At 52.7% G+C, this 121,896-nt stretch overlaps 1 protein-coding gene and 1 long non-coding RNA gene across 4 annotated transcripts; one reads left to right on the top strand and one right to left on the bottom strand.

Annotated features, from left to right (window-relative positions):
• Window positions 1–47,901: 47,901 nt before the first annotated feature.
• On the top strand, window positions 47,902–121,592 carry LOC135299783 (GDNF family receptor alpha-4). Its single transcript, XM_064419195.1, has 8 exons — window positions 47,902–48,353; window positions 102,211–102,489; window positions 105,496–105,576; window positions 108,888–109,233; window positions 112,301–112,410; window positions 114,416–114,550; window positions 115,186–115,343; window positions 117,580–121,592. The coding sequence occupies exons 1-8, from the start codon at window positions 48,155–48,157 to the stop codon at window positions 117,718–117,720; spliced, it is 1,449 nt and encodes a 482-aa protein (XP_064275265.1). The 5' UTR covers window positions 47,902–48,154; the 3' UTR covers window positions 117,721–121,592.
• Window positions 59,600–63,513, bottom strand: LOC135299782 (uncharacterized). Of its 3 annotated transcripts, none has more exons than XR_010361674.1 (3): window positions 63,047–63,513; window positions 60,297–60,426; window positions 59,600–60,145 (listed from the first exon to the last, which is right to left on the bottom strand). It is a non-coding gene; the product is annotated as an uncharacterized LOC135299782 (long non-coding RNA). The 3 variants fall into 3 exon arrangements; XR_010361673.1 differs by lacking the exon at window positions 63,047–63,513 and adding an exon at window positions 61,156–61,228; XR_010361672.1 differs by lacking the exon at window positions 63,047–63,513 and adding an exon at window positions 61,127–61,212.
• Window positions 121,593–121,896: the final 304 nt, after the last annotated feature.

A 121,896-nucleotide genomic window follows, 5' to 3' on the forward strand; every position in this document is an offset into this window, starting at 1 on the left:
TGCCTCTGCCTGGCTGCAGCCCATGTCTGCTCTCCAGAAAACAAGGGCTCTGCACCAGGAGAGCTCCTGAGCCCCCCAGAAATGCCCCCAGACCCTCCTGCCCAGCTCTTGGCTGGGCAGAGCTGTGGGACACAGACAGCTCTCAAGACTGCTGCTGCTCCAGCGTTCACTCTTTTAGCACAGCGTGGCTGGGATGTCAGTCAGAAACAGCATTTGACCTGCATGATGGGTTTCACTGCCTGCCAAGGAGAAATCCTGCTCCTTGCTCGTGTGTGGGTACAGAGGGAGGCACAGCACTGCAGCTCTTGGTGTCTCTGTTACATTGAAAATGAAGAAATACAAGATATTAGATAAATCCAGGGCTTGTGGGTGCTACTTCCTGTAACTTGTGGTCAGAAGAGACATTTAAATAATCTGGGACTTGCTGTGGAATAATAAACACAGAGATCCATTAGGGGTCATAGAATAATGGAAACACAGAGTATCCTGAGCAGGGAGGGACCCACAGGGATCACCCAGTGCAGCTCCTGTCCCTGCCCAGACCCCAAAATCCCACCCTGGCCATCCCTGGAGCAGAGTCCCAATGCTCCTGGAGCTCTGGCAGCCTTGGGGCCATGCCCATTCCCTGGGCAGCCTGGGCAGTGCCAGCACCCTCTGGGGAAGAACCTTTCCTGCTCTCAGCCTGACCTGCCCTGGCCCAGCCCCAGCGTTCCCTGTCCCTGTCCCTGTCCCAGAGGTCAGAGCTGTCCCTGCTGAGCTCTGCCCTCAGTCTTCTCTGCTCTGAATGTCCCATGTGCCCTCAGCCATCCCTCACGTGGGTTCCCCCTGGACCTTCCATCCATCTCCATCCTTTGATCCTCCTCCAGACTCTGGATGAACCCACAGAGCTGCTGGGTCTCTCCTGGCACCCCTCTGCCTGGGCCATGGCTGACTGTCCCAAGCTGTGCCAGCTCCCACCAGGTAACAGTGCTGTGGGAGAGCACTGAGACTGCACTTCCTGGAGAACTGGGCTGTGGGAATCTAGGCCTGGTTGAACAGGAATGCTGAACCACCCGTGCCTGCCCTGTACAGCAGAATCAGAGAATCCTGCAATGGATTGGATTGGATTGGATTGGATTGGATTGGATTGGATTGGATTGGATTGGATTGGATTGGATTGAAGGGACCTTTAAAAGCCATCTGTCCAACTCCCTGCCATAGCCAGGGGCACCATCCACCAGCCCAGGGTGCTCAGAGCCCAGCCTGACCTGGGATGTTTGCAGGCATGGGGCAGCCACAGCTTCTCTGGGCACCCTGTGCCAGTGTTTTTGCATCCCTGTAATAAAAATCTCCTTCCTCTGACCTACTCTAACTCCAGCCTCTTCCCTGTGATGCCTCTCCTGGCTGTGGGCTGAGATTGTCCCATTGCAGAAGGTGTCCCATTGCTGCACAAGGTGTCCCATTGCTGCACAAGGTGTCCCATTGCTGCAGGTGTCCCATTGCTGCAGAAAGTGTCCCATTGCTGCACAAGGTGTCCCATTGCTGCACAAGGTGTCCCATTGCTGTGTCCCATTGCTGCACAAGGTGTCCCATTGCTGCAGGTGTCCCATTGCTGCACAAGGTGTCCCATTGCTGCAGGTGTCCCATTGCTGCACAAGGTGTCCCATTGCTGCAGGTGTCCCATTGCTGCACAAGGTGTCCCATTGCTGCACAAGGTGTCCCATTGCTGCAGGTGTCCCATTGCTGCACAAGGTGTCCCATTGCTGCAGGTGTCCCATTGCTGCACAAGGTGTCCCATTGCTGCACAAGGTGTCCCATTGCTGCAGGTGTCCCATTGCTGCACAAGGTGTCCCATTGCTGCAGGTGTCCCATTGCTGCACAAGGTGTCCCATTGCTGCAGGTGTCCCATTGCTGCAGAAAGTGTCCCATTGCTGCACAAGGTGTCCCATTGCTGCAGGTGTCCCATTGCTGCAGACGGTGTCCCATTGCTGCACAAGGTGTCCCATTGCTGCAGAAAGTGTCCCATTGCTGCAGGTGTCCCATTGCTGCACAAGGTGTCCCATTGCTGCACAAGGTGTCCCATTGCTGCAGAAAGTGTCCCATTGCTGTACAAGGTGTCCCATTGCTGCAGGTGTCCCATTGCTGCAGAAAGTGTCCCATTGCTGCACAAGGTGTCCCATTGCTGCAGGTGTCCCATTGCTGCAGGTGTCCCATTGCTGCAGAAAGTGTCCCACTGCTGCACAAGGTGTCCCATTGCTGCAGAAAGTGTCCCATTGCTGCACAAGGTGTCCCATTGCTGCAGGTGTCCCATTGCTGCACAAGGTGTCCCATTGCTGCAGGTGTCCCATTGCTGCAGAAAGTGTCCCATTGCTGCACAAGGTGTCCCATTGCTGCACAAGGTGTCCCATTGCTGCAGATGGTGTCCCATTGCTGCACAAGGTGTCCCATTGCTGCAGAAGCAAGGGCACCCAAGGTTAGGACAATAAGCAGGACCCCCAAAGCAGACAGGGTGGATTTTGCTTTCTCCCCCCATTGCACAGCTCCTGTACTGAACTGCAGAGCCAGCCCCTTCCCTTTTGGGGCCCCGAGGGAGCCCCAGGTCTGGGAAGGTGCCCAGGGGCCGTGGGCACTGCAGGCTCCACAGAGCCTGCTGCAGGGCAGGGCAGCTCAGGGGACACGTCCCCTGGGAGCTGAGGCTGGCAGGGCGCTGTGCACAGCTGGCTGGGGCTCTGCCACCCTGCACAGCTGGCTGGGGACCCTGGGCTGGGGACAGCTGAGCACAGAGGGGAGGCCCAGAGCAGCCTGGCCTTGCTAGAGTCGCTCCTTTCTGTTGGGACACTGATCCTTGTTTTCTTATCTGTCACACGGAGCTTACACTGCATTTCCCCTTATATTTTCTATTTTAAAGTGCCAGAAGAAGCAGGGATTTCATTACTCCCCTCCCACAGAGGCCAACGACTCAGCACAGGTAGAAATGGCATCTTAATTTCTCTTTTACTGAGCGGGTTGATACCTTCTATAGCCAAGGGATGGCATTTCACCAAGAACAGGCTGCAAAACTCCACTGAAATGATAAGCACAATGAGTGGACAATCACAATTCTTCCCCTGATGGTATTTGAAAATGAGAAATTATGACATCCTATTTCGGTGGAACTGGGGGTTGGGACTTATTTAAAAATAGAAAGAAAAAAAAGTCCCCCTTTCCAGGAAGAGCACTTAACTCTATGCAAGCAAAGTGGATAAAAGCAGCTCGGTAACAACCCCAATTGCACCGAGATTGTCTCCTGCATTCCTGCACATCTTTGCCTTTTTGACATTTAACTTTAATTTATAGCAATTTAGCTGCTCTTAGAGCCTGCACTGTGCGTTTGGGAAAGCAAAGTGATCTGTTAAATGTTTGTCTGAAATTCAAATCAGGCACAAAGCACCTTTGTCTTTCCCTCAGAAAAAAGAGCCTCCCCACCCCCCCATCTGAACACGCTGATTTTGGCATAAAGAGGAAAATTATTCTTCTATTATAAATTCATTAATTGCTAAGAGGACAACTACAAATTAGTTTGGTCAAGAGTTATGAAATTAGATTCCCATAGTGAGATTCATAAACCGAATCCCAGAATGGTTTGGATGAGAAGGGACCTTAAAGCCCACCCAGTGCCACCCCTGCCATGGCAGGGACACCTCCCACTGTCCCAGGTGCTCCAGCCCCAGTGTCCAACCTGGGGCACTGCCAGGGATCCAGGGGCAGCCACAGCTGCTCTGGGCACCTGTGCCAGGGCCTCAGCCCCTCTCAGGGAAGAATTCCTGCCCAACGTCCAATTGAAATCTACCCTCCTTCAGCTGGACTCCATTCCTCCTTGTCCTGGCACTCCAGCTCCCGATGAACACCCTGTGTGTCTTCTCCTGCTCCATGTGCCCGGGATAACAGGGAGATCTACTGGGATCACAGCCCTGGGATAACAGGGAGATCTACTGGGATCACTGCCCTGGGATAACAGCGAGGTCTACTGGGATAACAGGGAGATCTACAGGGATCACAGCCCTGGAATAACAGGGAGATCTACTGGGATCACTGCCCTGGGATAACAGGGAGATCTACTGGGATAACAGGGAGATCTACTGGGATCACAGCCCTGGGATATCAGGGAGATCTACTGGGATATCAGGGAGATCTACTGGGATAACAGGGAGATCTACTGGGATCACAGCCCTGGGATAGCAGGGAGATCTACTGGGATAACAGGGAGATCTACTGGGATCACAGCCCTGGGATAACAGGGAGATCTACTGGGATAACAGGGAGATCTACTGGGATAACAGTCCTGGAATAGCAGGGAGATCTACTGGGATCACTGCCCTGGGATAACAGGGAGATCTACTGGAATAACAGTCCTGGGATAACAGGGAGATCTACTGGGATAACAGTCCTGGAATAACAGGGAGATCTACTGGGATCACAGGGAGATCTACTGGGATCACAGGGAGATCTACTGGGATATCAGGGAGATCTACTGGGGTCACAGCCCTGGAATAACAGGAGGATCCTGTGCCACACTCCTGGGATAACAGGAGGATCCTGTGCCACAGCCTTGGGATAAGAGGAGGATCCTGTGCCCTGTGCCTGGCACCACTGCACACCCTCAACAGCCTGAGGGGTTCCTCAGGGCAGCTGTGGGAGGAAGCTGGAGCTGGAAGGAGCCTCCTGTCCAAGGAGCTTGGTGGAGAGGGCTCTGCTCTGAACCCCAGCCAGAATGACCCCCCAGTCCAACACCCCGCCCTGGTCAAAGCTCAGCCTGGGACAGCAACAGTGACAGGACACAGTGCTTGCTCCAGAGCATCCTTTTGTTTCGTGATGGAAATGTAACATCTGAAAGCTAAGTAAGTTCTCTCATCTGTGGAGATCAGAAAATTGCTGATTTCTGCTGAGCTGAGGAGCCAGCTCAGAGCCCAGAGAGCCCAGGAGCTGCAGTTGGACAGCGGGAACACGAGTGGGGAGAAGGAGCAGGACAACGTTTCTGTGGCAGCAGTGAAGGATTTAGTGTGTCATTGCTCAGAGTCACAGCTTTCTATAAGTGTAGAAATTAAAAATTGTTGGCTACTGAGATTGTTTCTGTTCATGAACAATAATTCATCACTTGATATTAATTTTAGCAACACTAAAGTAGTGATAAATGTCTGGGAAATAATTAATTCCAACTTTTTTGGTCTCTTTCTGCTCCTCAGTTCCCTGCCAGTGACCTGTGATTTTCCCAGGGTTGCTGATTATTCCAATTATTCAGTGATGACCTTGTGAATGTTCTTGGCCCCTCTGTTACTTTCAGGAGTCTGAAAGCCGGGACAGACATGAAGGCTGGGAATTGTGGCCTCCAGGAGAGGTAAGTGGGACAGTGCATTCCAGCTGACTTCAGTCCCATCCCTGGTGCCTCTGGGCTGCCAGCTCCTTCCTTCCCATGGCTGGGCCTGCTTGGGCAGTACAGAGGAACTTCTGGTGCCTGCAGCAGCTCCTGTGCTCACGTCACTGCAGGACAGGGGAGAGATCCTCAGCCAGCAGTGCAGAGAGGCGACATCATAAAGGTCATGCTTTGAGTCAGAAGAGAAACTTAAAATTGGGTTTCTGGAGCAATTCCAGAATTGGAGTTCCCAGAATCTGTGTGCAGCTCAAGGTGAGCTGAGTTGTGTGGGAGCAGTGACTGGGATCCCACAGCCATCCACATGCAGGACCTCTTTTAGCCTCCCAAATCAAACAGGAACCCCAGCCCTGGGCCAGCCTGGTGCTGGCTGGGGGCAGCCACTTCGTGCAGCTCCACATTCTGCATCCAGGAGCATTCCCAGAAAATGCACACTCAAAAAGAGTCACTGACACTTTTGAAGAGGTTTGCTCTGGCAGCTGCTGATGGAAAAGCCCTTCTCAACTCTCCCAGCTCTTACTGCAATGCCTTTGGTGGTGCAAAAATCCATCCTCAGGAGATCAACCTTCACCCTTCCCAGTAACTCTCCTGTTTTGAGGCAATGTGACCACAGGATGAGAATTTGCCATGCTTCCCTGTTTTTACAGAAAAGCCTCGTGGTTTTTGTGATGGGCAAGTCCTCACAGAACCATGGAATGGTTTGGGATGGAAAGGACCTTAAACTCCTCCAGTGCCACCCCTGCCATGGCAGGGACACCTCCCACTGCCCCAGGCTGCTCCAGCCCCAGTGTCCAGCCTGGCCTGGGACACTGCCAGGGATGCAGGGGCAGCCACAGCTGCTCTGGGCACCTGTGCCAGGGCCTCACACCCTCCCAATCCTGCCTTTCCAAAGGCCCAAAGAAACTGGAAATGATGGGACTTGGCCAGGACATTTGTCATTAACACATGGCCTCCCCCGTGTGTGCCACTGCTCTGTTTGCTCATTGCCATGGCAGCTCCTCGCTGCCTCAAAGGCCATCATGTGGATATTAAGGACAGCAGAGTCTCCTCTTCTGCATAATGTTCCTCTTCCCCAGTAATTCCTGCTGGGAGAATCATTCTTCCGTAGCACGGACGTGACAGCACTGAGCCCATAAAGTGGGAGCTGAGCTGCAGCATATCTCAGATAACTCCTGTCTCCCTGCAAACCTGCAGTGATAAGGTGTTTGCCAGTGGCTTTGCAGAGCTCCTGCAGCCTCACCTCTCCGTGCATTGCCCATCACATTCCCTCTGCATTAGGAAGGTTTGGACAGCGCTGTCCGAGCATGTGGGATCAGTGTGTGAGGACGAAGCCCAGGCTGAGGTGCAGCCCTAACACAGCAGAGATGAGGCTGTGCTGACTCAGGCACTCCCCCACACTCATCATCCCTGTTTGAGCACGTGTGTGCACAGGAAAGCAGCCAGTAGTGTTACTTCCACAGAACCAGCTGGTTCCCAACAACCTTCATTTCCTCTGCCCCTTTGCCACATGGCACACACTGGCAACCCTCCTTTTTATTTCTTGAATGGATTCTTTTAATAAAATGTCCATTTTTCTGACATGTCCCGGTTTGGCACCACTTCAGAGCACTAACTGAGCTCTGTCCTTTAGTGTCACTGCTCCTCTGCTGCCCAGAGCAGCTGTGGCTGCCCCTGCATCCCTGAAGTGTCCCAGGCCAGGCTGGACACTGGGCTTGGAGCACCTGGGGCACTGGGAGGTGTCCCTGCCGTGGCAGGGATGGAATGGGATGGGATGGGATTTAAGGTCCCTCTCAACCCATTCCATGATTCCCTGATTCTGTGAAACCCTTTCCTGCTCAGCTGGGTTTCCTTTCCCTTTCTCTCCTTAACTGCTGCCACAGTAAGTGCTCAGAGCAGTGCTGGAGAGGCAGAGGGCAGGCAGGACAGCGTGTGCAGGTGTGACCCAGCACCCCCAGTCCCTCCCAGCCCCTGCCTCATCCCCCACCAGGGACCAGGAGAATCAGGGGGTAAAAGCTGGAGAACTGTGGGCTGAGATAAAGGCAGTGTAACAGGGAAAGCAAAAAGCACACACAAGCAAAGAAAACCAAGGAATTAAGTCACTGCTTCCCAATGGGAGGTGTTCAGCACCTCCAGGAGAGCAGGGCTCTTCCACAGGGCTGTCACCTGGGGGCACAAACCCCAGCACTCCAAATGGCTCCCCTTCCTCCTTCTTCCCCCCACTTTACATGCTGACAGTGATGTCACAAGGTCTGGAACATCCCCTGGGTCAGTCAGGGTCACTTGTCCTGGCCCCCAGAGTGGCCCCCAGGGGCAGGAAAGGCCCCGGCTCTGGGGGAGCTCAGCAAGAACACAAACCCCAGTCTGTGTTCCAGCAAAACCCAAACACAGCCCCAGAGCCACCCCTGGGGAGAAAATCACCTCTACCCCAGCAGCGCCAGCACTCAGGGCCTTCAGCCACTGAGCAGCTGTGCTCTGATTTCCACCCTTCCTTCCCACCCAAAATGCCTTTCTCTGGCTGCAGCCAAGGGTTCCTGCTCACACCAGCAGGGTCAGGCACCAGGGGCAGGCAGGAACAGCCATGTGGGGAGATGGGGACACCAAATGCTTTGTGTCTTTGGCCAGAGGTACCCCAACCAAATCTTATAAAAAACAGTCAAAAATATTTTAACTCTACAAGGTCCAAGAGTCTGGCCACCCACACACCCCAACAAGGTAAGAAATAGTAAAATCCATTTATTGTTAAAGCCTCCCTTAGATTGTTCGATTGTCCCAGTGTGGATATGAGTTACTGGTGCCTGAGGAAAACTACATGACACCTCATCTAACAAATTAAATGTTTCCATGCAATTAAAATGAAGCACTCAGCCTTAGTGTAATAAACTGGAGGCTATTAGTATTCCTAGTGCTGCTGCCTTCATTGTGCTTTACAGTGCCATAAATACAGGCTCAGCATGATGGCTCAGCAGGCATTGGGCATGGAGAAAAATATCTTGTAATATTTGTTATTAAAACATTAAAAAGTCCTTTAGTTGAGCACACACATTTTTAAAACGTCTCTGACTTGGAGCCTCTGCTTTTAATCTCCCCGCGTGCCCCGTGCATCCCCCTGGGCCCCTGCTGGAGTGCCAGGGAGAGCTGCTGGCAGTGCTGCTCCCTCACTGCTGGGGAAGCTGCTCGGGACACCCAGCTGGCTGCAGGGGGGCACAGCAGGAGGGGCTGCTACAGGACCCGGGAATCGGCCTCCAGCTGCCCCAGGGAGGGTCAGGGTGGACAGCAGGAAATCCCCTCTGCTGGAAGAGTGGCCAGGCCTTGGGACGGGCTCGCAGGGCAGTCACCATCCCTGGGAGGGTTTGAGAAACGAGAGGGTCAGGCCCTCTGTCAGGTGGTTTATGGGTGTGGGGGTGTTTCCTTGGGAGGGTGGATGATCCTGGGGCTCTTTTTCCATCTCAGTGATTCTGTGATTCTATATAAGGGGTCCAGAACATTTATAACTTGAAGGAAACCAAGGCACCTACAGAGAAATCAGCAGATCTGGGGAAGAGCTGCCCATGGGAAGGTGTCTGGTGCCATTTGAGAAGCCCTGGGGTGTCTGAGACCCCTGTGAAATTCTGGCTGGCAGCACAGGGGACACAGGGCTTTTGGTGGCATCACCTGGAGGACTGCCCCAGCTCTCAGGGTGGGACATAAACCACGAGATAAACCAGCAGGAGGTGCAGGTGTCTCCACGTGCTCTGGGTTTGGTGGTCACTGGGATGATGGAATGATCCCTTGTTTGGGGTGGGTGAGCCCTGTCCGAGCCCCCCAGCTGCTCCAGGACACGGCTCCATGGAATGGGGGCAGAGCAGCAGGGGCAGGCAGCAAAGCTCACCCCCAGGCACTGAGCACAGCCCAGCTGAGACCCCTGGAGCTCCCCAGCATCCCCACCAGTGCCCGTGGTGGGGCTGGGAGCAGAGCAGGGCTGGGCATCCCTGCCCAGGAAATCCCTGCCCAGGAAATCCCTGCCCAGGAAATCCCTGCCCGGGGCCTGTCACACTGACAACGTGGCTGTGCTGAGAGGGGACAGCTGGAAGGGCAAGGAGGGCCCGAGGGCTCTGCTGGGGACAGCAGGACCTCCCTCAGGGACAGCAGGACTTCCCCCAGGGACAGCAGGACTTCCTTCCTTCCCTCAGGGACGGCAGGATTTCCCTGAGGGACAGCAGAACTTCCCTCAGGGACAGCAGGACTTCCCTCAGGGACGGCAGGATTTTCCTCACGGACAGCAGGACTTCATTCCCTCAGGGATGTCAGGATTTCCTTCCCCCAGGGACAGAAGGACTTCCTTCCCTCAGGGCTGGAAAAGGAGCAGGAGTGTCCCAGAGGTGCAGCAGGGGTTACACAGAGGAGCTGGCTCCCCATTTCTCTCTTGCCCAGCAGCCTGGCAGACATTCCTGTGGGGATTTGGCCTTCTCTGGAGCCCAGGAGCCCTCATCCTTGCTGTCCCTGCTCTCCCTCACACCCCTCCTGTCCCAGGGCTGTTCTGTGCCCCTGCAAGGCTCAGGGATGCTGAACCCCAGTTTCATTCCACACCCCAGTTTCCCTCCATTGCAGCCTTGCCGAGCAACACAAATTTGAATTCATCCTGAGAGTAGGGCTGTAAGGGTTTTAATAAAATCCAAACAGAAACTCTTTATCCACTAATAGTTTCAGCTAAAAATAGGCAACAAATTTCTCTGCTGAGATTTACTCTTTATGTACTTGGGTATATGCTTGTGGGTTTGAGCTGGTCTCCCTTTCTTTATCCACTGTGAAGGAATTTATTTTGCTCAATACTTGTTCCATTAGTTGCAGTTAGAATTGCCAGAATCACTCTTCTTTTTCAATGACTGCTTTTTTTCTTTTTTTTTTTTTTTTTTTTTTTTTTTTTTTTTTTTTTACATTCTTGCTTTAGAGTTTCTTTACTTCCAGCAGTCTGGAAGGGGGTGCCACTCATGCAGTCAACCTGAATTCCTGATCTTGTCTGGATTGCACATCCATGGATCCAGGGTGCCATCATTCTTCCCACAGCTGTTGAAAAAGCAGGAAGCATCGTCTAAAGCAGCTGAGCTGGCCACAGCAGAGGCAGAGAGAAGTGAGTTTCTTCCCTCAGCAGCAGATCCTTCCCAGCACTTTCCCTTTCTCTTTAGAAAGGGACCATTGTTTACTTATGCTACTTCACAAATTCTGCAATTTTCAGTTTAGAAATTTGTTAGTGGATTTTTCAGCCTCCCCTGCAGCCCAGCACTGGGGGTTTGATTTGTGTCTGTTCACAGTTTCTGGGAATCCCCTTCTTGCCTCTTTATCAACCACCAACCTTCTTTTCCAGGCAGGTTTGCAATTTGTCTTTGCTGTTGTAGATGGGTTTCATACAAGGAGTTTTATGTCTCAGCTATTTCCCCATCTGTGTCTCCATCACCTCTGCAATCATTCCCCCTCCCATCGAGGTCCCACCACCAGAGGAGGAAATGCAGTTTGGAAATACCCTGTCTATGCCACGTGTGGGATGAGCAGCCCAGCTCTAGAGCTGCCCCTGCCAGGCACCTGCACCCCCAGGGACACTCTGAATCTCGAGCTTATTCCTTAAACAAATACCAGGAGCTCTGAGGTCTGCTGTGAGCAGGCACAGTGCCAGTCAAACCTGGCAGGCAGGGCTGTGAAGGTTACCACGGGACAGTTCTCAGTGCAGCAGCACAAAAGTTGCTGGAGCTCCCTGGGCGCTCCTAAACTTCACAGCCCATCATAGCGCAGCCATCTGGACCACAGGGCTGCAGAACGGAGCACTTCCATTTGCAGCTCATAAATCTGGGACTGGTTAGAGAAATGGAGAGGCACCAGAGGTCAGAACACTTGTGTGATGGCAATAAAAATAATGACAATGCACAAACCAGGACATTGTCACCCCGGTCTCTAACGTTCTTCCCCAGGAAGTGAAATGACACACATTGACAGGAGGAGAAGACAAAACAGAACGATCTCAAATGCTCGAGGGGTGAAACCCAGTCCTGTGAGTCTGAGGGCTAAATAAAAGTGTGTGCTGTCTAATCTGAGAGACTCTCACTTGCTTTTGGCACTCCAAAGGTTTCCTTGTTGCTCCATGGGAAATGGAGGCATCAATCTGCCCCTCTCCTCCCCTGACCGTGGGCTCTCCGCTCAGTGGCTCATCAGGAGAGTCTGGTATTTATTTATTTATTGCTTGAATAAAAGTTCCATCCTGAGAAACGTCCTGCTGGAAGTCGCATCCCTCACACTCATTTCTGCATTTTCAAGTGGGAGAAGAAAGAAACCTGCCAAGCCTCGGAGTGCCTGCCCCTCCTGCCCACGGTGTGCGCCCCCGGTGCCGCCCAATTAGCGCTAATTAACACTTCCAGCAGCGGGAGCCCAGCACGGCCAGCCCCATCTGTGCTCTGGAGAGGGGCACTCGCCGTGCCAGGCGGAGAGGGAGGGGACAGGGACGGGTGTGGGCACAGGGAAGTGAGAGGGAATGGATGTGGGCACAGGGGTGGATGGCACAGGGATGGATGGCACAGGGAGGTGACAGGAATGGATGGGCACAGGAACGGATGGCACAGGGATGGATGGGCACAGGGAGGTGACAGGAATGGATGGGCACAGGAATGGATGGCACAGGGATGGATGGACACGGGAATGGATGGACACAGGGATGGATAGACACAGGGAGGTGACAGGGATGGATGAGCACAGGGATGGATGGACACAGGGATGGATGGACACAGGGATGGATGGCACAGGGATGGATGGCACAGGGAGGTGACAGGAATGGATGGGCACAGGAACGGATGGCACAGGGATGGATGGGCACAGGGAGGTGACAGGAATGGATGGGCACAGGAATGGATGGCACAGGGATGGATGGACACGGGAATGGATGGACACAGGGATGGATAGACACAGGGATGGATGTGGGCACAGGGATGGATGGGCACGGGAATGGATGGACACAGGGATGGATGGGCACAGGGAGGTGACAGGGATGGATGAGCACAGGGATGGATGGACACAGGGATGGATGGACACAGGGATGGATGGCACAGGGATGGATGGACACGGGAATGGATGGACACGGGAATGGATGGACACAGGGATGGATAGACACAGGGATGGATGTGGGCACAGGCAGTGTCAGGACAGGGACTGGGCCCCACCACGGCTCCATCCTGCTCATTACCTGTCAGGGCCCATTAATTGTTAATGACCCTTCCTCCCTTCTGCCATCAGAGCCGAAGCTGCTGCAGGGCTCCTTTGGCACAGCTGGGCACTGGCATAGTAAATTCTGCCACCCAGACCCCCGACACAGGAGCTGTCACACCTGTGTGCCCAGGGTCAGATCCTCCCCAGTGCTCCCAGCACGGATCCTGCAGCCTGAGCTCCCCATCCGGGCCAGGGGTGACAAATGTCCCTCAGGGCTGAGGAGGGACTCCCTGAGGAGAGCAAGCAAGAGGCCAAGAGCTGATCAGAAATGTGCAGATGTGGCACACTCCCCTGTGGGCACATCCTCCAGCATCCCACACCGGGATGACCTTGCAGGAGCTGGAATTGTGCATTTCTGGCCTGTCACCTCAGCATCCCCTTTCTTCTCTGTGGCTTTTTACCCCTGGATCCATGAGATCACAGGGAAAGGCACAGGGGGAGCTGTGGCTGAGCCTGTATAACATGAGCACATTTCCTAGCTGGGGAGGGATCTGACCTCGAGTGCCTCCAGTGTCTGTGCCTCCTGGTGAAGAAAATACCAGCTCTTGCATCTGCTGGCTTCTTTATTTTTGGCTCAAGGGTAAATTAGAATACTCGGAAGTTTCTTTGCGGTCCCCAAGACAGAGTTCAGATGTTTTTCCAAAGCTTTATTTTGTAGTAGTTACCTCAGCAGTCACCATTTACTGACAAAGCTTTATGAGATGTGGAACAGGAAGATGAAGGGAAAACTAAAGGGCAGATAAGAGAAACCACCAGCAAGGGGAGAAAGAAAAAGAAGGCAGACAGGAGTAGAGGGAGAGGATGAGAAGCTGGGCAAAGCAGAGATCAGCCCTGGGATCCCACAGCACTGGAGGATGGCAGGGACCAGTCGGGGGGTGAGGCTGTCAGGGAGAACCAGAGAATCAGAACCATTAAGGCTGGAAAAACCCTGAGATCAAATCCAACCCTGACCCACAGTGCCGAGGGGTAGCCCTGTCTCTGAGCACGTCATCCTCATGTTATTTGGACACTTCCAGGGACAGTGATTCCCCCACCACTGCTTTGGGCAGACTATCCCACTGTTGGAGCTCACAGGGCTTTTCCAGCCCTGATGACTCTGTAGTTCTGGTGGTGCAGGTGCAGGTTCTCCTGGGATGAGTCCACTGAGACATGGCTGGTGGGGATTTAATCCCTAAATCTGGAATAAGAGCTGTCCAGGCAGGCAGCTCATCTGAGTGAGAGCTGTTCCAAAGCAGCAGCCTGTGAGCTTGCCTTTAACTTTCCCCAGCCCTGCTGAACCTCCCTGAAAGCTGCTGCTTGTTCCAGCTCTGAGGCAGCACTGCTGGGTCTGCAGAAGTGCCCAGTGCCTGCTCTGATAACGACATCAGGGAGTCTGGGGGAGCTTTTAATAAAGCTCAGTCATGGGCACAAATTGCAGCTTCCAGTGGCTTTGGAGGCAGAACCACTCTCATGTGGGGACAGGTGCTTCCAGGGCTGTCCTTATTTAATCAAATCAGTGTGTTTGCCCGGGATGGCAGATTGCAATTAGGGCACAGCACGCTGGTCACAGGCAGGGCTGGCTGTCCAGATTTCTGTCCTCAGCCCTGCTGGGGACAGAGGTGTCTCCCCCGACAGAAGCAGCTGCTGGAAAGTGCAAAAGCCATGGCAGGAGTGAGGCAGCACAGCAGCGAGACTAATGAGCCTGCTCTGCAGCCCTGGCCTCCTGAAATTAATTTTGGACTCAGGGAACTTTTCCTGCATTTTTCCTAGCGCTCCTCTGTGGCTGAGGGACGCCTGTGCTGGAGGTAATTGGGTGGATTTAAAGCTCAATGCTCGGCTGTTTGAAATGCTCAGGAAGGAATTTTCCCCTGAAACAAAGCAAATTGTCCTTGGGTCAGCTTCTCAGCTGCTGCAGTGACAGACAGCCTGTGACCTCTGCTGAGGGTGGGGTGTCATGTGCTTTAAATGATGTTTTGTAATTAATTCGTTAAAGGCTGAAACCTTCAAAGGGAGCCAGAGGAACCCAGGAGCCCAGATCCTACGGAAGTGCAGCCAGGTTTACACAGATTTCTCCAGGGTCCTCAATTCCCACCATGTTCTGGGAAGCTCCTGGCCCTCGGGCTGGGGGTGAGAGCAGCACTGGAACCCACAGAGGGGATCTGGGTCCCCTGCTCCAGGCACCTGACCCAGGGCTGGCTGAGCCACGAGAACATCAGGACAAATGGACAGGTCCAAGTCCTCTCTGCAGGCTTCCAAATCTCCTGCCCTGATCCCAGCCTGGTGGAACTCGGGACTAGGATGGGTTCAGGGGCCCATCCCAGCCTGGGACCCACCACAACAGGACTGGCAGGAGTTTCATGCTTCAGTTCCCAGTGACTACATGAGGTTTGGGGAGGAAGACAAAAGGGAAAGTTCATTAATGAGGATTCAAAAGCAGGAAATTTCACCTTCTGAAAAATTTCCCTGGTGTTGACATTTGGTCTTCTCTTGAATGAAGTGCAGACAATCTATACATTGAAGAACATTTGGACTGAAGAAGGTAAAAAATTATCTTCGGGGTGGTGGGATTTAGCTCAGGCAACACAAGGGAATGTCAGCTGTCCCTTGAGTTTCTGTGCAGGTGAAAAGAGTAGCACATAAAGCAAACCTGGGAACAAACACTTCCAAGAGGAGCTGGCAGACCCAGAGGGGAGTGTCAGTGCAAAATGAGAATGCTTCTTTGGATTATTCTCCACTGAAATTCTGTTAAAATCAATTTTCTCATCAATTTTCCTCAGTTCTGAATCACTGTGATTCCCAATGAGATGTGAAAGCTGCTCTTGGCCATTTGGGGTCACTGAATACAGAAGTTCTGTGCAGTTGGAAAGCATCACAATTTGAAAATTCACACAGTCAATGTTTTTGCATGGTAATTTCACTAAAGTGGTCCAATATCACAAACAATCCACACAGAATAAAAAGTGTTTGCAATACCACACAAGAAAAACTGACCAGTTTTGCAATGCTCCAAGCCCATTTCCACTTGGGTAAATCAGAGCAGACAAGTCTTTGTTCCTTTGACTTTATACTTGTTTTTTTTATGGAAAATCCTCTTCTCTTCTCTTCTCTTCTCTTCTCTTCTCTTCTCTTCTCTTCTCTTCTCTTCTCTTCTCTTCTCTTCTCTTCTCTTCTCTTCTCTTCTCTTCTCTTCTCTTCTCTTCTCTTCTCTTCTCTTCTCTTCTCTTCTCTTCCCTTCCCTTCCCTTCCCTTCCCTTCCCTTCCCTTCCCTTCCCTTCCCTTCCCTTCCCTTCCCTTCCCTTCCCTTCCCTTCCCTTCCCTTCCCTTCCCTTCCCTTCCCTTCCCTTCCCTTCCCTTCCCTTCCCTTCCCTTCCCTTCCCTTCCCTTCCCTTCCCTTCCCTTCCACAGAGTAAACACTCACTCCTGTCCCCTCCAGACCCCTCCCTGTGCCCAGTGTTCCCAGTCCTCCCACCATGCTGGTGCCTTCCCTGCCGTGCTGTGACCCTGCTTTTTGAGCTCCACATTCCTGCAGGTCCCAGGACACCTGGCAGGCAGGGAGGTCTCTGGCCCTGCGCTGGGAGTGACCAGGGCTGAGTGAGTGCCCAGTCCCAGGGACAGAGGAACATTTGCCTCCCGCCACTGGTGCTGGCTTGATGGAGGACTGGGCAGGAAGCAAAGTCAGGCCTCCCCAGAATGGTTGTCTTTCAAACTGGTAACAAGGGCTTGATTTTGCAGAGGGTGACATTCCTCAGATTTTTCCCTGTGATTAATGCTTTCCCTGTCTGCCCCTGCCCCACCAGGAGCTCCATGGCTGCACAGTAACCCTTTATGTGCTGCAGGGCACAGCCAGGAAATGGCAACAAGGCCTCAGAGTCTGATCTGGCACTCAGGAGACCTGAGGGACACCCTGGGTCCCATGGCCAGGGCTGTGGTCAGAGCATGGTTGTGGTCAGTGCAAGGCTGTGGTCAGACCAAGGCAGTGGTCAGACTGAGGCAGTGGTCAGTGCAAGGCTGTGGTCAGACTGAGGCAGTGGTCAGACCAAGGCAGTGGTCAGACTGAGGCAGTGGTCAGTGCATGGCTGTGGTCAGTGCATGGCTGTGGTCAGTGCAAGGCTGTGGTCAGTGCATGGCTGTGGTCAGTGCAAGGCTGTGTTCAGACCAAGGCTGTGGTCAGTGCAAGGCTGTGGTCAGTGCAAGGCTGTGTTCAGACCAAGGCTGTGGTCAGTGCAAGGCTGTGGTCAGTGCATGGCTGTGGTCAGTGCAAGGCTGTGGTCAGACCAAGGCAGTGGTCAGACCAAGGCAGTGGTCAGACCAAGGCTATGGTCAGTGCAAGGGTGTGGTCAGACCAAGGCTATGGTCAGTGCAAGGCTGTGGTCAGACCAAGGCTATGGTCAGTGCAAGGGTGTGGTCAGACCAAGGCTATGGTCAGTGCAAGGCAGTGGTCAGACCAAGGCTATGGTCAGTGCAAGGCTGTGGTCAGACCAAGGCTATGGTCAGTGCAAGGGTGTGGTCAGACCAAGGCTGTGGTCAGTGCATGGCTGTGGTCAGTGCAAGGCTGTGGTCAGACCAAGGCAGTGGTCAGACCAAGGCAGTGGTCAGACCAAGGCTATGGTCAGTGCAAGGGTGTGGTCAGACCAAGGCTGTGGTCACTTCAAGGCTGTGGTCAGGCGAAGTGCAAGGACTTTGGTAGGTCTGAAACAAAAGCAGTAAACTTCCAGTCAAGATCAGGATGGAGAGGGTTATTCCATGTTTACTGTGCTCGGTGACACAGCTGGAGCAGAGGAGCTGGCAAAGAGCCTTGGTCCAGCTGCTGGCCTTCCTTACGTGCCTCATTTATGGTCACAGAGCATGGCAGCAGCAGCATCACTCATCTGAGACCTTCATGGCCATCAGACCCTCCCAAATGGGGAGGTCCGAGCTCCTCTTCCTGGGGGAGGGAGCAAATCCTCAGACTGCATCATCACAGAGCTGCTGTGAGAGCAATGGGCAGTGCTTTCCACCACATGCTGATAGGACAAGGGGTGATGTTTTTACCCTAAAAGAGGTCAGTTTAGATCAGCTTTCTAGAAGTTTTTACAGTGAGGGTGATAAAACACTACAGCCAGTGGCCCACTGAGGAGGTGGCTGCCCCACCCCTGGAAACATTCCAGGTCAGGCTGGACAGGGCTCTGAGCAACCTGCTTTAGTTGAAGATGTCCCTGTGCATGGCAGGGAGGTTGGATTAGGTGACCTTTAAAAGTCCCTCCCAACCCAAACTGTTCTGTGATTCTGTGAGTTTGTCCCTGTCCCTGTGCTCAGGTGAAATGTGAGCAGCTGCACAAAGGCTGCACAGCTCTTTCAAGTCACTCCGGTTCCCTGAACAGGCTTCTTGGCACTTCTCTCACCTTCCTTGGTCCTCATCCCGGCTCATTTCTTCTCCTTGTCTCCCCCTGGAGCTCAGGGCTGTCCCCTCCTGCAGGGCTGGGGAGGGGCAGCCAAGAAACCAGGGCTAATTGCAGCAGTAATTAAAAGCCAAGAGCAGTGCTCAGCCAGGGTGATGTCCCAGGCCAGCAGCAGCGTGGCTGTTCCAGGAGCGGAGCGTGCCTCAGGGCTGGGCTCGGCCCCCAGAGCCGTGCTGAGCACGAGGGGCTGTCCGGCTGTCCGGCTGTCCGGCTGTCTGGCTGGCTGGCTGTCTGGCTGTCTGGCTGTCCGGCTCTCTGGCTCTCGGGCTGTCTGGCTGACCGGCTGTCCAGCTGTCAGTCTGTCCGGCTGTCAGGCTGTCCGGCTGTCTGGCTGTCTGTCTGTCCGGCTATCTGGCTGTCAGGCTGTCCGGCTGTCCGTCTGTCTGGCTGTCCGGCTGTCCGGCTCTCTGGCTCTCGGGCTGTCTGGCTGTCTGGCTGTCAGTCTGTCCAGCTGTCAGTCTGTCCGGCTGTCAGGCTGTCAGTCTGTCCAGCTGTCAGTCTGTCCGGCTGTCAGGCTGTCCTGCTGTCTGTCTGTCCGGCTGTCAGGCTGTCCTGCTGTCCGGCTCTCCAGCTGTCCTGCTGCCTGGCTGTCTGGCTGCCTGGCTGTCCGTCTGTCTGGCTCTCCGGCTGTCCGTCTCTCCGGCTGTCCGGCTGTCCGGCTGCCCGACTGCCCGACTGCCCGGCTGTCCTGCTGTCCAGCTGCCCGGCTGTCCAGCTGCCCGGCTGTCCGGCTGTCCGGCTGTCCGGCTGTCCGGCTGTCCGGCTGTCTGGCTGTCCAGCTGTCCAGCTGCCCGGCTGTCCGGCTGTCCGGCTGTCCGGCTGTCCGGCTGCCCGGCTGTCCGGCTGCCCGACTGCCCGGCTGCCTGGCTGTCCGGCTGTCCGTCTGTCCGGCTGTCCAGCTCTCCGGCTGTCCGGCTCCCAGAGCCCAGCAGGCCGTGCAGCTGCAGCCCAGTGCTGACAGCAGCTTGTCAGCGTGCTGCCCCAGGGCTGCGTGGCAGCAGCTCAGGGAGCAAGAGGCAGCCAAGGATGCTGCTCTGAGCTGCTGCTGTCCTCGGGAAGTTGTGTGGAAACTGTGACAAGACACAGATGATCTGGGGTGAGGTTTGTCTGCAGAGAATCACAGAATATTCTGGGCTGGAAGGGACCCACAGGATTGTCAAATCCAACCCCAGGCCCTGCCCAGACCCCAAAATCCCACCCTAGCCATCCCTGGAGTGCTGTCCAAAGGCTCCTGGAGCTCTGGCAGCCTCGGGGCTGTGCCCATTCCCTGGGCAGCCTGGGCAATGCCCAGCACCCTCTGGGGAAGAACCTTTCCTGCTCTCAGCCTGACCTGCCCTGGCTCAGCTCCAGCATTCCCTGGTCAGAGGATGTGCCTTCCTCCTGTTGGGATGTGTGTGATGGGCACAGCTGCACAGCTCGGCTCTGCAGAGTTTGGCTCTGATCCTTCCACTCCAGGGTGCAAAGCAGGAGTAGCTCTACAGATATCATGGAAGTTGTTTTTTGAGGCTTCCTTGGTTATGTCTAACTTAACTGACTGACTAGTATATATTTTATGGTGGTTGTCACCTGGAGGTCATTTCCAGGGTCCCAGCAATTCTGGAATTTGGTGCTTGAGAGACCCTGAAGGGCTCAGCTCGCCCTTCCTTTCCTTCCTTTCTCTTCCTTGTCCAGCAGAGCTTTGCAGAGGGCAGTTTGCCTCCCTTGAGGGGCTGTAGATCAGAGCCCTCTGCAGTGGCCCTTAGCTGCCCTCCCCAGCCCTGCCTCCTGCAGCACAGCAGCAATGCTCTCCTCAGCTCTCTGGGCTGTGCTTGCTCTCCTCAGTGGCACAGCCAAGCAATCCAGTCCCAGCTAACCCAGTGTCCCTTGGAGCAGCTCACAGCGTGGCACAGCTCACGTGCATGGGTGTTTTCTCCACTCCTGCTGGAAGCCCTTCTGTGCCCCATCCCACTGGGGTGGCAATGTCCCCGTGCTCTCTTGTACAGCCATGGAAATCTCTCTCTCTCTCTCTTATTTAGATGAATGCTGAGTTACCAAAAATGCTCATTTTCTAAGAGGCCACAGGGAAAGTGTTTGAAAATGATGGAATTACAATAACTTGGTAAGAAAACTTTAGATTGCTCAGAGCTACTGATGAGACTTCTCTGAACTGAGAGGAAAATGTTCTTCAGTTGTCACTACTGGGTCATGGAGAAGAGCTGCACTCCTAATTTCTGCAGGGAATTGTAGCTCTTGGGGCTCTCTTGGAACAGGCAGAGGATTTGTCTGTATTTCTTGGCCAGCTTTGAACAAAGTGATCACATTTTACCTCTGGGGAGGGAGAGCCTTTCCAATAACTCCAAAGCACCTGTGCATTTCCTTTATGAAATGGCATAAAAATGTACATTGCCAAGTTTTCATGTCTCCCACAGAAGAGAGTGCAAGTGGTTTCTCTCTCTCCAAGGGAGTGCAGAGTAAGTGCAGCAGTAATGACCTCTCCAGGCCCAGCTTTGATGGATTGCTACACTCAAACCAGCTGGGAACTGCACCCACCGTGTGTCAAAGATCTGTGTCCTCTAAAGGAAACAAGATTTTATGAACCAAGATGAGATGGATCCAACTGTCAGAGTTAGAGTAGCCACTGTTAGAAAGTCAGGCCTGCCCTGCCACAGACAAATTTCCCCTGCCAGTGAGTCAAGAAGGAGCAGTATCTCAAGTATCACCTTAATGGTTAATAGGAGCAATTTTGGGCTGTCAGATGCTGGATAGAGACAATGCCACAGGCTGCAGTAAATCTGCATAATTGGTACTTAATCAGTAATGGTGGAATCAGTCAGAGCTGTAATTAAGAGTGTGAAATTTCTGTGTTTATTCCACAGGTGTAATGAGGCCAGAGCCTCTCTCCCAGGGGTAACTCTGCCACCAGCAGCAGGTCTCCAGTGTGACCCAGGCACAGCTTGTGTGGTGAGGCAGCCCTGCCACCAGGCAGGGACCAGCCTTTCCTCTGGCTGCTCCAGGCCAGCAGGGCCCAGAAGAGCTGTGCAGAAGCAGAGAAAACACATTTCCCCTGTCCTCACTCCTGGGCCTGTTCCAGGGAATGCCCGAGCAGCAGAGGATGGCACTCTGAGCTGAGCTGGGCTGGGAGGCAGGCCGGGATGGAGACAGGGCTCTGGGGACAGCAGGAGCTGAAGGCTTTCCAATTAGCACTTTGGAGTGCAGTCAAGGGCTGTCAGGGCCCTAATTTACTAAGCAGTGTCCCTCTCCCCATATATCCCTGTGACAGCTCATTCCTTTAGGCGTGATGGAGTGCGTGGCTGGCCTCTAACTGTTCTCCCATCCATCTCCCTCCCCAGTTTGTTTCCTCAAGAACATTTTCCAAAGGAGAATTTCCATGGCTTGTGGTCACGCAGGTTAATTTATGCCAAATAGTTATTCCTGCTGTAAAACAGAAACTCAGATTTCTCTGAGTCCTTTCCACGGCCTGAGGGGAGGATGTTGGTTGGTGTAAATCACCACAGAGAGGGGACAGCAGCAGGGATTTGTGGATTTGTTGATGCCCCATTGCTGGAATCCAAGGCCAGGCTGGACACTGGGGCTGGAGCAGCCTGGGACAGTGGGAGCTGTCCCTGCCACGGCAGGGGTGGCACTGGGTGGGCTCTGAGGTCCCTTCCACCCAACCCAGTCTGGGATTTTCTGATCCAGACAGGTCTGCAGGGTGGCAGCTCCAGCAGAGGCAGTGCCCTGGGCTCCTCTGGTGCCCACGGAGTCAAACAGGGTGAGAGGCACCCGGGTCAGTTTAGAAATTTACTCAGGATGGGATCAGCCATTCCTGAATATCCATTTTGCTCCCTGGATTAGGAATGCAGGGCGGGCAGCTAATTTGGATGGAGGTGTGAATACCCATTTAAAGTCACAGGGATTTTAAGTTTTGAAGACTTGAAATGATGTGAATCCAAATGAACATAATTACAGGGTGCACAGGGAGGAAGGACACACCAACATCACCATAAGGATCACTAAAAAAGGAACAAGAACACAAATCCAGAGCCAAGAGCACGAACTCTGCTGTGAAAGAGGCATCGGGGGTCAGATCCCATCTGGTGGGACCTGCTGCCTCCCTTAACCCCTGCAGTGCTGGTGATGAACCGGGGTGCCAGGCAGAGGTGGGGCACAGCAGAGGGTGCAGGCTGCAAGGGCAGTTTGAGATCCCACATTTCCTCAGTGTGGGTGAGGTTTCAGGGACACAAAGACACCTGTGCCTCGGGGCACACTGCCTGGCAGCAAATCCCTCCGAGCCTTTGTGCCTCTGAATCTTTTCTGTTCAGCTGTATTACAATGAAAAGTACTGTAAAGGCAGGGCTGGGAGGGGGAGCAGGATCAGGAAGCACTGAGATCAGTCTTGTTAGTTGTTAGACTGACAAGAATAATGGAAAGGAGGAGGAGAGGGCAGGAGAGAATGCAAAAGCATTAGGCAGAAATTCTGTGAAGCTTGTGCAACCTAAAATAAACCACGCTCTGCACGCAGTGCCGTTTAACCTCCCGCCCCTGTGACTAATGAATTTCCAGTGCTGAGGGAAAGAGAAAAAACCCAAACCAGCACAACAACGGCAGAAAGCCGCTGTAGCCCACAATTAACGGGCCAGCAGCACAAGGAGTGTGTTTTCCAGGCTGCTTCCAGAGCTGTTCCAGCAGGGTATCTTCAGGCCATCACTGGAGATGGACAGGCTCAGCACAGGACTTCAGCTCCCTGGCACTGTCTGGCTGATAAAGATTTTAATTGCAGTGTTTATGTTTCCAGCTCTCCAGCAACACAAATCTGTGCTGATAATGTGTTTTAAGGGACCAGAGGTAACATTTGGAAGATAAATGTGATGTCAGCTGCCCACTGGGTTACGCAGACCTTATGGCCAACTAAGGATTCATTATCCATTGTAGTTTGAGGGTTTTTAATGGGTTTTCCAGGCATCCAGCTCTGGTTTTATGGAACTTTGCCTCTTTCCTCTGCTTTTAGATACCAGTTGGGATTATCAACTGATGTAAATCATTCAATTCTCCTTGACTGGATTGGGTGGGGTCTGGGGTGGGATCCTGAGCAGCAGAGTTACCCTGAAAACAGGACACTACTGTTCTTATTATGGCCTGGGATTTGGGGCTGGAGCCCCTCTGCTCTGGGAGAGCTGGGAATGTTCCCCTGGAGAAGGGAAGGCTCCAGGCAGAGCTCAGAGCCCCTGGCAGGGCCTGCAGGGGCTCCAGGAGAGCTGCAGAGGCACTGGGGACAAGGGACAGAGGGACAGGACACAGGGAATGGCTTTGAACTTAGGAGAGTAGAGTTAGACTGGACATTAGGAAGAAATTCTTGGCTGTGAGGGTGGGCAGGCCCTGGCACAGAGCAGCTGTGGCTGCCCCTGGGTCCCTGGCAGTGCCCAAGGCCAGGCTGGACACTGAGGCTGGAGCACCTGGGACAGTGGGAGGAGTTGGAAGTCAATGATCTTTAGGGTCACTTCCAACACAAACCACCACATACTTCCATCATTCTGTGAGCCCAGCAGCTCTCAAAAACAGGGCACCAACAAGACACGGGTCTAAGTGGAGGAGCAACAATTTGTTCTGAGCTTCAGGAGACAATCCTTGTCTGCAAAGGAAAGGATTTCACCCTGTGCCTGATGAGCAGCCCCTGGGGCTGTCGGTGCCTCTGAACCCTGGATCAGAGAGGGCAGAAATTCCTGGGTGCATTTCCTGCTGAGGGGGAGGTCCGGTTCCAGGCCCCAGCCAGCACAGCTGCTGTGTGGGGACAGCACTGCCTGGGCAGTGATGGTGTTAAAAACACGTTAGAAACTGTTGTAAAATAGTTGATAGATCGTTAAGCATGTACAGTTAGTTTGGTTAATATATTGTAAAAGGGGTTTAAAGGGTAGTTATAAGAAATAAGGTACTCAATGTACCACAACACACCTCAGTAAAGTGCAGCACTCCCCAAGTGAGGCAAGCCAGCCTGGGCAGAACTGTAGTGGGTCAATCAAGCGCCTTAAACCTTCATGCAAACGAAGGATCCAAAAAGAAACCCACCCAAAGGGACAAAAACAGGATAAAAAGGGGGATTCTGACCCACTGAACCCGTGCTGCTCCACCTGGGACATCGGGGACATTGCTGCTGAAGCCATCCCAGTGCCGGCACTGCAGCATCCTTGAGGGATCGCTCCTGCTCGGCCCGTGGGCCCCCTTGCTTTAGGCCTTTCTTTTATTATAATAAATGCTGAAATCACTGTAGTACGGCAAGTCTGGTCCCATTTTTAACAACGGGGGCTGCTCTAAACCCAGGGATCCTGGACCATTCGGGCTGGAAGGGGCCCTGGGCTCAGCAGGTGCAGCCTGGAGCACCCAGCAGGGCCAGCAGGGAGGGCTCCTTGGCCAGGCCAGGAATGTCCTTCCCCCCTGGCCAGCACAGGCTGTCCCATGTTCACTCCACCGTCTCCAGTGACTCGATTAACACGGGAAAGGCAGTGCAGCACAGGCTGATCTGGGTTAAGTGCCTGTGGGACACGTTCCAAAGTGCCTCCCTGTCAGCCTGGAGAGCTGGGAGAGCATGGTCCTGGATGTGCCATGCAAGGAAAGCTGCTGGGCAAGCTCCATCTTCTCTGCCCAGCAGCTTCAGTTTGGAGCCACCCATCAGGAGGATGCAGCCCCAGGCAGGAGAATCTTATCCCCAGCCTTTAAAGTGAATTGGAACCTGTTTCATGGAAGTTTCGACACCTCCTGTACAGAGCTCAAACCCTCCATGGTGAGTGAGACGTGTCCCTGTGTCTTTGCAGCTGGATTTCAACAGGAACAGTGCTGGAACCCTCCTGTTTGATCCCCCCAGAGCCCACATTTGTATAAAATCAGAAGAAAACCAGCAGGAATATTTTCCCTTCAGAGGTGATGAGAGGTGAAAATTCCCCCCACGATTTCTGCTCTGCTCTGGTTCTTTCCCTGCAGCTTCCAGAGGCGTCAGACTCGGGAACACAGAGACAGAAAATATTTAGAATTGGCACTGGATTTATTTTCAGTCTTCCAAAGGCGGTCCAGAAGGGAGAAGCAGACTCTGAAGATTTATATGTTCTTTGAATAAGCAGTGAGCAGAGCTTTTAATTGATCACAGCTCATTTAAAGCGAGAGCTGAGCAAACCTGGGGCTCTTGCAAGGCCAGGACTAACAAAGACACACTTCCAGGTGGCCTGGGAAATCCCAGTGCCCTTGGTGAGGTCCTCTGCTGTTGGAAAATTCTGACTCCCAGCAGCATCCTTCAACCTCCAGTCCCTGGGAGTGACGTGCTGGGCATGGCCCACCCGTGGGCTCGTGTGCAGATACCAAATGCCACAAAAGAACGTCTTTGGGATCTCTTTGTGGCCCAGTTAGAGCCTTTTGCCTCTCATTTTGGGCTGCAACCCCCAGACTATGGCTGTCCTTGCCAGTGCTGGTGACCAGCAAAAATCCACGGGAAGACAGCAGAAATTAGAAGCAGTTTTTGACCAGCTTGGAGCAAATGCTGTGTAGAGAGCTGTGGATCATTTTTCACTAGGAGGGAATTCAGTTAGAAGTGGAGGGATGGGGGCTGTGGGTTACTGGAGAATATGGGCTGAGTGGAGCTGATGGTTTGAACTGAAAATAAAAGTAAGGCGATGATGGAAGTGAAATGTCAAAATATTTCTTTTCAACTTGTCTTATGTTTCACATCAGAAACACCAGAGCACTTTCAAAGCAAAACCTTTCAGCTTCCATTTGTCATCTGAAAGTGGAATTTCTTTCATAGTGGACCTGGTTATTTTTAAAAAACTTCAAAATTAAGCAAAAAATTTAATTAGGAGGAAAAGAGAAATATTTTGGGTTGACCCCAAATGATAATTTTTCCAGCTTTTTTTCATTTCTCTGAAAATAAGAGGGCAATAGTTGGGCTTGACTTACTTTAGTTGTTTTTCATTGATTCCAGTAAAATCATGGGCCTGAAAAAAAATTATTCACAAGCCCTGAACCTTGCTCTGAACCAGGCTGCATCTCCTGGGGCGTGGGCTGAGTACCTTCTCCTGATTATAAATAGTCTGTGCTTATAGACAGTAATTGAAAATATGAATATGTGAGGAAAAAAAATAAATTCCTCCTGAACTTCTCAGCAGTTTTCTGCATGCTGGCAGATCTCAGATCCCCTGGGGATGTAGCTGGAAGCACATCTGTGCTGGGAGATGGACAGGGCTGGAGAGAGCCCTGGGACAAGGGGCTGGCTGTGGGAAGGGTAAGGACAGAGCTCCGGGATGGCTGCAAGGAGTGGGCTCCAGGTATGGCCACCCTGCTGCCTTCCCAGAGCAGGAGAAGCACCAGGGGAAATCTCAGCTCACATCAGCTCCCTGAGCATCATCCCTGAGCAACATCCCTGCCAATAGCATCCCTTCCCACTCCATGCCATGCCATGCCATGCCATGCCATGCCATGCCATGCCATGCCATGCCATGCCATGCCATCCCATCCCATCCCACTCCATGCCATGCCATCCCATCCCACTCCATGCCATGCCATCCCATGCCATCCCATGCCATCCCATGCCATGTCATGCCATGCCATGCCATCCCATCCCATCCCACTCCATGCCATGCCATCCCATCTCACCCCATCCCATCCCATCCCATCCCATCCCATCCCATCCCATCCCATCCCATCCCATCCCATCCCATCCCACCCCACCCCATCTCACCCCATCCCATCCCATCCCATCCCATCCCATCCCATCCCATCCCATCCCATCCCATCCCATCCCATCCCATCCCATCTCACCCCATCCCATCCCATCCCATCCCATCCCATCCCATCCCATCCCATCCCTTCCCATCCCATCCCATCCCATCCCATCCCATCCCATCTCACCCCATCCCATCCCATCCCATCCCATCCCATCCCATGGATCCCATCCCATTATCCCGTTATCCCACCCCAGAGCTGCAGGCTCTGTGTGACTCTCCCCACAGGAGCTGTGGATTTGTTTCTGTTCCCTGCTGAGATCCGCACCCTGTCCTGCAGGGGCTGGCCTGGGATCTGCTGGGCAGCCCCATCCAACAACTGCTACAAACAAAAAGCCAAAATATTGCAATTCTGGCCCCATGTCAGCTGTGGATGTGGAGCCCCTTCCATCTCCCAATTCCTTGCAGATTCCTGTGATCTGCAGGGTGTCCCTGCTGTCCACTCCAGGGTGCCACAGCCACACATCCCCCACTGCCTATTTCCTAAAGAATTTGGGTCATTTCTGCCTCTTTCTGCTCTTCCCTTTCCTCCTTCTCCCAGCAACTTCTGAAACCATTGATTTTTTCAGCCACTTTCAAAGCAGAGAGACTTTTTTACAAGGGATGGAGTGCAGGACAGAGGGAGTGGCTCCCACTGCCAGAGGGCAGGGCTGCATGGGATATTGGGCATTAGGAATTGTTCCCTGTGAGGGTGTCAGGCCCTGGCACAGGGTGCCCAGAGCAGCTGTGGCTGCCCCTGGATCCCTGGCAGTGCCCAAGGCCAGGTTGGACACTGGGGCTGGAGCAGCCTGGGACAGTGGGAGGTGTCCCTGCCCAGGGATGGGTGGCACTGGAGGATCTCTGAGGTCCTTCCCACCCAAACCAGCCTGGGATTCTCTGATGGTTCCCTGGAGCTGGAGCAGGTCCAAGGCAGCACCTGCCACATTGCCACTGGGGATGATGGAGGGTGCAAACACCTCCCCTCCACACCATCAGGGAGCTGCTGGCCCCCAGCAGCGCTGGTGCAAAGGTGGAAAGAGAAGATTTCCAGTGCAAAACTTCCCAGGAAATCTCCCTTGTAGACTCTGACACATGTTGGGGCTTTAGCACTGAAATCTGAACAGCCTGGGATTTCCTCTCCTCACACGTTTGGGTTCTCTGTTCTGTGCCTGTCACCTTGGCATTGGATCCACACTCCACACCTTGCTCTCACCACATACAGGAACTTTACAGACACAGAAAAGAGAAAAAAAAAAAAAGGAATAAAACCCAACCAGAACTACAGCCTAAGAAACACCAGTTTCTTGCAGGACCAGAGGGACAGCACAGCAAAAGAGGCTCTTTGCAGGAAAGAGCAGCTAAACAGGGAGCAGTTCTCTGCACCGAGGCTCTGAACTGAGATCCCACCCGTGCTCTCAGCCTCATTTCTGGGCAGCTGCACCACCAAAAAAAAATTGCAAACTAATCAATCTATACTCTGTGCTGCTCTAGAGAACACTTTGGGGAAATTGCTCTTCTGTATTGTCTGTCACGGAGAGGGAGGAAAAGAGACACATCTTTTTCCACAAACATTTCATTTTACAGGCTCACAGAGAGGAGAGGGGGCCGGGGGGAAGGGGCTGGTGCTCACCCTGGGCTCAGCAGAGCTGGGGGAGGCACAGCCACTGACCCCAGCTCAGAAATCAGGCCCAGGTCCCCATTAGACAGGCACCACTGAATCCTGATTTATTGTTTTCCAGGAAAGAGGGGAGGGAGATGGAGGTCAGGCAGCGTAAAATCAGATAAATAGGAGATGTGAGTCATCTGGGGCCAGCTGGCACTGCTACAGACTCAGGACAAGCAACTTGTTTGCTGTAGGAAACCTTCCTTCAGCACCACTGCAGGGCAGAGGGGCCTCCCATGCCAGGGCCGTGGATGCACACGGGGCATCTCCTGCCTTATTCATCTCCTGCCTTGTTCATTTCCTGCCTCTCCCATCTCATCTCCTGCCTTGTTCATCTCCTGCCTCTCCCATCTCAGCTCCTGCCTTGTTCATCTCCTGCCTTTCCCATCTCATCTCCTGCCTTTCCCATCTCCTGCCTTTCCCATCTCCTGCCTTTCCCATCTCCTGCCTTTCCCATCCCATTCCTGCCTTTCCCATCTCCTGCCTTTCCCATCTCCTGCCTTTCCCATCTCATCTCCTGCCTTTCCCATCTCCTGCCTTTCCCATCTCCTGCCTTTCCCATCTCATCTCCTGCCTTTCCCATCTCCTGCCTTTCCCATCCCATTCCTGCCTTTCCGATCTCCTGCCTTTCCCATCTCTCACCTTTTCCATCTCCTGCCCTTCCCACTGGAGCAGGGAGCTGGACAAGGCTGGAAAACCAGAGGCAGAATTAAGCAGAAGGAAGATCCTTGTCAGAAGAAGCAGAGTTTCTGATGAAAACCACAATTAGCCCAGAGTGCAGAGGCCAGAGTGGAGAGTCATCAAATTATGTAAGGGTTTGGGATGGAAGGGACCCTAAATCCCATCCCATCCCACCCCTGCCATGTCAGGGACACCTCCCACTGCCCCAGGCTGCTCCAGCCCCAGTGTCCAGCCTGGCCTGGGACACTGCCAGGGATCCAGGGGCAGCCCCAGCTGCTCTGGGCACCCTGAGCCAGGGCTCTTCCCCACCCAGGGAAAAATCTCTCCCTAATACCCAGCCTAAGTCTCCCCTCCTCCAGCTGAAGCCATTGCCCTTGTCCTGTCGGACTCGGCTAAGTGGTGCCACAGGAGGCCCAGGGGGAGAGCAGGGCCCCTTCCCTCTGAACCACAAAAGGATCTTCAGGAGCCCCAGGGAGAGAAAATAACTGCAGCTCTTCTCCTGGCCCTGCCTGGCCTCCTGGAGCAGGCAGAAAATCACCTCTGATGTGCTGCTGGGGCAGGAAGCTGTGCCTGTGGCCCAGCCCAGGGGGATGAACTGCAAGGGGAGAGATTATAATTGTCATTGGAAGCAAAGAACATCCTCCAGTGCTTCCCTGGAGGAAAGCCACACAACATGTAATTTAAAAGCTGTGAGAGTAAATGTGAGAGAATAAAGGCCTGGACAATAATGCTCTCCCTCACTTTTGGAGTGCTTATTGGAAACACCAACTGGAGAGCACAGAGCAAGGTCTAGCATGCTGTGGTGTTTAAAAAAACAAACTCGGGAAATGTCCTGGCTAATGAAATGGAAGAATCTCCTCTAACAAACTGGGAAGTGCTCCCTGAAGGAGTCACACAGTGAGTCACACTCAGGAGAGGACACAGGGCACAGGTGTGTGCTGCAGCCAGAGGGACCCAGGGGCAGGGACACACAATGGTTTGGCTTGGAAGGGACTTAGAAATGCTCTTGTTCCACCCCTGCCATGGCAGGGACACCTCCCACTGCCCCAGGCTGCTCCCAGTGTCCAGCCTGGCACTGCCAGGGATCCAGGGGCAGCCACAGCTGCTCTGGGAATCCCAGCCCAGCCCCTGCCCACCCTCCCAGCCAGCAATTCCCAATTCCCAAAATCCCATCCATCCCTGAGCTCCCTCAGCTTAAGGCTTAGAAGTCAGCAGTGAGCATCCCCTGTGCATGGGCTTGGCAGAGGTGTGGGCAGAGTTCCGAGCCAGAGGGAGGATCCGGAGTGCCCTGGGCTCCTGAGGGGGAGTGGGAGCAGCTGTGGCACCCATCCAGCCCTTGATCAGCATGAAGGAGCCTGGACACTGAGGATTTCAGAAAAGCAGTTTGGCAGTATTTCTCCTAGGAAGTGATTTAGTAAGTTAAAAAGTGACAGTGTATCCAGGGGAGAGCTGCTAAAATATTTACAATTATATCATTTGTAAGAGTGATTTGAGGGGAATGGAACAGTTTAGTTCTTCTTTTTTTCCTTCTCTTTTTCTTTTCTTTTTCTTTTTGGTGTGTGTGGAAAGTGTCTGCTTCCTTTGAAAATACTCATGTTGCTCATGAAGACTGAACCTGGGGAAGCTTTTTTGGCCAAAACCTCACTAAACACTGCGTTCAGTGAAAGGCTGATATTTTTTTTTTATTCTTGAAAGAACAGAAGTTCTTCTGGTTTGATTTCATCTCTGTTTTCAGGAAAGAACAAAACATTTGCTAACCACATCCACCTTAAAGGCTGGTAAGGTCAAATTCTTGGAATATCTTAGAAAACTTGGAAGTGGTCTGAAAAGTTTGAGTTCAAACCTTCTTCTGGGCTGTTCTTACACCCTCTGAGATAATGAACCAATGGATGACACCAACATCAAGGCCCTGGAGAGGTGTGAAAAATCCCTTTGAAATCGATACCAATTTCTGGCTCAGAATTCCCCAAATTGTCGAGACAGCTGCTAAGAGCAGATCCAAATTCCTCCTAATCCAAGGCAAGATCTGAGCACTTTGAAATGTAACTTGATTCGAAGCTTGGATCTGAATTCCACTGGAAATTCTCCCTCTCCTCCTGCAATGATGCTTCAAAGAGCATCAAAGGCACCAGAACGTTCCATCAGGACAAATCCAGCTTCTGCAGTGAACTTCTTTTTGAAATTTGGTTTTTCACTGCTGGTTAGCGAAAGGGAGGACAGGTGTGTGACAGGAGGAAGGTGCACAGGAAGGCTGTGGCTCTGGGATGGTTCTGTGGGCTGGCTCCAGCATCTCCCTGGCCCAGCACAGCAGAGTCAGACCGGGCTGACTGGGGCCAGCCAGGGACCAGCAACACCCCAGGTGCAGATGATCCAAGTGAGAATGGAACTCAGCTCCCTGCTGGTTTGTACCATCCCAAGACTTGGCTAAAGAGAATCACAGAATCCCTAAGGCTGGAGAGGACCTCCAAGATCATCCATCCAACCTCCGACCAAGCCCAAAGTGAAGGAATCTGTTCCCAGCACAGAGCTGAGCTGCTTGCAGTGCTCCTCACCCTGCTGTGAGGCACCTTCCCACGTCAGCACAGCCTCCAGGCCCCACAGCTCCCAGCTGTCCCCAGAAAGGAACCCCCTCCCAGAAAGCTGAGCTTCTTCCAGGACTTCTGGGATCAAAGAATCATAGAACAGTTTGAGTTGGAAGGGACTTTAAAGATCCTCCAGCCCAGTCCATGGCAGGGACACCTCCCCCTGTCCCAAGTGCTCCAGCCCCAGTGTCCAGCCTGGCTTTGGGCACTGCCAGGGATGCAGGGGCAGCCCCAGCTGCTCTGGGCACCCTGTGCCAGGGCCTCACACCCTCACAGGGAAGCAGTTATGCTGATATCCCACCTCACCCTGCTGTGTCAGTTTGCAGCCCCTGTCCTGCAGTGATCTGCAGGGTGTGAGCGCAGCTCTGGTCCCCTGGGACTCTGTGGGTGAAGCTGGAGATGCCACCCCTGTGCCTTTGCTCCGTGCCCAGTTCCAGCAGTGGGGCCAGGTCTTCCCCATCCCTGGCTGCAGCTCCAGCCCATCCCTGGGTGCAGCTCCAGCCCAACCCTGGCCCTGGGTGCAGCTCCAGCCCATCCCTGGCCATGGCTGCAGCTCCAGCCCAACCCTGGCCATGGCTGCAGCTGCAGTTCATCCCTGGGTGCAGCTCCAGCCCATCCCTGGCCCTGGCTGCAGCTCCAGCCCATCCCTGGCCATGGCTGCAGCTCCAGTTCATCCCTGGGTGCAGCTCCAGCCCATCCCTGGCCCTGGCTGAAGCTCCAGCCCAACCCTGGCCATGGCTGCAGCTGCAGTTCATCCCTGGGTGCAGCTCCAGCCCATCCCTGGCCATGGCTGCAGCTCCAGTTCATCCCTGGCCATGGCTGCAGCTCCAGTTCATCCCTGGGTGCAGCTCCAGCCCATCCCTGGCCCTGGCTGAAGCTCCAGCCCAACCCTGGCCATGGCTGCAGCTGCAGTTCATCCCTGGGTGCAGCTCCAGCCCAACCCTGGCCCTGGCTGCAGCTCCAGCCCATCCCTGGCCATGGCTGCAGCTCCAGCCCATCCCTGGCCATGGCTGCAGCTGCAGTTCATCCCTGCGTGCAGCTCCAGCCCAACCCTGGCCATGGCTGCAGCTCCAGCCCATCCCTGGGTGCAGCTCCAGCCCAACCCTGGCCCTGGCTGCAGCTCCAGCCCAACCCTGGCCATGGCTGCAGCTCCAGCCCATCCCTGGCCAAGGCTGCAGCTCCAGTTCATCCCTGGCTGCAGCTCCAGTTCATCCCTGGCCATGGCTGCAGCTCCAGTTCATCCCTGGCTGCAGCTCCAGCCCATCCCTGGCCATGGCTGCAGCTCCAGCCCAACCCTGGCCATGGCTGCAGCTGCAGTTCATCCCTGGGTGCAGCTCCAGCCCATCCCTGGCCATGGCTGCAGCTCCAGCCCATCCCTGGCCATGGCTGCAGCTCCAGTTCATCCCTGGCCATGGCTGCAGCTGCAGTTCATCCCTGGGTGCAGCTCCAGCCCAACCCTGGCCTTGGCTGCAGCTCCAGCCCATCCCTGGGTGCAGCTCCAGCCCAACCCTGGCCTTGGCTGCAGCTCCAGCCCATCCCTGGGTGCAGCTCCAGCCCAACCCTGGCCTTGGCTGCAGCTCCAGCCCATCCCTGGGTGCAGCTCCAGCCCATCCCTGGCCAAGGCTGCAGCTCCAGTTCATCCCTGGCTGCAGCTCCAGCCCATCCCTGGCCCTGGCTGCAGCTCCAGCCCATCCCTGGCCATGGGATCAGAGGTGAAGAGGCAGCCCCAGGGAGCTCTGCAGTTCCACACGTCCTTGGCAGCATCCTGAAAGCCTGTGCAGCCACAGACACAACACTGCATGCCTGGAAGAGGGGAAATAGGCACATGATGATGCCAAATCAGCACCTAAAAGCTCTCTCCTTGTAGCCTGGACTGAAAGCATGGGTGGAGGAGCACTTCACCCCAGGAAGCCTCCCCTCCCTCGCCGCCACTTAGGGCACAGCTTTGGCTGCTGCTGCTGACTCTGCAGGTGGAACATTGCTTGTCTGCTCGGGCAGAAACCCCAGCACAATCCAGCTCCTCCTCATTTGAGCAGTAGCAACAGAGACAGCAGTGTGGGCTGCTGGTTTTTGGAAGGGGGGTCTGTAAAAATGGAAATGTACACTGGAAATCAGCTCCCATGGAGCCGTGGCCTTGTGCTGTCTTGTGGAAGGTTCCTGCCCGTGGCAGGGCTGGAACAAGGATGCATGGAACATGCATGGAACATGGATGCAGGGAACAAGGTGCTCTTTAAGGTCCCTCCCAAGCCAAGCTGTTCTGTGGTTCTGTGAAATCTCCATTCCCGTTGAAGGCACTACTTTGTCCTAGCCCTGTGTGGGCACGTCATACAGCAACCTTGTTCATTTTTGCAGGCCCTGGTGTTCTGAGGCTGAGACCAGAAGCAGTGAAACACCTCTGACAACTCCTGCGGGGGCTTTGCCTGGCAGGAGAGGGACCAACAGCCCTGGACACCAAACATTGCTGCTGACTTGTTATGGGCACTGGTCCAGCACAGAGATCAGAGTCCAGCACAGAGATCAGAGTCCAGCACAGAGATCAGAGTCTAGCACAGAGACCAGTCTAGCACAGAGATCAGAATCCAGCACAGAGATCAGTCCAGCACAGAGATCAGAATCCAGCACAGAGATCAGTCCAGCACAGATATCAGAGTCTAGCACAGAGATCAGAGTCTATCTAGCATAGAGATCACAGTCTAGCACAGAGATCAGTCCGGCACAGAGATCAGTCCGGCACAGAGATCACAGTCTAGCACAGAGATCAGTCCAGCACAGAGATCAGTCTAGCACAGAGATCAGAGTCTATCTAGCATAGAGATCACAGTCTAGCACAGAGATCAGTCCGGCACAGAGATCAGTCCGGCACAGAGATCACAGTCTAGCACAGAGATCAGTCCAGCACAGAGATCAGTCTAGCACAGAGATCAGAGTCTATCTAGCATAGAGATCACAGTCTAGCACAGAGATCAGTCCGGCACAGAGATCAGTCCAGCACAGAGATCAGCTGCCACTGCAGACCCCCAGCACAGCCCCATGACCAGCCTGGGGGTGTCTCCAGGCAGGTACCTGCTCTCAGCTGCGCTCTTCAGAGCCAGAGGAGCTGAGACACAGCTCATGGGGGCAATGCTGACAGAACCCGGGACAAGAGGAGCTGAACCCAACCCCTGCTCCTCCCCTCTGACTCCGAGGGAAATCTCAGTGCCTGCCCCCAGCACTCAGCCTGGCACGTGTTTGGAGTTCCAGCCTTGGGTTTGCCAGGGAAGGCACATCCCCAGAGTTCCAGCCTTGGGTTTGCCAAGGAAATCACATCCCCAGAGTTCCAGCCTTGGGTTTGCCAGGGAAGGCACATTCCAGGCACACCCCAGGCACATGCAGGGCACATCCCGGGCACACCCTAAGCACACCTTGGGCACATCCCAGGCACACCCCGGAGCTGTGGGAGCAGGGAACACTCCTGGCTGGCAGTGGGGCTCTTTGCTGCCACTTGTCCCAGCCTGCACAGGGGCTGCCAACACCTGCCTCTTCCACACACCTGTGCTGTGCCCGCAGAGCTGTGTGATAGGAACATGGACCACGAGTCCTGGGAGGGGAAAGGGTTTAAATACAAGAGCACAGAGCATGTGTTTGTGCTCCTGCAGAAGCAGTTCCATGTAGTGCTTTCTTACCCCCAAGTAATTCTCAGGTCCCTGGCACCTGTCCCGAGCACTACTCGTTTTTCAGCCGGGGAAACTGAGGCAGGCTGCGGGAGCAGCAGTGACAGCTCCGAGGGGGTCAGTCCTTTGCCAAAGCAAAGGGAGGGAGGCTGGGCAGTGCTTTGGGCATTACAAACTGTCCTTCCTGGATGTGACACTGCTCCCTCTCCAGCCTGGGAGGCAGAATATCGCCCGAAGGTGACAGCCGCAGCAGATTTAAGGGCCAGGGAAAAGGAGGAAGATTAAAGGACAGAAGCAAAGCTCATCCCCTGTGGCATTCTACCACAACCATTTTCCACTGCGAGGTACCGAACATCCATTAAGGAAGCTTTTAGGACCAGCCCCTCCTTTGTCTTACAAAGGAGCCCAGATGCCAAAGCCCCAGGAGTGGCAGCAGCTGACACAAACTGGGCCAGGGGCACCTCAGAACCTGCCAGCAGCTGGGGCCACCCCAGCCGGGCCTCACAGCACCGTCACTGCACCTCTCCACCACCAGTTAACCAAATTAATTAAAAGAGAGACCATGGATGTTTATCAAACATTGCAGAGCAAAGGCAGCACGGCCAGGGTGATTGAGGGATTCAGGGCTGTCCAGGAGGAGGAGTTTCAGTCAATGAGCACCGATGATGGGCCCTGGAGGGGTTTTGTTTCTCAGGAGCAAAGGGGGCCGGTTCTGCAGGGATCAGAGCATCGAAGGAGTTTTATTTTGGCAGTCTTGCTTCTAGTTCACTAATGGCTTGTGAGAAGAGAGGGTGGCATCTCACCCAGCTGTGACACTAAACAGACCCTAGTTATGGTCTTTTACATGAAGGAAAAGGATCCAAGGGTGTGTTTATTTGCTTCCTTTTCCTCTGAGCATCTCCGTCTTCTTAATCCCTGCCCCTGCTGCAGCAGTACTGAGTGTGAACCTCCAAAGCAAAACCCAGGGGAGTTCCTGAGCTTTCCCACTGCAGTCACCCATTCAGGACATGGGATGAGCAACCAGCTCCTGTCCAGTGCTCTCCTCTCCTGACAAAGCAACTCTGGTTTATGGAGAGTTTGAGCCACGGAGGAAATCATCGGATTAGGAAAGAGAAATGTGAGGGTTTTCTTCCTTTTAATTGAACAGGTTTCCATCAGGAAAAAAAACAACCAAACCAAAACCAAAAAAACCCCCCACGCTTAAAATTACGGTGAGCAATGTGTTCATGTTTTGTTATTAAAACTTAAACTCATTATTAAAACTATTAAAACATTACGAGGAAGTAATCCTTCACTCCTCAGTGGCAGCCATTGTCATCTTCCAAGGAATCTTTTGAGATGTGAAGGGAGTTTTGTAATTAGCACAGACCCACGGAATACCCTGAGCTGGGAGAGACCCACCAGAGTCATCCATGCCGCCCTGTCCCTGCCCAGACCCCAAAATCCCACCCTGGCATCCCTGGAGTGCTGCCCAAAGGCTCCTATCTCCGTGCCCATTCCCTGGGCAGCCTGGGCAGTGCCAGCACCCTCTGGGGAAGAGCCTTTCCTGCTCTCAGCCTGACCTGCCCTGGCCCAGCCCTAGTTGTTCCAGCTTTGTGAAGAAAAGATCATTCTTTGCCCTTTTATTCCACCTTCTCGCCCCCTCCTCCTCCGGCTGCCCTGCATCCCTCCAGGGCTGCCGGGACCCTGCTGCATTTCCCATGCCAGCTCCTGTTTCCCTGCCCTGCCGGCAGTTTTCGGGAGAAGCCTGTGGAGCATTTCCATTACAATGGAAGGGACTCCGAGTCCCCGGTTGCCCTTGAAGGCAGCCCTCCCTCTGAGGTGGAACAGAGCCTTCAGGAGAAGTTAAGGACAAACCCCTTCCCTTACAGCAGCGCTCCTGTGACAGCCTCACTAATTAGTTGTGATTAACAGTGATAACAGAGCTATCCGATCTAATCGGCAGCAGATTATGGTAATTACAGGGATTCTCCGCTCCGGGAGCCCTGGCTCAGGGGACAGGCGGATTTCCAGGCACTCGGGGAAGGTGTTCCCCGCACGGCTGGGGATGCCCGGCCACCCAAGGGCTCGGCAAGCCCACGTCCCACCCCTGTCCAATTAACCACAATTAACCATGGAAACGCTTCTCTTCCGAGGGCCCCTCACCCTCCCTCCAGCACCAGAGGCATCGCCCTCTGTGCTTGGTGTTTCCTTTCCCCGTGCTGGATTTTAATTCTTGAAATTGGCCTTGAGGAATAAAACCCGACACAATAGAGACACAGTGGGACATCCCTGCTGGGGACAGCGGTGACCAGAGACAGCCCCAGCCCTGCTCTCCCCGCTGGCACTGGCACCGTCACTGTCACCCTGCCCCGCTCCTGTAAGGCACAGTCCAGCCCCGCAGCAAACCCTGCCTGGAAGGTTGATCCCCACGTGGAGACCCTGGAGGCACTGCTGCAGTAGAGCCCTGAGGGGCCGCTGCTCCTCCAGCCTGCACCCTGTGACGTGGGCAGAGCCCAAATATTCCTTTCCCGTGAAAGAAGGGCCCTGGGGTTCACAGGAGAGGGAGGGAAGGTGAGGGGCTGGGGCATGCAGAGGTGGGTCACACCACGGTGCTCCCTGCACCTGCTTTCTAACCCAGCTCCTGCCGTGTCTGAAGACTTCCTGAGTGAAACACCTTGTCAGGCACACCTTGAGATGAGCACCTTGCAAGGCTCACCTGGAGATCAGCACCTTGTCAGGCTCACCTGGAGATCAACACCTTCTCAGGCACACCTGGAGATGAGCACCTTGTCAGGCTCACCTGGAGATCAGCACCTTGCAAGGCTCACCTGGAGACCAGCACCTTGTCAGGCTCACCTGGAGATGAGCACCTTGTCAGGCTCACCTGGAGATGAGCACCTTGCAAGGCTCACCTGGAGACCAGCACCTTGTCAGGCACACCTGGAGATGAGCACCTTGTCAGGCTCACCTGGAGATCAACACCTTGTCAGGCTCACCTGGAGATGAGCACCTTGCAAGGCTCACCTGGAGATCAGCACCTTGTCAGGCTCACCTGGAGATCAGCACCTTGCAAGGCTCACCTGGAGATGAGCACCTTGCAAGGCTCACCTGGAGATCAACACCTTGTCAGGCTCACCTGGAGATCAACACCTTGTCAGGCTCACCTGGAGATGAGCACCTTGCAAGGCTCACCTGGAGATGAGCACCTTGCAAGGCTCACCTGGAGACCAGCACCTTGCAAGGCTCACCTGGAGACCAGCACCTTGTCAGGCTCACCTGGAGATGAGCACCTTGTCAGGCTCACCTGGAGATCAACACCTTGTCAGGCTCACCTGGAGATGAGCACCTTGCAAGGCTCACCTGGAGATGAGCACCTTGCAAGGCTCACCTGGAGACCAGCACCTTGTCAGGCTCACCTGGAGACCAGCACCTTGTCAGGCTCACCTGGAGATGAGCACCTTGTCAGGCTCACCTGGAGATCAACACCTTGTCAGGCTCACCTGGAGATGAGCACCTTGTCAGGCTCACCTGGAGATCAACACCTTGTCAGGCTCACCTGGAGATCAACACCTTGTCAGGCACACCTGGAGATGAGCACCTTGTCAGGCACACCTGGAGATGAGCACCTTGTCAGGCACACCTGGAGATCAACACCTTGTCAGGCTCACCTGGAGATGAGCACCTTGCAAGGCTCACCTGGAGATGAGCACCTTGTCAGGCTCACCTGGAGATCAACACCTTGTCAGGCTCACCTGGAGATGAGCACCTTGCAAGGCTCACCTGGAGATGAGCACCTTGTCAGGCTCACCTGGAGATCAACACCTTGTCAGGCACACCTGGAGATGAGCACCTTGCAAGGCTCACCTGGAGATGAGCACCTTGTCAGGCTCACCTGGAGATCAACACCTTGTCAGGCTCACCTGGAGATGAGCACCTTGTCAGGCACACCTGGAGATGAGCACCTTGTCAGGCTCACCTGGAGATCAGCACCTTGTCAGGCTCACCTGGAGATGAGCACCTTGCAAGGCTCACCTGGAGATGAGCACCTTGCAAGGCTCACCTGGAGACCAGCACCTTGTCAGGCTCACCTGGAGATCAGCACCTTGTCAGGCACACCTGGAGATGAGCACCTTGTCAGGCACACCTGGAGATGAGCACCTTGTCAGGCTCACCTGGAGATCAGCACCTTGTCAGGCTCACCTGGAGATGAGCACCTTGCAAGGCTCACCTGGAGATGAGCACCTTGCAAGGCTCACCTGGAGACCAGCACCTTGTCAGGCTCACCTGGAGACCAGCACCTTGTCAGGCTCACCTGGAGATGAGCACCTTGTCAGGCTCACCTGGAGACCAGCACCTTGTCAGGCTCACCTGGAGATGAGCACCTTGCAAGGCTCACCTGGAGACCAGCACCTTGTCAGGCTCACCTGGAGATGAGCACCTTGCAAGGCTCACCTGGAGATGAGCACCTTGCAAGGCTCACCTGGAGACCAGCACCTTGTCAGGCTCACCTGGAGATGAGCACCTTGCAAGGCTCACCTGGAGATGAGCACCTTGCAAGGCTCACCTGGAGACCAGCACCTTGTCAGGCATACCTGGCGACCAGCACCTTGTCAGGCTCACCTGGAGATGAGCACCTTGCAAGGCTCACCTGGAGATCAGCACCTTGTCAGGCTCACCTGGAGATGAGCACCTTGTCAGGCTCACCTGGAGATGAGCACCTTGTCAGGCACACCTGGAGACCAGCACCTTGTCAGGCTCACCTGGAGATGAGCACCTTGTCAGGCTCACCTGGAGATCAGCACCTTGTCAGGCACACCTGGAGGAAGAGTCAGAGCCTGCTCCAAAGGACGGGGACAGGACAGGGCCAGGAGGGATTCACAGAATCCCTGGATCTGAGCTCCCTGGGGCATTTCACACCCGGTGGCTGTGGCACCCAGGGACAGGGGCAGTGGTGGCCCTGGCACTGCTGGGGAAGGTTGGACTGGCTGATCTCAGAGGGCTTTCCCTATTTATTGCTCCGAATGTGCTGCCCAGCTCTGCTGAGAGCTCACTGGAACAGAGCTGAGGCAAACAGCTCGGGCAGCACCTGCTCCCTTCCATGGGCTGGCCGCCTCTGGGTCTGCACTGAAATCAGCCTTTTGGTACATCCTGAGTGATCCAGAGCTGACATTTATGAGGGATTTTGGTTCAAAGGGGTTAGGATAGAGGTGCAAATGCTGATAAATTACCTTCCTCATTTTTTTCCCCTCTCACAAAGCAGAATAAAAATGCCACAGACTCAATTTCTATAATGTTCTGTTTTCATCTGTAAGAAGAAAATTTTCAAGCTTAGGTGCCAAAAGCAGGAAAATTAAATCTCTATTTAGACAGTTAAATAAGAGGTTCAATTTTCAAAGGCACAATACCCTGTATTCTTAATTGCTGCCAGAAGAGACTGAAACCTTGCTTTACTTTTAAAAGGGTATTTTTTAAGTCTATAAAGAAAACTTTCTTATTTGTAAGCATTTCAACAGAACATGTCCACCAGTGAATGAAGGACAGATGTTCACTGAAAAACAACGTGCTGATTTTTCCTTTTAAAGTTCAATTCCTCGCAATAGGCAACTGAGATGGATTCAGGAGCAATGGAGTTACAGAAATCAAAGGGAAATCAAAGGTCCCATGCTCAGCTCTTCTTCCGCTCTCAGCATTGAGGGGCTGCATCCAAGCTACTGCCAGTGGAAATCAGGAAATTTGGGGAAGGGTTTGGAGCCCCAGGAGAGACTGAAGGAGCTGGGAAGGGGCTGCAGAATCCCTGAGGGAGCCGGGAAGGGGCTGCAGAATCCCTGAGGGAGCTGGGAAGGGGCTGCAGAATCCCTGAGGGAGCTGGGAAGGGGCTGCAGAATCCCTGAGGGAGCTGGGAAGGGGCTGCAGAATCCCTGAGGGAGCTGGGAAGGGGCTCAGCCTGGAGCAAAGGAGGCTCAGGGGCCCTTGTGGCTCTGCACAGCTCCTGCCAGGAGGGGACAGCCGGGGGGGTCGGGCTCTGCTCCAGGGAACAGGGACAGGAGCAGAGGGAACGGCCTCAGGGGAGCCTCAGGGTGGGCACTGGGAGGAATTTCCCCCAGTCAGGACTTGGGTGTGCCCAGGGAGGTTTGGAGGCAGGGGCGGAGGTGGCCCTGGAGTGCTGGGGGTGTTGGACTGGATGGGCTCAGAGGGATTTTCCATCCTGAAGGATTCTGTCATTCCGGGTTTTCCCCTAGCTCCATTTCCCCACTTTGTGGAGCGAGCCCCTTGCTGCCTTTAGTCCCAGTGTTGCCCTCCCTGAGCAGCTCCAGCACCAGCCTGCTCTGCCCCATTGATCATTCCAGCCTGGCACGAGGCTCTGTGGCAGGGCTGCCCGTGGAGGGGGCACAGTGCCTGCAGGAGGGTGAGGCTGTGCCCCACGCTGGGCCAGACACACCAGGGAGAAGCTTTCATGGAAATCCTTCCAAACCCCAGCAAAAGGATAAGGAAAGCATGGTTTAAACTTGCTTTCAGCTCCATTCCTCCCCACACCCAACGTAACTTCTGCTGACACCCAGTCCTCTCCCTGAGCTAAGTACATGCCAGGGTTGCCCAGGTTTTAAAAGCACAATTCTGTTTTGTCCAGCCTCTGCTTTAATGGTGATCTCCTTAGCCCCCAGCGCAGGCAGGGAGGTCTCTAAGCAGACAGGAGTGTTGCCAGAGTGCAAGCCTCAGGATGTGACCTTGACTGGACCAAGCCAGGAGAGGCTGTGGAACTGGGCCTGGTGCTAAGCACTTCCCATCATTCCTCCCCAAACGCCAAGAGCCAAGATTAACAGTGACGGGAGATCAGCTGCTCTGAGATAACTTAATGCATGGTGGAAGGGCTACCAGGGTCAGGAAGCAGAGGAAAATACAACCCATAATTCTGAGGGGAAATGGAGATTTGTCATGAGGCACTGAAAAACAGCCTGGTGCTGGAATGAATAACTCTGCCTGGAGAAGAGCTGTCACCTCCTGACGGGAGCACTTCGTCCCCTTGTCCTTCCAGCAGAGCTCTGGGAGAGCCAGCCCAGCCGTGGGGAAACATTTCAGTGTCAGCCCTGCAGCAGAGCATGCACAGAGCACTCTGCTCCCAGGGCTGCCCTCCAGACCAGTCCCAGCACCCAAAAAAAAAACCAAGTGATGGCAGCAAATGCTCAGGCCTTGCAGGAGGGTGTCCCAGCACGGGGCAGGTGATGCTCTGCCCAGGCTGCATTCTGTGCTGTATCTAGAGGAGGGTTTCAGTGTGGGTGATGTTGTGCAAACAGTGAACAAGTGAAATCTCTTGTTCAGAAAGGATCAAGGGCACCAAAACCGCATTTCAGGGCGAAAGTTGTTGAAGCAGCTGCTGCTTCTGGAAATAAAACAGATTGGTGCTGCAATATCACTGTTTTCATAATGCCAGGGCTGCTCTCCAGCACCTGGTACCTCTAATAACTCCGTGGGATGAACTGTGGGTCACTGGGTGTTGAATATTGAAGGGTGGAAGGTGCACTGGGGGCACTGAACGAGGCTCTGTGCCCTCGAGGCTGCTCCTGCATTACCCAGGACAATGATGGCAAACCTCAGTTATGAACCAGGGGCACCTGGATAATGCAGAAGGACACAGGCTGCTCTCCAGGTCATCAGAGAAAGTTTAGAAATGAGAACAATATCCCTTTGTTATTAACAAAAGGAGGAGGGAAGGAAAGCATTTCAGCAATAAAAAAATCAGTCTCTGGTTTATTTAAAAAAATACTAAAACAATGAGCTGCAAATGGGGAATCCAGAAAACTCCTTTGATAAATGTCAGTACTTTTAAATTAGGACAAAGGAATTAGAAAAATGGAGGCTTATGTTTAATTCACTCGAAAGCAAATTAAAGGGTTTGGCTTATGGATGAAAGAGAAAATTAGGTTATTTTTTTCCCTGAGAGTTACCAAGGCTACTGCAGCCCAGAGAAAGCCACACAGCTTGGCGAGCTGCTGTTGACAGGGCTGTTTGCACATCTTAAGTGGATTTAGGAGAAGTGGCTCCATCTCAGGAATTGGGAGCTGGACCAGACACGGTGTCACACCTGGCAGGGACAGCACGCTGTTGGGTCTGTCTAACCCAGGGATCTTTCCCAAAATAGTCCTTCCTGCTCCTTGCTTCACCAGGGGTGATGAGCAGGGAGCCTCCAGCAGTGGGTTGTGCGGTTTTTCAGAGGCTCAGGTGCTTTAAAGCACATCCTGCACCTGGGCATGGTGCCCCCAGCATTTCCCTGTGACAGAAATGCTGCCCCTCACTCCAGGTGTGCCCAGGGCCAGCTCATCCTGCCACGGCTCACTGGGAATTCCATCTGGCAGAGAAAGGGTGCATCGAGTGCCCTTTGCAAGGAAACTTCACTTGCAGGTTCATGACTTCAGGCTCTGTACTATTTCATCCTGTTTCTGCTCATTCTTGAGATCTTCTGTGAGATACTCAGCTCCTGCTATGTTTCATGGAGGTTTTTCATTAGAACTTAATTTCCATCTTGGGACCCAAAATTGTTATGGCAAATCTTAAACCAATCAGTTGTTCAAGGCCAGGCTGGACAGGGCTGGAGCCCTCTGGGGCATGGAAGGTGTCAGGGGCTGGAACAGGATGGGCTTTAAGGGCCCTTCCACCCTAAACCATTCCATGAATCTATAATTCTCATTTCTCAGCACATTTTCCTTCTCAGTGCACTTTGCTTTTCCCACCCTCCTCAGTGGTTCATATTACAGAAAGCAAAGTTGTCACATTGATTTTTTTCTGAGGGATCTTACAGACGCCAAGGCAAACACAGAACTGGGTATCAGCCATGATTCTTCCTTCATTTCTGGACAGGGTCTGTCCAGCTTCCCTTGTTTCCTTTTGAGGTGTCCCCTGAATGAATGGACAAAGAGTACAGGGAGATCGAGGTCATTACATCATTCAAATTCCCTTTTCCCTTTGGAAACATCAAAATTACTGCAAGCCATGGAAAGTCAAACCTGCTTGGCAATGAGTTTACACACCCTGCAGGTGCTGAGACCCTCCAGTGTCCTTGGAAGAATGAAGATATTCCTGAAAAGGTTTCACAGCAGCTGCAGTTACTGGGGTTTGCTTTGGTTTGATTTGATCCTAAATGCTAACAAGCAACTCTCCTACTCTCCTGCCAGTCCAGTTTCAGAGGCTGAATTGTTCCAGAAGTTCAGCAGTGAGAGGGTCCCATAAGAGCACATCTGCAAGCAATAAAGAGGAGCAAGAGGAAAAGCTCCTAAACACAACCCCCAGGTTTAGTTCACAGCTCCTGCACCCTCCCAAACAGCTGACAGGCCAGAGCCAGGACCCTGCTCCTGCCCCTCCTTCGGTCAGGAGCAGCCACTGACCAGAGAGGGGCTGCAGAGCAGGTGAGCCAGGGCCCCAGCAGCAGGAGATGCAGGTCCCAGCAGGGGATGCAGGTCCCAGGAGAAGCAGGGGATGCAGGTCCCAGGTGCAGGGGATGCAGGTCCCAGCAGGGGAATGGAGGTGCCAGGAGCAGGGGATGCAGGTCCCAGCAGGAGGATGCAGGTCCCAGCAGGGGATGCAGGTCCCAGCAGGGGATGCAGGTCCCAGCAGGGGATGCAGGTCCCAGGAGAAGCAGGGGATGCAGGTCCCAGCAGGGGATGCAGGTCCCAGGAGAAGCAGGGGATGCAGGTCCCAGCAGGAGGATGCAGGTGCCAGCAGCTTCTCCAGCTCAGGAGAGGGTGGCTGCCCTCAGCAGTGACCTCACCACCCATGGAAAGTGGCACTGCAGCTCTCCTGCCTTGCTCCCACAGCTGGTTTGGGATTTGGAGCCCATCTCTGGCCATGGGATTGTGCATGGCAGGGTCCTGCACAGCAGCCTTGAGAACACACACCAAAGCTTTCCTTGCTTTCCAGTGGGACCAGTTTCACTCTCACAAGTGCATTTCTTTTAATCAGCATATTTTCTGTGCTTTCTCTGCCCAGTGATTTCTCCACGGACCTACCCAAACAATCCTTTCTTTCACTGCCTTTGCTAAATCTGTTGTCTGGAGCTCTGGGGAGCAGCTTTTTGGGATAGGTGTAACAGGAGCAACAATGGGGTGTTTTCCCAGCTGACTGATCAGTACCTTGACTCATCTGCACAGAAAGGGAGCAGGTGACTTTCGGGGGGGTGGAAGGGGTGGCTTCACTGCACTCATCCCAGCACCCACCCCGCGAGGAGGGGAGAGCCAGCTCCGATGAATGAGGCAGCAGGGAACAATGGCTCCTCTCTGCACAGCATCTGTAGGAACTTCTCTGGGCAGCTTTTCCCAGTGCAACCCTTGTCTGTCCTGGTTGTCCCACCAGTAATTGCAGGAGGCAGGAAATGCCTCCCTGGTGGGATGGCCAGGGGGGTTGTCTGTGCCTGGACTTTCCACGTCCCCAAACCCCCCATTTTTTTATTTCCTCTTCAGACTGAGGAAGAAATGATGCTTTCATTGCACTGACTCCTTGGCAGCTTCCCCTTGTCCAGAGGGGAGGCTGCAGCCTGTCCTCAGCCCGGGTGGCACCAAGGCAGGCTCCACGCTGCTCCCCCGGCTGTGGCTGCCAGCAGGCAGGAATTTCAGGCAGCTCCCCTGGGCTGACCAAAGGAAGGATTTCCTGCTGCTCAGACCTCAGAGAGGGACAAGAGCCAGAGAAAGCAAGTCCTCCCATGCCAGCCCTCTCGCGTGAGGGGGGACACTGAGCTAAACCCATCCCTTTGGTGGGATGGGGCTCAGGGCACCTCCTTTGGTCCAAGAGCACCAGAATTCCTCATTCCTGAGAGAGGAAAAGACATTTGCCAATGTATTATTTTTTTCATTTGTTAAAACCCCACTAAAACTCACATATGTTCCAGTGATTTTTTTTTTCCTGGACAAACAGCCACTTCAAAAATAGAACACTGAAAAAGAATCTGCAAAATAATTAAAAATAATAATAAGCAGAGAAATCCAATCATTTCCCCAGTTTCCCAGTTGATGTTTCTACTGCAGCTCAGTGCAATTTCAGCTTGAAATTTGCTTAAACATAATCATATTCTTCTTACAGAAATCAAAAAACCCAGCTCCAGAGCAATGTTTTTTACTCCAAATGAGGCTTTATTAACACTTTCTTTTTCCCCACTGAGCAGGTCAGGAAATGCTCATTTTGGGTGTGAAATACAGTTGCTAGAGACACTCATGTATTTACAACTTTTCAATTCTGGCAGAGGACTAGGAAACCTGTTAAGTGGATAGTTCCAGACTGGAACATGGTAGAAGCTTTCAAAAGGAGAGGAAGGCCGGGGAGGAAGGCCAAGGATCACACTTGCCTTTTGATTTTCCAAGCGGGAACTAAAAAAAGGAAAAAAGAAAATAAAAAGTACTTTCTTGACTTTTTCTGTTTGATGTATAACACCTACAAATGGCTGTATGAATTATTTCCCTTCTCTGTTTTACTCCTGAAAAATAAAAGTGTGCAGTTCCTTTGCAGGAAGGATTAATGAGGTGATGCCACGAGGAAATGCAAGTTAAGAACCCTGAACAGCTCCAGCAGAAAAAAAAAAAACAAAAAAAAAAACAAAAAAAAAAAAACTTCCCAGAGCATTTAAATACCTGTTCAGTGAAAAGATCTGAGCCAGCAGTGGGAAAAAGCTCTCTCTGCAAATATCCAAAAGCACTGCCTGTGGGAACAGTGTCCTGGTCACCCCCTGAAGCATCCAGGGAGCCAGGGAAGGGAAGGGAAGGGAAGGGAAGGGAAGGGAAGGGAAGGGAAGGGAAGGGAAGGGAAGGGAAGGGAAGGGAAGGGAAGGGAAGGGAAGGGAAGGGAAGGGAAGGGAAGGGAAGGGAAGGGAAGGGAAGGGAAGGGAAGGGAAGGGAAGGGAAGGGAAGGGAAGGGAAGGGGGCTGTGTTAGGAGCAGCACAGCACCCTGGCTGGGAACAAGGCTGTCCCTCCTCCATCGGTCAGTTAATTACTGGGGAACCTGAGGATGTCACTTCACATTTTGTGTCTCAGGTACTCCATGCATGAAATGGAGGTAGTGAAAAATGATGCTCACTCATCATAATCATAAAGATTAAGGAGGCAGGCTGTGCTGCTCGGCTCCCCAAGCCAGGGTCACCTGCTGGGCTGTGGGGATCAGAGCTGGGGGAAGCACCAGGGAATGGTGGCGAGGGACCAGAGCACCGCGGGGAAGGAGGTGTGGGGCCCTGCACATCCCCCGAATTACAGAGGCTTTTGGAGGAGAACTGGGAGGTCATCACATGCAGGGGACTATGGAAGGTGCCGTGGCCGGGACGGGGGGAGGACACGGCCCGAATCTTCAGGGCAGTGTCACTGCCAGCAGCAGTCGGGAGCAGGACACGTCTCCAATGCGATGGGTCCGGTGCTTCCATCCGACTGGGAGGGCTGGGAGGAGGGCAGAGACGCCGGGACCCTGCCGGAGGGCAGCGGGTGAGGAAGAAGCCAGCCCGGGCTGGCAGGGCGGCAGGGCCACGGCCAGGAGCCGGGTGCAGTGGATCGCGGCAGGACCCCCGCCCGGGGCTGCGGGGCGCGGAGCGGGAGGCGGGGGCCGGGCCAGGCCCCTCCCCGGGCCGGGCGAGGCGGCGGGGCTGCCCGGAGCTCGGGCACGGCGGAGCTGTGCCCGCCGCGAGTCCCGCTGCCGAGACACGAGGGAGAAAGCAAAACACAAAAACACACCACAAGGAGGGGGAAAAAAAAAAACAACAAGGAAAATATTATAGTGAGAAGAAAGGCACATTAAATAATCAATGCTCCTGCAATAGCCGTGCCCACCCCGGCGGCCCCTCCGCGGAGCATGGCGCGGGGGGCGCGCAGCCCGGCGCGGCCGCGGGCATGACCCGGGCTTGGAGCGGGCCGGGGGGGCCGGGCCGGGCCGCGGGGCCGCCTCCCTCCCTCCGCCCTGCCCAGCCCTCCGCGCATCCTCCGGCTCCGCCGAGCCGCGCCGAGCCGCGCCGGGCCGGGCCGGGGGTCCGAGCCGAGCCGAGCGGGAGGATGAGGGGCGTCCTCTGCTTCTGCACCCTGATCCTCCTGGGTGAGTAGCGCGGCGCGGGGGCGGCGGGGGCGCAACTTTGTGCCGGGATCGCTGGCGGGGGCATTTCGGGCACCCCGGGCGGGGAGATCTCCGCTCCCCAGCGCTCCCGGAGCGGCGATGAGCCCGGGTGGCATCACCGAGCCCGGCTGGACGGGCTGGGAGCCGCTCGGGGAAGGTGCCGCTGCCCGAGGCAGGGCGCTCGGAACGAGATGCTCGTGAGGGTCCTTTCCAGCCCGAGCCGTTCCACGGCTCCGTGCCCATCCATCGGCTTTCTGCCGCCTCCTGCGCTCCGGACCCGCGCGCTGGGCTCGCTGCTGTCCTTTCGGATGCCCTGCTTGCCGCGGAGGTGCCAGATGTGCCCGCGGGTTCGGGCGCTTCCCGGGGCACAGGGGCTGTGCTGCGAGCGGGCAGGAGGATTTGCAGAGCGCCGGGAATGCCCCGGCGTGCGGGGCGGGCAGCTGCGGGGCTGGGGCAGGTCCGTGCGGGGCTGGGGCAGGTCCGTGCCGGGCTGGGGCAGGTGTGTGCAGGGCTGGGGCAGGTCCGTGCAGGGCTGGGGCAGGTCCGTGCGGGGCTGGGGCAGGTCCGTGCAGGGCTGGGGCAGGTCCGTGCCGGGCTGGGGCAGGTGTTGCGGGGCTGGGGCAGGTCCGTGCGGGGCTGGGGCAGGTCCGTGCCGGGCTGGGGCAGGTCCGTGCGGGGCTGGGGCAGGTCCGTGCGGGGCTGGGGCAGGTCCGTGCCGGGCTGGGGCAGGTCCGTGCGGGGCTGGGGCAGGTCCGTGCAGGGCTGGGGCAGGTCCGTGCGGGGCTGGGGCAGGTCCGTGCCGGGCTGGGGCAGGTCCGTGCCGGGCTGGGGCAGGTCCGTGCGGGTGGCAGCCCCAGCTCTGTCCCCGCTCTGTCACAGCCCCGGCGAGCCGCGCGTGTGCCGGGCTGCCTCGGTGGTCCCTGCTGAGATTCCCTCACAGCCCCCGGACCCAGCTGTCCTCAGAGCTTTGTTCCTGCACCGAGAGCAGGGAGTGGGGACCCCAGGTGTTCCCTCCATCCCTGCGGAGCGCTAAAGGCAGCCCTCGTCCCCTGGCCTGGCTGGGAGCGCCCCGGGCCCGCGGGGATGTGGCTGCAGCTCCGGGGCTTTGAGCATCCCGCTCGCAGCCTCCGCTCAGCCCGGAGCGGCCGCTCCTCCTGCTCGGATCCCGGGGCTGCCGCGTCCCTGGCACGGAGGGGACGTGGGTGAAGGGGCTGCAGCCCCCGGCAGCGGCTGGGACTGCCCGGGTGCCACCCCGGCTCCTCCCCGTGGGTCATTTTGTCCCCTCCCGGGGGGGGCACCAGAGCCAACATTGAGCCTGTGCTTAAACAGACCAGGAAGGGCTGCGGGGAGGCTGGGAACGGGACGCGCCTGTTCTCTTCGGGTGCCCCTGCAGGAGGAAAAGGTCTTGGGGTGACTGCAAGTGGCTGAGACATCGTGGGGCGCCCGGCACTCGCTCCCTGCACGGCCCGCACCCCGCTGGAGCCCCGCTCCTGGGGAGAACCGAGCCCCTGGGGAGAACCGAGCTCTGGGCAGGACCGAGAACTCCTGGGCAGAAGAGAGCTCCTGGGCAGGAGTGGGCAGGACCGAGCCCGGGCAGGACCGAGCCCGGGCAGGACCGAGCTCTGGGCAGGACCGAGCCCGGGCAGGACCGGGGCTCTGGGCAGGACCGAGCTCTGGGCAGGACCGAGCCCCGGCAGGACCGAGCCCGGGCAGGACAGAGCCCGGGCAGGACCGAGCTCTGGGCAGGACCGAGCCCCGGCAGGACCGAGCCCCGGCAGGACCGAGCCCGGGCAGGACCGAGCTCTGGGCAGGACCGAGCCCGGGCAGGACCGAGCCCGGGCAGGACCGAGCTCTGGGCAGGACCGAGCCCCGGCAGGACCGAGCCCCGGCAGGACCGAGCCCAGGCAGGACCGAGTGGGTTCTCCCGCGGTGGGGAGGCTCTCCCGGAGCTCCAGGTGTCTCCCCGTGCCGGCTCTCCCTGTCACTAGATGTCAGCAGCAGCAACTCTTCCCAGTCCCAAAGGTGGGTGGGGGGTCCGTCCGGCCCCAGCAGGGTCTGACCGTGCCCAGGCAGGGCCCGCTGTGCCCCGGGGGCTGGGACAGCCCGGGAGCGGGCCCGGCCCGGCTGGATGGCCGCTCCATCCCGGGGCAGGGGCCGTGCCCGGGCTGGGCTGGGCTCAGCCTCCCCCCCTGAGGCTCTCGGGGCTCGGGTGCCAGTCCCGGTCCCTGCGGGAGCCGCTTTCCAGGCGGCTCGCATTGGCTGCCTCACTGATTGACTGCCTGATGGCTGACTGGTGGGCTGATCGATTTCTCTGGAGAAAGTGGGCTTAGAGAAATGAGCAAATGGCCGGTCCCATTGTCGGCAGTGCCGCTGGGAATAGGGGACAGGTGTCAGGGATACACTTGTCACCTCTGCTCCAAGCCAGAGCAAAGCCATCCGCTGCTATTCACCCTTTGCCCTTCTGGTCCTGGGGTCTCCAGAGGGACCTTTTCACCCCTGGACTGGCATTTGACCCCTGCAGGCACAGCACCACCCCAGCAGCTGCTCCTGGACACCCTCAGCCTTTTCCCTAGGTATTTTTGGGATGTTTGTGTGGATGGACATGGAGATGTGCCAGGGAGATTCCCTGCAGGGATCCAGGGCTGGAGAGGGCAGGCACCAGCCTGGCAATTCCCAGCTTCATCCCCACTGGCTGTGCACCCTGTGGGCTGCAATGCGAGCTCCTCACTTTTGGTGTGTCCCCTCTGGAATTTTTGGGATGATCCTGGCTGCAGGAGGCAGTTCTTGGTGAGATGAGGGCTCTGCTAAAGGCACTGTCACCATCAGCCAGCCTGCATGGAGATGCAGGTTCCTGCTGGCACAAGCACACAGGGTGGCCTGGAGCAGGCCACTTGCAGAACTGAACAATGTTCTCATTTTCCTCAGCTGCTTTTCAGCCAGATCAGCTCCCTGAGCTGTCCCCCAGCAGCCACACTGGTGGCAGTTTGGGGACAGAGCAGGAGCACCGTGCCACCCCTGGGGACCAGGACACGGCTCTGGCAGTGCAAGGACAGAGCAGGAGCACCGTGCCACCCCTGGGGACCAGGACATGGCATTGGGCAAGCTCGTGGCTGCTGTCGTGTGCCCTGCTATTTACTTGGATAGAAATCCCACCCACGGGGCAGTGGTGGGGCTGGCAGGGAGACTTTGGAGAATCAGGGCTCCAGGAAGCACTGATGGAGTTGCATAGAGAGTGTGATAATTCGACAAGGACGCTGGGCTGCACTGTGAGCAGCCCCAGGGAGCTGCCGGCTCTCAGGACACTCTGCACTGACAGGACCCTGGGCTGAGGTGAGAATGGGTGCTGGGCACAGCTGGAGTTTGCTGTGGGAGCAGGAGTCAGCTCTGGCCCTGGCGGGAGGAGGCAGGAGCTCCAGGGGGCTCCAGGGATTATTCCTGCTGCAGCTTTCCCTGGCTGGTCCCTTGCAGGATTCCCTGTTTGCCACAGGCTCCTCACAGATCCCATCAGACAGGGATCATCTGGCGGATCTTCACTGCTTTGGGAACTCAGATCCCACGGGAAGGGCAGAAAAAATCTCTTGAAAAATGCATCTGTGTGTGTGTGAGAGGGAAACTCTCCTCAGATTAGTGGCTTTGTCAGTTCTGACAGGAGCAATCCGTTATTTGCATCAAGGAATGTGATAATTATGTCTGTCCGTGTTGGTGCACAGGAGAAATAAAACTTCTTCCTCAACAGGCTGCCCACAAAATGCTGTGCAGATTCCTCTGCAAGGACCTTACCACACCCAGAAAATATTTTTTCCAGAGCTCTGCAGCCTTAAATAGTAATTATTGCTGGGTAAAAATTAGTACTACTTAAGGCTAATAATTAGTATGAATTACTGTGAATAGCATTTTATTTTGCTTTTGGAGACAGAAATGTCTTCCCTGCTCTCCTGGCAATTTTCACAGATGATTTCTATTGTGCCTGAAATTCCCTTCATCATTTTCACACAAGACTTGTTCAGTTTTATAACTCACCACTTGGTCATTTTAAAACATGACTTCTAATGTCTCTAAAGTTTGCCACCTTTTGATAAAAATACCTTGCTCCAAGATATTCATGATTTCTTTTTCCCTCTAGTGGACTTTATATTCCTTTTGCTTCCTTAAAATATATATAAATGACCTCTTTCTTCTCAACCCAAAAGTGAGAGAGGACAAATTGAAAGGCAGTTCTCCTGCTAGAAGAATTTTTTCAGAAGAACACATTTCACTGAAAAAATAAAAAGGAACAAAACTATGGGAAGCTTGTTCCTGTCAATCTTCAGCTCAGTACAGCTCCCTTGTTTTGAAAGCATCTGTCAGAATCCCCCCTGGCAGCACCTCCTGGCAGTGCCCCCATGCCTGCAGGGCCGAGGGGCAGGGCTGGGCAGAGCTCACCCACCTGAGCCCCTGCCTTCCTCCCTCTGCTGCATCCCAGCGGGGCTCGGGGGGGCTGGACCCCTGGGAAAGGAGGATGGATCCATGGGAAAGCAGGCTGGATCCCTGGAAAGCAGGCTGGATCCCTGGGAAAGGAGGCTGGATCCATAGGAAAACAGCCTGGATCCCTGGGAAAGGAGGCTGGATCCTGGGAAAGGAGCCTGGATCCCTGGGAAAGCAGGCTGGATCCTGGGAAAGGAGGCTGGATCCTGGGAAAGGAGGCTGGATCTCTGGAAAGCAGGCTGGGTCCTGGGAAAGGAGGCTGGATCCCTGGGAAAGGAGGCTGGATCCAGGGAAAGCAGGCTGGATCCTGGGAAAGGAGGCTGGATCCTGGGAAAGCAGGCTGGATCCTGGGAAAGGAGGCTGGATCCTGGGAAAGGAGGCTGGATCTATGGGAAAGGAGGCTGGATCCTGGGAAAGCAGGCTGGATCCTGGGAAAGGAGGCTGGATCTATGGAAAGCAGGCTGGGTCCTGGGAAAGGAGGCTGGATCCCTGGGAAAGGAGGCTGGATCCAGGGAAAGCAGGCTGGATCCTGGGAAAGGAGGCTGGATCCTGGGAAAGCAGGCTGGATCCTGGGAAAGGAGGCTGGATCCTGGGAAAGGAGGCTGGATCTATGGGAAAGGAGGCTGGATCCATAGGAAAACAGCCTGGATCCCTGGGAAAGGAGGCTGGATCCTGGGAAAGGAGCCTGGATCCCTGGGAAAGCAGGCTGGATCCTGGGAAAGGAGGCTGGATCCCTGGAAAGCAGCCTGGATCCTGGGAAAGGAGCCTGGATCCTGGGAAAGCAGGCTGGATCCTGGGAAGGCAGGCTGGATCCTGGGAAAGGAGCCTGGATCCCTGGGAAAGGAGGCTGGATCCATGGGAAAACAGCCTGGATTCCTGGAAAGCAGGCTGGATCTCTGGAAAGCAGGCTGGATCCTGGGAAAGCAGGCTGGATCCTGGGAAAGGAGCCTGGATCCCTGGGAAAGGAGGCTGGATCCATGGGAAAACAGCCTGGATTCCTGGAAAGCAGGCTGGATCTCTGGAAAGCAGGCTGGATCCTGGGAAAGCAGGCTGGATCCTGGGAAAGGAGGCTGGATCCTGGGAAAGGAGGCTGGATCTATGGGAAAGGAGGCTGGATCCTGGGAAAGCAGGCTGGATCCTGGGAAAGGAGGCTGGATCTATGGGAAAGGAGGCTGGATCCTGGGAAAGGAGACTGGATCTATGGGAAAGGAGGCTGGATCTATGGGAAAGGAGGCTGGATCCTGGGAAAGGAGACTGGATCTATGGGAAAGGAGGCTGGATCCTGGGAAAGGAGGTTGGATCCCTGGAAAGGAGACTAGATCTATGGGAAAGGAGGCTGGATCCTGGGAAAGGAGGCTGGATCTATGGGAAAGGAGGCTGGATCCTGGGAAAGCAGGCTGGATCTATGGGAAAGGAGGCTGGATCCTGGGAAAGCAGGCTGGATCCCTGGGAAAGGAGGCTGGATCTATGGGAAAGGAGGCTGGATCCTGGGAAAGGAGGCTGGATCCTGGGAAAGGAGGCTGGATCCCTGGGAAAGGAGGCTGGATCTATGGGAAAGGAGGCTGGATCCTGGGAAAGGAGGCTGGATCTATGGGAAAGCAGGCTGAATCCATGGGAAAAGAGGCTGAATCCATGGGAAAAGAGGCTGAATCCATGGGAAAGGAGGCTGGCTCCTGGGAAAGCAGGCTGGATCCCTGGGAAAGCAGGCTGGACCCTCCAGGCTGAGAGGGCGAGGCTGAGGAGGTGGTGGGGAATGGAGCCAGGGATGGATGATTCCCTGCAGGTGGAGAGGGAGCAGAGCCCAGCCCGTGGGCAGGGGTGCTGTGGGGGACAGGGACCCAGGGCTGTCTCACACAGGGCAAGGAGGGTTCAGAGGTGAAGCCACCATTTCTCCTGGGCAAGGAGAACCTGGGAGTGCCACAAGGAAGGTAAATGAGTGTGCAGGAAGGTCACATCACACTGGAATCACCCGTGAGTCGTCCAGGAGCTGGGGCTGGTACCAGGGCATGCACAGCTGGCTCTGGCTGAGCTGGAGTGAGCTTGGTGGGTGCTGAGACAGGCTGTGGGCCTCGTGGATATTGCCAGGCATCTCCCTGCATCTCCCTGGGAGTGCTGGAGGCCCCACCTCTGGAAGCATTCGAGCTGAGGCTGGATGGGGCTGTGAGCAGCCTGGCCTAGTGGGAGATGTCTCTGCTCCTGAAAAGTTCCTTTCAACTCCATCCAGTCCATGACAGGGATTTTTGATTAAATGAACTTTAAAAGGTCCCTTCCAGCCCAAACTGTTCAGTGACTCTGTGGTGAGAAGTCCTGCCCCAGCTGCAGATCTCTTGGGGCCCTTCAGTCCCTCAGCAGTGGCACATTTGTCCCTGCCCTTGGGGATGGGGTCCTGCTCACCCCCATCCTGCTGTCCTCAGAGCCGGCTCATCCCTGCTCTGCCCCCTGGCACGGGGTTCAGCTGCCTGCTGCAGGTGGCTGGAAGGGCTGGGTGACCCCAGAGGGACAGAACAAACCTCACTGCCCCAGTGTCCTCATGGGAACAGCTCTCCCCTGTGTCCTGTGGTGTTGGATAAATACTCCCCAGCTCAGAACTGCTCTGGCCATGTCCTGTCACTCTCACGTCTCATCTCCCTTCATGTGAGTCCATCTCCTTCCTCCACAGGTGTCCCCTCCAAGCACAGGGGTGCCCTTGTGGCTCTGCACAGCTCCTGCCAGGAGGGGACAGCCGGGGGGTCGGGCTCTGCTCCAGGGAACAGGGACAGGAGCAGAGGGAACGGCCTCAGGGGAGCCTCAGGGTGGGCACTGGGGACATTCCTCATGGAAAGGGCAGGGGTGGAGTCCCCATCCCTGGGGGATTTCAGAGCCCTGTGGCTGTGGCACTTGGGAACAGGGGCAGTGGTGGCCTTGGCAGTGCTGGGGAATGGTTGGACTCAGTGGTCTGTTCCAATTTAGAGGGCTTTTCCAGTTTAAATGATTCTGGGACTCTGTTTTTCTCTTTCTATGCAAATCCATCTGGAAAGCAGTTTGCATGAAGGATGCAGTAAGAACAGTTGGGCTGTGGCTCTGATTTATAGAATCCAACTGGCAAGGCCTGTCTGTGATACCTGTCCCCTCCCAGGGCTCTGGCAGAGTTATTGCAGCCCTCCCCCTCTGCTGGTGACATATGGCTCCGAGGCTGCTCTGACACACAAGTGCAGGCAGCTGGCTTTTGAGGGGAGAGGAATGGGACAGGTTTTTTCGTGCTTCTTCCAAAAGGAGGATCAAATTGCTCATCTTTCAAACACCTCCAAGCTCAGCCATCTCTTTGTTCCCCCAAGGGGGTGGCAGTGCACTTTGGGATGGGAGCTTAAGCAGCTCCAGATGCTAACGGGCTGAGAGCTAAGACTTGAGCGGCTGCTGGGTTTTCCCTCCTCGCCTCCTGTTACTTGTACAATGAAAAGAAGGCAGGCACATCATTTGGTTAGACCCCACCTGCATGCTGCTGTCCCACGCTGCTCAGGGGATCAGCTCTCCTCTCCTCTCCTCCAGGGACCCCAGCTGCCCGTGGCTGCCAGCCCAGGAGGGCTGGAAGTGCCCAGGGAGGAGTTCAGCTCCAGGCAGTCAGCAGGAGCAGCCCGGGGAGCCCTGTGAGACCTGAGGTGTCTGGAGCCTCAGAGCTGAACTGGGCCCAGCAAGTGCCCAGGACAGGTCCTGAGAGAGCTCCAGGGTGCCTAAAGAGGTGCTGGAGTGAACTCCATCTCTGCAAAATAATCAGTCTTTGCCTCGAGCTTCGCATCAAATGAGGCTGGCTGGTGCCTCCTGGGAAATCCCATCCTCCTCGATTAATCAGAGCAAAGGAAATGCAGGGCAGCCACAGCCTCGTGGGAAGGGAGCCTTCACTTGGAACGTGGCTGTGAATTCTTGTTTTGAGCAAACACAATGTCTGGGCCACCACTCTGCAGAGTTCATGTGGTCCTGTCCGTGAGAATTTTACATAAACAGTCAAATCAATCATAAAGGGGTTTGAATTTCTCAATTCATCTTCTTTTACTGTTGCAGTCTTTATTGAACACTTTGCTCTTTTTTTTTTCCCTCCTGCTGCCCAAACTGGATCCCCCTAAGTGTCACCTCCACCTTATTTAACTGCTGCAGCCTTTATTGAACATTTTGCTTTATTTTTTTCCTCCTGATGCTCTAATTGGATCCCCCAAAGCCTCACCTGCATGGTGATGGCAGCTTGCATGTCTTTCTGTCCCTTGCTCAGTCTAGGGAAGGTGGCAGGGGTGGAATGGGATGGGCTTTAAGGTCCCTTCCAGGCCAATCCCCCCACGTTCCCTGGCTGGGTGCCCTGTGTCCCCATCACTGCTGTCTGGCCTGCACCCCACAGCCTGGCTGCAGCTGCAATGGTTTGTCCTGCAGCCAGCCCGCCCCCCGCCTCAGAGCTGCTCCAGCAAGGAGATCCAGAGAGGCTCACAGCTCCTCAGGGACCCGCTCTGGCTCTGGATAAGCAGCTTTTGGCTCAGTCCCAGTCTCCCCGGTGCTGTCCCTCCTGGTGTGCAGGGCGATAAGCTGCCCGAGCCAGGGACCCCAGCCCTGCAGCCCCAGCCCCTGCAGCCTGCAGCTGGCTCCTGCAGCGCTCTGCAGCTTCCCTGGGGGCTGCTGTGAGCAGCACAGGGCCCCTCCAGGGGCTGTCACAGGCTGGAGGTGACAGAAGCCCCTGGAGCCCTCTGTAAGGCAGTGCAGGTGAGGACGTGGTGTCTGCGAGCGGGGAGGGAGCAGAGCTGCACGCTGAATTATAGGGTTTGGGAAGAGCCCAAGGCGTTGGAGCTGTTTGTGTGAGCCCTGGGTGAGGCTGAGTGTGCTCAAGTGTTTCCTGCCTGCTGAGGAGTTCACTCTCCTTGCAAGGTTAGTTGATTTGACACGAGTTACAGCAATTTCACGGTACATTTTTCTCCCCTTCCAAGACATTTGTCTTGTTTCTTCCTCTTGGTAAGAGAACATAACCCAGCGAGGCTGCTTGAGAGACAAACTGCTCACCTTGGGCTGCTGTCACAGGGACAGTCCCTGGGGGAGCACAGAGCTTGCCTTCAGTGTGGGGAGAGTGCTCGGGGGTCGTGGTGCTCAGAGCCCACAAAACCTTCAGGTAACATGACAGAGGTGTCTCCACGAGGAGCTGGCATGAGGAGGAGCTCGAGTGTGTGAGGAATGTAATACCTTCAGAGCAGAATGTAATATCTTCAGATGCTGTGGCTCTGACACCTCACCCTGAGCGCCCCAAATTTGGGCAACACTGTGGGCTCGCACCTTTTGTCTGCTGCCTGGCAGGGAACTGCTGCAGGAGAAACTGAAATGGTTGCACTCTGTGATCCCAGAGGTGTTTCCTAACCTAAAAGATTCCATGGTTCTATTAATAAAAGCTTTGATTTCAAATTACCCAAAGGGAGGAGAGCCAGTTTCCCCTAAGAGGGCTGATGGGATCACTGCAGGACTTGTCAGGCTTTGGAGAATTAGCAAACCTTAAACCAGAATTGCTGCCCTGGGGAACTCCCCAGAAGTGTTTAGGTGCCCCATTCCCTGGGAACATGCTGATTTTCCCTATCCAGTCAGAAGTCTTGTCTCCTTTTCGTGATTCAAAAGGAAATGTCCTGAGATGAGAAACCTCCTGTAGGATGGAGCTTTAGAGGCTCTCCTGCTGTTTTGGGAACTTTGCTGAACATGCACTACAAGAGCTCTCCATCAGGGCCAGGAGATTTGGGAACAGAGGAGAAGGTCTGAGCAGGTCCTGCTCTGGAGGTGGGATGTGGGAGAGAAGAGGCTCCTGAGGTGCCAGGAGGTGCAGATGGAGCCTCCCGTGGTGACAGGAGCTCAGGAGCTGGCAGGAGCAGCGTGCAGGATGAAGGTCTGAGAGCCCCTCTGGATCCAGGGGAGCCCCGAGGGCTGCACTTCCCTTCTGCCCAGGGGATGTGATTCTCTGCAGGTGGGGTGACAGCTCGGGGCCATCTGTCACTGTGGGGTGTGGGCACACATCCCAGGAGAAGCAGCAGCAGAGTTCCACCTTCCTGGGCCCAGTGCACTTTCCCTCTCCTGGTGTTGCCTCATTCCTGCTCCCCACAGACCAGCCAGGGCAACCCTTAATGTGTGCTGGAAAGCCTGATGGTAATTAAGTGCCTGACTCCAGGGGCCCGGATCGCTAATTGAGTTCATTAGATGCTATTGCATTACCAGTAAGTTTTGATCATAATGGAGGGGCTGGAGCAAAAAACAAACTAACAAACAGGAATTTAAAAAAAACCCAAACAGCAAGAAGAAATCCAGTGAACTCCCTCAGAAGTGTTTGATCTGCAGTGTTTGTCTGTCTCATAGGATGAGGAACTGCAGCATCTGGCTCTGGCTCTCTCAGGTTTTGGATAATGATGCAAATTCATCCAGGTGTAAAATCAGGACCTTTTTAAAGTAGGGGAATTCTTGTGAGGCAGAACCAGGAGTGTTTGACCCGGGATATTTGTGTTTGTGGCCAGCAGCAAACTCCAAGCTGGGATCAGGAACAAGGTGACTTCCAGCAGCCCCTGCCCCTGTGAAGAGCACAGAACCCACTGAGCTCTGTCTCTGCGCTCAGGCTGGACCAAGGTCAAGTGAAATCTCTGAAAACCTTCCTTCCCCCATCCCGGGGGATGCTTGGAGAACAGGGATCCTGCCTTGCTCTGCTGAGAGCTCAGCCCCACAGGGGATCAGCCGTGGAGGGGGAAATGTGACAGCCTCTGGTGGAAGAGCAAGCTGGAAAGCAGAAGCTCATTTCCCAGAAAAATATTGGGCTTTTGGTACAGTTTGACTTTTGAACAACAGTGACAGATCAGGAACAGTAAAATTTGAAATAAAAGATAGCAAGTGGAAAATGAAATGCTTATTAAGTATAATTCCAGGGGAAGAAAAATGAGGACTAAAATGAAGCCGCAGATGTTCCTCTTCTGTTTTATCTGCTTTTATTAAGAAAACAGAAAATGGTCTTCCCAGAGGGACCTTGGACAGGAAGAGAAATGGAATCTGTCTCTCACGTGTCCCCTGCCCACACACCAGACAGGGATGGTCCCAGAGGCTGCAGAAAATGGGTTTCATCCCACCTGGTTTTCACCTGGGAGGAGAAGCTGGAGGGACACTGCTCCTCTCTGCAGGTTGGTGTTACCTCCCAGCACTACCGAGCCAGTCCCAGTGACACCTCTGGCTCTTCCTTGACCAGTGAGATGAACCCAGCTGAAGCCACCAAGTTCTCATGGTCCTCCAAGGAGCAGCTGATGCAGGAGGGAGAAGTCAAGGACCCATCATTTCAGTCTATACAACTTAAAAACAAAAGATAAAGAAAATGAGACTAAAACATTATTTAGCGTTTGGTTTTTCTACTTGCAAAGCCCAGATTTCCCCAGGGAACATACTTTTCCTTGGTTAAAAGAGAAAGAAAGAAATCCAGTGAGAAGTTTCTGTTTCACAGACCTGGTGGCTCCAGTCCTGATGGTGGTTGGGACTGCGTGGAGTTGGTATCTCTTCTGGTGGTCACAGAGGCCACCCAGAGCCCAGGAGCATTTGGAGCCTTGGGAATTGCTTGTCCCACCTGTTGAAGTCCCTGAGCAAAAAAACAAACTAACAATCAGGAATTGAACCCAAATAGCAAGAAGAAATCCAGTGAACTCCCCCAGAAGTGTTTAATCTGCACTGTTTGTCTGTCCCATGGGATGAGGAACTGCAGCATCTGGCTCTGGCTCTCTCAGTTTTGGACAATGATGCAAATTCATCCAGATGTAAAATCAGGATCTTTTTAAAGCAGGGGAATTCTTGTGAGGCAGAACCAGGAGCGTTTGACCAGCCAGTCCTGTGCTGCACTGCTCAGGAGCCAAGGGCCGTTCCCAGCCCGTGTCTGAGGGGTTGCTGTGCCTGGCAGGAGGCACAGTTCAACAGCCTGGGTGGGCAGCTCTGCGTCACTGCACCTGCGCTTTCCTGGGCTCAGAGGCGAGGCAGGGCACTGGGGCCACCCTGCCCCTGCCAGCCCTGCCCCTGCAGCCCTGTCCCTGCCAGCCCTGTCCCTGCCAGCCCTGTCCCTGCCCTGCCTCTGCAGCCCTGCCCCTGCCAGCCCTGCCCCTTCCAGCCCTGCTCCTGCCAGCCCTGCCCATGCCCTGCCCATGCCAGCCCTGCTCCTGCAGCCCTGCCCCTGCCAGCCCTGCTCCTGCCAGCCCTGCCCATGCCCTGCCCATGCCAGCCCTGCCCCTGCAGCCCTGCCCCTGCCAGCCCTGCCCGCTGCTCGGGCAGCCCCAGAGCCTGCTGCACACCCGTGTTTGTTCAATCCCCTTCAGCTCACATCCACCTCCCTCCCTGCTGCTGCAGCCCAGGGCAGAGCCCTGGCCGTGGCAGGAGCTGGCACAGAGCAGAGCATGGCCCTGGTGGGTTATGGAGCAGGCAGGCTGGCTGCCAGGCTGGGTGCCAGGCCGGGCCATGCTGGGTTCCATGCTGGGTGCCATGCTGGGTTCCATGCTGGGTGCCATGCTGAGTGCCAGGCTGGGTGCCAGGCCGGATGCCAGGCTGGGCTCCATGCTGGGTGCCATGCTGGGTTCCATGCTGGGTGCCATGCTGGGTTCCATGCTGGGTGCCATGCTGGGTGCCAGGCCAGGTGCCAGGCTGGGTGCCAGGCCGGGCCATGCTGGGTTCCATGCTGGGTTCCATGCTGGGTGCCAGGCCGGATGCCAGGCCAGATGCCAGGCTGGGTTCCAGGCCAGGTGCCAGGCTGGGTTCCATGCTGGGTGCCAGGCCGGATGCCAGGCTGGGCTCCATGCTGGGTTCCATGCTGGGTGCCAGGCTGGGTGCCAGGCCAGGTGCCAGGCCAGCAGCAGCTCCCAGCAGAGCCCCTGTAGCCCTGCCCTGCCCTGGGCAGGCAGAGCCTCTCCCGGCCTGCCCTGCAGTGGGCACGGCCTCGCGGAGCAAGGGAAGGCACGTGAGAGGTGCCCGGGGTGCCTGGTTTATCCATGCTGAGCGGGGAAGAATGGCACGGGAGAGAACATGATCACACTCTATAAATACCTTCAAGGTAACAGTGCCGGGGGAAGAAGAGGATTAGTCACACTGCTGTGAGACAGGGACGGGAGGAGAGACAGCAACAGCGTGAAGCACTGGAGGAAAAAGTTTTGAGTATTAGGAGTGAAATGTTTAGGCTATTTTTCTTTCTCATTTATGATGGAAAAAGAAATTGCAGGGTCTCAGTTTGAGTTATCCTTGAGGCTCAATGAATTTTTTCAGAGCTGTGAGTCACAGGCATGAGCAGTAACCAGTGCGTGGCTGTGAGGGATCTGCAGGAACTGGGTGCACCAGGAGTTAAACAAGGGGCCAGTGTGGCCTTGGGGACAGCAACAGTGTCACCAGGCAGGGGGTCACCCTGCTGCCTGCGCCTCTGGGAGTCCAGGGCTGGCCACAGCTCTTCCCCTCTCCCCAGTACATCCCAAACTGGTGCGGAAGGTCCCGAGGGAAGGTGGTGCTGCTCAGTCCCAGTGCCACTGGATGTGCAGCCAGGAGAGGCTCAGGGCTGGAGCTGGGTCTGGGCGAGCCCTGAGCTCTGCCTGAGGCTGCAGGGGTGAGCTGGCTGCCGCTGTGCCCCAGGGCAGCCTGGGCACCTCACACCCAGCCTGGGCACCTCACACCAGTGTACCCCTGCCAGGCAGACCTCTGCCCCAGCCCTGGCCCTGCTCTCCCGGGGATGGAGCTGGCCAGGCAGGAGTTTGGAGCTGCCCTCCCCGAGGGGCTGGCTCCACATCCAGCCTGGACAGCCACTCCTGTTGTCACCTTCCATTATCCTGGGACTCAAAAGTGAATGTTTACAAAAAAACACGGGTTGCTGCTGCCGAGATGTTTTCCCCCTCTCCTCAAGTAAGTGCCAAGAACTCTGTATTCTCATAACAAACCAGCTGGGCAAATATAGGTGTCCTTGGAGAAAACCCTTCAGGCTGGTAAGAATTCACACATTGATCCACTAAAGGCAAACAATTTAATTGTGTTGTTCTTCCAACTGTGTCTTCCTTAGAAAATGAATCTTGTGTATGTCAGTCTGTCCCCCCCAGTAGGTTTTGAGCCCCTGGGCTGGTCAGACAGAATCGTAGATTGATGGAATGGTTTGGGGTGGAAGGGATAAAGCTCATCTTCCACCTCCTGCCACAGGCAGGGACACCTTCCACCAGCCCAGGTTGCTCCAAGCCCCAGCCAACCTTGTTTGATAAGTTTCAGAAGAAGTTCAGATCCTACAAGCTTTGGAAATGGGAATGAGCTCCTCGTGCTCCCCACTGTGGGAAGGGTTAGTTCAGAGCAGGAAAGGTGTGTGTGGAAGGAGATGTGGAAATCCAGCTGCTTTCAGAGTGCTCTTGTTTTGTGCCAGGCTGTAGGCACACAGTCTGTGGTGGCTGGGAGTGGGATGAGCCCCGTCCCCAGTGGGTGCAGCTGTGCAGGACAGGTGAGCAGCACTGACAGCCATGGCGTGCCCAGGTGTGCTGGGCAACCACACAGGGAACAGAGGGCACACAGGTGCAGGGCATGAACGTGAGGGGATAAAAGGCTGGGCTGGAGAACAAGAAGGGCAGATGCTGGCAGCCTTCTGAGGTGACATGGTGTTACTGTGTGTGGGGTGAAGCGTTCTGGAATTCTGTGGTGACACTCTGAGTATCATGGCCATCTCAACTGTGACGTGTGCTGCAGCACCAGGTGAGTGTTTGTTCTTAGGAGTGTGGGTGGCTTGTTGCAGGAGCTCCCCAGGCTGTATTTTCTTGCTGTGGTGTCACCTTGGATGTGCCCAGGCTGTGGGAGAGTCGCTCTGGGGCAGCAGGAGACTCTGGGTGGGGAGGGGAACTGGGGAAAGAGCAGGCTCAGGGAGAAGCCCCCAGGGTTTGAGTCCCTCTCAGTGACAGAGCTTGGAGAGCAGGGGGCACCTGGCTGTCCCAGGGCTCTGTGTCAGCTCCAGCCCCAGGCCAGCGTGTGCCTGCCCCGGCTGCTGGCTTGGGAGGGACACGGGGACACAGCTCTGTCCATCCCACGTTGTGGGGGGCAGGAGGGCTCCAGAGCTGGCTCCTGCAGCTCCTGGGACCTCGCACAGGGAAGGGACAGGGATCAGGGGACCTGCCTGGTGCTTTCTCTGCTCCCCGAGTTTGAGTGGTGTGCTCCCATCTGAACCTCAGTGCCCCTTCCCTCATTCCTTGTCCTGCTGCCCCACAAATCCAGCGCACAGAGCTTCTGATCTGCCCCTCTGTGCGTTACACAGAAATCAGAGTGATAGATCACAGGGAAAAAAGGGTGAAAGAGAAGGAGGGAAAAAGATGTTCCTTCATGGTGCTTTTGTTTTCTAACAATGTTGACATTATGTGGAGTAACCGAGTATAAAATCTGCCTATCGTTTGGGAGCTGGTGTGCAGGGAAGATGTTATTATCCCAGCCTTTTATGCCTCTTTACCCTGTCTGGATCAGAGGAGATAAATGTGTAGATAGGAGCCTCAGCTCCTGTCTTTATTTAAGCTGTCAGGTACTGCTGTGTTATTTTATGATGATTGTTATAGAAAGCCTCCACAAAGAGATATATGTTTCTATATTCCCCCTTGTTTCTTATTTTAATCTATAATTTAATAATAAAATAGATGTATTTCCCTTTATTATTTTTATTTGTAGAGTTAGTGCATCTCGTTCACTCTTATTTTTCAGATAAACATTCACAGTCACAAAGCACTTAAAATATGCACATAATCAATCTTCGCTGTTCTCTTTTGGGCTCCCTTTTGACTATTATTGCAGTCGTGCTTTAATTTACACATTAATGCCAAAGCATCCTGAGCGTAGAGCACGTTCCCAGTGGGGACACACGAGTACGTGGCTGTCACCACCTCAGGCACACCCACGTGGCCCAGGCCAGGCACAGCTACACGTGGGGTGAAGCCAAAGCCACTTCTGTGCAGGTGCAACAGCCCACAGAGCTAGGAGCAGTGTGCAACAGGGTGCCCAGAGAAGCTGTGCCTGCCCCATCCCTAAAAATGCTCAAGGCAGGTTGGACGGGGCTCTGACCAAGCTGATGTTGTTGGAGATGTCCCTGCTCATTGGAGGGGGGGACTAGATGCCCTTTAAACTCAAACCATTCAATGGTCTGTGTTTCTCTCAGCCCAGAGGCAGAGATGCTGGCCAGGCTGGTTTTGTGTGGGCATGCAGTAAAACCCCAGAGCTCAGCAGCACGGGGCTGCGCTCAGCCTCCAGAGGAACACTTCCCACCCGGAGCTGGCCATTCCTCACTGCTCCCCATTCCTCACTGCTCCCTGTTCCTCACTGCTTCTCAGCACCCCGGGCACACTCTGAGGCCAAGTTACAACGGGGCAGCAGCCAGCAAACGTGAATAGGAAATACACGGGGCACAGAGCTTTGCTGGTACATCCATGTTCACTCTCCTGCTTTTTCATGGACAGGGACTTCCTTTCTTCTGGGTGAATTTCTACTGGTTTTACCTGTCCATACCCCAGGTAGCCAATGGCTGTGTGCTGGTGAAAAGGGTTGCTGGGAAAGCAAGTGATTGGCTTATCAAAGGACAGAATCACAGACTGACAGACTGGTTTGGGGTGGAAGGGACCTCAAAGTCCATCCAGGGCCACCCCTGCCATGGCAGGGACACCTCCCCCTGTCCCAGGCTGCTCCAGCCCCAGTGTCCAGCCTGGTCTTGGGCTCTGCCAGGGGTTCAGGGGCAGCCACAGCTGCTCTGGGCACCTGTGCCAGGGCCTGCCCACCCTCCCAGGGAACAGTTCCTTGCCTTGTATAATTCCGTCCAAAATACTGAGGCATTTTCATTGTCTCAGGGCATTGAGCTTCCCATGGGTTCCTGGGAGAGTTGGGTACCAGAGAAGGAGGTGAATCTGTGGGCCTGAACCAGATATCTACTGTACATCTAGATTTTGGGCGAGTTTTCTTGAGCTGAGCTCATCACCAAGGTTCCTCTGGTTCTTGTTCTCCCTGAGTCCTGTGACCTTCCCTGCTTGAAACATCCATGTGTTCTGCAGCCTTGGGCTCCAGAGAGCACCACAGGAATGACCATGGCTGAAGCCAGCCAAGGGCTTGTGAGCTGGTGGGCTCTTGGGTTAAACAAAGGTCATTGAAAACATCTCATCCCACTTCTTTCTCTGCAAATACGTGTCTTTCATCCTCTGCAGAGACCTGTAATCCTTTGTCTTTTGGGGGAAAGCATCTGCCTTCTGTTTTGGTTTTATTTTGGGATTTTAAATTATGTCATGGTGTAGCCTTTACAGAGCTAAAAATGTTCCACACGGCAGCCTGTCCTTCCCTTGGATGGGTGTGAGGAGGGGCTGTGACTGACCCAGGTCCATCCCTTGGATGGGTGTGAGGAGGGGCTGTGACTGACCCAGGTCCCATCCCTTGCAGGGATTGTGACTGACCCATGCCCCAGGTCCATCCCTTTTGGGGGCTGTGACTGACCCATGTCCATCCCTTGCAGGGGCTGTGACTGTCCCATGCCCCAGGTCCATCCCCTTTGGGGGCTGTGACTGACCCGTGTCCCAGTGCCCACGTGCTGTGCTGTCCTCCCGGGAGCCTGGTAATGGCAGCTGCCTGAACAATTTCCAAGCAGGAACTTGGCACCACTTCAGATTTAAAATACAGGCAATTAGTGGAAGTGGTTTCAGTCTCGATTATTTCCCTCTTATGGCAGAAAAAGCATCTGTGGAAAGCTGGACAGTTTCTTTCCAAGAGTGTTGAAATCATGTCCAAAGGGAACAGGAGGGAATCCCAGAACTGGCTCAATGTCTCTTATTCCTGCACATCTGAACCCTGTGCCAGGCAGTACCCACCTCTGCCCAACATTTTCTCAAGTCCTGGGTCTAGAAACTGTAACAGGAGTTGCAGGGGTTCTCAGCAACCTTTTTACTCTGTTTAGTTTAAATGCAGTCACTAACATCCAAATCAAAGGCACTGCATTTTTTAGAAAAACATTAGGAAGAGTGAACAGCTATAGAAAAGATTTCTTCTGCTCCCAGGCTGAAATTTCCAACAGGAAAAATCAGATGAGAAGAGCCCTGGGTCACACTGAGTCTACCCAGACATGTCTCTGTTCCAGAGGGGATTTTTGTCTGGGGTAAGCTGATATTTCTGTGCTGGCACTCAGCCCATGCCCTGCTGCCAGGTCACAGGGCTGCAGGATGTTTCTCCACATCCATCACTTCTTGCAGGGGCAGGGGAGAGTCCTTGGGGATGCAGGAACTCAGGTCCATGGGTGGGCTGAGGGCAAAGGCTGCTGCCCCACAGCCCCCAAAGCAGGGAGCGAGTCTCTGCACCACAGGAGAGCAGGGCTGGAGAGCTCAGTTGTGTCCTCTCCTGCCAGTCCTCAGCTGGCCTTTAAACTGGAGAGGTGCACAGAGCATCTTTGCAGCACCCTTCCCGAGGCTCAGGACAACTCTGGAGGTGTGCTCCCTGCATCCCTGACCCTGCTGTGTGCTCCCTGGGGTGTCACCAGGCTGGCACCTGAGCTGTTTCTCCAAGGAGAGCTGCAGCCAGGCTCCAGCAGAGGCTGAGGCGTTTCCTTGCCCAGGAGCTGCCCCAGGGCTGCAGGCTCTGCAGAGCTCTGGCAGGGCTGCTGTGAGGTCCCTGCTGCAGTCCTGGCCCAGCCATGTCTCTGCTCCCAGAGGTGTCCCTGTGGGACAGGACTGGGGGCTCTTAGCCCTGCCAGTGACCTGAGCCTCTGAGGAATGACACACATCCTTATTTTGTCCTTCTCCCGACACAGGCAGGGAAGGTGCAGACCTTTTGGCTTCATGTAGGAAATTAATCAAAAGCTTGTGTGAGGGAATGACCCATTGTGGTGCCACTGCAAAGCCTTGTCCTCCTCCTCCCCTGGCCACCTTCCCTGGCAGTTTGTGACAATGAAATTCTACCTGCCCATCTCCCCAAAGCCTGCCACACCAAACCTCAGAGATCTGGTCTAGTCAGAAGGTTTGCAGAGAAAATGAGGGTTTTTTCCTTCCTGGCTGGCTTCCACCAGCAGCAGCTCCCACTCTCCAAGGCACATCTCAATTAATTAATACAGTCAAACCTTATTAGAGACAATCGTTGGGCAGAAATTTTCCAGTCCAGAGTTCTCTTTGCTTTTCTCCTTGTTACTTCTCACTGTTGCCCTCCTCCCTGGTGCCTTTCTCTGCAGTGGAGCCTCTCCTGCAAAGCCTGGTGTGGAGTGGGAGCTTTTCAGGGTGGAGTTGAGGCTCAGCTGCCCTCCCAGCCCAAAGCCCAGCTGCAGTGGGGATCCTGAGTGGATCCCAGCACAGCTGGACTCAGCCTGCCAGCACCCACGGCTGGGCAGCAGCAGCTCGTGCCCCCAGGGTCCCAGCAGCTCCCAGGTCACCCCAGATGTGGCATTGTGGGCAGAGCAGCCAGTTCCTTTTCTGAGAAAAGCGAGAGATGACCCTCAAAGCCTCTGTCATGGTGCCACTGGGAATGCTGAACGTCCTCCAGGCAGGCTGAGGTTTGACTTGAGAGACTCTGAGGACCCAAGGAAGGAAGGAAGGACAAAACCCAGACCCAGCACACTCAAAACCAAAGCACACATCAGCAAAAATAAACAGAATTTGGTTTAGTGTCAGCATCCCCAGCAGCTGCAGTCCCTCAGCTGTGGTTCTGACCCTGCAATAGCCAAGTGCAGCAGGCCAGGGCACGGTCCTGAGGGCAGGAGGGGATGCAGGGAGGAAGGGCCAGGGCAGGGCTGTGCAGGTGAGGCAGCAGGAGCCCCTGCCACCCCCCTGGGGACAGATGCTGCTGCCCCCGGAGCTGGGCTGGGCTTTGCTCCCTGGCCCTGCAGAGGCCCTGGGGTGTCCCAGCAGCAGCAGGAATGCCCCCAGCCCTCAGCCCCTGCCCTGCAGTGCCCGTGGCCCTGCCCCAGGGCGTGGGATGGGCACAGAGCTGGCAGCTGCCCCAGCCTGGCCAGGGCTGCAGGGGCCCGGAGGGGATGGGGCCATCTCAGCAGGGACAGCGTGTCCCAGCCCAGGCAGGGGCTCTGGAAGCCCTGCAGGCACAGCAGCAGCAGGGGCTGCTTTGTGTCTCTGGGGAAATGAGAGGCATTTTCCAGCGCTGTCAGGGCAGAGCTGACAGCCTCAAATTATTGTTATTATTTTCTTTTAACAGGAATGCAAATATGTCAGCCTTTCTAGGTGGCTTCATTAAGTACCCAGCACATCACTCAGAGCCTCACAATTCTTGTCAAGTACCGACATCCCCATCCCATGTTCATTGCAGAGTCTGAATTCCTCTGACTCCGTCTTGTGATGACAAACAGGTTCAGAATGGGATTAAAAAAATATCCAAAAGATAATAACAGTTGTTTTTCTTCCTTACAGCTGCTAAATAGCAGAGAAAATACGTGGCAGGGTCAGTGCAGCTCACAGCCTAGGCAGCTCAGTGCTGGGTCATTGTGATACAGGTGAAGAATTAGGGCTCACCCTGGGATTTAATGGATTTGTCCTGAAACAGGGGGCCATGCCTCATCCCCTCTGTGCGCAGGAAGGAGAAATTCCTCTTTCCCATTTTGCTTCTTGATTGAACAGGAGGGAACAAGAACAGTGCTGCAGGATCATTATTCAAGCTGATCAAACTGAGACAAAAATAAATTGACTAACAACAGAAAAATCATTTTATTACACAAAGGTCTTAATTAGTCTGTTTATTTTCATAAATGCATTGAGCTGTTCTTTGACCCTCAGTACATGTCATTCCATTTCCTAGGAGTTTTACCCACCTTCTCCCCAAGTACCAAACAAGGGATGCCCATCACTTGCCATGTCAGAGACCACCATGGTCAGAGACCCCACAAGTCTCACTTGTGTTTGCTGCAGCGTTTGGGCTGCCCCAGCAACTCAGAACTTTCCCTCTTCTCGAGTCTACCTCAACTCTTTCTGTCCAGGCTGATTTTCCTCTTCCACTGCAGCTCCCTCCCTGTCCTGTGAGGAGCTCCTTCTCCTCTCAGGCTCACTCCACTGAGAGCTCCTTCAGAGCCCCCAAAACATGGGACAGCTCAGTAAAATTCCTGAGTAAGTGAAGCTTGGAGAGGTGCTTTCCACATCTTTGAGTGTGGGGACCTCAACTGAGAGTTTTTGGAGCACAGAAGAAAACACAATTAAAGAGGGGGGTTTTAAGAGACAAGTCATGACCAGTCACCCTGGCCCTGCTGCATTTCAAGATCAGTCACAAAAATGTGCTCAGTATTGAGCAGAAGGGACAGCACGTGGATTGGCACAGAGGGGAGTTGCTCCAGGTGTGTGTGGAGAAGACTGTGCTGGCTGATGTGAGGGAGAGGCAGGTCCAAGTGCATTTGAGCAGCACTATGTCTTAGATGCCTGAGCCTTGATCTCCAGCTGTATGAAAAAAAAAATAGGTATTTCAGGCTCCAAAGGCTTTCAGACTCTTTAATGAAGGATAGGTACTCCAAAAACTACAGACTGAACTGGCAAAGGAATGAAGGAATCTGGAGGCACTAATTAAAGCAGCACGGCCGCTGTTCTGTCACTCACACAGCTGTGAAAGCTGTGGGGAGCTCAGACCAAGCTTTGCATTTGATGATGCAGTAATATTTTATAGCTGAGATAACGTTGTGGGGCTGGTTTATTGTCAGCCTCTGCAGTAGCACACCTGGTTTCTGGGCTGTCTGTGGCTCTCGGGGGCGCAGGGCACAGACCAGGGCTGAAAGCAGAGGCATCTCTGGAGAGCACCAGGGGGAATGGGGTAACAGCCTGCCAGCCCTTGGAAAGCAGGGCTGGGGGCTCTGAAACCCTCTGTGTGTGCAAAAGCAAGCACAAGTCAGGGAAGAAGAAAGACCAACATCCTGAGGTTAAATTCTTCCGTCTTGAGCCAATGCAACATTCAGTATATACAGCTGTCAGCACTTCAGGGGGTACTGTAAAAAACATGGGGACAGACTTCTTTACAAGGGCCTGAAGTGATAGGGAAAGGGAGAATGGTTTTACTTTAAGAAAGTATGGATTCAGACTGGATGTAAGGCAGAAATGTTTTACCGTGAGGGTGTGAGGCCCTGGCACAGGTGCCCAGAGCAGCTGGGGCTGCCCCTGGATCCCTGGCAGTGTCCCAGGCCAGGCTGGACACTGGGGCTGGTGGAAGGTGTCCCTGCCATGGCAGGGTGGGAGTGGTGACCTTTAAGTGTCCCCTTCACCCAGACCTTTCTGTGGTTCTGTAGCATCCATTGGCTTGCAGCAGGCACTGGGAGAGCAAAGCCCTGGGGAAAGCAGCCCCAGCCAGGCTGGGAGAGGACAGTGACAGATCCTGGGGGCTTGGGGTGCTGGGGACATCAGAGTGCTGCCTGATCCCCAGGGCTATCACAGAACCATGGAGTGCTGTTTGCCTGCCCTTGCAGCCCGAGGACTGGGTGTGGACTGGAGCGGAGATGGCACTGGAGGGCTTGGCCACACTCCCAGTGGAGCTGTCACTGCTGGGGACAGGCACACGAGGCTTCAGTGTCCCCTGCACTGCTGCTGTTCTTAGGTCGGCAGTTGTCTGCACCTCCACACACCCGGGCTCTGTTCTCATTGTCTTTGCTTTTCACAACAAAAACTTGCTGATTTCCAGAATTAGCCAGCTGTGTGCTTCTCCTCACCCTCCCCGATGATCTGCATGTGAATTGTCAGCACCACATCTGACCAGGGCACAAATTCACCTTTAAAACACACACTCCTTCTCACCAAAGCCCCATGGCAGAGGAGACCTTGTGGCACAAACTCATCTGTGGGTTCAGCACCTCTGTCTCCTCATGCAGGATCCCAGCCTGGAGGCCTGGGCTTTGGGGGTCTTCTTTGCTGTTAAGAGCTTCATATGCAAATAGATTGCTCTTTGGGTTTGGGGTGGTTTGCAGTATTCTTTGTGCGACCCCAGAGCACGTTGCTGGAGGAATGCTGCCAGGCACAATTCCTGCAGGCTGCTGCTGAAGGAGGATTTATCTGCCCTGTAAGCAGAGCTGGGAGCTCTGCTCTGCAGAGCCCGAGTGCTGTGTGTGCAGGCTGGGCTCCAGCCTGCTCAGAGCTGCTCCAGGGCTGCCCTTCATCCTGGGAGGGCCGGGCTGGGCAGAGGAGCAAAGGAGCGCAAAACAAGGCTTTTTAGCTCTGCAACTAAACAAAAATGGAAATCCATCTCAAGCTGGTAGTTACTGGGCAAAAATGGGCTGTGCAGGCTTCAGTGGCTCTTGGGGAGATCCCTCTGCCCCCTTTTCTTAGTGTCGGGGAAAGCATTCCCCCTCAGTTTAAGAAAGGAACTCCTCACGTTCCTGGTAATGCTGGGGAGAAGCTGCTGCTTTCAAGGTCACACCTGGGCCTGTCAGGGAGTATTTAATGCAGGTTTTCCCAGCATCCCAGGACTAAACTTGACAAACTTGGAAAGGAAAAGGAAGATGTTGCACCCCAGCAGAAGGACACCCTGCTCAGTGCTGCAGTCCCTGTGCAGGGGGGCCTGGGGCAGTGGGAATCCATTCTCTGGGATTTCTGACCCTGCTGGGGGCCGTGCAGAGGGGCTGCCCTGGGGGAAGGACTCCCACAGTCCCCCCTTCAGACTCCCTTGGGTCTCTGTGAACCCGGGGTCTGCTTCTCCAGGTTGTTTTCCTGTCCGTTTGTCCTCATGGGAGCAGTCTCTTCTCAAATCCAAATGCAAGCAGCTAAAAAACCATTATGTATTTTACATATTTGCAATGGATTTCCTCATACTTGCACTCTCATTTTCACTCTTTTCCCCTTCAAAGGTCTGACCTTAAGGCAGAGAGTGTGATTCTGGAAATTTTACTTATGGCTGCAGTTGTCCTGTGGCTCAGGGATATTGTTACATGGCCACTCCAAATATCTCTTGATATTTTCCCTTCTAACTTAATTTTTTCCTAATCCAAGGAAAGATCCAGGAACCAAAGCCAAGCAGTTAAATCATCCAACTCTATTTCCCTCCCACACCCCCTCCCATTCCTCTTGTTTGTTCAGGACAAGTCTGTTGGCATCACAAAAGGTTATTTCTCTTTTTTTGAAGCCTTTCCATAATATTTTCTTTATTTAAAATCTTGTAAGGAGGTTTTTACACTCGGCACTACACAGCCTTTTTTGGCTGCATTGATCACCCCTCTGTATCTTATTTTTAGTGTTTAAAACATCAGGAGAACTTTTCTCCTCCTGAACAACCTTTCTGTAGGGACAGCCCAGGATGGTGATTTTTTTCTCTTTATTTTGCCTCTGCTCAGGAAGAAGGTTTACAGGCTGGTAAGTCACTTTTTGGGTTCTGGGTGTCACAGGACAGACAGAGGAGCCCCAGCTGAAACCCTGCTGCAACAGCAGCACTGCCAGGCACCCGGGGTGGAAGCTCCCTGGTGGGAATTTCAACATGAAATATCTGTCAGAAGTAAAGCTGAAGAGGTGGAATCCCCTCCTGTGTCTCTGCTTTGTGTAGATCCCCCCTGTTGCTCCAGGAAGGGTCATTTTCTGCAAGCTCTGAGGTTCACAGGAGTGAATCTCCACAAGCTCCGAGGTTCACAAGAGTGGTTCCGAGGTGCACAGGAGTGTTCTGAGGTTCTGGAGTGACTCTGAGATTCACAGGAGTGGTTCCAGGTGGCAGATGTCAGGTGCAGAACCCATGGAGCTCCCCACAGCAGGACACTGTGGATGTTCACGTGGGTCTGTGGGGACACTGGGCATGTTCCCCAAAAGAAATAAACTTTGAGGGCTACTGATCTGCACAGAAACCACTTTTTGCTCAGGGAGGGTGTCCCGTCCCTGGCAGTGCCCAGGCCAGGCTGGCCAGGGCTTGGAGCCACCTGGGCCAGGGGAAGATGTCCCTGCCATGGCAGGGGTGGCACTGGAAGACCTTTAAAAGCCCCTTCCAACCCAAACAATTCAGTGGTTCACGTCCACAGGGTGAGAGGAGCTGGGGGCTGGAAAGGTGCCAGGGACAGCCCCAGGTGCTGGCCCCTCCTTCAGCATCCTCAGGGGTCTCCCCTTGGTCCCCACGGCCCAGAGGGAGCTCGCCCTGGGCAAGGGGGGCTCCTTTGGAGCAGCAGCCATGGTCCTGCAGGGCTCTCCAGCCTTGGGGGCAGGAAGGGAAAACTCGGAGAGATGGGCACAGCAGAGGTGCCTGGACACGCTCACGAGAGAACAGAGCACGGGACAGTGAGGGGGGGAGCAGGGAGAGAAGGTGCTCTGGAAGGTATCTGGGCACAAACAAAGTAAATAAAGTTAGTTTGTGTGCGTGGAGTTTGGGCTTGCACAAAGAGCAGCTGTGCAGGACCTGTGAATGCTTGGCAAGGGTAGGAGGAAGGAGTGCTTGTGTCCTGGGATTAATTTAAGTCACAGAAATGTGATCCCAAGCAAATGAGCTGATTTCCAATGCCCAGGGCAAAAGGAAGGGGGGAAAAGTACACAAACCAAATTAAAGAGAATTGCAGTGATATAAAATCAAACACGGGAGTATGCACACCCAACCCCCAGATTCCCAGCTAAATCCTTAGCTTTCATCCCCATGTTTATGAGGGATCTCTGCTGATTCAGACGTGCTGGAGTTCTGGCTCAACAATTTTAAGTGGCCAGCATTCCTTTAAAAGATAATTGGTGCCTGCAAAGGCTTTTCTTCCTCCTATCCACCTTCCCACCAGAATAAAAGATTCCCCCACATAATAATTGGCCAAAATGGAAATTGCCCACGTTTTTCCCTCAGGTATGCACAGCCAAGCAGCTGTGGTGTGGTCTCAGCTGGGAAGTTCGATTTTATTCTGCCATTCAGCCCAGGTGCTCAATAAAAAATGCAAGAGTGACAACAACAACAAAAAAAAATCAAAACTCAAAGGGCAAAGAAGGGAATATTGCTGCCAGCTAAACAGCTCCTTTTAATCTGGGCTCCGTCCTCCTCCTTTTGAGGGGAATGGTGTTGCTATTAAAGTCAGATGAGAGGGAGAGATGGGATCCCAGGTGAGCGGAGCTGGAGTGGTTTTGGGAGATAAGATTTAACGTTCAGAGGCAGAGGCTGGAGCTTTGTTGTTGCAGAAGGAGGGGTGTGTGTGCTGGGGAGGCTGCGGGGAGCACGAGGGATGTTTGACTTCACTGGGAGTCAGTGCAGGGCTGGTTTGTGGGGCTGTCCAAGGACAGAACCAGCTGGGAAAGAAAACAGCTCCTGGCTGGGGATGGGCTCTGGAAGCTTCCATCCCCTGTTAGAAAGAGCTGGAGCTCCTCGTGATGCAGCCCTGCCTTTCTGAAGGTGCCCAAAGGCACCTCTGGATGTGGCTGAGGGGGCTGCCCCGAGCCTGCCCTGCTGCAGGGCAGCTGGGGCAGCTCCAAGGCTGTCCCTGCTCCTGCATCCCCTCAGTGGCACTGAGCTCCACCTGCCCACCCCACACTGCTCCTGCATGTCCCTTCCTGACTGTGCCACGGGTCCCCCTCCTGGTCCCTGCTGCTGCTGAAAGTGCTCAGGGACATTGGCCAAGGATGTTTTGGAGGAGGGCTGGAGATGCCGAGTGCAGTGCAAGTGCAGTTTTTCCAGGCGGGGGAGCCCAGATGGAATCCCTGGACACAAATGTCCAGCTGCATTTGGACAGGTGCTTCTGGCCCTTTGGCTGCCTTGGTTTTGGAGGAGCATGGACAAGGTTTGACACTCTGACAGGCAGCCCACTGTCCTACCAGAGCAGCAGACAGAGCAGAGGCAGAATGGAGCCAAGGCTCTGCCAGATCTCTCAGGTCAGGAGTGAATACAAACTGGAGCCACAGGACTGGTGGGGAGGTTTGGGCTGTCTCTTCTCTGCCACAGACTTTTTGTGTTCTTTGGGGAAACCTCTCCACCCTGCCAAACCCACAGGGATGGATGGATGGATGGATGGATGGATGGATGGATGGATGGATGGATGGATGGATGGATGGATGGATGGATGGATGGATGGATGCTACATTTTATTATTTTGAAAAGGCTTTAGAGTACAATAATGGCCTTCAATGCAAGATATTCCACATGTTAGCACTGAAATGGAGCAAAAGTTCAGCAGTAATCTCAACTTGATGAGAACTAGGTGTTTTCCTGTGTTCCAAAATGTCCATTTCTTTTTGTCCCAAGGTCCTTATGTGCTACTGGGAAAACAGGGGAGAGAAAAGGGGAGTATTTTCTTGCTCTGTGAAATTGTAGTAGTCTGCTATGGAAGAAAGAGTGAAAGCATCAGTCAGACATGGGTTTTACAAATTCCAGCTGAATTTGGCACTTTGCTGTTGCAGTCCTTGCAGCAGGGTTAAGTTTGTGTCCCCTTGCAGCTCACCCCAAATGCAGCCTCAGAAAGGCATGCTTTGGGTTGTGGATGAGTCATGCCCACGTGTCCCCATCTGGAACCTCCCAGAGGGCTGCTCCAGGTGATGTTGGGCAGACAGGAGGAGCCATGTGTCTGTGCTGGCAGGAGGGATGCAGGACTCGTGCAGGGGCTCAGCATGGAGTGCTGGTGCAGCACGCTGCTGCTTCCCTGCCCCAGCTTTGTCCTGGGCCGGGGTGCTCTGGCACTGCTGCAGGATGGGCACCAGAGAGCTCCCAGCATCACCTGCTGTGGGCTGGGGTCATTCAGTGAGCTCCCAGAAAAGGCACATGAAGCCCTCCCAGACTGTGGCAGGAATTGGGTGGGACTGGTCTGAAGCTGAGAACTGTGTGGGAATCCCCACATCCCAACACCAGCTTCCCAATTACCCTCTTTTGTTTGGATCAGGGCTTTGTCTTTGGTTTTCAAAGCCTTCCTAGCAGGGGCCATCTCCCTGTGATGGGGCACAGGCTGCCCAGAGCAGCTGTGGCTGCCCCCGGGTCCCCGGAGCTGTCCCAGGCCAGGCTGGACACTGGCTGTACCTTTGGTGGAAGGTCCCTGCCCCTGGCAGAGAGTGGAACTGGATGAGATTTAAGGTCCCTTCCAACCAAACTATTCCATGCTTTAAAGAGGTGGTGATGTGGAGGGGAACTTCCCTCAGTCCCAGAATGAGCTGACAGAGAAGGGAAGTGACTTGTCCAGGGCTGTGCCACTAGCCCGTTCAGAAGTGGGAGCAGCCCTGAGCATTCCTGGTTGTGTTTGATGCTTATTAAGAGGCTGTCAGGCTTTCAATGACAAACTCAACCTCAGCCCTCACTATCTTGATGAGCTTTTCTGTGTGTTAACCAGCTGCCAAACACTTGATCAGGAAAGTGTCTCTGAGCTTAACAGAGTGAGAAAACAACCACACACTTCCACAAAAAGGCAGGGACTGAGCTCCCAGAGCAGACACTGGTGTGAGACAGTGAGAACCCTCGAGATACTGAGTGTGTAACATCCAGACATCCTCCTGCATTCATAAAATTGGGGTCAACAACACCATTATTGATGCTAACTATGGCAGCCCCATTTCCCAGAGTGTCAGCTGTAATAAAACAGCTCCCCAAATGTCAGGCTGAGCATAAAGGATATTAGAAGCCTAATGGAGCACATTCATACTTCTAATTGAGAGTAAAATATCATCAAACAACCGAGTACTTTGACAGGGTTGTTTAATAATTAGGCCAGGATGCAAGAGAGAGAGAGTTCAGCTTGCTGCTGAAAATGAGGCAGGGCTTATGATGAGGGGAATAAAGACAGTCTTTTACAAAAGCAATTTGAGAGGAAATATTGCTGGAGAGAGCTGTAAAAAATGTCATGGATGTGGTCTCAGCCTGCACAGTCCTGGGGAGGGTGAGTGCAGTGCACAGACTGCCCAGGGAGGCGAGTGCCAGAACTAGATGTTGGTGAATAAGCTAAGTTTAAAGAGCAACTTTGTCGTTTGCTTTCATTTGGATTTTTACATCAAAGACCTCATTTATCCTCTCCTCCAAGCAAAGGCTACAAGAGGCAGAGCTGCCCTTCTACCTGAGCAGTAAAAAAACTTCAGGGGCTTTGAGCTAAACACATGAAACACCATCTTTGTGACCCTGCTTTGACTTTGACAGTCTCTGGAGATCCTCCCTGTCCCTTGGTGACTGGACTTCTCCAAGTGACACCATCCCTCCTGTGGCTACATTAAAGTGGCAGGGAAATGTTTGGCACTGCAGAGATGGGAAGTTTTCCTTGTCCTACATGGGGACACAGCACTTTGAGCACCTCCTCCCAGCCCCGTGTAGCAGCAGCTGCTGCCTGCAGGGGCTGCACCCCACACAGGCTCCATCAGCACCACCCTGGCAGGCAGGGTTTGGGCACACCTGGCCAGGTGGATCTGCAGTTTGGGCACACCTGGCCAGGTGGATCTGCAGTTTGGGCACACCTGGCCAGGTAGATCTGCAGTTTGGGCACACCTGGCCAGGTGGGGCTGCAGGGGCAGAGGGGGCTGTGAGCACACACGGGGAGTGTGAGAGGTAACCAGGCACTGCTGTGACAGAGGTGATGAAAGTCTGTGGCACACAGACGGGAGATGGTTGAGAAGAGCAGAGTGGTTTTTGGGTGCAAGTTTCCTGCCAGCACAGTGCTGACTGGATTTTAGGGTGCAGGTTTCCTGCCAGCACAGTGCTGGCTGGATTTTGGGAGGGGAGGACAAAGGGATGGAGCACTGCTCCCATAGGAAAAAGCTGAGAGACCTGGGGGTGTTCAGTCTGGAGAAAAGAAGGATTCAGGGGGAGCTTAAAACTCCTTCCTGTGCCCAAAGGGACTGAAAGAAAGATGGGGACAAGTGTTTTATCTGGACCTGCTGCAAAAGAATGAGGGGTGATGGTTTTAAAATAGAAGAGGGTTGATTTAGATTAGATATAAAGAAAATGTTTTTAGGATAAGGGTGGGCAGGCCCTGGCACAGGGTGCCCAAGCAGCTGTGGCTGCCCCTGGATCCCTGGCAGTGTCCAAGGCCAGGCTGGACAGGGCTGGGAGTCCTGTTCTAGTGGAAGGTGTCCCACCATGGCAGGGGGTTGGAGATGGATGGGCTGGAAAGGTCCCCTCCAGCCCAAGGCATTCCCTGAACGGGTGGAATGATCTTCTCCTGCCTCCACCAGCTGTGCTTACAGAGCAGCTCCTGTGCACTCTGCCAACACCAGCAGTGGGGTCTCTGGCACCCTGGCCCTGCTCCAGCAGTAATAACTCCATCCTGCCTCCCCAAATTCCTCCTGTTCTCTCCGTTAGAAACAATTTTCTTCTTCACTTCATGACCCAAACTGTTGCCTCAATTAGTTGCTCAGTGTTGATTAAACAAGCCAGTTCCTTTAGATGGTTGGAAAGGAGTCTGTGGGGATTCGAGCACTAATGGAATGCACAATATTAACTGAAATCAATAGAATTAATGGGTTAATTCCATGCTAATACGTAGGGCTGGAGGAGAAGTTAGGCTAATGAAAATGCATGTATTCCCTAAACTATTCCATTTGCATCAGATGATTCATCCACCACTGCTTCTTTCAAACACTAATGAGATTAAAAGCACTTTTACTGAGTGTACATGACCAAGCACCAGCTCTGCCTCACCAAGTTCTCTGGGCAGGGTGCTCTCTCTGTTCTCTGTTTCTCTGCAGGTTAGCAGGGGAGCTGAGCAGGGGGCATTCTGCTCTGAGGGCCAGCAGCTCTTTCCTGATGCCTGTAGGATGATTTGGCAAGGACCATCCCTCGGTCTGCCCTGGGCTAGTGAAGTGGTGTGAGGGGTGAAGAATGAGGAGCTGTGGCCATTCTGTGCCCAGCTAAACCTTGCCTTGCATCACCTTTTGTTTCCTTATACTGGAGAGAAACAAAAACTGAAAAACAAAACTGAAAAACAAAACTTCTGGGTTTTTCTCCTCATGCTGATTTCCAATGGGAAATGGGTCTCAAAAATTGCAAATGTCTGGGTCTTCAGGGAGAAATGTACATTTTCATCAGAGTTATAGAGTCATTAAGGCTGTCACTGGGCCCCAGCCCTTTTCAAAGGGAACCAGAGAGGCAGTGGGATTCATTTGGTCTGGAGGTGCAGGGGATGCAGCTGTGGGCAGCAGAGGAGGGATCCATCCATTGCACACTTTCATCAAGGGCAAGGAGTCAATGGCTTACCATGAACCAAGATTAGAAGTTTCTGAGCACGCTGGAGAAACCCTGGAATTTAGGATATCATGGAAGTGTGCCAAATTGAGGGGCACATCTGTCAGGAATGCACGTGGAGGGCTCAGAGAAGCCTGGGTACAAAACTGCCCAGTAAATTTTTCAACCTTCTCTTGTCCTTGCAAAATCAAAAGATCCCCGAGGTGAGTCTTGATGACCATAAGGTTTTCCTGCATAAGAAAGTGTTGATAGAAACATCAAAGGATCATTCAGGTTGGAAAAACCCTCTGAGACCATCAGGTGCAGCCACTCTGCAGCACTGCCAGGGCCCCCCTGTCCCCACGTGCCACATCCACAGAATCCAGGGATTCCATGGCCAAGTGGCAGCAGAGAGAGCCCCTGAGCAGGCACTGCAGCACTGGCCAGCCCAGGAGCTCTGTGTCCCAGGAGCTCTGTGTCCCAGGAGCTCTGTGTCCCAGGAGCTCTGTGTCCCAGGAGCTCTGTGCCGTGGCAGGAGCTGCCTTGCACTGCTGTGCTGCACGTTTGCACTGCTGCAGGTGCAGGGCCACAGACCGTGTTTGGTCTGTGTGTGGGGCTCATCAAACAGCCCTTTGCATGCCCAGGCCACCCAGGAGGATGTGACTCACCCAAACCAAGGCCAGAGCCAGCTGTGGGGCCATTCTGGCACAGCCCCCGGGGCAGCCCCAGCCTAAAACCAGCCCCAGGGACTGGGTGGGGGCTCTGATTGAGAGTGGGCTGCAAAACCTTTGGAGTTTGACTCTGCTCTCTGGGAAATACTGACAAAATCAGAGCCAAGAAAGATGGTCCCAGCAACCTGATGACTTTTTGGCAAAAGAGGAAATGGTTTTGGCCAAAAAAGAGGTGGTTTGGCTCCTGAGCTGCATCTGTAGAGATGAGCTCCAGCTGCAAAACTCTGAGCAGAACTGACCAGATTGCAGGACACCCGGTGGCAGCAGTTCAGAGGCCACATTTGTCTTAGTTTGGGGACATTTGGGTTTTCTGCTTGTAGGCAAAAATATGTCATCTTTTTGTCTGTGCATCTCCATTTTCTCTGTGGGTGGGTAAAAAGAAATGTTTCATCCCACAGCACTTTGGGAGACCATTGTCAGAGAGATTATTAATTGGGAGCTGGAACTAGACAACCTTTAGGATCCCATCTGACTTTTAATCTATGATTCTGTATAATTACTCGTTCTATGATCCTGTAAGAAATTTTCTTTTAAAAATTGCTATTTGGGACAATTTTTCCCTGAGAATAGGCCTTGCCCAAAATAAAATGTAGGGAAGGGTTTGTTTCATTAGGGAAAGGGAAGGATTGGTTACATAAGTTGAAGCAAACCCTTCTTTTTGGTTTCAATGAATTTTCTCACCAAGTCTGCTTTGTGGAGTGCCTCCACAGCTGGGCTTGGGTCTAATCCTCCACTTTCACCACTCTGTGGCAGGAGCAGTGAGGAAACAGAGGGTCTCTCACCCCCCACGGGCAGCCACGATTCAGTGCCTTCACCCAGCCAGGCACATACAAGTGCCAATACAGGGTCAATGCAGTATTTTTCTTCATTTACAAGGCGTGAGATCGATTCCCACAGGAAATCTGTCATTTCTCTGGACCTGAGCACCACTGTGTGTCTCACATGAGGAGCTCTGTATTCAGCAGCACTGAAGGGAGGTGGGAGCTCATTTCCAGAAGTGTTCTGTGGTTTTAGGAGCGCACCCCTCACAGAACAGAGTACCAGGGGAAATCCCAGCCTTGGTGCTGGCCAGCCCTGCAGCAGGGCTCAGGCTCTGCCTCTCTGCCCTGTGTATGGAACCCACAGGAAGGCAGCCAGGAGGCACAGCCTGGAGGGACCCGGGGAGCCTGCAAGCCTCGGTTCTGTCAGTCTTCCTCTCCTGTCCTGTAGTTGTGAAATCCCAGAGTGGCTTGGGCTGGAAGGGACCTGAAAGCTCATCCAGTTCCTGTCACGGGCAGGGACACCTTCCCCTGGGTTAGTTTGCTGTGTAGAGGTGGACAAATCTCCACTGGGGCCACCTTGCGTGGCTGCTGGGCCAAGTGGGGGATGTGAACCCCCCTGGCCCAGAGTCACCCCTGTGGGCGCACAGCCAAGCCCTGTCCTCACTCCAGCAGCACAGGCATCAGTGTCTCTGCATTTCACCTGGACACCACCAGTGCAGGCCCTTCCTCTCTTTCCAAGCCAAAATGGGAGATCCCACCTGCTCCCTTATGCTGACACCAGGGGAGAGTCTGGGCTGCAGGGTGTGAGTGTCTTGTAGATGGTTCAGTGAAGGTGCCACAAGGCAAGGGATGGGACAGACACATCCATCACACAATTTTCTGCTGCTCAGCATGGATTGGAGGACTCTGCTCTGCTCCCAGAGCAGCTGAAGTCCTGCAGGGCTCAGCAGCAGTTTGGTTGTGATGCTCCATTTGGTCCAGTCCTGTAAGAGGCAAATGAAAACCAGCATTTGGATTTTCATTTCCTTCACTTCTGATTTTCACCACAAAGAGGATTTCACTGAGGATTAGAAAGAATTTATTCACAGAAAGGGTGGTCAGGCCTTGGCAGGGGCTGCCCAGGGAGGTGGTGGAGCCTCCATCATCCCTGGAGGTGTCCAAGGAAGGCCTGGATGTGGCACTCGGTGCTCTGGGCTGGGGACAAGGTGGGGGTGTCACAGGATGGACTCGATGGTCCTGGAGGTCTTTTCCAACCTGAATGATCCTGTGATTCAGAGCAGAAACTCTGCCACAACCTTGCTGTCCACTGGCAGGGCCAGGGCCTCCCCAGGACACCTTTGTGTGTCCAGAAGAGGAAGCAGAGCTACCCAGGGACACCAGCTCATGAAACTTGCCTTTGATCTCACACTTTTATACACCACTGACTTCAGTGCAGAACTGACACCATCAGAAATAAGATCAAAGCCTGTTCCTTGTGCACTAGAGGCATCTGTGATGTCAGCGAACACCCAGAGTCACCAAACTGAGCTCTGTGGAATTTCTGTGGTTTGAAAGTGGCGTGGCTATGATTAAAACCTTGTCCTTACATTAATTCACATTTCACAGGCCTTTTCTGGGATGTTTCACATTGTGAGTCTGCTGGGGAAATTCCAGCTGCAGGTTCTAGATTGATGATCTCTGATCCTGTCATCTGTTCATTCCCTTGTCCCTGTGGCTGCCCAGTCACAGATGAGGAGCAGCAGTGTGGCTTCCCCCAGGCTGGTGTAAATCAGCATAACATCAGAACAGTCTGAGTCAGCCCTGTCTTCACTCAGCTGTGCCAGCTTTAATTCCTGGAATGGGGGTTTCTCCGTGGAGTATGGCACTGCAGCAAGCTGGGAACGTGCAGCACAAGTGTAGTGCAGAATTCCCAGCTCACAAAAGCAGAGCAGAGAGGGACTGCCTGGAGAGGGGGGATGGAGAGGGATGGTGCTGCCTGTGGTTCAGAGCCAAAGGACAGTGGGGTCTGTGACCAGCATCTGCTTGTGATGCAATCCCAAATGCAGTTTGTGCCAGGGGAACTGTGTGGTTCAACACCTGGCCCCCAAGCATCAGCCCAGACCTGGGGTAGATGTAGGAGGCTTGAGGATGCAGGGGAACTTCTCAGGTCAGAGTTCAACCCACCTCCATCGTGTTTCCATGAAATCTATCTCTGAAAATGCCCCATGAGAGCTCAAAGAAAATTGGAATTGGGTGCAGGATGAAATAAGCACTTCAGAGGGGATGTGGCCAGTAGTGGTACAGAGGCACCTTGAAGGAGAGGGGATTCAGCTCCAGAAAACAAAGTCAGGCTGAAATGATCAAAACCCCTCCAGGATTCAGGAACTTCTTCCTTATTTAATCACACACTTGTGGATTGGCTTCTTGCTCAGCACTGGAGGCTGCCTGTGTCCCGTGGGCACCGAGTGCCATCAGGGGCCCTGCAATTGGGATCTGCTGCCAGGCACAGCCGTGCCACGAGCAAATGCCCTTGGCCAGCTGAGCCAGCACAATTCTGTGCCTGCTCCCAGCTCTGCGGGGCTCCAGCTTCACTCCAAACCAACAGAAATAAACCCCTTGTGACTGTCACCTACTTGCAGGACCCCCAGGGTCTCAGAGCTGTGTGCTAGCATCTCCAAACTCCCCTCCCAGCTGGGGAAGCCAAGGCATGGAGTGCTTGAGCAATTCCCACCTCTAGAAGCAAGGCCAGGATCCCTCCCCTGAGGTGCATCCCAGCAGGCACACATCCCAAACCAGGCTCTGAGTCCTCCCCTGAGGACGTGGGGCTCACCCCAGGTGTGCTCTGCAGAGGGCTCAGGAGGGGAGGAGGTTCAGCAAGGCAGGATGAGGCGCCTGTGCCACTCTCTAAGGCAGCCTGAGAAGTGCTTAGTGTTTATTTTGTGTTTGTTCTGCATTGCTGAGGACAGTGGGAGGTCAGCACAGGTACATTACACCCGCTGGTACCTCGTGAGGAGGATGGTGATATTATCAGAGAAGGTTGAGGCAGGAAAGCCAAGCAGTCAGAAGACAGGCGGTGACAGATCCAAGGCTGTCTGTGCTGTGTAATTCCCTTCCTCCTGTGCGTTTCCATTCTGATATGGGCTTTAACTGCATGATTAAAAATATTGATACTCTTCTTGGACAAGATAAAAATCTGTAGTGTGGAGGTATTGAATAACTGAAGACACAAATCCTCATCTTTGGTAGACAAGCGAGGCAGATGCTGTGAGCGTTTTCTTTAGCTCTGGGTTTCCAGGACGGGAGGAAAACACAATCCCTCATGACAGAATGGTGATATTTCAGTAGAGAGAGGAGTCAGGGGCCATGGCAGACAGGCAGTGCTGATGATTTGCTGAGAAGTTGTGTGCAGTACTCAAAGCCTTCATGGGCACACAGATAAAAACTCCACACTGGAGCAAACCAGCAGAGCTGAGGTTGATGTCAGAAAAAGGGGGGATAGGCACCCACCCCATGCCTGGGAGGGCAGAGTTTGAGCCACTGGATCAGTGGATTGGGGGACTACAGAAATTGTCTAGAATTCTGCAAAAACATGCCAGGGACAGAGGTTTTAAGGAGTGAAGTTGTGGCAGAAGGAAGATGAGTGATTTTTTTATCAAAGGGTTTCCAAGAATTTAATCCTGACAGGAAAGCAGCAAAAAGAGGTGGGGGAAGAATTTGGGCCAGTTACAACTAGAGGAGCCAAAGAAAGCACATTTTGGCAAGAGGGGTGATTAACCTTTGGAACAAACTTCCTGGGATGATAACAGACTTCTTTCTCTCTTGAGGTTTTCGTGTCAATGAGAGCTCTTCTCTGGCAAACAGACTTGAGCCAAGACAAGTCACTGGGGCCGTGGCCACCGTGGGTGGCTGCAGTGCTGTGGGCTGTGTGAGGGAGGGTGAGCTCCGCCTCACCCCGTGCTCTGCTGTCTCAGGGCCCTGCCTGGCCCTGCTGCAGACCCCACTGGGCTGCATCAGCTGCCTGCTGGTCTCAGCATGCGGTGCAGCACGTCCTGCTGCAGTGCAGATCCTGCCAGGGGCCAGCCCAGGCTCCAGACCTTCACCCTCTCCCACCCACGGCTGCTTTTTGCTCCAAACCGAACCACATCCAGCCTCTGTTCACCCTTCATTCCTACAATCCCTGTGTCCACCCTAACTTGTAGCCTCTCCCTGACCTTGTTTCCTCCATTACACCTGTTAATAATTCAGCAGAGGCCACACACGCCGGGGAGCCTGCACTCCCAGCCCCACTGCAAGGGCCCCGTGCTGCACACCCAGCAGTGTCCTGCTCTGGGGCCACCCAGCTCTCCGTGGTGGGGCTGCTGCAGAGACGGGCTCATCCCCTTCCCTCCGGGCTGCTGTCTCCTCCTCGTGGTTTCTGTCTTTTCCAGTGCTGGCACTGCCCAGAGAACGGCACAGCCCCAAGGCTGCCACAGCTCCAGGAGCCTTTGGACAGCGCTGCCAGGGATGCCCAGGGTGGGATTTTGGGGGGTCTGAGCAGGGACAGGGGCTGGGCTGGGTGATCCTGGTGGGTCCATTCAAATCAAAGTATTCTGTGATCTTTTTAACCAGGGCACTGCAGTCATTACCTCGTTTGGAGGTTCCCAACCTGCACAGAATCACAGAATCGATATTCTGAGTTAAAGGGGTCCTTCCAGCCCTCTCCTGCACCAGATCCTCTCTGCTGTTGAGCAGAAAGGCCAGCACTGAGGGTGCCGTGGGGAAATGCTGTAGCAGCTCAGCTCTTCCTTGGCACTGGGACCCTGAGTTCATCCACAGCTGATGAAACTCTTCCAGGGTGGGAAGCAGCCCGTGCAGCCCTTTGCTCATCCCTGCACCCAGCCCGGAGCACTGGCCCTGACTGCAGCAGCTCTGCAGACAGAGCTGTGACTGTAGGTGAAAGGCAGCAGAGGAACTGCCCTTGGCCAGTGAAGAGGTCCTGGCCAGCCCCAGACAGCCCAGAGGTATTTTCATTGTGAGGTGGAGGAAAGGTCCCCACCGTGGGTTACTGGCACAGCCTGTGTTTTCTTCAGCAGAGCAGCACAAGGCTGAGAGCAGCTCCATGTGGGGGGAAAAGGGTTATTGAAATTACAAACACCATTCAAGGAGAGCTGGGATTAGCTGGATTTTACAGACAGTTAGGACGAAAGCTGAACTTTATTACTTCTGCCTTTTTCAGTTGCCTCTGGTCTATTCAAACTTCATGACACTTAAAATTAGATTGAACTCTAAGCTTCTCTAAATTGGGAAGCTGAAGTCAACAGGGAACAGGGACGAGAGACCAACATCTCTTTTACCTACATTGATTAGATGATAAAAAATATGATTTCCCTTTAAAGGTTCTGTTGATTTAAGTGTCTGAAATTCACTGATGTGCAATAGAGTTTTTAATAGTACACATGTTCCTGGTAAATCTTCATAATCAATTTTCTTTATGCTCTTCTCTTGCATTTTCTATCATAATCATCTTTCCTCAACTCTCCTCAGCAAGTAATTCTGAATTTCAGGCTTGTTTGCAACCTGCTGACCTCTCCCCACCCCCAATATGAAACCTATGAATAATCATTGGAAGTGTGTCATAAATAATTGCGTGTGAACTGCAGCCAGTAATTAAATATTAGGATTCTGCTCCTGTTGCTGGGTGAACGCTTGTTTTACAAGGGTAAAAGAAGCCTTCAAGCAAGTTACTAGACCTTTGTATGGCTCAAGTTATCTTGGATTACAAGATAATTTCTTACAGCAAAATTCATGTTTGGTTATTTAAGCTGAGACCAAAACCAGATTTTCATGGCAGAAATAGTGAGGGCATAAGGAGAAAGTTCAGCACAAAGGTTCAAACCTTGCTTAATAACTTATTATTATTTAATTTCCTTCCATCCCCTGGGAGCTCTGGGATGGAGGGAACAAGCCATTGCTGTGGCTGCAGGTCTGGTGCAGGTGCAGACCCCGTGGCTCGAGGATGCTGCTCCTCCCCTGGAGTTTGGGAAGCGCTGCCCTGTCCATGGCAGGGGGCACTGCTGGCTCTGTGCTCCTGTGGTGAGCAGGAAAAGCCTGTCCCACCCTCAGCCAACTCTCAGTCTGTTTGGCTCCAGGTGCTTTTTAAATCCCTGGCACAGGTCAGGGCCCTTCTCTGAACAACGAGGTTCATTGTGGCCACATTTGACACTGGGACTTCCTTTTCACAGTCCCCTCTCTGTTTCCCTGCACCCCTGCTGCTGTGGGACCAGGGCTGAGCTCCAAGGGCTGTCTCCCTCCAGGTTCATCTGTCAGGCCCCAGCTGAGGTGCTGCCCTGCCCAAAGCTCTGCTCAGCTGCTGCTCCAGAAGCAGGCAGGATTCCCATGGGGCCGTGTCCCATCTGTCCCCGTGCTGTCTCAGGTACCTTGGAGCATCCCAGGTTGCACTGAGTGCCCACAGGTGGGCAGCTGGCTCCCCAGTGCCACAGAAACAGACACCCATCTCAGGGGGGGAAATGAAATGGCTGCCAACACAATTATCAGAGAATCATGGAATGGTTTGACTTGGGAGGGACCTTCAAACTCGTCTTGTTCCACCCCCTGCCGTGGGCAGGGACACCTTCCTCCAGACCAAGCAGCTCCAAGCAGCCCTTGACTTCTTTTCCTCTGTACCACCCTCATATGACAGATAATTTGCTATTTGCTGTATACTCTATATTTTATTTTTTAACACACTGCCTTTGTTGTTCATTTGTTGCCCATTTCTGCCCAATGCCTCAACTCAGCAGCCCTAGGGGAAACCAATTTATTATCCTGGTTTTGGAGCCACCCCAAGACATGATCCATTTATCTTTTCTCTTTCTGACCATGTTTCCACTATTTTCTTTATTCTGTGTCCTCCACATTGGTTTTATGCTTTTTATGACTCAGTTCCCCAGCTGAAATATCTCTTTTGCTCTCCCTTTTATGAGATGTGTTAGGAAAGACTTGCCAAGGCTGTGCAGATCTCGCAGTGCAGCCTCTACCTGCTCGGCACAGCACCCTAAATATTACACGAGGTACAGACACAAGGCTTGCACTGCTTCCACAGGTGCAATTCTCACCCAGGTCTGATGATTAAAACAGTATCTCTGGTCTGACTGTCAGCCAGCTGATGTTCTGGGCAAGGCAGATATGTGCAATGAGAACCCCTCCTATGTGTGAGGCTGTATTAATGCAGACTGGGGCTGTTGTGTGGCTGTGCCCTTGTGCTGGTGTGGGATGGGAGGATGGACTTCAGCTCCTTCTGGGTTATTCATGGCATGTCTCAGACTGTGAATCCTTGCATTTACAACCTCAGTGCCTTTCTACTGTGAAGTCTTGTTTATTGCAATGTAAGTTCTCATGGTTTTGTGCTTTTGCTGTTCCAACGTATCCTGCCTTTCCCCTCCATGCCCTCCCACCCTCTGTTTGTAGTCTGACTCCCCCATGAGCCCCACGGGCTGTGGGAGTTGTTCCAGCCAAGTGAGGCTCCCCAGGCTCTCCTCAAGGCACAGGAGAGATTCTAGAGAGTAACTGCAATTTAGGTTCCTCTTTGTATTCCCTGACTATTTTCCTGTATGTGTAAATACATATGTATGGCTATATGCCTAAATTCCAGTTGTCTTGTGTCACCACTCACTTCTCGCTGCCTTTTCCCTTCCTCCGCTAAAATCTTCCCTGGTCTTTCCAACTTGGCTTCTTCTTCCAGTTTCGCTGTATGCCTTATTCGTCCTTACTTGTGATTTACTCTACAAACTCCAGCCTTCATGTCTAATATTTAGTGTTAGAGGCAAGAAAAGGTCAGTGAGAGATGAAGGGATGATGGATAGATGCAATGACCTGTGCTGGTACAGACATGTACACAATTTTGTCTTTGAACCCCGGGTTGCCTGGAAAAGTGTCACTGGAGGACATTTATTGGAGCCCTGTGGCTTCGTAACGTCAGGAGGAGAATCTCTGTTCTTTGATTTTAATCATCATTAATCTTCATAAATCTTCAGGAGGGTTTAGCTTTTGTTTGAATGAATTTTGCAACTTCCAGAGAAAATAGAGGCGGGGGAGTATAATTGAGTGCTTGTTTAGTGCCAAATTCATCTTAAAGCAGGGAATGCAAAACGCATAGCAAGTGTTGAATTATATATGATTAAAACTGCTTCAGCCTTTGCAAAGAAAAATAAAAAATGGCCTTTTTATTCACCGGTTAATCATGTGCAAAAAAAATTCGATGGAACAAAAATGAACTTAATCACAGAAAAAGGGGTCACGGTTGCTGCTTGACACATGGCTGGGATCCCCATCATAACCATGCAGCACAGAGCACGCTGGCATTTAAGTGCTTCAAAGAGGTACATTAAGAAGAGGGTTCATTGATAAATGACCCTTTAAAAGCGGGTGAGATTTTGTCCTCAGCAGTGAATGCTCAAGGTCTGCACAGTTGTCTTGGCCCATCTTGGCTGCTCTTGTGTTTTGCAGGCAGAGCTGGAAGGTTTTCCAGTGCTTAGTTATATGGAGTGATGTGCAGGACAGATAAGAGTGTTGAAACTGCTGAAGGCAGGATCCAAACACTGTCCATTTCTGCTAACAATTGCTGGTCTGGCAGCAGTTCAAACTCAACACCCGTAGACTTTTCTGATCCAGCAAGTGCCAGAGATCAAACGAGGAACACGTAATTTTCTCCTCGCTTCTCTACAGCAAGAACAGGGGCCTGAAAATGACTGCTGGGCCCTGCTGAACCAAGAGCATCAGAGGTTTTTAGGGCTGTTTGATGCCATGGGCATCACAGCTCCCCCGGAGAGCTCGATGAACTCTGTGTTCCCAGAGCTCTGTCTCTGAAGGCATTGCCCTTCTGTTGTTATTGGCAGCGTGGACAGGGGATGCTCCGTGCTCTGCCTTCCAAGCTGCTCCAGGCACAAAGGAGGGTGTGGGGTGTGCAAATGGGCTCAGCTTGCCCTGGAACAGCAGTTCCCTCAGATCTCTGGCAGGGATGGCAAAGGAGGACATAGGCCTCTAGTATGTGCTTTAAAAACCCAGCCACCTTCCTGCAGCGTGGTGGAGGTGTCAGAGTTTGGTGGGAGCCAGTGGATGGAAACAGAGTGTTAGTAGCTGTGTTGGAGCCTGGTGAGGCAGGGAGAGCTACCCAGGGAGTGCTGCCCAGGGACACCTTCCACTGTCCCAGCTTGCTCCAGCCCCAGTGTCCAGTCTGGCCTTGTTCTGAGAGAGCCACGCTTCACACAGACTTTATTCCCCTTCCATTTGTGCCTGTCTCCAGTGTGGTTTGTTTGGTTTGGAGGTGCCTGTCCTCGTTTCACAAGTCCACACCTGCCACAAGGTCTGCCGTGGAAGTGTCACAGGGACAGAGGAGGGGAAGGGACCACGTGTATGACACTGCTGCTCCAGCAGGGAAGGGAGGATCAAGAGTTGCTTCTGACACGTGCTGTTGTAAATAATTCCACTGCTGGGGATTAAACACACCCTCCATAATCTGTTCCACTTTTTAACTTCCCATGTAACATTTTTCTTAATATTGATCTAAATCTCCCTTGCTGCACATTTACTCAGAATTACATCTCATCTCATGTCCCACAGCAGTGGAGGGATATCTATCACTGTCCACATCTAAAATGTCTTGTTTATGTATTTGAGTGCTCTGATCTTGTTTCTTCACAGCCTTCATCCTAAAATACACAAACCCTTTTCTTTCATCCTCATCTCAGCCTGAAAACCATTTATAATTTTAACAAAATTCCTCTGGGATCTTGTCATCTTCCTTAACATGTGTTGTCCTATCGAAAGATGACCCAAACTCCAGCTAAAGCCTTACTGGGGCTGAGAAGTGCAGAATAATTGCTTCCTGTGATAAACACATACTGCTTATGCTCCAGACCACATGTTTTGTGTTTTTCATCCTGTTTCTTTTCCCTGTTCAGCATGTGCCCACCTGTCTCCCCACGGCCATATTTCCCTTGCTTCTATTTCCTAGCTTTGCTTTTCCTTCTGTCTTTTCACACTCACATCTCCCAGTGCCACTTTTGCTTCTGGTCAGTGTCATCCTCCTGATTTCATACACTGCCTTGAACAGACCAAGATAATTTTGAATTCCAGTCTTGTCTTGCCCATTTCTTGTGACCCCCTCCTCATCTTCTGTCAGCCACAAATTACAGAAATCTGTTCTCTATTCCATCACTGGAGCCATTATGGGAATATTGAACAGTACCAGACTCAGGACAGACTCTCAAACACCTCTGAGCCTGAAAATGTGTCTTTTCTGGTTTTGGAGCTCTGTGTTCATGAGCACCCACTTGGCTGTGACTGCTCAGAGGCCACTCACTCTTGGACCTATTCCAAATGTCTTGGAGAGGTCAAATCACATGTCACACCTATTTTCCTGGACAGTGTTATCCGTGAGATTGATCCATAATTCATCTGGTTCTTTTGCCTGCTTCTTTTAAAAGGGCAATCCTTTTCCACTCCTTTGGGATCTCATTCTTCATAAGAGCTGGAAAGGTAAAGATGTTACTTTTCTACCATCTCTAGTAGCTCATATACACAGGCTCTCTGACAGGGTCCAGCAGCCCCTGGGAGAATGTATTTTTGTGTAAGCAATTCTGTGGCATGAGGGGAAATGGATTTTAAAGCAGAATTTGGAGGGGAAGATCTCTTATTATTCCATGGCGAGTGTGGTGGGATGTGACAGAAGCAGCCTGGATGTCATTCCACAGGTCTTGCCCAAAAGAGTCCATGTCCCCAAATTACTTTGTCTCCTTGGAGCTGTTGCCCCTCTCATCACCCGTCACATGTTCTGACCTGCGCCACAGCAGAAGCTCAAGGTCTTGGTCTTGGTTATGCCAGAGAGGGAGAAACCCGTGGCACGAATGCCAGATCCATTTCTGTTCCCAGTTTGGGGCAGCAGCTGTGCAGCCATGGATCACCAGCCAGCACAACCAGCCCTCTGCCCACCCTCAGCCTCACTCCACCCTCTCTTTTTTGGTCAACAACTCCTCCTTGGGGACTGGCTGCAGCCAGAGACCACAGCAGATGGAGAGACCCTAGTGAATGTGGAAAAGGATGTGAATGACTGGATGGTATCTGGAAAGGAAGGGTAGGCCAGGGGAAAAAGAGAAAATAAAACAGTGTTGAGATGTCTTTAATAGCAGTGGTGAGCAGGGCATAGAAGTCTGTGCTGTCAGATCCTGAACCCTCAGTGCCTCAGCCTCCAGAAATGCTGCTCTGTTCCTGAGGCAGAAGTTAAGGGAAAGGTTTGGGCTATGTGCAAACACTGAAAACTGTTTTTCAAAATAGAAGTCGCTGCAATATGCCTGCCCCTGGGAGCAGTAGGAAAGAAGGACACGTCCCTCAGATGGAGATTAGATCCAAACAACTCAATAGGAATATTCAGAGAACATTTTTTCCCTTGTGTACTAAGGGAGGTATTTTGAAGACAATAGCTGGAGATGTGGGGTTTCTTCATCCTGTGATCTGCCCCTCTTGGGTCTTTGCAAATTGCCCTGACTAAGAAGACTTTGAAAATCTGAATTTCTAATGCCCCTGATGGGACATGTTCCTTATAAAAATTTCCCTCTGGTTTTTAACTTGCTCCTAAGGTTTTTGACAGGAAAATGCAAGAATTATTTGAAGGAAATAAGGACATTGCAGTCCACATAGACTGGGGGGTAGGGGAGAGGGCAGCAAAAGGGTCAAAAAATGGGGCATGGCAAAATAAATCTAATTTGAAATCAGAAATATGGGGTATTTGGGAGAAAGTGTAAGTGAATTGACGTATACACAGACTCTGGCCAAAACCATGTGAATACAGAAATGCTGCTTTGACAGCTAAGAAAGATTTGCAGGGTTTGGCTCCTGGAATTAAATGAGCTCTGTTCTTTCTGGGCTGTTATTCAGGATTTCAAGTGAAACAGGAGTGCCAGCGTGGACAGGGAGTTTTGCCAGCCAAAGAGAGGAAAGCAAGCACCTGAGTTTGGGCAAGCTGTGCTGGAGAATTAGAGAATAGTTTGGGTTTTGAAGAGGTCTTTAAAGGTCGTCTGTACAACCCCCTGCAGTGAGCAGGGACATCTTCCACTAGATCACACTGCGCAGAGCCCTGTCCAACCTGATCTTGAATATTTCACCTCAAGATCAACCACCTGGCCAGTAAATCCCTCTGTGAATGACAGGACAGTGTGACAGAACTCCTGTGCATTTTGGTGGAATTGTTTTCTCAACCACTCTGCAAAAAGCACCTTCATGTACAGAGGGATGCCTTTGCTTCAGGAGTTGTTAAAGAAAAATATTCAGGTAGGGCAAATGGATCTCAAAAAAATTGACCCCAGTTTCACTGTTGCTAAAGAAATAGCCCATTCACCTGTGAGAAGACAGGAGGGTGTTCAGCTTTAATTCTCCAGCTGCATCCATGGAGTTTGAGCAGTGTAAGCCAGGAAAACAAGAGCTGAGAGCAGGCACTGCTGTCCTGGGAGTGTTTGAGCGTCATTCTTGAGTGGTGGAGAACTGCACAGGCCATGGAAGTCTGGTGGAAGAGATTTCTCTCATCTCAAACATCATTGGGAATAAACTTCTGGAAGCCATGGCAAAGGAGAGGGCACTGCAGAAAGCTTTTAACAGTGTCACTGGCAGGAGGCTTGGGAGCTGCATATCAATCCAGATCAGAGCTTTCTGTAACTGAGAGCACAGTGCACAGATGCAAGAATTAGCAGTGTCAGTACTACAGCCCTCAGGGATTCTGCAGAATCTGTGAGATCATCATTGCAGTGGCCACCAGTGCACACAGGGATGGAAGAAATAGATATGTGTGAAATGTGTCAGGAGTTTCTACCTTGGAGACAAAAACAACAATGCTGGGTCAGATGTGGTGGACCTGTGGGGTCATCCATGGCACTGAGACTGCATTATTAGAGACTCTCATATTAAGTTACCCCGTAGGAAACAATAAACCTTTATGTGGCACATATGGGCTTCCAGAAATGGTAATTTTTTACATCAGTGCACAGTTAATTAATAGGACTTTGCAAGATTTTGAGGAGTTGGTGAATGCCAGAACTCTTCAGTCAAATTATTTGAAACAAAGTGGAGCTAAGGGAGTTAAAAAAAAAACAAACCTCAGATATTTAATTCTGTATGTGTATAAAACCATTACAGGCACCGAGAAAGATCTGGATCTCACTCTGCTGGACTTAAGCAGACTGCCTTTAAGGCATTGGGTGTTGTTAGCTGAAATTTTGCTCAGAAAGATGAGTATTAGGCTGCCTGCTTATCCAAACCTGGGCTGGGAAGCTGAGCTGATCTTGATGCACAGATAGAGAAATAAAAATACATGTACAAAATCAAGTGATGTTTGAGGAGCTCAGTTACTTCAGACTCTGTGGCTGATGACTCCTGAACGCTGCTTTAGTGGCAGACAATCATAAACTGCAACATGAGAAGAATTTTTGCTTATAAAAGGAGAAGATGCAAAGGGTTTAATGATGAGGTTGTCTAGGAAAGACACCAGGAAAACATGTCACAGTGTGTGCTCCAGTATCTGATCACAATATTGGCCAATGAAACTTTTAAAGATAAATCTTCCTCCAGGTGTGGCTGGTGGAGGAACCCCAAACACCTCTGTGCTGAGCTCTTTGGGGATCTCAGTGAATCTTGTACCAGTGTATCTTGTGGCTGGTGGAGGAACCCCAAACACCTCTGTGCTGAGTTCTTTGGGGATCTCAGTGAATCTTGTACCAGGTGTATCTTGTGGCTGGTGGAGGAACCCCAAACACTTCTGTGCTGAGCTTTTTGGGGATCTCAGTGGCTGCAGCTAAAGGGTGTTGTGCTATGGCTGCTCTGCCCTGAGCAGTGCAGCCATTTGGAGCCCCAGGGACACACTCTGCCAGGAGCTGCAGCACACAGCACATTCTTTCCTCTAAAGGCTGGAAAAGCAGCCTCATGGCAATTACTGATCAGGAACTTGAACATGTAACCCCAGTGGGGGCAGGCTGTTGTGAGTGTCCAGCATGTTGCTGATAGCACAAATACCACCTTGCTTAAATTATTCCTTAGTTCTCCCAGTTTCCCCATATACAAACCTCATTTGTCTTGGCATGCCTCTGCACATGACCAGGCCCCCTTTCTCCTGTGCTTCTGGCACCTGCAGGATGCTCCTGGCCTTAGACTGATATCCTTCTGCTTGTTCCTTACCTTAGGCTTACATCCAGGGCATGGAGTTTTAGTTTCCTTTGTGTGTGACAAATCCAGCTGATGACCAAGGCCATCAGCCTCTGGGAGCTGGCACAAAGAGAGCCACAACACTGCAATTGTAGTTGTTTGCCCAGAGAGGTGTTGGCTGCCCCATCCGTGGAAGCCCATGCTTTCCCCTCTGCATCCATGGCCAGTTGCACTGCCTGACTGTGCCATGGCTCTCCAGGAAAACACGAGGGATTCCTTTTGGGACAGTGTCCTCTTGGCATCAGCCTAACTGGGGGAGTAAAGATCATTTGAATATCGAGAATCCTCAGCATTCTTATTGAGTCACCTTCCTTGAGAATGTGCTTTCTGCAGCAGTTTGGTCAGACACTGGACTGTGGTCAGGCATTGGAACAGGATGCCCAGGAGAGTGTGGAGTGTCCATCCTGGAGGGATTTCAAAGCCCTGTGGATGTGGCACTTGGGGACATGGGCAGTGCAGGGGGAATGGTTGAACTTGGTGATCTGAAAGGGCTTCTCCAACCTAAATGGTTCTATGATTCTGTGTGCAGGTCAAATATTAGACTTGAAGCCACAGAAATTCAAGGGAACAAACTTCTTCCTCACCATCATCTTTCAGGTGAACAGGGGCATGTTTGAGCCCTGCCCAGCACATGGGGAGATCTCTGGATGGGGAGCATGACAGGTCAGAGGTGGGAAAGGTCACAAGGTGATGTGACTGAGCAGACCCAGGCAGAGTTAGACCAAAAAAGGAGCTGTCTCCTGGTTCTAAGCTTGTTTTGCTCAGCCTCAGCAGAGAATCTTTATGTCTTTGCCATGGGCCAGGACATTTTAAAGTCAAATTTAGGTGGAACTTGAGGTCTTATATATCTTTAAGTACTGTTAAATACTTAAAGATCACCTCTGGCCCTTGAGAACCTCAGTTGCCCTTACTGCTCTCTGCTAGATGTTCTCTCACCTCGGCATACAAGGAGCTGCTATCCAGAGACCACCAGTTGTCCCACAGGATGGGATAACTGTGGGATACAATGCACCAGTGTTGAGACCCTGGTGATCACAAACCCCAGTCACCCTGTCTGGTATGACTGCCTAGCTTTGGGAGTGGGAGAAGAGCCTCTATTCCAGCAGAAATTAGACTGAACCTTCCCAATACACCCGTGTCATGGTGTCCCCAGATTTCAGTCAGGAATTGATGTGACAGATCATTTTCTCCGCCAAAACTTCTAGCTAGTTGTGTGATGTCTGTTTCAGATACACAGTATTACAGAATAACTTGTACCCTCTTTGGGACTTCATGAATCCACAAAAGTTTTAAGCCCTCTTCCTGGGTCTGATGGAATAAACTTATTTAAAATAGATAAACAAATATTTGCAACCAGGTCATGCACTGAGCATGATGGTCTGATTTTCATCCTCCTTTCATAAGAATATTGTTTATAGCTGATTTGGTGGTTAGTCTGGCTGAGTCAGTCCAGCAGGATGGGGCATTCCAGAGGCATCTTTAGAAAACAAAGGCTGAAGCCTTGTCAAAAAGGATGTGTTAGTGTAGGGGAGTAATGATATCTAGGGAGACTTTACCCCAAGTCATCATGAGGGCTTTCATGATGAGTTCTCTTCTCCTTAAGGGTAATGGAGACATGATACAACTTGTCATGGTATCTGGGTGTCATGTATAAATCTATGATAAACAGCCAGGCAGATCAGAGAAATGTTTTCTTTGGGTTTGAGTCCATACAGTGGTTATCTCCTACGTGGATCAGCCATTAGTGCAGAGGGAAATGTTCAGTGTGTTGGAAATATTCAGGGTGTTGCTGTGGTTATTTGTATCTCCTCAGTGCCTGTAAAGTCCTGTGTGGAGGCACAGATCAAATAGAGACAAAATATTGCTCATAACGTGGAGGGAAGGGGTGAAGGGTCAGAGCTGGAGGGACAAAGGGTCAGGCAGCACATTTCTAATGCCTGATCAAGACACGCAGCACGTTGTTGGCCTGAACTTTCCAGTATTGCCTTAACACCCTCAGACCTTGCATTCCTGAGATGTTCTCAGCAAATTCCACCACCCCAGTGCTGGCTGGGAAGGATCGCTGGGGAAGATTTGTTTGCAGTGTGGGATTTCATTATGAGTGTGCTATGTTGGTAAAACCATTGAAGTCCACAGAGGACTGTCAGCAAGGAGTAGTGGTGTCCTTCTGTTAGCATTCAGAAACACATAATCACAGAATGATTATATGCAGGTGCTTTTACTGAAGAGCTCTGGGTGTCGGGGGTACAGACCAAAATCTGACTCCAACATGGGTTTGGGATGAACACGTTTTTATATCCTTATCGTTATATAACTACATATTAATTTTTAAACTCATATTGTTCTATTGTATACATTGATTTCATCCAAGCATGGATTCTTGTAATTTCCATCAAACCCCCCAAACATCATTTCTCATGATTCTTGTTATGATTAAACAATAATTGTATCAAATTACCAAACAATTATCACATTTAACAATCATATCATTTATCATATAACAATCATATCATTTTTCATAGTTATTAAATTATTATACAGGTGCAGTTTCACATGATCCAGTAAAGCCTAACATTTTCCCAGGGCCTACCAGGCCCAAACTTTCTTTCCAACTCAGTTGAATATCCCATGATTTTAAAGACATCCCTATGCTATCACTCCTCAGTTAACACAGGAGACTCTGGGGCAGCCCTCAGAGAGGTGTTGGAGCATGGAACTTGCACTGAGATCAGGGCAAGACAGGTGGAAGGGAGGAAACTTCCCCTTGTGTGGAGAACAGCATCCCAAAGGAGGTTTCTGGGCTCTACAAAATCCAGGTGACAGCTCTAAGCTCTGGACAAGGTGTGTGGGATCTCGTGGGAGGGCTGTTCTCAAGCAGAGAGGGAGCATAGGTATGGCAGAGGTGTTTATTGGGGTTGCTCTGCAGGTATTTCAGCAGCAAATGGGAAATGAAATTTGAGCTGTGTACAAAAGTTTGTTCCTTGTGTGATCCTGAGCATTTGGCTATAAAATCATGGCATGAAAATACAGTTTAAACGAGGTTTAGCAGGGGCCACCTGCATTAGCCACCTGGGTCCATTCATGCATGACTACTGGTTTATGGATAGTTGGGAAATGCTAGGAATATTTCTTCAAGACATCCTTGCTCCCCCTTTCTCCAGGCTGAGCCCCCTTCCCAGCTCCCTCAGCTACTCTTCATAGGACTTACTGTCTAGACCCTTCCCCAGTTTTGTTGCCCTTTTCCGGACATTCTCCAACCCCTCAAATGAGGAGTGTAAAAAGATTCCCACTGAATTCATATATAAACTGGAGGGGAGGGAAGAGGGATGTATCCCAGAGCCCCTGGTGGCACTGGTGTGGTCCCTGCTAAAACTTCTAAAGGCCAAGCTGAGCAAGGAAGAGAGAGTGACAGGACTCCACGTTGGTGCTCTCCAGGTATTTGATTCACTATTTCCAGCCCACACGGAATCATCTTCACACTTCTGTATCCCAGACACCGCTGCACTTCCTTGAGAAAGGAAATTATGTCCTTGGAGGAGAGTCAGACCTGCTTGGTCAGCACAAGGCACTGTGAGACACCTATCTGAGAGGAGCTGAGGGTCTGTTAAAATGGGAAGAGACAGGTTTTTCTCTTACTCCCACACTTGAGGAGTAACTCTGGGTGAATGGCACTGAGATAAGAGTGAGCAGAAACAGATGTGGAGCACAGCTACAAACAGGATGTGAAAATAAACTCATTACTCCATCTGCCCACCGTAAACAGCATGAAATTAGCAGGGAGTGAGGAATAAAACTCCAGACAAATGGCTTTTTAAAGGGAGCAGAGGGAGCTGGAAGGGCTGCTATTAGAAAAGCAGAGACACAGAAAGTCCAAGCCACACACAGCTCTGTGCATATCCCAATTCCCTGGTTAGTAAAGGAGGAAGAAAATCCCACAGCAGAGAGTCTGCCAGGAGCTATTTTTGAAGGCAAAGCCAGAAAGGCCACTCCATCTTTGGGAGAGAAGACCTAATATTGCTCTTGTCCCTGCCTGTTAGGAAGCACCATCAATTTTATAAGTCATGGAGATTTATTTTTTTCCCTAAGAGGTGCTGTCTTAATGTTGCATAAAATTACTCTCTCAGGGGCAGTGTGAGGAGAAAAACGTGGCGTTATGTTGTCTCAGTTGCAAAGACACCGCTAACAATAAAAGCTCCTGAATGATTTGGTTTCTAAGTGACACAATTACAGAACGGGTCATTCATGACACTCCAAGTGGCTTCAAACACCTCTGTCATAAAGTCTGAAAGGAGATGCTTTATGCTGTGGGTTTGGGCTGTAAATATTCACCCCTGGCCTTTGTTCTATGAAGCAAGGCTTGTTTGAAGGTATATTTACTTAAAATTTTGCAGGAAAATTTCTCAAATGGTCAATCTGCTTGATTTATTTAAAGTGAGATCCCAAAGTGTTTTACAGCTTTTACAGGCTGGTTGTGTTTATAACCATCTTGGGGAGTATCTTCTGCAATTCATGTAGCGGAGAAAGGGAAGGAAGGTCATAATTTCTGTTTTAACCTACTTTTCTAGCAGCTGACAGGACACTGACAAAGTCATCTCTTCTGGAATACAACCTGCTGGGCTTTATCCTCATTCAGAGGAGATCCTTTGGAGAAAGCCAGAGTAAAATAAGTAAATTATTTTTTCCTTTATTCCTATGGATTCTGCTCAGATATGTTCTCTAGCTCATTTTATGGATCTCAGTGAATTTGCAAATTGCCCAAATGATATTTCAAGGAAACTGGTTGCCTGTGTTCGAAGTTCTTCAGTATATGACAGCCCAAGGCAGAGTTCCCCACATGTTGGAAATAATTTCTCTCTCCATGTTTGGCAGATCCAAACAAGCCTTGAGTGCTAAATAAACTAGGTCTATGAATAAATCAGGGGCAGGAGAACGCAAATTTGAGATAGTGTGAGATTTGAAATACCTGAAGGCTTGACATTGGCCATGAGGCACTTTGAAATAGTCTGCAGTTAGATGAAAGGTTTTTCATTTGAGATTCCACTGGGATACTTCAGGAGGAAACCTCCTAGTGGGTTCATCCAAAGTTTGTAATAAACATAATTGAAGTATCTGAACTCCAGCTGCTACTTTCTACTCTAATCAAGAGCAACAGAGGCAGCTCCTTCTTAGCAAACACACTGTGACTGCTGAGGGAACAGAAATGAGTCTCCTGGGCTCGTGTGCTCAACTGGGAGGTGCAGAAATTAAGGAGAGGTAGCAGTTGGAAGGCTGAAAAGGGGACTTTATGAAGAGACCTGTAGAGTCTTGGAGAAAGCAGAGATTTCATGAAGCTCTCAGAGATGGAGATCAGGGACTCACATTTTTCTCAGGAAGCAGGATTTTCTAATATTGTCCAAGCTGGGTCTCACCAGAAGGAGACACCGGAGAGAGTCAAAAAAGCAGATGGTCTTTTCTGTCCTTTCCCTTCTACTTCCTACCCAAAGGGAAGACAAGTTATGTTAGAGACAGAGTTTTCCTTTGGGAAGTATTGGAGAAGTCCTTCAAGGTCACAACAGCAGTTTCTCTTTGGATAGTACAGTAGGATCCAAAATTACTGTACAGGCACTGGAACTGATTCTCCCCTTCCGTAAACCAGGTCTGCCTCTTCCTCACTCTCCCAAGCCATGGAGCAGTCCTGCTTGACCAACTATGTCAAATGCTCCAGACCATCACACCAGTCCCCTCTCTGCCACCTGGGTGCCACACAACCCCATCCCGCTGAGCACATCTGAGCAGGGCTGAGCTGCTGGCCCTGTCCTTTGCCAGGAGCAGCAATGCAGCCCTGAGCCTTGGGCTGAGCACATCCCAGGAGCCAGCCTGGACATGTCCAGCCTGCTTTAGCAAGGAAGAGCAATAAATAACAGGGGATTGGTCTGCTCTTGGCACGGAGGCACAGCACCACTGAGCCCTGATGAGCTAATTTCTTGGTGCATGTGTAGCAATACCATCTTTCTCCCATGCTTTGGGCTCTCCTCTCCAAATGGAGAACACAGCATTTTGTATTGGTAAAGGAACTCTGAAGACAATTTACAAAAGCTTGGAAAAAGCCAAGACAGAAACAGTGGGAGTCCTGGGGAGATGGTGACAGTGAACAAGGGCCAGCTCCTGGGATATATGTGGGCTGACTACATGTCAAAACACCCACACAGAGCCATTTATAGCTCCAGGAAGGTGTAGGCAGTTAAACCATATTCAAGGAGCAGAGGCCAGGGTCTCTGTAACATTGGGCTACTGTTAACTTTGGAGGACAGAAATGAGATAGAGAGCTGGGAAAGAGAGGATTTGAAAATGTTTTTGTTCTCCAAGAAGGAAAAATCAACCACCAGGAAATGGTCAAGTTTCTGTCACTTACAATCCTGCTAGCAGGCTGATCCTGTCATAGAACCATGGAATGATTTGGGTTGGGAAGGACCTCAAAGCTCATCTGGTTCCACCCCTCTGCCACAGGCAGGGACATCTTCCACTACCCCAGTTGCTCAGAGCTCCATCCAGCCTGGCCCTGAACACTTCCAGGAACGGGGCATCCACAATTTCTCTGGGCCACCTGGAAGAAGGAGACTGCGGGAGACACACGCCATTTCCCGGGGGCACACGCCATTTCCCAGGGCACACACGCCATTTCCCGTGGGGCTGCTCCGTGGCGCTGACCGCTCTCCCCTTCCCTTGCAGAAGGCATGGCAGCAGCGGTTGGCGCGAGCAGGGACTGCCTGCAGGCGGGCGAGGCCTGCACCACCGACCCCGTGTGCAGCGCCAAGTTCCGCACGCTGCGCCAGTGCATCGCGGGCAACGGCGCCAACAAGCTGGGCCCCGACGCCAAGAGCCAGTGCCGCAGCACCGTGAGCGCCCTGCTCTCCAGCCAGCTCTACGGCTGCAAGTGCAAGCGCGGCATGAAAAAGGAGAAGCACTGCCTGAGTGTCTACTGGAGCATCCACCACACGCTGATGGAAGGTCAGTAGAGCGGGGCTCCTTTCTGGTGATCATCCTAAAAGGGAGTTGCTCGCGGCCGTTCTACAGAGCTCCCCAGCTCTGAGGTTGCTGCAGAATACCCCTCTGTGATCTATCTCAAGACATGCTGATCAGACCCAAGGGAGCAGCATGGAGCTGTGTTAGGGCAGGTTTAGGTGGATATCAGGAAAGGTTCTTCCCCCAGAGGGTGGTTAGACACTGCCCAGGCTCCCCAGGGAATGGGCACAGTCCAAAGGCTGCCAGAGCTCCAGGAGCGTTTGAATAATGCTCTCAAGCACAGGGTGGGATTGTTGAGGTGTCCAGTAGGGCCAGAAATTGGCCTTGAGGGTCCCTGTGGGCCCCTTCCAACTCAAGAGATTTGATGATCCTATTGATCCCCATGGTATTGACGTTTTGTAAAAGCACTACTGAAATCCTGAGATGCCGCCTTCCTTTTTTTTTTTTTTTTTTTTTAACCCAGCCTTTCTTTTATGGCATTCCCAATATACATTGAGACCTTTTGCTGGAGAAATGCACAACGTATTTTGTATCTAAGTATGTTAACCAAGACCATAAACACTGTAAATTTTATAGAAACGCAACATAAAGCATAGGCATTGAGGAAAAACAGCATGAACTTCAAAAAAATCACTCTCTTAGAATGTCTCAAGTGCATCAGTGTCTTTGTGTTAGTGAAGATTTGGGGCTGGTGACATCAAGTTGGAACTTAAAGTGTTCCCAGAGCCAGTATTCAATAAGTTTGGATTTTGACGTTTTTTAAGAGTCACCATAAAATTGCACCTCAGTGACCATAACTCTTCTTTGTCAGGCTGGTGAGTATTTTATGCACCATGAAAATTAAAATGGGGAATAAAACAGACCCTTCCAGCCATGGGCTGTGAAGTGGATTAATAAAACACTCCTGGCTGATACCTGAAAGGAAAAGTGCAGGGGTGAAACCACAGACCAAAAGGCCAAGCAAAACAAAGCAAATGGACAAAGCAGTGCACAGGCTTTCCAGGATGGGAGCTGGTTGATCAAATTCCTGGGAAGCTTCCAGGTACCACAGCTGGCAGGGTGCAGAGCATGGTGCTATGAACTGACTGGGCAAATACAAGACCTGAGCACCCTCCAGTACCTGGCCTTTCTCATAATTAATGCCAGATTTGTTTCCATTGAAGGGAAGTCTGGGGAAGAGGTGGCAATCCATTTTCTCCATTCTTCTTAGTGGGTGGTGTCACAGCCCCTTCCCAGCTGACCTTGATGGCTCAAACTTGAAAACAGGTCACCTGTGACATGGCTGTGTAGGGCAGTGCTGTTATGAGGGTTTCCAGCTCTGGGACACAGAGCTTTATGTTGGAAGGGACCTGAAACACCCTGGAAATTCCAAGCCCCTGCCATGGGCACAGAGAACACCTTCCTCTAGAAGGAAGAGAAGAGAGAGGCTGGCAAGGAGTGCTGAGAGCAGGCAGGGGCCAGCTCTGGGTCTCCAGATGCAGAATAGGAGTTTGGTGCTGGATGTTCTCCCTGCCCAGTATGCTGGGACTTCCACCTTGGGAATGCCTGGGAGAGGGCTGTTCTTGGAGGCTGACAACAGCTCTACTCCACTTCTCCGCTGTCATGTCCTGAGCCCCACACTTTTTCAAACTGACTTCATTTGCAATGCAGATTTGCACACCAAACTTTTGATTTCCTTGCCTTAATTTCCCCAGGGAAATATATTTCGTAGCAGTCCCATGTTTCAGAGTCCTTACACATGTTTAATTGACTGCGAAAGGAAGCCAATCCACACAGTCCATGTAGAGTTTTGTTTCTCAATCACACATACCCAGGAGGCTGCAAAAAGCTTCTTAGAATCCCTCTTGCAAAAACAATTGTGGAAGTGCTGCTCAGGGAATTTACAAAGCACACTATTTACTCAGCTTCTCTTGAGCACACCCGTGTTTAGCCACCTTCCCACTTAGAGACACAATAACATGATGACAACCCGATAACAACTCTCTGATAAGGTGCTTTATCATCAGGACATAAAACTGCTATGCTGGAAAATACAAATGGGCCCCTCTCTAGTCAGTAACGATGCAAGATATTTCAATGAAGGTGTAAAGCTGCCTTGTAATGCGCCGGTGGTAATTGCACAGGGCTGTGGACACGGGGAGCCATTTCTTTATGCCTCTGCTGCCTCTTGCTGCAGCTGGAGGTCAGCACACGCCCAGAGCGTGAGGCTGGATAGTTCTTCTATCCCAGCCAGTACATCTGCTGCTGCTGTACACATCCATCTAAATGTCTAATCAAAAAACAAACAGATACTGAGTTGTTTGCTTCAGTAATATTCCATGGTATCCATCAGGCTGATGGGGCAATACAGACCATTGCACAGATGAAAGGGAAGCACCAGTTGAATAAAATCAGGCTCCCAGAGACTTAAAAATTACAAGAGGAAGTTTCTTTAGGAGCTGTGGGTCATTAACTTTGTGCCAAGTGAGAAAAGGCTGTCGGCAAGGAGAAAGGGAGAGGTGATAGTAAATAGGGAGTGTGTCATCACCCACATAATCCTGTGCACAGCTCTGTCTGTGTCCTAAAAACAGGTGAGGACCTTTGACTCAGGGAGGGACATAGAAGAAACTGCAATAATGGTGACAGGAACCCTGTGTATGAGTTCTGCCCTTGAGTAGGAGCCTGTGCTACAGTCTGATGTCCTCTCTGGCAATCCCTGCAATGTGCCCCATAGCTTGAGCTACAGAGCTGCCACTCAACAGTTCCTGACAGGCTGCCCCACTCCAAAACGGAGATACATTTTTAAAGCCTGTCACATTCTATTCCCTTCTCCAAGGATGTGTCCACACACCTGTTCCCATGGCTCTGAGTGTCCATTTGCTCGTGGCCTTTAGAGCATAGTCCGCTTGGACCCACCAAACAATCTTTCACTGCAGATGTTGAACCTTGTGCATCTCAGCCATCTCTCAGGAGCCTCATCTGCCTTCTCACCAGCTTCTCTCTTTCCCCCAGGCATGAATGTCCTGGAGAGCTCCCCTTACGAGCCGTTCATCAGGGGCTTTGATTACGTCCGGCTGGCATCCATCACTGCAGGTAGGTGGGTGGGAAATGCTCTGACACCTCCTGTGCAGGCAGGGAGGGCTCTGGCTGGGGGTCAGGGGCTGCAGACAGGGAAGTCCTTTGTGCTCCTTGTGAGCATTGCATGGGTCAGGTCTAGCAGTTGTTTTTTCCAAGGAGTTCCCTCTGATTCCTTTGCTAAACTGTTACATGTTCTGGGAAAAACTGCTTGTGATTTTTGTCTTTTTGGATGTTTCATGTCTGTACTATGAAGGACTGGGACTTAGATGTGCTACAAAGACCCCTTCCAATGACCCATCCCAGGCACACTCATTCTCCATAGCAGGTGGATGATCTGTTCCATGCAGACAGCTCATCAAACAGGAGCTGCTTGGGCGTTGTTAGGTTTGGGAAGGTGCTTCCACATCAGTCACGGGATTGAACTCTGCAGGAAAAGAGGTCAATAACTCAACCTATGTGTTGATCCCAGCCACAGCCTTTAACCACCTGCCCTGAAGGTAACCTGAGGACCCAGAGCCATGTTCTGCTGTACATCTAACCCTGTTAATGGCTGAGCAGAGCAGCCTGACACCTTTTAACTGCTCGAGGGCTCAGCACTTCAAAGGTCAGTGTGGCCGCCAATAACCCGTCCATCACCAATGGCACAGCTGCCACCACAACCAGCCTGTGCTCCACAGCTTTCCAAGAGGAAGCTTGGAAAGGAGCAGGTATTTTACCAAACTACCTGTCTGGGAGCAGGTAATGTGCTGCTCCTGTGTCTCTGGCAGATGTGCCCAAACAGCTTTCCCAAATGTGTGCCTTGCTCTGGGGTGACATGCACAGCTGGAGTGAACCCAAGCGAGGAAGGAGCAGCGTGTCCCTGCAGCAGAGAATGTCTGCAGTCCCCACCATGGCCAGGTGCTTGTTGGGTGACAATGTTCTGCAGCAAATTAACCCATCAGCCCTGGACAAGGGGAGCAGAGGGGATGGGAGGTGCTCCCTGACCTCGCTCTTACTGACTCCACCTGGCAGATTGGTACATGGACAGGGAATTTTTTTGCTGGGACATGGTTTTCTTTACTGGAGCTTTTCCCCTTCTGCTGAGTCCCAGAAGGCTTCAGAGCACGGGGAAATCAAGGGATGGGGATTTTTACACGTGGTTAACACATTCTCAGGTTTTTAAAGCAAATTGAAATAGGTTGTGCAGCAAAATGAAATGGACCCAGAGCAGCAGGCATTCTTCAGAGGACTTGGCATGCACTTAGGGACACTAAATTTCTTAGCCCTTTTGTCCTTATTCATACTAATCAATATCTTCTATTACATAACTTATGACCTGCTGCCCTCTGCCTGTCCAGTGTCCAGGGTCAAGTGGTCAACACTGCCAAAGGACCCTCTTTCAAATCTACCAAATGAAATCCCAAGAACTTGTTGAAACATAAGACACCCCTGTGACCATAGGCCAAATGAACAACAGGTATATTAAACTAAATTTTTCATAAACAATATATGGCCACTACTAAAACTGTAGAAATGGAACCATATCTCTCCACTCTAATTGTAGCAGTGATTTAAAAAGCACATCCGCTGGTGTTGCGTGGGAAGAGGAGAAAATCCAGCATGTTCCCTTTGATTTATTGGCTGAATGGGTAATGAAACCCTTCCAAGTAACTGTTTCCTACACGTTAGCTGGCAGCTTCCCAGCATAAACCGATGCTCTGAAAATATTCATCTCTGAACAGTTTTAAAGGTAAGTGTTTAGTGAAGGGATCACAACAAGCAAAAGTTTCACCCACCATAAAATAACTGAGAAATTTGGAATTTGACTTCCAGCTCACTGTAAGCAACAGGGGGCAACAGGAAGGAAAAAATAAATGCTGGGAGAAGGAGCATCTGATAAAGTCAGGGAAATAAAGGAGGGCAGCCAGCTCTGAAAGGCTCAGGGAGACTGTCAATGTTTTAACACTTGTCAGCAGCAACTGGCTGGTTTTAACTCCCAGTCAAAGATAGGGCTTGACTCTGCATTGAAAATTTATCATTCTGGGGATTTTTCCTCAGTGGAAAAATCTTTCTCTGCTGGGGAAAAAGTCCTTCTGGTATGCTTCTGGTCTTGATTTTAATTCAGAGAAGTGAAAACCAGCTTCAAATTCATCTTCTCTCTCAAGCTTGAAGGACCTTTTCTTTATCTGTTCCATCAGACACATTCTGATGTTCCCACTGACTCCTGCCAGGGACACTGTAGCATTTTCCCCTCTATAAAACAGACCCCCATCCACCTTTGAAGCAGCCCTACATCCAGTGTTAGACAAATGCCTTTTCCTCTTCTTTTCCCTGTTTTCACAGAGAAAGCTGTTGGCATATAAACTCACGAGATCCCTTACTTTCCCACTGAAGACACTGTTTTTCTCACCCATCACTACAGTTTTTGCTTTATGTTCCTGACCTTTCCCCTTGCTGCAGGTTTCCTCCACCTTCCCTGCATCCCACAGCACATCTCTGCTCTCCCACCCAGTCTGGGACATTCTTTCTCCTCTTGTTTAGGACAGTGGACATGCAGAGTGATTTTGCTGATGTAAGTGAGGGGTGACCCTGCAAAGGGTGTGGGGAGACACCCACATGCCCTCGTGTGCAGATAGCATCGGGTCCCAGGGGCTCTGATCCCAGCCTGTGAAGGCACTGTCACTGCTGGGGACAGGGGGATACTGGCTCAGACTGGTCTATGGGGCACTCTGTGACCCAGACAAGTCTCGCTTAGCTGGGCAGATCCTGGGGTGAGCAAAAAGAGCTGCTGCCAAAGCCAGACATGACCTTTCAGAGGCCAGAAGAAATTCCCTGTCCAGGGCAGTGAGGCTGAGGTGCCAGGAATTAGTGCAGACCACCTTGTAGCAGAGACTCAGTCTTTGATCTTGAGCAGCTTGCAGAAACAAGAAGGTCCATTAGTGGAGGTCCCAACACTCAACAGATCCACTCATGGCCATAAGTAGATGGACTTTCTAATGCCTGCTGTCTTCCAGGCCTCAGGCTGGTTAATCTGCATTAGTAAAGTGTTACCAGATGATCAGATTAAAGCAAAATTTGTTTTATTAAAGCTACGAGCTTGGTGAAATGAGCTCCGGGAGGTGAAGTCTGGTATGTGACTGTGGCACTTCTTGGGAAAAGATGAGTGTGGAATGGGGATTTGGTCTTACCAGGACGTACAGAGCAAACCTGCACTTTACCCTGGCTGGAGCGGGTGTGGTGTCACAGGGTGGCCATGGGTGGGAGCGGGGGCATGAAGGCCTCAGGGGTGGTGCTGCTGGTGGGGAGATCAGCACAGCACCACCTCACCATGTCCCACCACCCCACAGGGTCTGAGAACGAGGTGACACAGGTGAACCGGTGTCTGGACGCCGCCAAGGCCTGCAACGTGGACGAGATGTGCCAGCGGCTGCGCACGGAGTACGTCTCCTTCTGCATCCGCCGCCTGGCCCGGGCCGACACCTGCAACCGCTCCAAGTGCCACAAGGCTCTGCGCAAGTTCTTTGACCGCGTGCCCCCGGAGTACACCCACGAGCTGCTCTTCTGCCCCTGCGAGGACACGGCCTGCGCCGAGCGCCGGCGCCAGACCATCGTCCCCGCCTGCTCCTACGAGTCCAAGGACAAGCCCAACTGCCTGGCGCCTCTGGATTCCTGCCGGGACAACTACGTCTGCAGGTGATGCTCACAGCAGGGCTGGTCCCCACGGAGAGCCCTCCCTTGGGCCAGGGCCTGGTTACAGCCCTGAGCCACTGGCCTCAGCTGCAGGGTGCTCCTGGGGCACATCCCCACAGCCATGACAGGCCGTGCCGCCACGGGCCCTTCCATCAGCCCTGTCCTTTATCCTACAGAACGTGTTCACAGGCAGAAGGGGATGTGAGATGGTCACACTGAAGCTGTTTAGACATTTTCTGTGGATTTTTGGCTTCGGTTCTAGAGAAAGACCTATTATGGAAACAATTCCAGGAAGGTGCAGGCTAAACAGAAATATGGGGGAGAGTCCTTACAGCCACTTTCACCAATCCATCTCCCTCTGCTTCTCTTCCCCAGCCCAGAGCATCCTCAAGGAGCACCCAAGGTATCCTGACAGCCACAAGCACTTGTGAAAGCCTTAAAACCGTGTTTGTTTTCTTGCTTGTTTAATTAGAAAAATTAATCTATATACGTAAAAAATACACCCTTCTACTGCGAGGCTGTGTTGGAGAGACCTTATAGCACCTTCTAATACCTAAAAGAGCCTACAGGAGAGCGACTTTGGACAAGAGCAAGAAGTGACAGGACAAGGGGGAATGGCTGGAAACTGAAGGACGGTAGATTTAGATGGGCTGTTGAGAAGGAATTCCTGGCTGGGAAGGTGGGCAGGGTGCCCCTGGATCCCTGGCAGTGCTCAAGACCAGGCTGGACAGGACTTGGTGCACCCTGGAATAGTGGAAGGGGGGTGGAACAAGATGATTTTTAAGTCTTTTCCATCCCAAACCATTCAGTGATTCAATGATTCAGTGATTCAATGATACTGTGATTCAGTGATTCTGTGATTCAGTGATTCTGTGATTCTATGTTTTGGTGATTGCTCCAGGAGTCTGAGAGTCCTGGTGTTATTCCAGATCCACTGCACAGTCTGTGCCAGCCTGGTTTGCTCCTCTGCTTCCATCCAGCCCCAATCACACACACACAAACCCATCCCGTGTGCACACTGACAGCAGAAGCCCTTCAGTGCTTTTCCTTCATCTGCACTATTTTCACCTCCCTGTTTCTCAAAAAGTCTTTGATGTTCCGGAAGGTTAATGCACAGAGAGCCCTCGGGAGCAGAGCCCAGCTGGCAGTGAGAGATGTAAGGCAATAACAGCACCACGGGGGCCCAGCCCAGTGCCCTGCGTGCAGCTGGGCCGCGAGCAGACACCTGGGGAAGAGCACAAGAACAAGTGTAGGACACACCTCCCTGTATTGTCTCCATCTCTAATTGCTGTGGGGTTTGGGACTTCCTGAGCTGAACTTCCAGCAGCCATCCCCTACCAGCACAGCATCTTTTAATTACAATAAAAATATTATGTATTTTCACAGAGGAAGGTGAGAGCAGCAGCATCCTCTTGGAAGCATGAAAGTACAAACACCCTCAGCACTGTGCACCCCAGAAACATGGAGGCAGGAGAATGGCTGAACTGTGCACAAGTAGACTCTGAAAGATGCAAAGCCCCTGGGCTGACCAGGCCCTTCTCAGATGTTGTCCCCTGGCTACCAGGGAATCCAAAATGGACGGGTACCAGCCTCTTCCTAACATGACAAGAGGGCCCAGAGGGAGGAAGAGGTTCAAAGGGGAGAGTGCTACTCCCCTGGAGAGTGGAAACTATTTCCTGCAAGCAACACAGCTGTTAATTATCTGGTCCCTTGGTCTCAGAATATATAATATAAAATATCCTCTAGAGACACAGAGGGAGCAAGAGGTTGACATGTGACCTGGTCAAAGCCAGCAGTACAGAATCCACAGGGAGAGCCAGGAATAAATCATAAAGAAATAGAGTGAAACACTCCAAGTCTCACCCTGTCTGCACAGCTCTAGCCCTTTGAACCTCCCAGCTCAGAGGGGTGGGAGGATTATATAAAAGTTGCAGTCACTATCTCCCTTCTCAAAATCTCCAAACAATGCAGCAAGTTTTGGGAAAGAAGATTTTGCCTGTCCATGTTACAGGAGAAAAGGGTTGATAAGAGGCAAATAAGGGAACAAAGATGAGAAAAAAGAAGGGTGTAGGGGAGAAGTGGGCTGGAAAGTGCAGACTGGAATGCTGACTCTGACCAGGAGCAAGAGCAATGTGTCTGAAAGAGAGAGGATGTCTGGGAGGAGAAACATGCTCAGTTGCTCAGTTTTTCTGAGATTGCCCAGGCAGGGTAAACATTTGAGGTTCTCAGTTCTCAGCTCAGATGGTGCAGGTTGTCAGTGCTGGTGCTTGCTTGAGTTTCCAAAGCACCTCAAATGCCACATGAAATCCCTTCCTGCCTGGCCTTGGAATGAATGTTGAGATGGATCAGGGTCTCCAGCTGTTGCTGTGTCCTGCCTGAAGGCTGTGTGTTGATGCCTCAGATATCCTACAATCTCCAAACACCACCATGTGCCAAGAGCTGACTCATGCCTAAAGAGTTTGGTGGCAGATAACTGGTTGGCAGAATGATTTGCCTGCTCCACAGGCTCCAGAGAGTCCTTCTCCTGAGAATGGGCATCAGCAGGAGCCCTGGTGATGGATAGGTTCATGTCTGAACCTCTGGACATTTCCCTTGATCTGAGGTGACCTCAGCTGTATTTAGAGTCTTTAGAGACAGAAACTGGACCAGAGCAATTCTCTGTTTCATCAAATCAGACTAGAAATGAAAGCTGGGGTGTTTAGTCAAAGTTATTACCCAAAAGATAGAAAATGACAACACAGACTGATTTCCTTCCTGGCTTCAGCTCTTCCCTCAAAAACCAACTTCACACAACAGAAAGCAAACATTTCTTCCAAGACTGGACTTATCTTGCAGTCCTGGAGGAAGCCTGTAAAACATTGTCTGCAGAACCTGTTCAAAACCTTCTCCTGGGTTTGTTGGGGTAGACAGGAGGTTGTAAAAGCACATCTGTTCCAGCCATTTGAAGAACATCCACAGCAGCACTTTGCAAAGGTGTTCCCCTCTGTGAACACCACGAGTGTGCTGTTACATCCCCTTTGCCGCAGTTACCTGAGGTGACGTGTCCCGTTTTGTGCTCTGGCTCCATCAGGTCGCGCTACGCGGAGTTCCAGTTCAACTGCCAGCCGTCCCCACAGGCCGCCAGCGGCTGCCGCAGGGACAGCTACGCTGCCTGCCTGCTGGCCTACACCGGCATCATCGGTAAGGGCCGGCTGCTCCGGCTGCTTCCCGGCTCGGGAGGGAAACCTCTCCTCTGGGAGGGAAACCTGTCCCCTGGGTGGGAAACCTCTCCTCCAGGAGGGAAACCTCTCCTCTGGGAGGGAAACCTCTCCTCCGGGTGGGAAACCTCTCCTCTGGGTGGGAAACCTGTCCCCTGGGTGGGAAACCTCCCTCTGGAAGGGAAACCTGGCCCCTGGGTGGGAAACCTCTCCTCTGGGAGGGAAACCTCTCCTCTGGGTGGGAAACCTCCCTCTGGAAGGGAAACCTGTCCCCTGGGTGGGAAACCTCTCCTCCAGCAGGGAAACCTGGCCTCTGGGTGGGAAACCTCTCCTCCAGCAGGGAAACCTGGCCCCTGGGTGGGAAACCTCTCCTCTGGAAGGGAAACCTCTCCTCCGGGTGGGAAACCTGTCCCCTGGGTGGGAAACCTCTCCTCTGGAAGGGAAACTTCTCTTCTGGGTGGGAAACCTCTCCTCTGGGAAGGAAACCTCTCTTCTGGGTGGGAAACGTCCCCTGGGTGGGAAACCTCTCCTCTGGAAGGGAAACCTCTCCTCCAGGTGGGAAACCTCTCCTCCAAGTAGGAAATGTCTCCTCTGGAAGGGAAACCTCTCCCCTGGGTGGGAAACCTCTCCTCCATGTGGGAAATGTCTCTTCTCAGTGGGAAACCTCTCCTCTTACTCTGACTATGAGGACAGTAAGGTGGAGAGCTGAGCTCTCCGGGACATCACAGAGTCATGGAATGGTTTAGGTTGGAAGGGACCTGTAAAGCCCATCTCATTCCACCTTCTGCCATGGACAGAGACACCTTTCACCAGACCAAGTTGCTCCAAGCCACATCCAGCCTGGTGTTGGTCTTTCTCCCTTCAGTAGCATGACTAAGCTATGGGTATGGGGTAACTTTAGGTCAGCTGCAGTGGAGGGAGAAAAAACCATGGGCTACTGCAAGATTCGAGCTTCTCTCTCTAGTGGAAATAGACAGGCTGTCCCAGGGTGTCTGCTCTGCCAGGGAATCCCTGATGCCATCACCAGTGATGCTGGTGGAAATCACCATGCACTGCCATTCTGCCAACTTCAGAGGGTGTCAGATCGGGGTTTCAGATGCTGCAGAGCCCAGCTGGCAGCAGTTGGCACAGCACAGACAAGAGCCCAAAGAGAAGTGCCAGTGGCCTTTGGACCAGGTCTGTCCCAATAGATGAGACAGATTGACATTTTTGGGCCAACATTTCATTCCATTTTAATCCTTCATTCTGGAGACTGAGATGGCATTTTTCAATGACAGCATGAAAACCTTTATGCACATTCACATACAGTTTTTGAATGCTCAGCCTGGAGAATAAAAAACTTCAAGAAGACCTTAAAGCCCTTCCCAGGGCCTAAAGAGGCTCCAAGAGAGTTGGAGAGGGACATCGAATAAGAGCCTGGAATGCCAGGAGGAGGGGGAATGGCTTCCCACTGCCAGAGGGCAGGATCAGATGGGATGTTGGGAAGGAATTCCTGGCTGTGAGGGTGCTGAGGCCCTGGCACAGGTTGCCCAGAGCAGCTGTGGCTGCCCCTGCATCCCTGGCAGTGTCCAAGGCCAGGTTGGACACCAGGGCTGGGTGCAGCCTGGGACAGTGGGAGGTGTCCCTGTCTATAGTGAGGGGGTGGACTGGATGGGCTTTAAGGTGCTTTCCAACCCAAACCATTCCATTATTCTCTTAATGTTACTAGGGAACCTGAATTCCCAGAAACTGCCCATTCCTTGGACTGATAGCACTCTTTAATTGACTGAAGGCTTTGGTGATGGTGGTATGACCAAAAGGGTTGTGACTGCTCCTCTTCTCTTCCCTGGGAGCAAACCAGACCCATGATACCAGCACTTGAAGGGTTTGCTGCTGTCATGAGGGGCTTGGCTGAGGCAGTGTAACCCAGGAGAGCAGCACGAGGGGATGTCCCTGTCCCTTCCTGGAGTCCCTGCCCCGCAGTAACTCTTGTCCATCGGTCCTGGCAGGCAGCCCCATCACCCCCAACTACATCGACAACTCAACATCCAGCATAGCTCCCTGGTGCACCTGCAACGCCAGCGGGAACCGGCAGGACGAGTGCGAGAGCTTCCTGCACCTCTTCACCAACAACATCTGTCTCCGTGAGTGCCACTGCTGCACACTGGGGGGCTTTGTGGATGGGGATGGGGAGATGCCATGGTGCTCTGGGGGCTGCAGGTGTCCAGCTCCCTGTGCTACCAACAAAGGAGCTCTGCAGAGCCTCTGGCATCCATTTGGGTATTGCAGAGAAAGAGGCTGGGAAAGAGAGGCTTCCCCCCGTCACTCTTGTGCCGAGAATGACACAGGAACAGGCGAGAGGCAGTATTGTAGAAAGAGCAAAAGAAGGCTAATTGATTATTATATTATATTATTCTATATTATATTACACTATGCTACATTACATCTAAACTTAATCTGCCAAGCACTCAACTCTGCACACAACTGCACTCATCTCATGACTGTCAGCCGACAGTCCCGACACACACACACACCTGGCCCTGACTGGCCAAGGAAACAAAACACCATCACTCTGGGTAAACAATCTCCATATTGCATTCTACTTTTGCACAAATGCAGGCACAGCAAATGAGATAAGAATTTTTCCTTTTTTGAGGTTCAGAGAATGTGAATCTCAGAAATATTCTTGGGAAGTCGTGCCTTGCTTTTCTCTGTCAAGAGAAACATGGCTACATCCCCTTGCCCTGACAACCCTTTTCTCCATCTTTCCCACACCAAGAAAATGCCATTCAGGCCTTTGGCAACGGGACTCACCTGAACACAGCCGTGGCCCCGTCCATCCCCCCCACCACACAGATGTACAAGCAGGAGAGAAATGCCAACAGAGCTGTGGCGACCCTCAGAGAGAACAGCTTGGAGCACCTCCAGCCCACCAAGGTAGGAGAGGGCAGGCCTGGCTTGGGGAGATGATCGGCCATGTCTGTGCCTCCTGCAGCCTCCTCACCTCAACTCCTTCTTCCACTTGTGTCATTTCAGTCACATGCAGGCATCCAACCTACCCTCCACCTCCTGGAGGCCTGATTTCCCTTCCCTTCCCTTCCCTTCCCTTCCCTTCCCTTCCCTTCCCTTCCCTTCCCTTCCCTTCCCTTCCCTTCCCTTCCCTTCCCTTCCCTTCCCTTCCCTTCCCTTCCCTTCCCTTCCCTTCCCTTCCCTTCCCTTCCCTTCCCTTCCCTTCCCTTCCCTTCCCTTCCCTTCCCTTCCCTTCCCTTCCCTCAGAGATATGTTTCATTTGGAAGCACTGGGAAATCCATGGGTTTTCACCCAGCATCACTGGCTTGGCTCCTCACTGTCCTTCAGAGCATCAGTTCAGCTTCACACAAGCATTTCAACTTCCCAGGACACAAGTTCCTCCCTTGTTAGATGAGGATTCTAGAGGTTATAATGCAGAGGTTGAAGATTTGCTAAGCATTGGAAAATTTGAAAGGTTCTGTTCAACAGTAAATTATTACTATCAAAATAATATTAAATTGAAATAATTTTAAAACAAATAGCACGTTCATTTACTGATGATGGCCATGATAGGTATTAAATATTTTATTTTTAAATAAAACAAAATGACCTTGACTTGCCAACCAGAGTAATTTTCAGATTCAATTATTTTCCTATTGAATAATTAACAGTGACCCTGATTTGCTGAACGTTCAGGTTACAGAAGCTGTCAGTTTTAACTAGACTCCAAGGACTGAGCGTGGGCTTTGCACTGGGCTGACTGATAACTTCAGAACTTCCAGGAGTGGGTTATTTTAAGGCTTATCACTGTTTCTTTTGCTGGGAGAAGACCTGATTCACCTCTCTCCACCCTGTTTTCACAGGTTGGTAGGTGGAGAAAAGTGGCCTCAGGTTCCCTCACTGCTCCCCAGGGCACTGGTGGCAGTTGTAGGGCACAGGGCACCTTCACCAGGCCAAAAGCTTGGCACCCAGCAGATCTGGAGGCTTTCCCTCCAGCTGGTGCTCCCCAGATCTTAGAGAAATCCAAGAAGTGGCCTCAGGTCCAGACCTAGCACTGAGCACTTCATCCTGGAGTGAAGGAGAAGCTGTGAACTGTTGGTGACCAGGACAGTATTCCCAACAGCAAGTGGGAAGCTGGAAAAAGCAGCTGCAGTAGAGGATGGCCCTGCCACATCTCCAGCCTCCTCGTGGGAGCAGCACATCCCTCCTCTGAGGTGTGAGTGCTGCTGGAGCGTGGCCACTGCTGGAAACTGGAGATTTGAGTCTTGACTTTGGACTCAGCTTCAAATCCAGATCCTGTTCAATGTTTAATGAGGTTGGCACCTCTGGACCTGAGGGGAAAAGCTGGTGAAATGTCTCCCAGCACCATGGAGGTATATTCCACACCCACCTTTAAGGTCACCAGGTCAAGCCACTGGCCAGCAGTGGCTCCATAAAATACGTGGGTGGCCACTGACCTGAGAGGGCATCCAGGCACCCACCTCATACAGACACCTCCAGAAGTGTCCAAACAAGTGCTGTGCCCACAAATGACTCTGCCGCTGTGACACCACCTTCACCAACAGCTGAAGAGCTGTGCTGACCTCCAGGCCAGAGTTTGGGTGCTGAAATCAGCCCTGGCCCCTCTGCACATGCACACACCTGGGGCTGCACAGCCCCGAGCCCCAAATCCACTGAGGCACCAAGGAGGCACTTCAGTTTGGTTAGAGAGATGGAGCCCCTCTCCTTGAAGAAAAATAGAGAATTGGAATTGTTCAGCCTGGAGAAGAGAAGCTTCAGGGTGACCTAATTGTGGCCTTCCAGTGCCTGAAGGGGCTCCCAGAGAGCTGGAGAGGGACTGGGGACAAGGGCTGGAATCCTAGGACAAGGGGAACTGCTTCCACTGCCAGAGGGCAGGGTTAGATGGGATATTGGGACCAAATTCTTGGCTGTGAGGGTGGGGGAGTCCTAGCACAGGGTGCCTAGAGAAGCTGTGGCTGCCCTGGGAAGCTGTTCCAGGCCACGTTAGACAGGGCTTGGGGCAGCCTGGGATAGTGGAAGGTGTCCCTGCCCATGGCAGGGGGTTGGAATTGGATGGTCTTTAAGGTGCCTTCCAACCCAAACCATTTCATGATTCCACGATCAGCCACAGCTCTCACCCCACACTGTCTGCTTTCTCTTCCAGGTGGCTGGAGAGGAGAGGCTCCTGCGGGGCTCCACTCGTCTGTCCTCAGGGACCTGCAGCCCAGCAGCCCCTCCCTGCTGGGCAGCCTCTCTGCTGCAGATGTGGCTTCTCCTCAGCCCTGCTGTGCTGAGCCTCCCGTGATGTGAGGAGGGCTGGCACACACCAGGAGAGACTCGATTTGTGTTGGTTTCTTTACTGAACAACCAGACCAGTAACTTTTTTCAGGAGGAGAGCAGGGAGAAGGGAGGGGAAGGGAAGGCAAGGTGAGTGTTTGGGCATCCCTTCCTCCTCCTCATCTGTCTGCCAGTTTATTTGATTTTATATGATCAGCATTGTTGACAACCAGCTCATTCTTGGTCCTGGCCACCTTTCCACACCACAGCTTGGTTGTTGTTTCTCCAGCTCTCTATGGATAGGGCTGAAGCCATGGACAATTCCCTTGGAAAAGATGAAGGAGAGAGTTGATCCAAGAAATGAGAGCTGCAAAGGAAATGCTTTTTCCTGCCCAGCCAAGAGGGGAAAGACTTTTGATGGATGGATGATTGGATCACCTGTCAGGAGGTTTCCTGAAGCCCACATTGAGGGGCTCTTGACAGGACACATGGGGTCCAGACAGTCTGCACAGTTGCTCAGGACCTGAAGGACAATGCACCTGGTTCCTTCAGACTGAAGAAAGTAGAAAACTGGTGGGAATGTGGTTGGTTTTGCTCACTGGAGAGGAACCTGAAGCACCTCTGGGGAGGACCAAGTAACCACCCTCTGAACTGGCTGGCAAGGATTATCCACCCTCTCAAACCCATGGCCAGAGTGCAACCAGCATCCACATCCCAGCTGTCACCTCCCCCGGGCCCTCCTTCTTAGGGAAACCTGTGTCCTGTATTAATGGTATTCAGGAAGAAACACGTGTGTTGCATTTTGTTTACAGCTGAATTTTTTGTGTCCCAACCCAAACATCTCTATCCACTGGTCCTGTTCAGTGTTTTGGGGCATTTTTGTCACATCCAAACAACCAGAGGCCAATATTGTCCCACTCCAGGCTACCCTTTCTCCATCAGGGGCCAATGTGTGAGCCCATGGGCAGGGTGTGATGTGAGCCCAACACATCCCACCCTCACCTGATACCTGTTCACCCTCTGGTCTCACAGGCACTGGGTCTCCAGGCAAGGGATTTTGTTGGTTTTCCTGGGAAGAGATAGGACAGGAGAGGTTTGCTAGGAACCACCCTGAAGACAGAAACACCCAGCCAAGAAAGGCCACATCATGAATTACATCAGGGGTAGGGACTGGATTGCTATAGTTTCCCCTCCTTGAAAAACTGGCAGAGGCAACCACCTGTGTCCAGGTGAGCAGGTCAAGGGCTTTGCCTCTTGCCAGTTTCTGTTTTTTCAGTGAAGATATCATTTGAGCAAGGGCTGCTGAAGTGACCTTTTCTTCTGAGCCACAGCCAGAGCCCAGGGGAGGAAAGTGAGGATCAACATCTCTCCAGTGTCTTGGGGCACAGAGGGCAGGTGTGTGACCCTGGATTACCTGAGCACCCCAGGGTCTTTCCTTGAGGAGGGGAGCTGAGGAGTCCCCCTGCCCTCTTGTGGAGCTGAACCCCTTTACTAAAACCAGGAAAGAGGATGGTAAGGAAGAGTGAGAAGTTTCCCAGGATAAATGCTGACCCAGGCTGAGTGCCATGGGAAGAACAGCAATAGCCCCAGAATCCCCCTGCATGTGTTTAGGTCTGGCCTTTGCAGCAGTCCATTTATTGTTTGGTTTGTGCTCCTCCAAAAAATAGCATTAATTCCTTGGCATTTGAATGCATGGAAAGGCTTAGGAGGCATCTGACACAGCAAAGTCCATGGCTTTTTGTTCCCATTTCCTGCAAAACCTCTCCCATTGTTTATTGCTTCAGATTTTCTGAGAAACTGCAGCAACTTCCTTGGCTTTTGTTCCAACCAGAAACCAGTCTGGTTTTCAGCTGAACACCTGTGGATGTGTCTGACACAAGCAGAAATCCTCCTGCTGCATCCTGTCCAAAGTGCTGCTCCTTGAGGTCCTATGGGCTGTAGCACCTGGTTTTCCTGATCCAGGGCTGTGCAGAGGAACACACCAAGTTCCAAGGCTTGTGTGCAGGGAGACAAGTCACACCCTGAGCCAAAGGTTGTATGTGAGAACTGCATGGCCAAGGGGCTCACTCTGCTCAGGAAAGCAGACCAAGAGGGAGAGCTGCAGGCAGGAAAGTCCTTTCAAGTGACCCCACACACACACAGAGCTGCTGTGAACATCTCCCCTTTATCCAGGACAGCGGTGTCTCCTGAGAGACCAAGTGGCACAAAGCTTGTGTCCTCGCAGCTGCAGGTGGAGAGGGATGAAACCCTGCCTGCTCAGCCCTTCAAAGGCAAGGAACTACCTCAACACCACGAGGTCATGCTGGGAATTGCATTCTTCTGCTCCTTTCCTTTCCAGTCCTGCAGTCGTGCTCTGCTTTTCACACATCTGGCCCCATCAGACCAGTCTCCAGCAGCTTTTAGTTGTGCCCAGGCTGTCTGCACAGGATGGGGATGTGAGTGTCAGCTTCTTTCCAGGAGCACCCACTCCTGTGTCTCTCATGTGTCAGTGATGGTGAGGTACCACTTTGCCATTTCCTGTTCATTCAGCAGAGGAGTTTTCCTGGGTGGTCAGGATGCCTGGTGGCCCCACCTCACCTCTCCCTTCAGACTGGTATGCTGTAAAAAGAGGTGGAGAATCCTACTCAAGGACTGGATGAGATGGAGGAGACTTCCAGAGGTTACCTCATCCCAGTACCACGTCCCACACCAGCACCTACTGCACTGATTTCAGTGAGAGACATCATCATCATCTCCCCTGGATTCACATCACAGGATCAGGAAATGGGTCAGGTGGGACCCTAAAGTTCATCTCGTTCCAGCCCCACTGCCACGAGCAGGGACTCTTCTATTAGACCAGGTTTCCAAGCCCCATCCAGCCTGGCCCTGGGCACTTGCAGGGCTGTCTTGCTTTAAGGGCTCTGCAGATGTTAGTTGTCTCAGGCATCAGAGCCCCATCAGATCCTCAGTTCCCATGTCCTGTCCTCCAAGCCCCGTCCCAGGTCCTGCCCTTCTGGGGGTTCCTTGGGGTTCACGGATGCTTTGGGATGAAATGGATGAGGCACAGAGCAAGGAGCCTCTCAACCAGCAGGAAACAGCTGGGGAGTAGGAATTAACCAAAAAAAAATTTTCCCCGAACTTTCATGGCTTTGTTCTGATTATTTGGCTCTTTTCACCAAGATTTAATGTTGGTTCTCCCTCCAAGCCTGTTCATGAATCAAACTTTGCAAAAAATGATGACTTTTGAACCTTTCTGCTGGAGGAAGCAAACATGATTCCTCTCCTCCCACCCACCAACATGTGTGCACAGACCACTGCTTTTTCCTTGTGAAAAGTCAGTAATTTTTTGGATGAAATTCCATCTCTGCTGAATTCTGTGAAGTGAACCATGGATCTTCATTTTTAAGTCTCTTGATTAACCACAGAAGTCATAGCAGCTGCTTGTAAAGGCAAAAGACTAAGTGAGCCAAGAGACAGGGAGACAATTTTTTTTAGGAATTACTCCATTCCTGACAATTTCCATAAGCACAAAGAAGAATCATGGGAAAAAGAAAGGAAAAAAACCCCACAGTTAAAGAACCAGCCAGACTTTCTGTAGCCGCTGAACTCTATTTTTTGGCTGCACAGCACTACTGCCAGTGGCTGGCAGCCCTGAGAGCCTGTGAAATATTGTGTATGTACTTATACCTGTCATGTCATGTCATGTCATGTCATGTCATGTCCAGCATTGTCCAGACGGGAGCAGGAGCTGGGAGGGAGACCCGGGGCTGGGAGATGGTGCTGGAGCAGGAATCCCATGTGTGCCCCTGCTCGAGGGGAGGGTGGTGCCAGCCCAAACTGAGGTCAAACTTGTACTTACCTTTTCTGTACGTGTCAATATTCAAACATATCCATGAATAAAGCACACACGCATTTTCCTGACCCCTCGCTCCTGCCTGCCATGCCAGCTTGTCCCTGTCAGCACGTCCTGGATGGTGCTGAGCTCTGCTCCTGTGCTGGAAGGGCAGCTGGAAGGAACTGGTGGATGTTCTCTGGGGGTTGAAGAGTGGTGGGGCTCAGATGAGCCGTGCTTGGCTGGAATCATGGAATATCCTCAGCTGGAAGGGACCCACAGGGATCATCCAATTCAACCCCAGGCCCTGCCCAGGCCCCCAAAATCCCACGCTGACATCCCCGGAGCACTGCCCCAATGCTCCTGGAGCTCTGGCAGCCTCGGGGCCGTGCC

Source organism: Passer domesticus, chromosome 4 (assembly GCF_036417665.1).
Source record: "Passer domesticus isolate bPasDom1 chromosome 4, bPasDom1.hap1, whole genome shotgun sequence".
NCBI lineage: Eukaryota > Metazoa > Chordata > Aves > Passeriformes > Passeridae > Passer > Passer domesticus.

What these genes read in the sequence shown, in the direction of transcription:
- LOC135299783 (XM_064419195.1), top strand. Translation starts at nt 48,155, where the DNA reads ATGACCCGGGCTTGGAGCGGGCCGGGGGGGCCGGGCCGGGCCGCGGGG. An exon ending in CGGGACAACTACGTCTGCAG is followed by an intron (nt 109,234 to 112,300) that starts GTGATGCTCACA and finishes TGGCTCCATCAG; the next exon opens with GTCGCGCTACGCGGAGTTCC. An exon ending in GGCCTACACCGGCATCATCG is followed by an intron (nt 112,411 to 114,415) that starts GTAAGGGCCGGC and finishes CGGTCCTGGCAG; the next exon opens with GCAGCCCCATCACCCCCAAC.